Source organism: Dendrobates tinctorius, unplaced genomic scaffold, assembly GCF_039654945.1.
Source record: "Dendrobates tinctorius isolate UK_male_01 unplaced genomic scaffold, ASM3965494v1 ptg000030l, whole genome shotgun sequence".
NCBI classification, from domain to species: domain Eukaryota; kingdom Metazoa; phylum Chordata; class Amphibia; order Anura; family Dendrobatidae; genus Dendrobates; species Dendrobates tinctorius.
The window spans coordinates 40,431,993-40,576,171 of NW_027361698.1; the positions used below are offsets into that span (position 1 = coordinate 40,431,993).

A 144,179-nucleotide genomic window follows, 5' to 3' on the forward strand; every position below is an offset into this window, starting at 1 on the left:
CAGCAGTCAGGTTCAGAGGTCTCCCTGCTAGCCTGGAGTGGGAAATGTGTTGTGTGTTGGTTTCACTGCTAGAGAGATCCTTCGTTGCTCCCAAGCTTGACAACACACTCCCTAGGAGGAAGGTAATGCCACAGTGGCGACCGTACTCTTGGGGATGCCACAAGTGCACTGAGGCCCAGCCACTGCTGGATGATGCTGCTGGTACATTGACCCAAACCACTACATTCCCCTCGCACTCTACACTGCCATAATCTGATCCAGAGGAAACTCAGGTTCCCCTTCACACATACTATACCACCTTACACGGTGACAATGAGGAAGGTGCAGATGAAAGTGCAGGTTCCTTGAGCAGGTGGGGGGGCATACTCATGGGCGATGGCACTGGCACAGGGCACCGCATAGTACGCAAAAGTGTCTCTGCCGGTGGGAGGGCCTAAACAGCCAAGTGCAGTGAGATGGAAGAAGGGGACGACAAGGGGTTCAGTGTAGTGCAGGGATTCCCTAGCAAGGAGACTTATGTAATTGTTTTCAATGTTGGGACAGCAATTTTTGGGGAGCACTATACTCTGGTGAATGATATATGGGGCCCACCATACACTGGAGCATTCCAAAGGTGGACATCATGAAACGAAACTCGACCCTAAAAGAACAAAAGTCGCTCAACTCTATTCCTTGTATGTGCTATTATTTAATCAATATGTGGTCTGGACATTGTGTGGTGGTATTTGTTCCTTGTATGTGATATTATAGGTCACCATGTGGTGGTAATATGTGATCTGGACATGGTCCTGTGGTATTTGTCCCTAGTATGTGATAATATTGATAATTTTAAAAATGTTAAAGTAAGTAAAAATATACCCAAATTGTATTGGATATTTTAACAAATGACTAATAGGATAGAGTATGTTAGAGCTCAGCCAAAAGAGTCTGCCTTGTCATGGTGCTGGAGTAAAAAATCTTTTGGCTAAGGCAAAAGCTGGTGGCTTTATGTATAATCTGGTGATGAGAACTGTTTATGTGGGATTGGGGAGAAATGGAGTTTTTCCAAGAGAGAGCAGTGGGGCTGTTGACAGATCAAGGAGTGGAGCCAGAGCGGAGTCTCAAGGGGGCCCCGAAAATTTTGCCAGTATGGGGCCCCAAAATTCCTAGTGACAGCCCTCCCACCCAGTCCAGCAAAGATCCAGCTGGCTGCTTTCAGTTTCACTACAGGCAACAATGTTGCTGGGCTCTGCCTCCTCATACCAGTGTGTGTGATGATGTCTCTGAACTGACAGATCCTGCAATTCCTGGCCTTGCAGGAGAGGAGAGAGAAGTGAAGTCTTCTGAAGATGTATGTGACAAGCAGGTGAGAGGGTTCCTGGAGAAGCATGGTGGCAGGCAGGGCCACTGTATGTGACCAGCAGTAGCCAGCAGGTGAGGGGGGGGTCCGGAGCAGAATGGTAGAGGGTAGGGCCACTATATGTGACCAGCAGTAGCCAGCAGGTGAGGGGGGCCTGGAGCAGCATGGTGACAGGTAGTGCCAGGCAAGGGTGTGTGACCTTGGTTTCGGCATAATTTGAATATTTTTTGCTTTAAATACTGTATTTGTTAACTATGCCTATATTTATCAAATATTGCACTATAAAACATTGCAACAAAACTAAATACCCTTATTGTTATTATTACCTTTATGCATTATTTGCAGTTGTTCCCATTCACGTCACTTGGCAAGTGGAAAGATTTTAAATACTAGAAGTCAGGAACACCGCACTGCACTTGCTCACTGAGCCAGTGCACGTGCCCTGAGTACAAAAACAGTGCTCAAAGATACCTGTGGAGCGGGGCAGCAGCGGTGACGATGCGTGCTTCAGACTATCAGGACCTGAAGCACGTGACTGCTGGGGGCATGACCTAAGCTCCACAGAGCTAGGAGCTGCTGGGAAACTCCTAGAAAGGTAACTAAGGGACAAGTTACCAAGGGGCATAGACAGGGACGCAAACCAGATCAAGCCGGGTCAAAGCACGAGATAGCAGGACAGTACCAAAGGGTTAGACAGAGTGAATAGTCAGGCCGTAGCAATAGATCAGAAAACCAGAGCAGGCAATGGACGGTACAATAGGGACAAACTGTAACGGAGTAACAATAGCCAAGACAAAGTACCAAAACGAGAGACGGAGTTCAGAGTGAGGGGACAGGCCGGGTCATACACGGGAATCAAACAAGCAATGCAGTATCCACGCACACCAGGGGTGTCAGACACACAGCCAGAACAACAGTATAGCTGACAGGGAATCCTAGTCTGGAGTGAGTATAAATACCCCTCCCAGATCCAAAGAGAGGCCAGCAAAAGTTAACCCTGTGAGAACAGGACATTAACCATGTCCTAACCATGACACTAGAGTTAGGACTGTCCCACAAGGGTTGCCTTGACGTGGCGGGATGGCTTGTACATTCTTTTGATCAAAATTATGTTTACTGAATACCCTTATTATTATTACCTTTATGCATTATTTGAAGTTTATTTTTTAATTTTAGGATATTTGTGTTTTTTGCTTTTGTTTTCTCTGTGTAATAGTCATGTGTTAATATGCACTTACATTGTGCATACACATTAACTTACTTTCTCAGTTCAGACTCCAGTTTTTTATTCATTTCATTATGCATTCTGTGCATATATGGGTGTGACCGCCCTCTTTCTGAGCTGGGAAAACCATCCTGTCTGGCTTAAGCTTTTACTAGTGGTTCAGTCCCTAGATCCTTTTCACATTCACGTCAGGTGGCAAGTGGAGAAAGGTTTTAAATACTAGAGTTAGGACTGTCCCACAAGGGTTTCCTTAACGTGGCGGGATGGCTTGTACATTCTTTTGATCAAAATTATGTTTACTAATTACCCTTATTATTATTACTTTTATGCATTATTTGAAGTTTAATTTTTAATTTTAGGATATTTGTGTTTTTTGTTTTCTCTGTGTAATTTTCATGTGTCAATATACACTTACATTGTGCATACACATTAACTTACTTTCTCAGTTCAGACTCCAGTTTTTTAGTTTGCAAAATGAATAGGGAAAATGTGGATTTGGATGAAAAATATTTTGGCATGGGGGCCCCATTTGAAAGTTCGCACAGGATTCTCATAACTTTGTAGTTACGCCACTGGCTCGCGGTATAAGCTGGATATTAGCATTTGCATGGTGGAGTGTATTGCAAATCTGCTTTTAATTAAATAAATAGGAGTGGATCTGCAGTACCATGCAGCGGACACTACGCAGTTGGTGGAAGTTTCTACAAATGATAATATCTGGCCGCCACCAGCAATGAGAACAGCTGATTCATCTGTTGTTGGGATAGGTCATCAATAGAGAATTAGTACAATAGCTTTTTACTACTATGTGAATTTAAGTAATAAGTGCTGGTTTAAACAGGGAATCCCCTTTTTCCTGAGACATGCATACAATATCCTAATCGTAGTTCTCTAAAGTGATAAACGCTTTTTATAATAATTTGCACAATTATTTTTTTTTCCTTTAATTTTTCATTTTTTCATAGTATCCATTTATAAATACTGGATTTGCTGCAGATAATTTTCTCAGCAAAACCAATGGAAAAACCTTGCTGATTTTGCTCTCAAACCCAGATTGCTTATTTCTTATGAGAAGACTTTGGTTTGTCTTTTTTACTTTATTTATATTGTAAGGCTTGATAATCAGTCAAACATAAAAGGGATTTTCACAAGATAGTCAATTGTTGTTCACTGGCTGACTGTCCTCTGGAACATCCTGCTAAACTGAAAAGCAGCTACTGAGTCCTGTCTAAATTTAGCAGTGGTCGACCAAAAGTAGGTACCTCTTTAAAGAAGCACTCCTCCTCCCATCAAAGTTTTTTATCCTCATAATGGCAGGCACCGTACTGAATAAGGATGGTGCCTCTGACTGTAGAGCCCCCATGGATTTGATGATAAGTAAACTCCGTGCAGTGCCTCCTCCTCTCACACTAATCCCCCTCCCCAGGTGACTAGGACGCCCCACGGACCAATGGAAAGTGAATGGAAGGGGCGTCCGGCCATACCCCCAGGGGTTAAATTCAGATGCTGGGTGGGGGTCTCTCTCTTTCCTCCCCGGCTGATACCTAGAAGCTTTTGTTTTCCTGATGACCCTGGAGCCATGTCTGAGGCAGTGATTGCGGCCCTGCGGCGGAGAGCAGCACAGGTGGGTGATCCATGTATTTTAGCCCTTTTATCTGAATTAGATTATCACCCACCTGTGCCCTCTCTTAATCCCCTGTCGCCGCTGGCCTCTCCTTTATCCCCCGAGGCTCAATCCACTCCAAGGCCACAGGGTCCTTTGTCTCCCCCTGCTCCGGTGATGCCTGCAGCACATGCAGCCCCTGTGTCTCCCACTCCTTCTGCCCTGCCTCTGCATGCCTCCCTTGTAGTCTCACACGCACCGTCCTCTTCTGGCCCGTCCACTGCGTCCCCTCCGGCTCCTTTGTCGGCCCCGGCGCTGCCCTTTGTACAAGCCGCCCCTGAGTTACCCACCACGCCTGCTCTGCCTCCGAATGCTTCCCCTCTATCCTTGCATGTCCCGTCCTCCCCTGGCCCGTCCACCTGCCACCCAGTTCTTATACTGTCCTCTCCCCTGCCGTCTCCAGTTAGCCAGGCACATGCTGCTCCCACCACCTCCTCTCAGAGGCCGCGCTCCAGCAGACGCTCATTCAGAACTAAGCGCCAGCCTGAGCGTCTGCATGTGGGCGAGATTTCTGCTGTTCGGCGTCGCATGTAGGCCACAGAACCGGACGCCATTACTGTGTTCTTCTAGTGGTGTGAGTCGGACGGTGGCTCCGCCCACTTCTTCCCCCGGCGTTACGCCCACCAGTTCTTCTCTGCTCGGTCCTGGGCGGGTGCATCAGACCGTGGCTCCGCCCACTTCCTCCCACAATCGTCCTCCCACTCACACACCCACCCCTTCACTTTTGCTGGGACTTGGGCGTCATAGCCGGCCTGTAGCTCCACCCACTTCAGCCCAGCGTCACCACATAGGCCCGCCCATCTCCAGTCCCACCCCTAATCCTTTGTTTAGGGCCAGGCATCTGAGCCGGCCCCTAGATCCACCCAAGCAGCGTCCCATCTCTACTTCCTCCATGTCTGCAGCAATGGCAAGTCCTGTAGAGCAGCCTCTACAGAGGAGGCAGCGCAGCCACTCCAATAGCCAGCCATCTCAGGTACACCCGGTCTGCAACATCATCCCTGCGGGCGCACCTCTGCCGCCAGTGCGGGATGACGTGGGATGCAGAAGAAACAATGCTGCGGCCGAGCGCGCTGTCCGGCCCAATCCGACCGTTCAGCGCGCTCTGCTCCAACAACAAGGTGAAACATGTATAGCAAGCACAACACACTATACACCGCCAACCCCACCAATGAGCCAATCCCGCTCTGCACACCCCACATTATTGGCGGATATTACGCCATCCTCCCTGCTAAACGCCACACAGACAGCAATCGCCCAGAGCCCTCTGAATATTCCTCTTCAACTGGTACCAGAAACTACCCTTAGGCATGCACCAAGTCAGCATATAAGCTCTAACCTTGGTAGTCGAAATTCCATACACCACAGGTCTTTATCCCCCTCCTCAGGGGATTCCCATCACCATTCTCGCTGTCCCTCTGTCTGTCGCTGTTCCCGTTTCAGTCAAAAGCGAAGCTCCAATAGAAGCCGTCACAGATCGCGGTCATCCAGGTGGCGGTCACCTTCTACTTCTGAACAGTCCGACGCACCCGAGAGTTGTTGCAGCAGGCGGTCGGGGGCATCCAGAAGACGGCGTACGAGATCTCCATCCCAGTCAGCCAGACGGAGGGCCTCCTCAACACCAATTGGGACCTCCGGTCAGATCGTGGTCGGAACCAGTGCGCAGCTATCATCGACAGCATATCCACCACGGGCAGACAGCAGTCATCAGCTGCCACATGCTCCACCATCATATCCACCACGGGCAGACAGCAGTCATCGGCTGCCACATGCTCCAACATCATATCCACCACGGGCAGACAGCAGTCATCGGCTGCCACATGCTCCACCGTCATACCCACCACGGGCAGACAGCAGTCATCGGCTGCCTCATGCTCCACCGTCATACCCACCACGGGCAGACAGCAGTCATCGGCTGCCTCATGCTCCACCGTCATACCCACCACGGGCAGACAGCAGTCATCGGCTGCCACATGCTCCACCATCATATCCACCACGGGCAGACAGCAGTCATCGGCTGCCACATGCTCCACCATCATATCCACCACGAGCAGACAGCAGTCATCGGCTGCCACATGCTCCACCATTGCCCACAAGCTGGGAGGAGCTATCACTTCAACCCATTTCAGGTTCCGTTTCTGAGATGGAAGTCCAGCAACATTCAACGGGTCTTGGGAGCGCAGAGTCATCAAAGGTCACCAGTCATGGGCAGGACATCACCACCACCGGAGTCGGGGTACCTCCATCTCCTGGAGACTCTCGATCAGTGAGGAACAGCGGTGAGTTTGGCGTAATCAACGTATCTAATAATACACATGATGCTGTGGAAAACAGCCTGGTATCTGCTATCAGGGCGTTAGTTGACCACTTACACCAGCCGGGAGGTCAAACCGTTACTAGGAATATACCTCAATTAGCTAGTTTACACAAAGATGCTTTTTTCTGTGGAATTAGTCCACTAGGTACACACATAGACCAAGATACAAAAGAAAAAATTTGGAATAATGATTACGTTGACATATGGTCTCTGTTATCAGCAGACCAGCAGTCAGTAGATAAGGAAAGGAGGACTGGCGAATGGTCATACGATAGAAATAGAGGTAAAATAGCGCATACCATGAACAACTGGCTGCAGGCCTTCGCAGTCCTAGGATGTATTATGGGTCAAAAACACCCAGAACGTTGCTCTGAGTTATTTATATACCAGGATTTAATATATAACTCCTATAAGTCTCATGGCGGTGTTGCTTGGAGGCTCTATGATGAGGAGTTCCGCATGAGGCTAGCCCTGCAACCTGATCTAGGATGGGGAGTAAAAGCCACAGATGTCTGGCTACGATTAATGCTTACACAAAAACACCCCCCCTTTTCATCATCGGCCACTAGTTTGTCAGCAGCCGCAGGCCAGAACTCAGTGGTCGTACGGAGACCAGGGGCCTGCTTGTTATACAATGAAGGAAACTGTCGCTTTCAGGCGGCATGCAGATATAGACATCATTGCGCAACCTGCGGTGGCGGACACCCTGCATCAAGTTGTACACGCTTCGCAAACGCAAATTCTACGAGGCAAAACCCCGGTGAGCGTAGCCGCCATGGGCCCCTGGCTAAGCCTTTACCCCAATAAAGAAGCTGCTCAGCAATTATTTGACGGTTTTTATGTCCGGTTTTTTCATCCCCTTTAAATTTAACCTAGCACCAACATCAGCTAAGAATCTAAAATCAGCTCGGGAGTTCCCGGAGGTCTTACAACAAAAAATCATGAAAGAGGTCGAACTCGGCAGGATGGCGGGCCCATTTCAATCATTACCATTTAAAAATTTCAGGATTTCGCCCTTAGGTATTGTGCCCAAAAAAGAACCCGGTAAATATCGGCTAATTCACCATCTATCTTACCCTAAAGGCGATTCGGTCAACGACGCAATTCCCCCCGAAGACTCGTCGGTAACTTATGCGTCGTTCGAAAGAGCAATTGAGCTTGTGCGAGCAGCGGGGCCCGGTGCCCTGTTGGCAAAGACCGATATAGAGTCAGCTTTCCGTCTATTACCCGTGCACCCCGAATGCTTTCATTTGTTGGGTTGTAAGGTGGACCAGCTTTTTTATTTCGACATGTGCCTGCCCATGGGCTGCTCCATTTCCTGTCACTATTTCGAACTTTTCAGCACCTTCTTAGACTGGGTAATACGTCACGAAACAGGCAGCAATTCCACAATCCACTACCTCGATGATTTTTTGTTTGTGGGTCCCAAGGAATCTAAACTCTGTTCTTTTCTGCTTCAAAAGTTTACATTTATTTCTAGGCTTTTCGGTGTCCCACTATCGCCGGAGAAAACGCTTGGTCCGTGTAATGTTCTCCCTTTCCTTGGTATTGAAATAGACACAAACGAGATGATTTTTCGTTTACCGGCGGATAAAATCGAAAAAACACTCCAAATGGTTAAAAGTTTCCTCGTGGTAAAGAAAGTCACCCTCCAGCAGATGCAGTCCTTACTAGGTTTACTCAACTTTGCTTGCCGGGTAATGCCGGTCGGCAGGGCTTTCTCACGCAGGTTATCATTAGCTACAAAGGGCATCGCCCAGCCGAGCCACAGAATCAGAATTAATCGCTCAATGAGAGCGGATTTGTCCGTGTGGAATGCATTCTTGGAAAACTACAATGGGCATACATGTGTCATGTCTCAGGAAACGCTCTACAGCGCCCTAGGTCTACTGGTGGGCGCGGATCTCACAAATGGTTTTGTTGCAATCTATCGCAACCAATGGTGCAAAAGCAGATGGCCGGACATATGGACCTCTGCCAACTGGGGCTGCAACCCCGTCTTGTGGGAGATATTTGCTATAGTTACATCTGTCGAACTATGGGGTGACAAACTAAAAAATGTAAATCTCAGATTTCTAATCAAAAATCCGGGAACCGCCAAATGCTTGAACAGTATGTCTTCCTCATCACCACCGATTCTTGCGCTGTTGCGCCGCCTTGCACTATTATGCCTTAGACACAACATCTGGTGCCGAGCCAGAGTGACGCCTACTGTGGATGATAAAATGGTTAACTCTCTGTTGTCTTCCGATTGGCAGGCCTTCAAAGTCTTCCTTCCCAGCGCAGAACCAACGGGCCTACTGTGTCCTCCCTCCCTCTGGGACACAGTGGCCAATCACTGATGCCCTTGATTCGAGCCTCAGTGACCCCGGCTACCTGGCAGGTCTATGGTAAGGCATGGGAAGAGTGGTGCTCGCTAGTAAAAGGGAGGCCAGTTGATATGTGTGTTCGGACGAGATGCGACGTGGTGGTAGAACTCCTGAATCTGCTCAAGAGTAGAGGTGCGTCGGGTACATTAGCGCAGCGTAATTTAACGGGAATAGCCTTTTTCTTTCAGCTAATGGGATGGGCCGACGTAACTAAATATTTTTTCATAAAGCAAGCCGTTAAAGGCTGGAGAAGGCTCCAACCCAGTCAGGAATGTCGTTGCCCCATTTCTTTAAGTCTGTTGCACGATATTATAACAAAATCTGAAACGGTGTGCAAGTCTCAATACGAATCTGCCCTAATATCTACAGCATTTGCAATCGCATTCTTCGGGGCGCTGCGGATTAGTGAACTGGTGCCGCATTCTAAAACAGCACTAATAGGCGGGTTAATTAATGAGGATCTCGTAATATGCAGCGACGCTCTGCGCATTAGAGTGCGGAAATCCAAATGCGATCCCACCGGTAGAGGGTCGTGGGTCCTGGTCAAGGCTCTAGAAGGCCCCATATGCCCTGTTAAAATAGTAAGACACTACGCGGTTATAAGACACGAAAGTCGTTTTTTCCTCTCACACACCGACGGGTCCCCACTTACTAAATATCAATTTCACACAATTTTTAAAAAATGTCTACAAGCTGTCGGTGTAGACCCCAAAGAATACGGAACACATTCTTTTAGAATCGGAGCAGCCACTGAAGCAGCTAGGGCCGGTGCAGCTGAAGCTGAAGTACAGAGATTGGGTCGTTGGAAATCCGCATGCTTTGCAAGATACATAAGACCAGACCTGCTATAACACATCTTGTTTCTTACAGGAGATTATAAGCCCGCTGTTTGGGTGTTGGGACATTCTTTTATTTATTGGGCGTGCAAAAGAGCCGAGATACGCCCCGGTGGAAAGAATTTTTACATCCCACAACTAGAGGTCAACTGGAGAGGCATCCGAGGGCTCCAGTGGGAGCAGATTTTCCCGGAGTTGGTTAAAATTTCTAAATCAGCTAAAGGGCCGCTGATATTGGTGTTACATGCTGGTGGAAATGATTTGTGCAAGACAACAGGAGCAGAGCTCTTCACGACAATGAAAACCGACATAAAGCGGGCTGTTTGTCTTATACCAGATATGGTGGTGGTGTGGTCTGATATAATATCACGAACAGTCTGGCACGGAGCTAAAGACCCTAAAGCCATTGACAAGTCAAGGAGAAAGATGAACTCGAAAATGGCAAAGTTTGTCAAAGAGAAATTCGGCATCGTGGTTCACCACCACAATCTGGAAGAAAACATCTCACCCCTCCTGAGACCGGACGGCGTTCATCTAACAGATATCGGGCTAGATATGTTCTTATTAAACTTGCAGGACGGGGTTGAACAGGCCTTAATGATGTTGTGTGGGGGTCGGAGTCCTGTGTAGGTCATACACATGATCCTCCGTGGCGGTAGTGTAGAGGGGGGCAAGGTTCGTAACCTCTCATCAGCCGACGTGCCCAGCGGTCGCGGGCCTACAGCTGTGAGTCTGTTGCGAATTGTACTTGCCTCACTCTGCTTATTAATAAACTGTGACCGACCTGTTCAACCCATCCATGCTTGTCGGTGTTTTGTTATTACGGGATTGGTGGGAGGCGGGATGGCACTGCTTACGACACACAGGTCTCTGCAGTCTGGCAGGCACCGTACTGAATAAGGATGGTGCCTCTGACTGTAGAGCCCCCATGGATTTGATGATAAGTAAACTCCGTGCAGTGCCTCCTCCTCTCACACTAATCCCCCTCCCCAGGTGACTAGGACGCCCCACGGACCAATGGAAAGTGAATGGAAGGGGCGTCCGGCCATACCCCCAGGGGTTAAATTCAGATGCTGGGTGGGGGTCTCTCTCTTTCCTCCCCGGCTGATACCTAGAAGCTTTTGTCCCACCCTCCCTCCCTTATAGATTAGAAGATATGCGGTGGTTTTGTATTAAAATCTATAATTTCAACAAAAAAAAAAAAAAATGTATATATATTTTTACATAATTGGTTGTGCACATATATTATTCATAGAATCATAGAATCGTAGAGTTGGAAGGGACCTCCTGGGCCATCTGGTCCAACCCCCTGCTCAAAGCAGGATTCGCTAAATCATCCCAGTCAGATGTCTGTCCAGCCTCTGTTTGAAGACTTCCATTGAAGTTATCTGGTTACTATGTCACAGCGGTAGTGTAGAGGGGGGCAAGGTTCGTAACCTCTCATCAGCCGACGTGCCCAGCGGTCGCGGGCCTACAGCTGTGAGTCTGTTGCGAATTGTACTTGCCTCACTCTGCTTATTAATAAACTGTGACCGACCTGTTCAACCCATCCATGCTTGTCGGTGTTTTGTTATTACGGGATTGGTGGGAGGCGGGATGGCACTGCTTACGACACACAGGTCTCTGCAGTCTATACTACAGTCATCATAATATATAGCACTGTGTACTTACAATTGCTCATTTTGTAGTCTTCAACTAATTATTCTCTTCTCTGCAGAAAGAAGAAGTCCCTTGTCCCTGCATTTATCATCTCCTTCTTTAACACCTGATGTGGCTGCTCCCTCTCCCCCCCGTCAGGGACTTTTACGGGGACTCATGACTCATACAGGGAAAATTGACCTCTTGTTTCTACATAGAACGTAGAAGTATTCAGCTAGTCTGTTTTTAATCAGGTGAAGTCATAGACCTAATAGAAAACAAAAGAACTAGATGGGTTGAAAGGAAAAATGAACAATTCTTAGTACACAGTGCTATATAATATATTAAGAGGATAAAAATTTTTGATGGGAGTGTGTCACGCTGGCGAAGAGAGGATGCCAAGCAAGCTGTGCAACATGAGGGGAACGCCAGGGAAGATATACAAAGCTGACCCTCGAAATAGGGAGAAGGAAGAGGGGTCACCTCATTACATAAACCTTAGCCAGATAACTGCACTACCTATCGTGCATAGACGGGTCTTTACCCCAATGCACGATCAAGTGCCTACAACCCTCTCTGGTCCTGAACTTACCCTGTCTAGAGCGTAGCCTAGCTAGACACTAGTCCCACTACTTCAAGAAGACAACACGTAGAAGGTAAGACAAACAGTAGGAAAAGACACAACAAATAACACTCCTCAGCTTCTCCAACAAGAAAGTTCACTGCTGCAATAAGAAAAAACACCTCAGCTTATCCAGAGCCGGGCTCCTTCAAAGATGTCAGTATAGATGAACTATAACTGGCAAGGAATGAAGCTAGCAGTGGGTTTATGTAGTGAAAGGGAGTGGTCAAAAAGGCCGAGTACTGAAGCTCCACCTTCACAGCCAGAAGGAAAAGGGTCGCTAACCCTTTCAGCACTGAATGAAAGTAAACCCACTTCAGTTCAAGATAAAGAGGACCTGCGATCTATTAAACATTGTGACCAGACAAACAGGGACAGATTTTTTATCTTCTGGAGGTAAGAAAATCTGCATGCTTTTTACTGGAAGCATTGCCTGACCTCTTCCCATCAGCTTTTGATGCTGCATAGTTTTGCTGTGCTCAAAAAGCAGTCTTGTATATATTTATAGAAATCTCGCGCCCACTGTGCTTTTTTTTTATGCTGCATAAACTAATCTTTGGTGCATTTCTGAAAGTCGCAGCATCTCAATTTTTGTTTAAATCACACTGATTTCTGCTGTATGTGCAGAATTTTGCCTAAGGCCGGGGTCACACTAACCGACGCAAAATACGGTCAGTATTTTACATGCGTAATACGGATGAATGGCCCCTAAACAGTGCTCCGTATGTCATCCGTAAGCAAGGTGTGGTCGCGTATTTTGCGCATGTAAGCATCCGTATGTAATCCGTATGGCATCCGTATGGCGAGATTTTCTCGCAGCCTTGCAAAATGGACATATAATGGAGCCCTATGACAGGGTTTCTAACAGAAACCAAAGAATAGATATAGACACATAGAATACATATATATATATATATATATGTATTCTATGTGTATATATCTATTCTTTCGTTTCTTTATTAAAACTGTCAGTGTGAGTTTACTGTATCGTGCACTGAATTGCCGGCTTTGCTAAAAGACACCGGGTGCGTATTTCTCGCAAGTAACATGTGTGGTCCGTGTGTAATCCGTATTTTTTGCGCACCCATAGACTTGCATTGGCGTACTACGGCCGTAGTACGCTGACAATAGCAGCATGCTGCGATTGGCACGGACCGTAGAATACGGATGAGAAATATACGGCTGATGCGAGGGACCCCATAGAGAATCATTGGTCCCTGTGTAATGCGTGCTTTTAGCGCCTCTCACTCGGCCGTATTCCTCGCCAGTGTGACCCCGGCCTAAGAACTGCATTAGATGCAGAAAATCCAAAAACATATGGGTTTTTAATGTGGAAGCTCACTAAAAAAAATGCATGTAATTCACACTGTATAAATAAAGTTTTGGCAAAGTGAAATATCAGGAAGCATCAAAAGCATTTTTATTTAAAACATGACATACCAAAAAGTGTGAAAAATTACAGCATAAAAAATTTACTTAAAAATGCAATGTAAAAGAATTTACCTAATAGGTGCAGAAATGATACTGAAAATCTGTATCAAAAGCTCACAACATACTCATCGTGGGAATGTAGCCTAAGCTATCCTATGCCAGCTGGTAGTTTCCACAAGGAAAGCCATTACCCTGTAGACCCGATGGAAAAAAATAAGTGTGATAAGAAAAAAAATATAGCTCTTTAGCAGTGCAAAATAATTAATTAGGCATGAGTGTGAATCATTGTACTTTATAACATCCCAACAATCTGCAACTGAAAAGTCGTAGTTGCTCACCGGTTAACGGTATTTTTCGGAGTCCATGACAGCACCACCTGAGAGAGGGGATCCGCCCTCCAGGAACAGGAAATCCTACAGATACATAAGGGCGGCACCTCTCCCACAAATCAGTTGGTTTTCAGAGCACAAGAGGACCACAATGGTTAATAGCATAATTTATATACAATACTCTACACAACTATTAATTACCCGTGTACATATAAGAGGAAGAAGTGCACACTCAAATTATACTAAAGGGAGGGAATATACAGGTGCTGTCATGGACACCGAAAAATACCATTAACCGGTGAATAACTGCGACTTTATTCGGTCGTCCATGACAGCACCACCTGAGAGAATTACAGAGAGTAATAATTAATTTAAGGAGGGACTACAGCCTGCAGAACCCTGACACCAAAGGAGAGGTCTGAGGAAGCACCCAGGTCTAGTCTATAATGGTAGTAGAAGGTGCTCGGAGAGGACCAAGTAGCTGCCTTACATATCTGGTTGATCGAGATCTCCGATCTCTCTGCCCAAGAGGTTGCCATGGCCCTGGTGGAATGTGCCCTCAGCTTGCCAAGGGCCGGTTTGCCTTTTGAGGTGTATGTTAAAGACATGGCCTCCCTAATCCATCTCGCTAGCGAACTTTTTGAAGCCCTAAGGCCCTTCCTAGTGCCCTGATAGGAAATAAATAAGGCATTATCTTTTTTCCAGCGGTCGGTAACCGCCAGGTACTCAGGAGATGTCTCCTAAACGTCTAGCGTGTGTAATTTCCTCTCCTTATCGTTCGTGGGATTAGGGAGGAAGGAAGGAAGAACTATCCCCTGAGTTCTATTGAAACTGGAGGCTACTTTTGGCAGGTATGCTGGATCGGGTGTAAGAATTACCCTGTCCTCCCTGAATTGTATGTAAGGAGGAAGTCTAGATAGCACCTGGATGCCACTCACTCTACGGGCTGATGTCAACGCCACCAGGAGAGCCACTTTAAGGGACAGGTTTTTCGTGGAAGCTGATGATATAGGTTCAAACGGGGCCGCTGTCATAGCCATAAGAACGAGGTTTAGATCCCATGGCATAAATTTATTTTTAACTAACGGTCTGGACCTGCCTGTTGCTTTAATGAACCTATTGATCCAATGGTTACTGGTGATGTTGCAGTTGAACAGTGCCCCTAGAGCCGACACCTGTACCTTAAGGGTGCTGGTGGAGAGTCCCATGTCCAGACCTTTTTGCAAGAACTCTAAGAACTGTGCTATGGGAGTGGACTGTCCAGCTACTACCCCTGAGCTCTGAAGGATTCTCTTCCAGATCCTTATGTAGATTTTGGTTGTAACTGGCTTTCTGCTTTTAAGCAGGGTGTTAATTAGGGTCGGGGAAAAACCGCTCTGTTTTAGCAGTGCCCGCTCAAAATCCACGCCGTCAGATGTAGGCCAGCTACCCGAGGATTGTAAACTGGGCCCTGGGACAGGAGGTCTGGGATTTTTGGTAGGACCCAAGGGTCGGATACCGACATGGTCCTCAGGCATGAGAACCATGCTCTCCTGGGCCAAAACGGGGCGATCACTATAATTCTCGCTTTGTCCTTCCTGACTTTCCTCATCACCAGGGGTAGTAGAGCCAGGGGAGGGAAGGCGTATGCTAGCCTGAAGTCCCATTTGATTTGAAGAGCATCTACTGCCAGAGGGTTCTCCCTGGGATTCAGGGAGCAGAACCAAGGCACCTTCCTGTTCTCTCTGGTGGCGATGATGTCCACTTCTGGCTGCCCCCATTTTTGTACTATCCGGTTGAAGATGGACGCTTTTAAGGAATACTCCCCTTGCTTTAGAAGGTTGCGGCTTTGGAAGTCTGCCGTGGTGTTTTCCTATCCTTTTATGTGCAGAGCTGTTAAAGACAGGAGATGTTGCTCTGCCCAGTGGAACAGCCGTTCTGCTACCTCCATCAGAGGCCTGGACCGAGTGCCGCCTTGGTGGTTGATGTAAGCCATGGTGACCTGATTGTCGGAGAATATTCAAACATGGCGACCCTGTAGATACGCAAGAAGGCTTTTAACTGCTTGCTCTACGGCTGTTAGCTCTTTCAGGTTGGAGGACATCCCCAACTGATGACTATCCCACAGGTCCTGGATCAACTCGTAGGGCTTGCATCTGTGTTGACTACACGGGTTATGCTATATTCCCAGGGTACCCCTCTGGCTAGATTGTTCTCGTCTAGCCACCACTCAAGGGAACTCAAAGTATGTTGGGACAGAGTCAACTGGCCTTCTAGATAACCGCCCAGGATCTTTTGATGGCGTAAAACCTTGCCCTGTAGCACCCTTGTATGGAACTGGGCCCAGCGGACCACGGGGATGCAGGATGAGAGAGACACCAGGAGGGACATTGCTTTCCTGAGAGACATGGAAGGGCTATTGGAGGCGTTCAAGACCTGCTAACGTAGGCGAACCAATTTTTTGGGTGGAAGACGACATTCCTGATTCTGTGAATCTAGGATCAAGCCCAAGAAATGCTGGACCTTCATGGGCTGTAGACGGGACGTCTTAATGTTTAATAGCCACCATAACCGTTCCAAAGCCAATTTTGCTTTCTGCAATTGATCCAGACAATGGACTGCTGTTTTTCCTACAATAAGGAAGTCATCCAGGTAGGGGATTACTAGGATGTCTGCTTCCCATAGATGGGCCATAACTTCCGCTATAACCTTAGTAAACACCTGGGGGGGTGACTGCTATACCAAAGGAAAGGGCGACATATTGAAAATGCTGTAACGACCCCTCCAAATGAACTGCCACTGTAAGGAAACGCTGATGAGATGCATAGATGGGTATATGGTATTAAGCGTCTTTTAAATCCAACACCACCATAAAACAATTTTCAAACAGCAATTTTATTGTGGAACTGATAGTTTCCACTTTGAAAGGTCAAATGACCAGGTATCTGTATCTGCCTTCAGATTAATTATGGTCCTGAAGGAGTTATCTGGTTTACGGACCAAAAATGGGGGGGGGGGGGTAGAAACCTTCGCCCTTCTCCGCCTTTGGTACCTTTATCAGTACCCCCTTCTGACATAGGTCAATAATTTCGGTTTCTAGGGCAGTCTGTTCCGCCAAGGAAGACCTAAGTGGGGTGACCCTAAAGCTGTTCTGGGGGACACAGGCAAATTCGAGCTTTAGGCCTGAGGCTACCAACCCCAGGATCCAGTTACTGTTCGAGATCCGCGACCAGGCTTGGCAGAAGGCCGATAGTCTACCTCCCACCGGGGCCTCTAGTCATTGGGGAGGTTTCTTGGTCTCATGGGATGCTTCTTGGCGTCCCCCTCCAAACATAAAACCGGTACCTTTTCTTTTCTTATCTTCCCGTTTGCCCCAGTCCCTGGATGACCTCCTCCAAAAAAACCTCTTCCTAGCAAAGGGACGTCTATAGGAAGGGGTGGGCAGGGAAGGGAATTTCTTTTTATCGTCACCAGCCTTCTCCAGGAGTTCATCTAGGACTGGTCCAAATAGATATTCCCCCTCACATGGGATGGAGCACAGCCAGGATCTGGCCTGGATAGCCCCGTGCCAGCATTTCAGCCATATAGCCCGTCGGTCTGCATTCGATAGCCCTGCTGCCTTGGCCGCCATTCTCGTGGAGTCTGCCGAAGCGTCGGCTAAAAAGGCTGCCACATCCTGGATGGTAGGTAGGGTTTTTAAGATAGAGGACAGAGCCTCGAGGGAATCTGTGTTTCTAACTGGTCCAGCCAGACCATCATAGATCTGGCCGTGCAGGTAGCTGCGACCGCTGGTCTCAGGGCGCCAGCCAACATTTCCCATGTGCCTTTCAAGTAGGAGTCCACCTTTTTATCCACCGATTCTTTTAAAGAGACCATGTCAAAGGGAATAGCGGATTTTTTGAACGCCTTAGCCACTGCTGCATCCGATTTTGGGGCTTTATCCGATTTATTCAGCACAGGGTCCTCAAAAGGATATCGCTGTTTAAAGGCTGGTGGTAGGGAGCCTTTTCTTTCTGGTTTCCTCCATTCTCTATTAATCAAATTTTGGACCTTGTTTAACGGGAACGACTTACGTTTCCTGGGGTCTAAACCCCTGAACATTAAGTCCTGTGCTGACCGTTCAGGTCTGGCGTCAGTTACCCCCATGGTAGCCCTGACTGCCTTGACTTGTTTGTCCACTTGTTCCCGACCTCGGCAGAAATGGCTGGCGTCTTCCTCTGAAGAGGACGCCGACACGGAGGTGGAGGGCTCTGAGGAGTCTTCATTCCCTCTAGGGTCTGCTGAAGAGCCTGACCCTGAGAAACTCGCCCTCTTTCTCTTCCTAGACGACTCCCCCTGGGGTACGGATTTTATGGCTTTAACCCCCGTCCTGATTATTTCCCTTAGACTTGTAGCAAAGTCAGGGGTTTCTTCCACCACCTACAGGAGGGGGGACAGTAAGGAAGTATGCCTGTAATTTTTTGGGACTACGCCCCCCCTTTTTTTTACCGTCTGCATGACTGGCACAGCCTCTTAGGGTAGGCGTCTGGCAAGGGGCATTTGCAAAGGGCGCATTCCCTGTTTTTTGCCTTGTCAGCGCATTTCTTCCTCTGTAGGAGGAAAACATAAGGGGGACACTGCGTCAGGGCACATTCACGAAGATCTCTTACCCTGAGCAGAAGGCGTAAGTACTGGATCACGGGGGGGGTTGGGGGAGCGGGATCTTTCGGCCTGGAGGAACTTCTATGGCCGGATTGTCCAGTTCGTTTTTTCTTTTGCTGGGAGCTGGTTTGGGATCTCTCTGAGGTACGTTCCTGCTCTCTGTCCAGCTGGGGCATGTGACCTTCTGGCTCGTCCATCCTGCACCTGAGCTGAAGCCGCTCGGCAGTGCCTCTGTGCCCTTTTCTTCCCACCAGTAATCCGGGTTCGTAGGTGACATGGCTAGGGGCTGATTCTCACCCCCCCATTGTCCATCCCTCTGCGTGCCGCGCCCCCCCGCCCCCACCGCTCCGCCTGCGCTCCCGACGATGCACGGGGAGAGAGAAAGCTGGCCGGCATCTGACTTCCGGTCCGGCTCCACTGGCCCCGCCCCCCGCAGTGTCACTTCCGGTCCGGGTGCGCGCGAGGATGTGCAGGCCACCAGCGCCACTGGCCCCGCCCCTCCACGTCACTTCCGGTCTGGGCGCACAAGGACACGCAGGCCACCAGCGCCATGGCAGCGCCAACGTACAGCGCTCCCCGGCCGCCACCGAGGCGCAGCCGCACGCCCGTGATCCAGGCGAGGGGAGACGGCACCAGCCAGAACAAGGACCGGGATCCAGGGGGAGGCCATACTTACCCGCCTGCGCCAGCCCAAGAGACGGGCATCCGCCGGACCCCGCTCCCACCTGCCCCGCACACTGACGTGAAACCCTGCGCGAGTCACCGTGGCACTTCCTGGGGACTCCGCACTGGTAGGAGACCCCCCACTACCTGAGTCAGACAGCCAGCCTGGGGATTCCTCATCCATGATGGCATGATCTGTATGGAATCCTGTCCTCCAGGAACAGGAAACCAACTGATGCGTGGGAGAGGTGCCGCCCTTATGGATCTGTAGGATTTCCTGTTCCTGGAGGGAGGATCCCCCCTCTCAGGTGGTGCTGTCATGGACAACCGAATAAATATATATTGCAATTAGGTATTCACTCTTTGTAAGGCCGGGATCAGACTTGCGAGAAACTCGCACGAGTCTCGCATCTTAATACCCGGCACTGCCGCCGGCACTCGGGACCGGAGCGCTCAGCAGCATTTATTTCTATGCAGCTGAGCGCTCCTGTCCCAAGTGTCGGCGGCAGTGCCGGGTATTAAGATGTGAGACTCATGTGAGCTTCTCGCAATTCTGACTCCAGCCTAAAGCAGAGACCTGCCAAACAAAATTAAACTAAATCTTTGCTCTTCTAAGTAAGGTCTTTGTAAGACCATTATGCTTTACTATGTTATTAGTCTGCAATAGATGTTCTGCAATATATAAAATATTTCTTGTTACTCATTATATAATAAATGCTATGAGTAATATATTTGATGCACTTTTCCTTTTTCCAATTTACCGTAAAGGCTAATTTTGAGATCTGGCAAATCACAGGTGTCCAGATCTTTGCTTCTTGTAAAAAAATCTTTTTCCCCCCTCTACAATATCATATAGAGCTAATAATTTTCACATTTCATGCAATAAATGTAGTGAAATTTATGTGTCATTTACTGTAGTTTTCATCCAAGTCAATTGCTTATAAATTTAAGAGGCTGTACAGCTGGTTATTTGAATTAAAATTAAAACTAATTTTTGGCAGAAACATTGTTTAAATTTTTTATAGACTGATGTTAAAACTGGGTGGAGGTCATGCAACGACTGCAGCATTTACATAATAGAGTTCATATTCTACCTGGTTTGTATAGAGCTTTGATCACATGTATTCTAGTACTATTAGATACTTTGTATATCTTATAAAATTTGAAAGAAGATAAAACATTTTATTTAATTGATTTATTATAAAATTTGTGAATAAATTCATGTTCTGTTTCAGCTCTCCTTTGTTCGTACCAGTAGTTTAAGGGCTCATTCACATGCCGGGCTTTTTCAAGTTGGAAAAAGAGAGACCAATTGAGTGATCAGAGTGTGGTTCGAGTGTGGTTCCTACATGGAGAGCCAAAAAACACTTTTACCCACCTTCTCGATTCTGAGGCCACATTCACATTTTCAGTATTTAGTCAGTGTTTTACATCAGTATTTGTAAGCTAAAACCAAAAGTGGTATAATCTGAGGAAAAGTATGAGACTGGGGTCACTGGAGCGTATGTTCTCTTGTGTGAGAGAATTGGGCCAATTATGCTAATGACACTTGATTCAAATCGTTTCAGAGTTTGATTCCAGTGTCTCCTTAGTGTGATCCAATTCACTCACATGAGAGAATCATAGCACAGGTGCGGGTGGTGGGAAGATGGAGAAATACATTTTTCTATCTTCTCCATTGCCTGGGTTAATGGTAACTGGACTGCACGGGATGACATCCAAGTGTAGTCCATGTTTCACACACTCATCCACAGACTTATATGGGTGCTTGTGACCCAATTCTCAGATTCACTTGCAGCATAGTGCGATTGTTTTCTCATGTCAAATTAGTATGAGAAAATACCGTATATACGCCAAGATTTTCAGCCCATTTTTTGGGGCTGAAAGTCCCCCTCTCGGCTTATACGCGAGTCATGTACGGGGGAGGGGGAGTGGGGGTGTCAAAGACCATGCTCACCCCCTCCTGGCGTGGTCTCTTCAGCCCCTGCTTCCCCCATGATCTCAGCATCCCAGCTGTTCCTACATTCAGAGGTCACATGGTACCGCTCATTAAACTCATGAATATGCACATATTTAATGAATGGTACCATGTGACCGCTGAATGCAGGAACCGCTGGGACACCGAGATCATGCGGGAAGCAGGGGGTGAAGAGACCATGCGCCAGGAGGGGGGTATGATGGGGAGGAGGAGCAGGGGGGCAGATCAATATTTACTGGTCATCACGCCCTCTGAATGTCACAGCCAGAGGACCCAGGAGACAGCGATGGAGTGTTGAAGGTAAATATAGCCAGTGCCAGGGGCCTGAGCCAGCGGCTACACCGGCACCTGGCCCCCAGCGACGGAGAGGTAAGTATGTCTTTTTTTTTTATATAGCAGCAGCACATGGGGGTTATTTATGTATGGAGCTTCTACTTGGGCCACCATAAACCCTTGCGCAGCAATATATGGGGGGTATTTATGCATGGAACTTCTACTTGGGCCACAATTAACCCTTGTGCAGCAATATATGGGGGGTATTTATGTATGGAGCATCTACTTGGGACACCATTAACCCTTGTGCAGCAATATATGGGGGGTAGTTATCCTTGGGGCATCTTGTTGGGCCACCATTAATCCTTGTGCAGAATTTTATGGGGTATTTATCTATGGAGCATCTTTTTGGACCACCATTAACCCTTGTGCATCACTACCCTCGGCTTATACATGAGTCAATAAGTTTTCCCAGTTTTCTATGGCAAAATTAGGGAGGTCGGCTTATACGCGGGTCAGCTTATGCTCGAGTATATACGGTAAACATAAATCTGCACTGCCATAGTATTATAATGGGCCGAATGCTATACAATTTAATTGGATTGTACTCGCTAGATTTATTCGCTTGTGTGAGCGAGTAATGGTAGTAACATGTTAACCACTTCTGCATTTTTCACCCACTCCTGCTTTTGACTTACAAATACTGATGGAAAATACTGACCAAATACTGAACATGTAAACAAAGCCTACAGTTAAAAATAGATCGCACTCCGATTATCTCACAGACCACTTTACTTGCATTGTTGATTTTGATCCAATCCCCAGCTCAAAATCGACCATGTCTCCATAATTTTCCACAGACCTCTTGGCCTGTGAAAAATCACGGACACTTCAATGGCCCTATAGATTATCACATGTATGTGGATTGTCTGTGAAAAACATGAATAGCACACATACATGAAAATCAGACATCTGAATGAGCCCCCAGGAGGGTAAGTGAAATGTAGACCATTGTGGAAGTCTACCTGCGCTTCTAAGTGTCTGAGATCTGGCATACTTGTAGGGTTGAGCAGGTTCGCAGGATGCAGTGACGAGACACTAGATGACTGATGGTTTGCAAAATAACTTTTATCTAGCTTTAGCCACTGGGCTTGTCTGAACAAACATACGATTAAGAACAAAACAAACAGTCCATGCAGGGACTCAACAATCTTATCCAAATTCTAATGCCACTTAGCCTTCCAGGGACTGCTGGTTTTGTGAGCGTGGCCACGTTGAGGTCGCTGAGGCGGCTGTCCTGAAGTCTCGCTTCCCCAGGAAGGAATGGGGCTCAACAGGCCCTGAAGAAAGTGATGATGGTGGGGCGCAACAGGCCCTGAAGAAAGCAATACCGTTGGGGCACAACAGGCCCTGAAGAAAGCGAGGCCGCTGGGGCGCAACAGGCCCTGAAGAAAGCGCTGCCGCTGGGGCGCAACAGGCCCTGAAGAAAGCGATGCCATTGGGGAGCAACAGGCCCTGAAGAAAATGATGGAGATGGCGCGCGATGATGACGCAGTTCCCCTGATGACCTGTAGCCGTCCTTTATCAAGGAGTCTCTCCCAAAGCCAGGGTAGCAAGCCTTTTATCTCGCCTGTGACGAGGTGGCGTATCTTCAGGCCGGTGACGGCCGGGTCGGCGTGATGGGGGAAGGCTGGGGGGAAGTGCCCAGGCCTCTGTGGCCTGGTTACGGGTACTCACGGCCACAACCTGAGGTAAAGTTCCTCTCTCGCCAAGGCGGGGGGTAGCGGGGATGATTCTCTCAGAACGAGAGCGGGGAGCAGTCTCTGGGAACAGTCTCTCACGTCTCTTTTGTCGGTAAATGTCCAGCTTTCTCCTCGCAGGCTCCTCTCGGTGCCCCTGCAAGTCACCCTGCGTCCTGCCTTCACTCTCTCTCTTCCCCAACTGCCACTTCAGCGCGTCCCCTGCTCCTTTTACCCTAGCCCCGCCCCCTGTTGCCCTGACAACTTCTGTCGCATGCCTCCCTTTGTAATCCTCCTGATGTGATTCCTTCAATAACTCTGATGGCGGTCCCCTTGGTTCCGGCCCAATCACTATATGGGGGTCCTCCTCCCCACATTCCCCACCCTGTAAGCTCGCCAGTCCTCGGGCGAGGGAGTTAGTCTATTGAGATTGGCCTGTAAAGGTGTCAATATTCGTTGCCATACGAACTGGTCTTGTTCATACCGTTCGGGGGGTTTGCCGGCTGTTGACCGCTCGGAGTGTCTAAGGTCGACTGGGGTGGAATCTTCTGGGGTGGTGGACGTCAGTGAGCTGCATGATGCTGGTGGGTTAATTGTGTCAACTGGCTCATTATTGGGTGGAGGGCCCTTGGGAACTGGAGGGAAATCCTCGTCGACCGAGTCCCAGCATATGGACTCCGGTTCGGATGTCTTCGGGACGGGTTCCAGTTGCTTCGGGTCAGTGGAAATACACGGGCGTAACATATTACGATGCACAATGTGGGTGGGCAGTGTTTCATCCTGCTCGGGCCGTATTTCGTATACAGGTCCTTCTGGATGGATACGGCGTAGTACCCGATAAGGACTCTCTTCCCAACGTGACTCCAGTTTATTCTGGGGGCTTTGATCTAGTACAAGCACACGGTCCCCGCTTTGGAGATGGGGAGGGGAGGTTGTATTCTTCCCTGGGTGTTCCCAGTCTTGAAGTTTGGCATATACAATTCGGTGAAGAGTTTGCAGCCTGTGGCGATGATTTCGGACCCAAGACGACACTCCGGTCCAGGGCCGAGGCTCTTCGGGGTCCAACTCTACCTCCGTGATCCCTTTACCCTCTCGTCCGAAAAGCAGGAAATAAGGAGTATAGCCCGTAACTCGATGTACCCGATTATTATAAACCCATACTAATTCAGAAACATATTCAGGCCAACGAGCTTTCTTGTCACTCTCCAGAGTGTGTAGCATTTGAATCAATGTCCGATTAAATCGCTCACAAACCCCATTCCCTTGCGGTTGATATGGTGTGGTCCGGGATTTATCAATCCCATAAAGATGATGTAGTTCCTCCATAACTTTCCCCAAAAAACATGCTCCCTGGTCGGAATGTATACCTTGAGGACAGCCGTACACTTGTATAAAGTTTCTGCAAATTGCAGAGGCGGCTGACTCCGCGGTCTGGTCTCGAGTAGGGGTGACCACAGTGAACTTGGTGAAATGATCCACCATGACGAGGCAGTGTTCGTATCCCTGGAATGCGGGACCAATGTGCAGATAATCCACCGTCAGGAGCTCAAAGGGAGCTGAAGTCACAATCGTCCGTGTTGCGGCCCTCTGAGCAGGCGGTTTGGCCAATTCACATAAGCGGCAGGTACGGCAAACTTCGTCCACAACAGCCGACAAGCGTGGGTGATAAACTTTCTGTTGTAACCATTGCAAAGTCTTTTTGACTCCAAAGTGGGCCCCTTTTTCGTGAGACTCTCGAGCCAGTTCGTGTAGTTGAGCTCCGGGCGTAACCACCTGCCAAACAGTCGTTGAGGTTGTTTGCAAAGTGATTTTATGGTACAGTAGTCCCTTTCGGATAATCAGTCTCTCCCATTGTCGCAGCATCAGCGACAGGTCTTGGGTCAAAGTTTGTCGTTGAGTATCAGTGGGTAATTGACCAGCGGCGACCCATGTCCGGAGAAGTCCAACTTCTTAATCTTCTTGTTGCTGTTGTATCCACTTATCCCGAGATTGTTCCAGGATGCCCCTGTGGGCCTCTGGGGAAGATACTTTTGCATCAACATTGGTGAGCACGGCAGCGGTAAGAGCGAACAGTATTTCCTCTCCTTCTAATTCTTCATCTCGATTCTGTCCGGGAGTTGTATGTCGAATCCTGGAGAGAGCATCTGCATGAACATTCTCGGCCCCTCTTTTGTAAATAATCTTGTAATTGTACTTCGCCATTCGGGCCACCCATCGCTGCTCCACAAAGCCCCCAACTTGGCATTTTCCAAATGAGCCAGTGGGTTGTTGTCAGTTCGCACTACCACCTCGGAGCCCGCTAGGTACTCTGCGAATCTCTCCGTCATAGCCCACACCACTGCCAGGAGCTCGAGCTTAAGAGAGCTGTAATTGTCAGGGTTACGCTCGGAGTCATGGAGTGAACGGCTTCCATATGCGATCACCCTCTCCCGGCCATCCTGAACCTGTGACAACACAGCCCCTAGCCCGTGAAGACTCCCGTCAGTGTGCAGGATGAACGGCTGAGAGAAATCCGCATAAGCCAACACTGCGGCATCCGAGAGTGCAGCCTTGAGATCTCGGAAGGCCTCTTCCTGAGGGTGTTGCCACTGGATTTTTCGCCCATTGGCCCCAGCGGGAGCCCCCTTCAGCAGGTCATGCAGGGCTCGAGCTCGACATGCAAAATTCTTTACGAAACGACGGTTATATCCAGCTAACCCCAGAAAAGCCCGCACGTCTTTCACCGTCTCGGGGGTAGGCCATTTCTGGATAGCAGCAATCTTCTCCTGGGATGGCCTCACACCCTCTGCCGAAATGACATGACCCAGATACTCAATCTGAGAGCGAAATAGGTGGCATTTCTGAGGCTTCACCTTCAACCCGTACTTTTGCAGCCGGCTGAGTACCTGTCCCAACCGCTTCAGGTGGTCTTCGAAGGAGGCGGCATAGACAATGATGTCGTCCAGGTAGATCAACGTGGCCTCAAAATTGAGATCCCCTAGACATCGCTCCATCAATCGCTGAAAGGTCCTGGGGGCGTTGGCCAGCCCGAATGGCATTCGATTAAACTCAAACAGTCCCATGGGCATTATGAACGTCGTCTTAGCTCTGTCCTCTTCTGACATGGGCACCTGCCAGTACCCACTGGCCAAGTCCAGGGTCGAAAAATATGTCGCTTTGCCCAATGCAGACAGACTCTTCTATGCGGGGCAGTGGGTATGAGTCTTTAATAGTGCAAGCATTCAATTTACGATAATCCACACAGAATCGTAGTGTACCATCTTTCTTCCGGACCAACACGATGGGGGCCACCCAAGGGCTTTGACTTTCCCGTATCACCCCTTTTTGCAGCATCTGAGCCAGCAAAGTTTTCACCTCTTGATAGAGTTGTGGCGGGATCTGTTGATATCGTTCTCGGATAGGGGCCGCTCCTGCTGTGGGGATCTCATGAGTGATGGTGGTGGTACACCCAAAGTCGTCCTCATGGCTAGCAAATACTTCATGGTACTGTCCCAGCAATGCCTTTACTTGTGAAAGTTGGGCCGCAGTTAGTCCAGAAAGCTCGGCCCGCATCTGCTCCAAAATATTTTGGCCCTTCTCTTGTGTCGAGACTTCGTGGGCCTGTAAGGTTCGTATTGTTACTTCCCAAGGATCCTCGGGGTGTACTCGTAATTGAACCGCAGGAGCGGGCAGCACTTCTTCTAAAGGCTTTACTAGTTTGGCCAGTACAGTCCGTGCTTTCAGAATGGTATCTCGGTCTTCAAGGTTAACGCAGCGGACCAGGACGATTCCTTTTCGCACCGTAGCGAGGGAACGGGCCACCATTATGCCAGAAAGTAAGTGCTCTGAGTGTCACGGCTCCACCTGCACCTCTACGCCCTCCAAAGGTATCGGGGCCCAAATTGGCAGGGCCACCACTGTCTGTCCAGGAGGCAGCACAAGCAGGGGTGCCGCTGACTCGATGACCTTGCCCAGAGCCTCACCCTCCTGGCAGTCCCGATGCACCCGCGCACCTCGCACCAGCTGCTGGAATACCTGTCCCTGAGCTGTGCGAGAACCCCACTGCTTCAGTGTCCTTTGTGTGGGATCATTAAGCAACAGGTTACCAAACTCTTTTAAAATATTCATGCCTAGGGTGACCGGGTGTCGTTGATCAGCTTCTCCTTGAGTTAGCACCATCCCTCTGCGGCCGAGGGGGTTTACCGCACAACGTCACCTGCACCCACACTACCCCAGCAATCGGGACCGGCAGTTGGTTGGCGGCTACTAGTCTAATCATGGGCCCCCACTGAGGCCTTGCTGCCTCCAGAAAGTTTCGTTGAAAGTACGCTGCGGGCATAGTGGTTACTTGTGACCCCGTGTCCACCAGACACCGGACGACCCGGCCCTCTACTTCTGCCCAAACTACCGGACACTTTGCTACCAAATCTTCGGGACTTCCACCACCCCTGGTTGTGGTTTTCGGCTCCGAGCGGTGTCCCCCCAGCCCGGAGCCCTTTAGTTTAATGGCCGCCGGGGTGGGTATCTCCCATGCCGCGGACACTCTCGGGCGAAGTGGCCTGGTTCTCCACACTCATAACACCAGGCCAGTATAGATTGACCACCCCGCAGAGAGCATGACCCCCAGGGACCGGGATTAACACTGGGTCGTCCAGTCTCCGGTTCGGTTCTTCTCTTTACTTCAGCCAACTCGCTCTTAATATTTTTCAATTCTCGCTTCATCTCCTCCACCCACTGAGGTTCCTCAACTGTGTTCGAGGAGGCCTCCACACCTCGGACCTTCCCCACGGGGACCGCCATCCCCTGCTCTTGCTCCCGAACCCGTGCCTGACTTCCCACTTCTGAAAAGTCTATTTGGGGATTCATTCTGATCTGTTCCCGTAATGCCTGCTTTATCAGTGGATCTCGCAGTCCAGTCACCAGTAGGTCACGTAAGGTAATGTCAACAGGTCCTACCCCTACCCCGTCTTTTCTTTCAATAGCCGTATGCAATTCTTGGAGTACATTCATATACTGAGTAATCGTCTCCCCCTCTGCCTGCATCCGGTTAAACAGACGGGTCCTTAACTCTCCCACATTAGTGGGATCCCCGTGGGTCTGTTCCACTATCTGGAACACCTTTTCAAAAGTGTTGCGGTGCCCCGGAGGTTTCAACATCACTGACCTCCGCACCTGCCCGTCTAGGGCCATGAGTGCCACTTCAGCTTCCAGGTCAGGGGTCATTGGGTGCATCCGAAAGAGCCCCCACATTCGCTCTGTCCAGCTCCATAGCATAGTATTGGAGCCGGAGAATCTAGGCAGGTTGTTCAGCATGGCCCCCAATGAAATGCTAGTACGGGGGCCCTCATTATTTACAGAGTCTACAGCTTCCCCCTGACCTGCGCCACCACCGTCTACGCTCGGAGACTGCATCCTGCCGACTACGCCAAGTGTAGGGTTGAGCAGGTTCGCAGGATGCAGTGACGAGACACTAGACAACTGATGGTTTGCAAAATAACTTTTATCCAGCTTTAGCCACTGGGCTTGTCTGAACAAACATACGATTAAGATCAAAACAAACAGTCCACGCAGGGACTCAACAATCTTATCCAAATTCTAATGCCACTTAGCCTTCCAGGGACTGCTGGTTTCATGAGCGTGGCTGCGTTGAGGTCGCTGAGGCAGCTGTCCTGAAGTCTCGCTTCCCCAGGAAGGAATGGGGCTCAACAGGCCCTGAAGAAAGTGATGACGGTGGGGCGCAACAGGCCCTGAAGAAAGCAATACCGTTGGGGCGCAACAGGCCCTGAAGAAAGCGCTGCCGCTGGGGCGCAACAGGCCCTGAAGAAAGCGATGCCGTTGGGGCGCAACAGGCCCTGAAGAAAGCGATGCCGTTGGGGCGCAACAGGCCCTGAAGAAAATGATGGAGGTGACGCGTGATGATGACGCAGTTCCCCAGATGACCTGTAGCCGTCCTTTATCAAGGAGTCTCTCCCAAAGCCAGGGTAGTGAGCCTTTTATCTCGCCTGTGACGAGGTGGCGTATCTTCAGGCCGGTGACGGCCGGGTCGGCGTGATGGGGGAAGGCTGGGGGGAAGTGCCCAGGCCTCTGTGGCCTGGTTACGGGTACTCACGGCCACAACCTGAGGTAAAGTTCCTCTCTTGCCAAGGCGGGGGGTAGCGGGGATGATTCTCTCAGAACGAGAGTGGGAGCAGTCTCTGGGAACAGTCTCTCACGTCTCTCTTGTCGGTAAATGTCCAGCTTTCTCCTCGCAGGCTCCTCTCGGTGCCCCTGCAAGTCACCCTGCATCCTGCCTTCACTCTCTCTCTTCCCCAACTGCCACTTCAGCGCGTCCCCTGCTCCTTTTACCCTAGCCCCGCCCCCTGTTGCCCTGACAACTTCAGTCGCATGCCTCCCTTTGTAATCCTCCTGATGTGATTCCTTCAATAACTCTGATGGCGGTCCCATTGGTTCCGGCCCAATCACTATATGGGGGTCCTCCTCCCCACAAACTCTCATGGGTTTGTCCCTCAGGTAGTGAAATGAGAACATTTGGGTGCCCTGAATCCACCCAAAGCAGTAAATCAGCTGTTCTGAATCTGTGCTTGATCCTCCGCAGACTATGCAAACAGCGTGTTGGCCGATCACGTTTGTCTTCACACTAGCTTGCAAGAATCTGTTGTCTTGTGCTTCTGTGATTTACTGCTTTGGGTGGATTCAGGACAGCCTAATCATCTCGTTACCTGTGGGAAAAACCCAGGAGAGCACACAAGATCTCAGACACTTAGAAACACAGGTAGGCTTCCACAGCACCAGTTCATTTTGTTTTTTCTAAAAAATTTTATTTTTCTCATTATTAACACATTTCGTTTGCCCACATAGGCAAAAGGGTGCCTATATGCAGCTGTAGGCCGGAGTTCCATTAACATATGGCATCTGATGATTCGCTCATTCGAGAGCATTGGATGCGATATGCTAATGACATTCAGCTCCTTCTCTGCTGCAGAGAGAGCTGTGCATCAGTGCTCTGTGCTTCGATTCTTGCACATGACAGGAACAGAGCTCAGGTGCGGAGGAGACGGAGAAAGTAATTTCTCCATCTCTGCTGTCAGTGTCAGTGGGAATCGCACGGTACTTGGGTGATATCTAAGTGTAGGGCCATGTTTCACATGCACCCATAGACTTGAAATGCTGCGTGCAATCCAATTCTCAGGTGCAATCACAGCATGCTGCGATTTCAGATAATTGCAGATGTGAGCTGCACCATAGAGAAACATTGGGGTGAGTGCAATCCGATTTTTTTTATTGGATTGCTCTCATCCGAATGCATAAGTGTGAATGAGCCCTTATCATACGAGGGAGCGCTGATGTACGTTTTCTAACGTTCTTCACGTAGTTAGTGTTTTGATAAACCTTTCGGGTCCACTATTATTTGTCAGTGCCAGACTGGGTCTAAGGCTGGGGTCACACTTGCGAGAAATTCCCACGAGTCTCACGTCTCAACACCCGGAGTGTGCAGCTGCATGTATTTCTATGCAGCTGAGCGCTCCCATCCGAGTATCGGAGGCAGTGCCAGGTATTGAGACGCGAGACTCATGCGAGTTTCTCACAAGTGTGACCTCGGCCTAAAAAGCATCCATGGCACACAAACCCCACCTGCCCACACGCCAAATGTCCCTCTTAAAAAAAAAAAAAAAAAATCAGCACAAGGTTCACTTCAACAAACTTTACTTTCTCATGCCACTCACCAATACATTAGATGATTTGTCCAGTGTTCATTTTTCATTGCCTATGGGCTTTCAGAATTAGAAAATTGCACAAAAAAACCCCCCCTGTTTGGGAGAGAAGAAAAAGACAAATCGCGGCGCCCAAGTGCATAAACACAATATTGTAGTCTTTAAAGGGTGCACAATTTTATGCACTCACCTGATAGAAGACTAATATGGCTTTAGATTGTGTATCCTCAAAGATCCTTCCTTCTGGGATACTTCTCAATAGACAGGGCTTGCAGCTTGCCTCAGGTGGATCCAAGTGAAAGAGCCAGATTCAGGCTCACACAGGATGAGTAAATCAAGAAAGGCACATCCAGCCCATGAATGGCAGCGCTTCCCAGGATTCACATCCAAAGATGATATTTGATATTTTTTTGTTTGATAGGTTAAAAAAGAGGAGATACAATACATTTCGGATACAGTGTATATCCTTCATCAGGTATCATAAACACACAGTACTAATAGTATAAAATTCAGTTACACTTATATATAGTAGCAACCTTTTATCCCAGTCTCAGAAACTTGATTTAGGGTGTGGACCAAGTTCAGGAACTCACCCACTGGTTGATACAACATAGATGCAAGAAGAAGAAAAAAAAAAAAGGCAACGTTCAAACTCTCTCTATGATATCATTCAATCCATTTGGATATAATGTTCCCAGACGATATATCCAAAATGTTTCTTTCCAGTTTAAAAGAGCATTCCTATTTGCAACACCAGAGGGTATCTGCTCCACTGGAGTTACCTTTATGTTAAAAAATTTGTTATGTTTAATTAGTAGATGCCTTGAGAGACTATGTTTTAAAAAGCCGTTTTTTGCTCTATTTCTGTGACCATTAATGCGAGACCGCAGTGTCTGCACAGTGCGTCCCACATATTGCAAACCGCAACTGCATGTGATGACATTTACAACAAAATCACTGCTACAGGTGAGTCTTTGTGAAATCTCAAAGACCTCACCAGTACAATTACATTAGATAGTTTTAGCCCCGTGATCTAGGATCCCACAGGTACAACATTTTTTAGAGTTGCATTTAAAAACTACATTTCTCAAAAACACGGACAGCATACGGACAGCACACGGATGGTACACACGGACATACGGATAGCACACGGATGTCACACAGATGACCTCCTTATGCACACGGACACAGACAGCTCCGGTACCGGTTTTTCCGGTACCGGAATTGTCTGGACGTGTGAAACTGCCCTTAGAGAGTGACGATGAGGACTCGAATCGCCCCATGTATAAGTTTGCCAAACTTGGCGCGACCCGAGTCCCCATCGCAGTCCCGAGCAACTGTAAATACAGTATGCCTTCAAAAATGAACACATTGCGTTCAAGAATGAATTTAAGACCCTTTAACAGAAAATCTCTTGAAAGGTTTAAAAGTTTACATTTTTTTAATTTGGTGAATTATGACATTACTAGGAAACGCAAAGCATTTGAAAATGATCTAGTAGATGTAAAAATAAAAAAGTTTCGCAGGGACACCGTTAGGCTATGTGCCCACGTAGCGTTTTGAAACGCTCACTAAAAACCGGACTCCTTCCCAGAAATCGCGTGTTTTTCCGCGCGATTTCACAGCGATTTTACCGCGATTATGATCGCGATTTTGCCGCGATTTTCGCGTGCGATATTCAAGCACTTTGCAAGCGATTTGAAGCATCGCTTGGAAAGTGATTGACAGGTTGGTCACACTCGTCAAACATAGTGTTTGACAAGTGTGACCAGGTTTTTACTATTGAGGCCGCCTATGCGGCATCAATAGTAAAGGATAGAATGTAAAAAATAATTAAAAAATAAAAAATCGGGTTATATTTACCTTGCGGCGTCCCGCGCTGCATTCCCGGGCCATAGCGTTCCCAGTAATGTCTTGCGAGACCTGTGATGACGTAGTCTCGCGTTGCTATAGCGATCTCGCGAGACCGCTAGAGTCACGCGAGACTACATCATCACAGGGCATTACTGGGAACGCTTAGGCCAGGAATGCAGCGCGGGACACCTGAAGGTAAATATACCCCGATTTTTTATTTTTTATTCTTTTTTTTACAGGGGTATGGTACCCAGGGCCTGGAGGACAGTCTCCTCTCCTCCACACCATGGGTACCAACCGCACATGAGACGCTTAACTTCCCGCATGGTGGGCATAGCCGCATGCGGGAAGTCAGCGATTCTCATGCATTCCTATGGGTGCGGAATCGCGGCAATTCTTTGCGATTCCGCACAAAAGAATGAGCATGCTGCAATTTTTTCCGCGATGCGATTCCGCCGCGGAAAAAAGCGCAGCATTAGCACAGCATATGCGGAATGCCATAGGAATGCATGGGGGCGTTCTGTACACGATTTTTAAATGTTTTTGCGCCGAAAATCGCGGTAAAAACACTTAAAAATCGCTACGTGGGCACACAGCCTTAAAACTAAACCAATGTCAAAGGAACCAATCAGGAATAAAAACCTGATAGGTATCAATGAACCTACAAAGAAAAACCCTGGTAATTTAAGAACAGAAGCCCTGGTCTCACAGGAATTAGGTGTAAAGTACTGTCACATTAAGCGATGCACCAGCGATCCCGACCAGCGATATGATGCGGTCAGAATCACTGGTGCATTGCTAAGTGGTCGCTAGTGAGCTGACACAAAGGCAGATCTCACCAGCGACATAGCAGGGGTCGGGGGTCCTTACTTACCTGTCAGACGAGGCGATCCTGACGTCCTCCCGCCCGCGTCCACGCGCCACTCGTCGGCGCCACAGGAAGCCCAGCAGGAAGCTGACGACGAGAAACAGTCCAGGACGTTCTCGCACGATCAGCGATAACCAGCGGTGGAGCCGGTCGGAGGTAAGTATCAGACATGGCGATATCGCTAACAATATCGCTATAACGAATCCGTGTGCACATACCCTAATACGTCTACCCCCGAAAATCTTCACACTATACCTAATAGAAATCTACAAAAGAAAAATCCTCCACCCATTGAAAAAAACATTCCATTAGAGCCCAGGATCATTGTAATGAAAAATGCTCCAACAGGTGGATTCAAATGGCTTTTTAGATTTCAACAGTGCACATCACAAGAAGTGGAAGGTTAAGGCTAGTTTCACACTAGCGTTTAAACGACGCGCGCACGGCGCCGCTAAGCCACGCCCCCTGCCGGCTCCCTGCCCGCCCCTTCCTGTTATCGCCTCCTCCGAGCGCAGATGGCTGCATGCGTTATGCGAACCCTATCTTTAGCATAGGGTGCGCAGGCCGTGCGCAACTATGAATATAGCGTGCGCTGCTCATTTTTGAATGTGCGCCGTGCGCGCCAAAATGCAACATGCTGCGTTCGGCGCTCACGGCGCACCTCCAAAAATGCGCAGCGCACGCTGTATTCATAGTTGCGCACGGCCTGCGCACCCTATGCTAAAGATAGGGTGCGCATAATGCATGCAGCCCTCTGCGCTCGGAGGAGGCGATAACAGGAAGGGGCGGGCAGGGAGGCGGCATGGGGCGTGGCTTAGCGGCGCCGTGCGTGCGTCGTTTAAACGCTAGTGTGAAACTAGCCTAATATACCCCACAGGCATTTTTTTCGTATAAGAAAGAATTGTACGAGAGAATCTGATTATGTAGCTCAGTCTAAAATTCTAAAAAGAAAATTTAAGGAAAAAGATGCCCAAAAAATTTGATAAATAGTGCATATAGGGAGAACAAAGTAAAAACACAGGAGGAATGTTTAAAAGGAAAAAATAGGAAGGCTGATAATTTGACTATTGGTAAAGAAAAAAGTGATGATTGCTGGAAATTGAATTTTGTGACAACATGCAATAGGGGAAATAAAGTCATAAGAACTGTGCTTCCAAAATATTGGTATATCTTGAAGCGTGACCCTGTTTTGGGAAAATATCTCCCTGATAAACCAGGGATTACATATAGAAGGGGGAAAACTTTGAAAAATTTGGTGGCCCCCAGTAAATTAAAAAAAACAGTTGGATTCAAAAGGAAAAAACATTAAAAAAAAGTACTGATCAAATTTTTTGTGGTGTTTCTCAAGGAACCGGAGTTTTTAAATGCACCTCTAAAAAATGTTGTACCTGTGGGATCCTAGATCACGGGGCTAAAACTATCAAATGTAATAGTACTGGTGAGGTCTTTGAGATTTCACAAAGACTCAGCTGTAGCAGTGATTTTGTTGTATATGTAATCACATGCAGTTGCAGTTTGCAATATGTGGGACGCACTGTGCAGACACTGCGGTCCCGCATTAAGGCTAAGTGCACACGTACCGGAACTCTCGCGGAAATTACCGCTAGAATTCCGGAATTCCAGTCCGCGGGAAAATCGCATTTTAAATTCCCACGATTTTCCAGCGGAAAAACTAGCATTTTGCAAGCGTATTTAGCTTGCAAAATGCTAGCGTTCTCCAAGCGATCTGTAGCATCGCTTGGAGAACTGATTGACAGGTTGGTCACACTCGTCAAACATAGTGTTTGACAAGTGTGACCAACTTTTTACTACTGAGGCTGCGTATGCGGCATCAATAGTAAAAGATAGAATGTAAAAAAAAAAATAAAAATGGTGTTATTCTTACCTTCCGACGTCCCGCGCATCCGTTCCCAGTAATCCTTTGCGAAAATGCCCGCGATGACGTCAGTTCTCGCGGGATCGCGACATCTCGCGGTAATTCGCGATGGCGTCGCGCGAATGACCGCGAGACTTCGCGATCCCGCGAGAACGGACGCCATCGCAGGCATTTTCGCAAAGGACTACTGGGAACGGGAGCGTGGAGAGAAGCGGGAAGACTGAGCGGGACGTCGGAGGGTGAGAATAACAATATTTTTTATTTTTAAATTCTATTTTTTACAGGGATATGGTACCCAAAGCCCGGAGGAGAGGTCCTCTCCTCCGGACCGTGGGTACCATCCGCAAATGTTCTGCTTACTTCTCGCATTGTGTGCACAGCCACATGCGGGAAGTAAGCGGAACAATGCATTCCTATGGGTGCGGGATCGCCGCGATTCCGCAAATTAATGAGCATGCTGCGGTTTTTACCGCGAAGCGATTCCGCCGCGGTAAAAACCACAGCATTAGTACAGCATTGCGGAATCCCATAGGAATGCATGGGATGCTTATTTTTCGCGTTTTCGCGGCAAAATCGCGCGGTTAAAACCGCCGCGGAAACGCGAAAAAAACGCCACGTGTGAACTCAGCCTAATGGTCACAGAAATGGAGCAAAAAATAGCTTTTTAAAACAGTCTCTCAAGGCATCTGCTAATTAAACATAAAATGTTTAACATAAAAGTAACTCCGGTGGAGAAGATACCCTCTGGAGTTGCAAATAGGAATGCTCTTTTAAACCGGAAAGAAACATTTTGGATATATCGTCTGGGAACATTATATCCAAATGGATTGAATGATATCATAGAGACAGTTTGAATGTTGCTTTTTTTTTATGGGTTTTTTTCCTCTGCGTTTTTTTTTTCTTCTTCTTGCATCTATGTTGTCAAGGTTGGATCAATCAGTGGGTGAGTTCCTGAACTTGGTCCACACCCTAAATCAAGTTTCTGAGACTGGGATAAAAGGTTGCTGCTATATATGTGTAACTGAATTTTATACTATTAGGATTTGTACTGTGTTTTTATGATACCTGATGAAGGATATACACTATATCTAAAACGCGTTGTATCTCCTCTTTTTTTAACCTATCAAATAAAAAAATATGAAATGTCATCTTTGGATGTGAGTCCTGGGAAGCGCTGCCATTCATGGGCAGAATTAGAAAATTGCACTCCCCAGGTCCAACGATGACTTATTTCTGCTTTTGTCATTATTATAAAATGCAGTTGTGATGTCATGACTACAGCAAATGCTACCATTGCTGCCAATCACTTGGCCAGCGTCAGATCACTGAGCACACTAATAGGTCACATGAATTGATGTCATCACTGAGGATTGTTAACAAATCCGGGGCAGCTGTGATGATCTGGCAAAGGCGCAGGGGTAATATTTTTGCTAATGCATTAACCCATTCCTAACATGGCCGATTTTTGTTTTTGCTTTATCCTCCCCTTCTTACAAGATTCATAATTTTTATATTTTTCTGTCCACATACAGTAGATGTATGAGGGCTCTTTTTTTTGCAAGAAGAGTTGTACTATTGTATGACTCCACTCAGTCTACTACACCGTGTATTACAAGTATCCAAGTGCAGTGAAATTACAAAAAAAAAATAATAATTTGAATTTGTTCTGTGGGAATTTTTTATGGAGTGTACATGTAAAAAATTACCAGGCAGTAAGATTCTGGTGATACAAAACTTGTGCAGATTTTTGGGGTATTTTAGTGATTAAAAAAAATCTGAAATTTATAAGAAGAAAAAAATACTTTTTTTATTGTGTAGAAATGTTTCCCAATCTGTAATTTTTTTATTTCTCTAGTCACCTTCCACGACAGCAGTATTAGAGGATGTCTCCCCACCCTAATGGGGGACAGGAAACATAAAGAGGTTAAATACTCCTCCCCTTCCTATAACCACCAGTGTTTTTCCTGTCCCATGTGGGACATTAAGAGGTTTTCTGATGGTGCTGCCGTGCCTGGTGATGTGGGGCACCCAGGCTTACTTGCTTATTGCCGGGCAGCTGAGGTCGGAGGCTCTGCTCTCCTCCTCCATGTGCTGCTCCCGTCTCCATGGCCTTTATGCGACTCGGGACCTTTTCCCGCCCCTCCTGCACCTCTTTGGGGAGTAAAGCAGGGTGGTGATGTGCAGCTCCCCGGCATCTTCCTCTCTACATGCCGGCAGCAGAATCCGGATGCCGCGCCTACCGGAAGTGACAATAGGCTGAACTACCGGTTCACTTCCCATGCACTCTATGGTGGAATGCACGCACTCCTGGCATGTGTTGGGATTGCTCTGGAGCTGCTGGCATGTTGGGGCATTCCCTTAGGGGTTCCCCCTGATAACCTGGGGAAGGAGGAGCACAAGTATTAAACGCTGGGACCTCAGTTATTTAATCCTTGTCAGGGGATGCCTCCAGGTCTCCAGGTAAGGCCCATTGTCTGTGTCTCTGTGACCACTGACAGACTGACCATGGTTGGTGACAAAACCTCTCTTTCTACTTCTGCAGAGCCCAGCATCCACTCTCCTAATGTAAGTAGTGGATGAAGGTCACTTGCTATCTGGGTTATGTTCTAATGGGAGACTTAGTCTACCTTTCTCTCTCTAGGGAGACAGGGTAACTGCCCCTAAGAAGGATAAAGTGCCCAGACACAAGTGTGGTGTATGTGCTACCAGACTTCCCTCAGCATATAAGAAAAAGCTTTGCCAGCCCTGCACCGATGATATGTTGCATGCCGAACAGCCCTCTCTGTTGGACAGCATTAAAACCCTCATCAAACAAGAAGTTCAATCCTCTATGTCTGCCTTTTCCCATGCGCCTGTATCACAACCCCCTCCTTCTAAGAAAAGGAAGCTGGCACCTGTGGAGTCTGATTCAGACTCAGGCGAAGTCCGTACCTCTGGATCGGAGGAGGCTCCACTTCCTCACCCAAGTCCGATAAAAAATATTTTTCCTCCGAGGATATGGAGGAATTGGTTAGCAAGGTGAGAAGCACCATGGGGTTTGAAGAGGAGGAAATGAAGCAGTCAGTGCATGATGAAATGTTTGGGGGGTTGAAACCTAAAAGACACAAGGGTTTCCCCATACGTGAAAACATGCAAAACTTTATCCTTCATGAATGGGACCTCCCCGAGAAAGGGCTTAGCGTCCAGTCATATTTAAAAAATCATTTTTCCCTAGGTGGAGATTGTTCTCTATGGGAGATTTCCAAAGTAGATGTGCAGATAACAAGGGTGATAAAAAAGACGTCTCTCCTGTTTGAGGTCTCGTCTCAGCTCAAAGATCCCATGGATCGTAAGATTGAGAGCTTACTAAGGAAATCCTGGGATACCTCCACTAATCTTCTGAAAACAAATGTGGTTTCCACCTATGTCGCCAGATCTTTGTCGCTGGCTCCATACATTAGACCACCTCTCTCATGGAACTTCTTGACTCTCTTCCCCTCCTTCAGAAAGCAAAAGGGTTCCTTGCCGATGCTTCTGTGGAATCCGTACATGTAGCAGCTAAGTCTGCAGTCTTCTCCAAATCAGCTAGGAGAGCTCTGTGCCTGAAATCATGGAGTGTTGATGTCACCTCAAAGAGTAAACTTTGCATCATTCCCTTTCAGGGTCACTGTGTTTTTGGTCCAGCTCTCGATGAGATCTTGGAGAAAGCTACGGACAAAAAGAATGCGCTCCCTGGACAGAAAAGTCCTAGGAAACGTTTTTTTTCATCCCTCCCGAGATCAGCCTTCCCAGAGGGAATACAAAGGGAAAGGCAAATCAGGCCGTTGGAGCTATCCAAAAGGTGGAAAGGGCAAAAACATTCTTGTCTCTTACCACTAGCAAGCTCCTGACAAGCAGTGACTGCTCTCCTGTCAGGGGTCGACTCACAAGCTTCCTCACTTGGTGGCAGTCAATCTCCACAAACCTGTGGGTCCTCCATACCATTCAGGACGGAGTGAAACTAGAGTTTGAGAGTTTTCCCCCTCAATGACTGAGAATTACCTCACTACAAAATCTACACTTTCAAGACTTCTTACTGTTAGGTCTTCAAGGTCTGCTTCAAGCAAAGTGATTTCTCAAGTACCCCTGCAAGACATAGGCAGGGACCACTATTCTCGCCTCTTCCTATTCGAGAAGCCCTCAGGGAAGCACAGAATTATCATCAATCTGAAACCCCTGAATCAAGTGATCACAGACGGTTCAAGATGGAATCGATCAAGTTGGCAATGCCTCTTATTGGAACTTATTGGACAGGATTGGGTAATGGCTATGATAGATCTGAAGGATCCCTATTACCATGTGCAAATCCACCCAGATCATCTGGGGTTCCTCAGATTCGCAGTTTCAGATGGTCATCGGGTCAACCATTACCAATTCAATGTCCTCCCGTTTGACATTTCATCAGCACCACAGGTGTTCACCAAGATTATGACAGAAGTAATCTTCAGTCATCATCAGGGGATTTGCATCTAAATCTAGATGTGGCAAAGACTTTGGAAATACTGGAATCCCTGGGCTGGATCCTAAATCTGGAGAAGTCAGATGTCTTTCACCAAGGAAGAAATTCCTTGGAATCCTCTTGGATTCAGAAAAAAAGAGCATCCTCCTTGTCCAGAGGTCGTCAACTCGATCTGTTTCAGAGGATATCCAAGTTCAGACACCAGAGGGCTCCTACCCTAAGGGACTCAATGCCTATCCTGGGATCACTGACCTCATGCATCCAGGCAGTATCCTGGGCTCATGACCTTACACGTGTCCTCCAAACTCATGTTCTCTTGTCTTGGGACAGGCATCAAAATTCTCTGACCACAAGAGTTCCACTTCCCGGTCATGTGATGTCTTCCCTTGCATGGTGGCTAAACTACCAGAACCTCCAGCGGAAAGTCAGCTGGGATCAGCATTCCCTGAAGATACTCACTTCAGATGCCAGTCAGAGGGACTGGGGTGCTGGGGTAGAGAAAACCCACTTCCAGGGTTTATGGTCCCCAGACTTCAGATCTAGTTCCTCAGAAAACAGAAGGCAGTAGAGGAGGCATTGAAAGCTGCATCAACTCTTCTCCAAGGTCATCATGTACGTGTTTATTCCGACAATATGACCACAGTGGCCTACCTCTGTCACCAGGGAGGCATGAAGTACATCAGATTGAAATCAATCACTGCAATAATTTTTTCTCTGGGCAGAGAAACATCTTCTGTCAATCACAGCAGTCCATCTGAAGGGATCCGCCAATATCCTCAGCAGAAAGGTCGTCCAGCTGGGGGAGTGGTGCCTCGACAAAGCAGTCTTTCTATCCCTTGTGTCAAGATGGGGTATTCCAGATGTGGATCTATTTGCCAATGGTCAGAATGCAAAGGTGTAGACGTTCTCCCTGAATCCAACGGATAGGGCATGGGGAATAGATGCCTTTTCTCACCCTTGGAGGTTCAACCAGGCCTATGCCTTTCCTCAGATCCCAATTTTAGCAAGGACATTACAGAAAATACGGTTCAATCAGGTCAGCATGAGTCTAATCACTCCCATGTGGCTGGGAAGAAGTTGGTACAGCGCTTTGATGGACACGGCCCAAGAAGGTTCACTACCGCTATCCCAGAAAGAAGACCTCCTTCACCAAGGTCCCCTGTTACATCTGGACCTTCACAGGTTGAACCTTGCGGCATGGCTACAGAAGCCAATCCTAAGTGCTAAAGGGCTTTCAGATGAAGTGATACAAACTCTCCAGAAGAGCAGGAAGCCAGTGAACAACGACATTTATGGCAAGGTTTGGAAGAACTTGATCCCTTCCATCCTAACATTGCTCATATTTTGGACTTTCTTCAGAAGGGGCTTGGTGTAGGTCTTACACCTAGTACCTTGAAGGTGCAGGTGTCAGCTCTTAGTTCTTTCTTTGACCAGATCTTAGCTAATCATCGCTGGATAAAGTGTTTCATGACCTCAGCAGCTAGAATCAACCTAGACTTCGTAGCCAGATTCCCCCTTGGGATTTAAGTCTGGTGCTCAATAGCTTAACCAGAGATCCATTTAAACTTTTATCATCTATAAGTTTAAAAAACCTTACCCTTACCTTACCCTGATAGCAATTACTTCCGCTAGAAATATAGGAGAGCTGCAGGCCCTATCAATGAAAGAGGCCTCCTTAACAGTTACTGCAGATAGCATTATCCTTCTCTTAGATCCCTCCTTTATGCCTAAAGTAGTCTTGGACTTTCATAGAGGTCAGGATATTACAGTTGTGGCCAAAAGTATTGACACCCCTGCAATTCTGTCAGATAATACTCAGTTTCTTCCTGAAAATGATTGCAAACACAAATTCTTTGGTATTATTATCTTCATTTAATTTGTCTTAAATGAAAAACACAAAAGAGAATGAAGCAAAAAGCAAAACATTGATCATTTCACACAAAACTCCAAAAATGGGCCAGACAAAAGTATTGGTACCCTCAGCCTAATACACAACCTTACGCACAACCTTAAGCCAAAATAACTGCGACCAACTGCTTCCGGTAACCATCAATGAGTTTCTTACAATGCTCTGCTGCAATTTTAGACCATTCTTCTTTGGCAAACTGCTCCAGGTCCCTGATATTTGAAGGGTGCCTTCTCCAAACTGCCATTTTTAGATCTCTCCACAGGTCTTCTATGGGATTCAGGACTGGACTCATTGCTGGCCTCCTTAGAAGTCTCCAGTGCTTTCTGTTAAACCATTTTCTAGTGCTTTTTGAAGTGTGTTTTGGGTCATTGTCCTGCTGGAAGACCCATGACCTCTGAGGGAGACCCAGCTTTCTCACACTGGGCCCTACATTATGCTGCAAAATTTTTTGGAAATCTTCAGACTTCATAATGCCATGCACACGGTCAAGCAGTCCAGTGCCAGAGGCAGCAAAGCAACCCCAAAACATCAGGGAACCTCTGCCACGTTTGACTGTAGGGGCCATGTTCTTTTCTTTGAATGCCTCTTTTTTTCTCCTGTAAACTCTATGTTGATGCCTTTGCCCAAAAAGCTCTACTTTTGTCTCACCTGACCAGAGAACATTCTTCCAAAACGTTTTAGGCTTTTTCAGGTAAGTTTTGGCAAACTGCAGCCTGGCTTTTTTTATGTCTTGGGGTAAGAAGTGGGGCCTTCCTGGGTCTCCTACCATACAGTCCCTTTTTATTCAGACGCCGACGGATAGTACGGGTTGGCACTGTTGTACCCTCGGACTGCAGGGCAGCTTGAACTCTGTTTGGATGTTAGTCGAGGTTCTTTATCCAACATCCGCACAATCTTGCATTTAAATCTTTTGTCAATTTTTCTTTTCCGTCCACATCTAGGGAGGTTAGCCATAGTGCCATGGGCTTTAAACTTCTTGATGACACTGCGCACGGTAGACACAGGAACATTCAGGTCTTTGGAGATGGACTTGCAGCCTTGAGATTGCTCATGCTTTCTCACAATTTGGTTTCTCAAGTCCTCAGACAGTTCTTTGGTCTTCTTTCTTTTCTCCATGCTCAGTGTGGTACACACAAGGACACAGGACAAAGGTTGAGTCAACTTTAATCCATGTCAACTGGCTGCAAGTGTGATTTAGTTATTGCCAACACCTGTTAGGTGCCACAGGTAAGTTACAGTTGCTGTTAATTACACAAATTAGAGAAGCATCACGTGATTTTTCGAACAGTGCCAATACTTTTGTCCACCCTCTTTTTTTATGTTTGGTGTGGAATTATATCCAATTTGGCATTAGGACAATTCTTTTTGTGTTTTTTTTCATTTAAGACAAATTAAATGAAGATAATAATACCAAAGAATTTGTGTTTGCAATCATTTTCAGGAAGAAACTGAGTATTATCTGACAGAATTGCAGGGGTGTCAATACTTTTGGCCACAACTGTATGCAACCCTCATTCTGCCCAAATCCTTCCAATACAAAAGAAGAGGCCTTTACCACCCTCGATGTTCGTAGGGTGGTTCTCTATTATCTCCAACAGACCGAAGATTGGAGGATTGACCGAAACTTACTCATTCAGCCCTCAGGACGGAATAAGGGCAAGAAGACGGTTAAAAATACAGTTGCCAATTGGATCAAACAAGATATCTATCTCGCATACTCTTCACAGAATTTATCTCCTCCTGCATCACTGAAGGCTCATTCTACACGTTCAATATCAGCATCGTGGGCAGAGAGAGGGGATGCATCTACTGAGCAGATATGCAGAGCAGCCACCTGGTTTTCTGTCCATACATTTACCAGACATTATAGACTTGATTTTAATAGGGATTTAACATTCGGCAGATGAGTTCTGCAGGTTGTGGTCCCTCCCTAAGAAATTAGTTGTTGGTATTACTCCGATACTGCTGTTGTGGAAGGTGACTAGAGAAAATAGAATTAGGCTATGGGCCCACGTAGCGTTTTAAAACGCTCACTAAAAACCGGACTCCTTCCCAGAAATCGCGTGTTTTTTTCCGCGCGATTTCACCGCGATTATGATCGCGATTTTACCGCGATTATGATCGCGATTTTGCCGCGATTTTCGTGTGCAATATTCAAGCACTTTCCAAGCGATTTGAAGCATCGCTTGGAAAGTGATTGACAGGTTGGTCACACTCGTCAAACATAGTGTTTGACAAGTGTGACCAGGTTTTTACTATTGAGGCCGCCTATGCGGCATCAATAGTAAAAGATAGGATGTTAAAATGCTAAAAAAAAATAAAAAAAATCGGGGTATATTTACCTTCCGGCGTCCCGCGCTGCCATCCCGGGCCACAGCGTTCCCAGTAATGCCTTGTGAGACCTATGATGACGTTGGTCTCACGTTGCTATAGCGATCTCGCGAGACCGCTAGAGTCACGCGAGACTACGTCATTACAGGGCCTTGCCGCAAGGCATTACTGGGAACGCTTAGGCCGGGAATGCAGCGCGGGACACCGGAAGGTAAATATACCCCGATTTTTTATTTTTTATTCTTTTTTTTACAGGGGTATGGTACCCAGGGCCTGGAGGACAGTCTCCTCTCCTCCACACCGTGGGTACCAACCGCACATGAGACGCTTAACTTACCGCATGGTGGGCATAGCCACATGCGGGAAGTCAGCGATTCTCATGCATTCCTATGGATGCAGAATCGCGGCAATTCTTTGCGATTCCGCACAAAAGAATGAGCATGCTGCGATTTTTTCCGCGATGCGATTCCGCCGCGGAAAAAAGCGCAGCATTAGCACAGCATGTGCGGAATGACATAGGAATGCATGGGGGGCGTTCTGTACACGATTTTTAAACGTTTTCGCGCCGAAAATCGCGGCAAAAACGCTTAAAAATCGCTACGTGGGCACACAGCCTTAGTCTTACTTGTAATTCGGTTTCCAGGAACCTTCCACGATGGCACTAATTTCCCTCCCTGTCGGATATTCTTATAGGATGATTCCTGCACTTTGGTGGTAACTATTCATGCTAGAGTTCTGGAAAACACTGATGGTTATAGCAAGGGGAAAGATATTAACCCTCTTTGTGTTTCCTGTCCCCCATTAGGGCACGGAGACATCCTCTGATACTGCTGTCGTGGAAGGTTCCTAGACTAATTTTATATTTTTTTTGTGCAAAGTAGGTATGTGATGGCTTATTTTTTGTGGGGCAAGATAATGTTTTTATTGATGCCATTTTGAGAGCTGATATGACATTTTGTATTGATTCTTACAGCATTTACCAATTGGGTTAATCATTTTTATATTTTGCTAGATCGGACTTTAATGAACGCAGTGAAACCACATATTTTTTTTTATTGTCTTTATTTTTAATGGAGAAACGATGAATCATTTGAGCATTTTTTATTTTTTTTATTTTTACTGTTTTTATTAGTCTGGTTGTATTCCTTTTATTAGACCGGGGTCACACTACTGTAGAATACGGATGAGTGCTATGCGATAAAACATCGCATAACACTCAGCCCAGTGTTAATCTATGGGGTAAATCACATCTGCAATTATTTTCTCATGCCGAATCGACATGAAAGAACAATCGCAGCATGCTGTGATTGGCACCGATACTCGGCCGAGTCTCGGCTCACTCGTACCCATAAAAGTCTATGGGCGTGAGTGACACAACAAACATCACTCGGATATCATCCGAGTGCGGTGCGATATACAATGACGCCGGCAGCTGAGGAAATGGAAAAATTAATTTCTCTGCCTCCTCCGCAGTTGTGCTCCGATCCTCTCTGTGTGAGAAGTTCAGAGCACAGTAGCATGACACTCGGCTCCCGTTTGCAGCAGAGCAGGAGCCGAGGGTAGTTAGCATATTGCATCCGTTGCTCTCACATCGTATGCCATACGCTAGTGTGACCCCCAACCTTATACACAGCAATACTACAGTAATGTTGCATATAGTAAAAATCACAATCTTTTTTTTAAACCCAGCCACAGTCTGTCTTAATAACCCATTGGCAGCCCTTCATTGCGTTACGGGGCTATAATGGGTGCATAGTATGACGTGACCTCATGCGAGTGACCTGTTAACCCTTTCACTACCAAGGGTGGTTTGCACGTTAACTCCCGGGCCAATTTTTACAATTCTGACCACTGTCCCTTTATGAGGTAATAACTCTGAAACGCTTCCATGGATTCCGGTGATTCTGACACTGTTTTCTCGTGACATATTGTACTTCATGTTAGTGGTAAAATTTCATTCATATAACTTGCGTTTATTTGTGACAAAAATGGAAATTTGACGAAAATTTAGAAAATGTTGCAATTTTCCAACTTTGAATTTTTATGCTCTTAAATCACAGAGATATGGCACTCAAAAAACTTAATAGATAACATTTCCCACATGTTTACTTTACATCAGCACAATTTGGGAAGTTATAAGGGTTAAAAGTTGACCAGCAATTTCTCATTTTTACAACACCATTTTATTTTTAGGACCACATCACATTTGAAGCCACTTTGAGGGGTCTATATGATAGAAAATACCCAAAATTGACACCATTCTAAAAACTGCACCCATCAAGGTGCTCAAAATCACATTCAAGAAGTTTATTAACCCTTCAGGTGCTTCACAGGAATTTTTTGAATGTTTTAAAAAAAAAAATGAACATTTAACTTTTTTTTCACAAAAAAAATTGCTTCAGGCCCAATTTTTTTATTTTACCAAGGGTAACAGGAGAAATTGGACTGCAAAAGTTATTGTTCAATGTGTCCTGAGTACGCTAATACCTGATATGTGGGGGGAACCACTGTTTGGGCGCATGGCAGAGTTCGCGTTTGACTTTTTCACTGCAAAATTGGCTGGAATTCAGATTGGACGCCATGCCACGTTTGGAGAGCCCCTGATGTGCCTAAACAGTGGAAACCCCCCACAAGTGACCCCATTTTGGAAACTAGACCCCCCAGCCGTACAATTAGAAAAAAATCATATCTTTTCCCTAAAAAGAATCTTTTCACCCCCAATTTTTATTTTCCCAAGGGTAACAGGACCATAAAAGTTATTTTGCACTTTGTCCTGAGTACGCTAGGGATATATGGGGGTAAACCACTATTTGTGCACATGGCAGAGCTCGGAAGGGAAGCAGTGCCATTTAACTTTTTTGGCTGGAATTGAGAGAGGACGCCATGTCGCGTTTGGAAAGCCCCTGATGTGTCCAAACAGTGGAAATCCCCCAATTCTAACTCCAAACCTAACCCTAGTCCTAACCCTTGCCCTAACCCTAGCCTTGACCCTATCCCTAACCCTAGCCCTAATGGGAAAATGGAAATAAAAAAAAAAAATGTATTTTATTATTTTTAACTAAATAAGGGGGTGATAACGGGGGTTTGATTTACTATTTATGGCGGGTTTTTATTTTTGGCAGCTGTCATACGCTAAAAGACGCTTTTTATTGTAAAAATAGTTTATGCATCACCACATTTTGAGAGCTATAATTTTTCCATATTTTGACCCACCGAGTCATGTGAGGTCTTATTTTTTGCGGGACGAGTTGACGTTTTTATTGGTACCATTTTCAGGCATGTGACATTTTTTGATCGCTTTTTATTCCGATTTTTGGGACACAGAATGAACAAAAACCAGCGTTTCATGAATTTCTTTTGGGGGGTGCGCTTACACCGTTCCACGTGTGGTAAAATTGATAAAGCGGTTTTATTCTTCGGGTCAGTATGGTTACATCGATGCCTCATTTATGTCTTTTTTTATGTTCTGGCGGTTTTATGCAATGAAAACAATTTCTATATAAAAAAATAATTTTTGCATCGCTTTATTCTGCGAGCTATAACTTTTTTAAAATTTTTTTGCTGATGATGCTGTGTTGTGGCTCATTTTTTGTGGGACAAGATGACGTTTTAAGCGGTACCATGGATATTTATATGCGTCTTTTTGATCGCGCGTTATTGCACTTTTTGTTCGGCGGTATGATAATAAATCATTATTTTTTGCTTCGTTTTTTATTTTTTAAGGGGTTCACTAAAGAGGTTAACTAATGGGACAGTTTTATAGGGTGGGTAATTACGCACGCGGCGATACCAAATATGTGTACTTTTTTTGTTTTTTATTTTAAAAAAATGAATTTATTAGGGAATATTTTTTTAATTAGTTTTACACTTTTTTATTTTTATTTTTTTTACTTTATTATAATGTTCCATGGGGGTCATCACTGTCCTGTGACAGATTGCTGGTCTGTCACATCACAGATCACTGTGACAGATCAGCGGTCTGTCACAGGCACTGCTGCAGGCTTCCTCATGCCTGCGCTCTGCGGGCAGCGAGGAAGCCAGCTCCCTGCAGGCCCCCGAAGGTCCCCGTCGCCATATTGGATCTGGGGACCTGCAGGGAAGGCGACCCCCATAGCGGCGCTGCACATCGCGCTGCTGTGGGGGTCGCAGGGAAGCATGGAGGGAGCCCCCTCCCTGCCGATGCTTCCTTTAATCCCCGGTACACCGCGATCATGTTTGATCGCGGTGTGCCAGGTGTTAACGTGTCAGGGGCGGTCCATGACTGCCCCTGACACATTGTGCCGGGTGTCAGCTGTGATAATCAGCTGACACTTGGCCGCGATCAGCTGCGCTCCACCCATGAGCGCCGCTGATCGCATTAGACGTACTATTCTGTCCTCGGGATTTAGGTCCCAGGTCACATGGATGGAATAGTACGTCCAATGTAGGAAAGAGGTTAATGCAGCTGTCAGAGTTTGACAGTGTCATTTAACAGGTAAATGGTTGCAAGTGGAAATCCACTGCAATTGTGTCTTTTAGGTAAGCAAGTCTTGGCTGTACGTTACAGCTACTATCTGCCAAGAATATGCACAGTGAGCTATATGTGTACAGCGAATATTGATGGTTTACCCAATCTGGACAGTCCTAACCTCAAGTATGAAAACTTTACCATGTGTCCAAAGCAACCTCAATGTGAATAATATAAATGTAATGCTCAGATCAAAGAAAAGAAGACCACACCCTTGCATGCACAGAGTGCAAGAACCTAAAGCCAAACTGAAAGAAATGAACTGGAGCATAAATTGGTATGCAAGCAATGTGTAGGAGCATGTTCACACTGGCCACTTATCAGATAAAACCTAAGATAAAAACAAAATGAACATATACCCTGCCAGGGCCGCCAACAGGGCATGACTGACGTGACTGGCGTATGAGGCCCGGGGGGCAGAGGGGGCCCGCATCTGCTCACCGGGCCCTAGTGGCAGGCTTCTGCTGGTGCAGAAACTGAACATGTGTCCTGCATGTCAATAGTTAAAAGCCGCCAGCCAATCAGAGGCTGGCAGCTGACATCAGCGCGCACACGCCGGCATATGATGTCATTGTCATTAGCCGGCGAGTGTGCGCTTGAACAGCAAGGAGGCAGCTTCGCTGATGCTGCAGGAGCGCAGGCAGGTAAGGCCTCTTTCACACATCCATTTTGCGCCGTCAGGCGAGATCCGGCCTTTTTTGTAAAACCTAATCCGGCGAAATGCAATGCCGGATCCGGTTTTTCCCCATTGACTTGTATTAGCGCCGAGTCGCGCCGGATGGCATTGCAGTTCGTCTGTTTTTTGCCAGATCCGGCTACTTGTCTCATTCCGGCGTCATGGAAAAAACGTCTACTGTAACTTTTTTGTCTCCGGCAAAAAAGCCGGAAGCGTCGGATCCGGCTTTTTGCCACAATGAAAGTCTATGGGCGCCGGAATGCGCCGGATCCAGAAAAAGACGGATCCAGCCACCGGATCCGTTTTTTTAAGTCTGTGCATGCTCAGATCCAATTGGCCAGCCCCCAGGAAACAGATATAACCTGCTAGATGGATCCGGCAGAAAAACGGATCCATTTCTTCAGTTCTTCAAAATTTATGCCGGATCCGTTTTTTCTAAAAATAGCCGGATCCTGCCTGACGGCAAAAAATTGATGTGTGAAAGTAGCCTAAGGAGAATTTTTTTTAATTTTTTTAATTGAAATCAGCAAGCCCGGGGAATAATGGGAGACACAGGGGAAAGGATGGGTGACACAGAGCAGAACAAGAGACACAGGGGGAGGGGGCAGAGAGTGTGAGACACAGGGGGCAGAGAGTGTGAGACACAGGGGGCAGAGAGTGTGAGACACAGGGGGCAGAGAATGAGAGACACAGGGGGCAGAGAATGAGAGACACAGGGGGCAGAGAATGAGAGACACAGGGGGCGGAGAATGAGAGACACGGGGCGGAGAATGAGAGACACTGGGCATAGAATGGGAGCTACAGGGGGCAGAGAGTGCGAGACACAGGGGGCAGAGAATGAGAGACACGGGGCAGAGAGTGTGAGACACAAGGGGCAGGATGGGAGACACGGGGGCAGAATGTGAGGCACGGGGCAGAATGTGACAGTGAGACACAGGAGGGGGCAGGATGGGAGACACATGGTGCAGGATCATGGGGCAGGATGGATACGATGGAGACAGATGGGGCAGGATGAGGAGATCATATGGGGCAGAATGGATACTTATGAGGGCAGGATGAGAGACCATATGGCTGGAGCCAGGAATGAGATACACGGGGCCCAGGATGGGGGATATTATTACCATAGGGGATAATTAAGGCATATTATTACTGCAGTGATGTATTTATTTTATTTTTTGAGTATATCGTTTTAAATGGGGGGCGGTCCTGTTACTGTGCAGAGCGACACTGTGTTGCCTTTTTTTCTTCATCTGGTGTAGTGTAGAAGTTGGGAAAAAATTAATGTGTTCTGCAAGTGGGGCTCTAAATAACTGTGTAATTTCCTGCAGAGACGAGCCCAGGCTGTAAGACGTGATGGTGATCTGTGTTGGATGAAAGATGAAAAGCAAAGATGAAGGACTTCACCCCTAGAGATGTCACTGGTGAGTCAGTGTGTTATCTGTACACTGACACTATACACTATATACAGAGCTCCTGTGTATAATATCACTGGGGATCACTGTATTACCTGTACACAGACACTGCATACTAAGTACAGATCTCCGGTGTATAATGGCACTTATGGTGATAGTATTATGTTTTTTTTATTAATGATTGCAGTATTGAGTCACTGTATGGTGGTAATATGGAGTCTGGTGATGGTGCGGTGGTATTTGTCCCTTGTATGTGCTATTTGGTCACTGTGGTGGTAATATGTGGTCTGGTCATGGTGAGGCTGTATTGTTTTCTTGTATGTGGTATTATTGGTCACCATGTGGTGGTAATATGGCATCTGGTCATGGAGTGGTGGTATTTGTCCCTTTGGATGTGATATTATTGGTCATTTTAAAACTTGAAAAATTAAATAAAAATGTACCTAAGTTGATTTGGATATTTTAACAAATGTTTAATAGGATAGAGTGGAGTAGAGCTCGGCCAAAAGAGCCTACCTTGTCATGACAGTTTTAAAAAATCTTTTGGCCAAAACAAGAGCTGCCTGCTATATGTGTGATCTGGAGATGGGAACTGTTAATGTGTGATGGTGAGAAGTGGAGTTTTTTCAAGAGAGATCGGTGGGACTGTGGACAATTCGAGGGGTGGAGCCTGGGCGGAGTCTCAAGGGGGCCCTGAAAATTCCTAGTAGCAGCCCTGTACCCTGCTATAAATAAGTAGAAAGCAATTCTACATATAAATAGCATGGGTTATACAGTGGGGCAAAAAAGTATTTAGTCAGTCAGCAATAGTGCAAGTTCCACCACTTAAAAAGATGACAATGATCCAAAGCACACCGCCAGGGCAACGAAGGAGAGACTCTTAAAGAAGAAGTTACAGGTCTGTGAGAGCCAGAAATCTTGATTGCTTGTTTCTGACCAAATACTTATTTTCCACCATAATATGCAAATAAAAGGAAAAAAAAACAGACAATGTGATTTTCTGGATTTTTTTTTCTCAGTTTGTCTCCCATAGTTGAGGTCTACCTATGATGTAAATTACAGACGCCTCTCATCTTTAGTCAGTCACTATTGCTGACTGACTAAATACTTTTTTGCCCCACTGTATATACTTTTGGTGTTATTTTTAAATCTTCATATATACTTCTGTCTCAGTAATACAGTCCAGCCTCTCCGCAATAGGAAATGAGATGCATACAATTAGTGACATAAAGGCTACTGATTGCAGAAATCTAGGAATTATTATTCACTGGAAAAACTTCCATCACAATTCTCATAGGCGATGCTGACCCTCAATTAATTTGTGTGTTGAGACAGTGAAAACTTTTTTTGTGAATAAAGTCTTGCTGTATCGCACTTCCGTTGATTCGATCACTGTTACTCATCTCAATCCAATTTTTATCACAGGGAGCGATGTAAACATGGTGCTCATTGGCTATCATGATCTGTCACGTAACTTTGGAGTGCAAAAGAAAGAAGCCATAGGCCGTAGGCGATTCTATTTGATTGGCATGAGAGGGCACATTTTAAAATGTGCGCCGGAATGTCACACGTTTGTGAGTAGGAAAACTGTGAAAGCTGATGATAAACCACCACTGCATGTCATTGTGAGTCGACGTCCATAAGAAATGGAAGCCATTGATCATCTGGAGCTAGAGCCCGGCCAGCAGGACAGGGCATAGCTACATCTTAACCATCATCTTTCAATTCAATCAATTTGTAGTGGCACTCCAAATGAAGGATTTGACAGCCCAGACTACACAGCGGAGGAGCAGGGAGAGGTAAACATTGCAAATGCTGGGGCCCTGCCCAAGCAAGGGGGGCACACTCATGGGCGTCTGTACTGGCACTGGGCACCTCATAGTACGGCGGTGTGTCTGATGGCGGGTGTGCACCACCACCGTCAGAGACACTTGATTGCACTATGAGGGACCCTGTGCCAGTGCCCATGCCCAAGAGTCGGCCTACCCACCTGTCCAGGGCAATGGCACTCGCACGGTTTCGTGCGCTAGGTGGTGACCCTGGCCATGGGGGGGCAGCCCAGTTAGGGCGGTTTACAAAGTGGAATATGTTGATGAGGGACATTCAGCTGCTGCAAAAGGCAAAATAGGTCAAGTTCGCGGAATAGGAGGAGGACCAAAGCAAGCCATTTTTCTGGCAACCTATGTGTCATCAAGGGAAGGTGGGACAAAATCCTTGGAAACCCATGCATGGTTAATTTTAATGAAGGTTAGATCTTCTACATTTTGGGTTGACAGACGGGTCCTTTTTTCTGTCAGGATTGATCCAGCTGCACTGAAGACTCATTCCCATAGCACACTTGCAGCTGGGCAAGCGAGCTCCTGTAAAGCATATTGTGCCAATTCAGGCCAGGTGTCCAGTTTAGCGGCCCAATAGTCAAAGGGGAATGACCTGTGCGGGAGAACATCGATATGGGAGGAAAAGTAGTTTGTAACCATTGTTGACAACTGCTGTCTCCTGTCACTTTCCATCGATGCAGTATTACCGGTTGTGTGAGCGGTACTTGAAAAATCAGTCCACAACATTGTCATGAAACCCCTGTCTCCAACGCCACTTCTGATGTGTGCACCACGAACACCTCTGCCAAGCTGCCCCCGGCCCATACGGCTCGTGTGAGAACCATCACCGCTGCTGTGTGCTGGGAATGCCTCAACCAACCGGTTTACCAGAGTTGCTTGTTTATTAGCCAATATTGGGTCAAGGTTCTCCTGTGGCATGATGTTTTGTAATTTGCCTTTATAGCGTGGATCCAGGATGCTGGCCAACCAGTAGTCATCATCGTTCATCATTTTGGCAATGCGGGGGTCCGTTTTTAGGATCTGCAAGGCATAATCTGACATGTGGGCCAATGTTCCCGGTGTCAATGATGCACTGCGAGTGCTGGTTGGAGGAGCACTTTCTGGCAAATCCACATCCCTCCAGTCACGCACAAACCCTGTACCAGACCTTGCCACTCCAACATTTTCACTTGCCCCACGAGATGCATCCTCCTCCCCTAAGTAATCATTCCCATCATCATCCTCCTCCTCTTCTTCCTCCACCTCGTCCTGGAGAGGTCCCTGAGCAGACAATGGCTGAATGTCATCGAGGATTCCCTCCTCCTCTTCCTCCTCATCAACATTGGCTGCAGACGCCTGCTCTTTAAGGTGCGTCAAAGTTTGCATGAGCAAATGCATAAGTGGGATGCTCATGCTTAGGATGGCGTCATCTGCGCTTACCAACCTTGTGCATTCCTCAAAACACTGAAGGACTTTACAGAGGTCTTTCAGCTTCGACCACTGCACACCTGTCAACTCCATGTCTGCTCTCAAAGTGCCTGGCCGTGTATCCTCCACAAATGCATTATGGCCTGCCTCTGTTCGCACAGCTGCTCAACCATGTGCAGGGTGGAGTTCCACCTTGTTGCAATGTCGATAATGAGGCGGTGGTTGGGAAGGTGGAGCAATTACTGCAGCTTCTGCATGCGAATGGAGTGTACAGGCGACCGGCGGATGTGCGCGCACAGTCTTCGCACCTTCTGCAGCAGGGCTGTTAACTCCGGATAATTGTTGAGGAAGCACTGCACCACCAGGTTCAAGGTGTGAGCCAAGCAAGGTATGTGGCTGAGTTTTGAAAGGGCTATGGCTGCCACAAAATTACGGCTGTTATCATCACTAACTACCTTGCCTGCCTCAAGATGTATACTGCCCAGCCATGACTCAGTTTGTCGCTGACAGTACTCGGCCAGCACCTCCGCGGTGTGTCTGTCGCCCAAACACATCATCTGCAACACAGCCTGCTGACGCTTTCCACTAGCTGCTCGATAGGGGGACACCTCGTGTGCAACAGTGGCAGCTGCAAATGGAGTGCTTGTACGACTGCGCTCTGTGGACGAGCTTTCGCTTCTGGAGGAGGAGGAGGGTCGAACGCCTACAGCCAACTGTTTCCTATACCGTGGGCTAGACAGCACTGTCCCACCACCACTGTCCCCTGTGGACCCTGCATCCACCACATTAACCCAGTGCGCAGTGATGGACACGTAACGGCCCTGGCCATGCCGACTGGACCATGCATCTGTTGTGAGGTGCACCTTTCCACTCACTGACTGCTTGAGTGCATGGACAATGCAGTCTTTCACATGATGGTGGAGGGCTGGGATGGCTTTGCGAGAGAAGAAGTGGCGACTGGGTAGGACATAGCGTGGTACTGCATAGGCCATGAGTTCGCGGAAAGCTGCGCTTTCCACCAACCGATAAGGCATCATCTCTAACGAGATTAGTTTGGCAATGTGGGCATTCAAACCCAGTGTACGCGGATGAGAGACTGAGTACTTTCTTTACCTACTCATAGTCTCTGGGAGGGTGAGCTGGACTTGAGAGCTGCATATGGTTGAACTAGCGGTGGACAGGGCGGACTGAGAGAGGGTTGATGATGGTGACGGAGTTGGTGTTCTTTCTGATGGCCTAGATTCAGTCTTTCGTTGATATAACAGTGGGATTCCCTGACTGCTTTGGCCTTGCAACGACACCTCAAAATTTGCTGCTGTGCTAACCGGTGGGTTTACAGTGGGGGAAACAATGTAGCGTTGCTGACTACCTTCTTTGTGATCAGTTGCACATGTGGTACTTGAGGTTTGGTGTTGTGTCCATGCTTGCAAGTGCATGCTGATTATATGTCTAAGCATGCAACTGGTATTCAAATTTTTCAGATTTTTCCCTCGGCTAAAGGTCTTTGCACACTTCTTACAGATAACCTTGGCCTGATCATGAGGATTTTGTTCAAAAAAGTGCCACACTGCACTCTTCCTACTTTGGAAGACATTTTGCGGCCTAGCACGCTGTGCTATTTTGACCGCCTGGACAAGCTGTCCAGCTACTCTTTTGATTTTTGGAACTGTCTTTGGAGTGCTCCGGGCCTGCCAGATCGTAACAGCTGTTGCGATGTCGATGTCTGCTGTGGATGCTCCTCCTCCTCATCTGAGCTATTGGAAGCAGCACCCTCTTCCCCCAATGGATGCCAATCTGGGTCAACAACCGGCTCATCCATCACCTCCTCTTCAATGTCATGTGCACCTTCCTCTGTATCACTGTGCATGGTGGTATAGTATGCGGGAAGGGGCACCTGAGTCTCATCAAGGTCAGAATCTGGCTCATTACACTGCGAGGACAATGTAGTGCTCTGACTGAATGTACCAGCAGAATCATCTATCAGTGGCTGTGCATCAGTGCACTCCATGTCAGATTCATCTTGGCCTGGGTAATTCACCATTTCACTTGATAACCCAGGCATGGTATGTGAAAACAGCTCCATGGAGTAATCAGTTGTATGGCCTGCGTCATCCTTCAATCTTGGTTGGGGTGAAGGACACAAGGAAAGGTGTGGTCCATGAACATGAGCCTCCAATGAAGACTCAGTGTTTTTATTTTTTACAATTTCAGAAGAGGAGGCGATAGAACTGGAGGCTGAGTCAGCAATGTAAGCCAAAACTTTTTCCTGATGTTCTGGCTTTAAAAGCGGTTTGCCAACTCCTAGAAAACTAAGCCTTCGAGGCCTTGTGGAGCCAGACGATGATGCAGGCTCAACACCTCCTGCATTCGGTCCTATTTTGCTTTTGCCACTACCATCAGATCCACCACCAACACCATCATTACCAGCTGGCAACCCCCGCCCAATTCTACGGCCTCTTCCACCAGCCTTCCTCATTTTTGGTAAAAATGTACAAAAAAATCCCACAAACTACTGTATATAGTAATGTAAAACAAGGTACAATGTGTATATAGGACAGGGGAGATGTAGAATTTCTGAACACACTTGTGGACACTGTTGGATTGTGTGAGGCCCAGTGAATATCACACTGCTATGTCACAGGCTCAATGTCGTAGGTATGAAAAATGTCACTATAGGACAGGGGAGATGTTGAATTTCTGAACACACTTGTGGACACTGTTGGATTGTGTGAGGCCCAGTAAATATCACACCGTTATGTCTCAGGCTCAATGTCGCAGGTGTGAAAAATGTCACTATAGGACAGGGGAGATGTAGAATTTCTGAACACACTTGTGGACACTGTTGGATTGTGTGAGGCCCAGTGAATATCACACCGCTATGTCACAGGCTCAATGTCGTAGGTATGAAAAATGTCACTATAGGACAGGGGAGATGTAGAATTTCTGAACACACTTGTGGACACTGTTGGATTGTGTGAGGCCCAGTGAATATCACACCGTTATGTCTCAGGCTCAATGTCGCAGGTGTGAAAAATGTCACTATAGGACAGGGGAGATGTAGAATTTCTGAACACACTTGTGGACACTGTTGGATTGTGTGAGGCCCAGTGAATATCACACCGCTATGTCACAGGCTCAATGTCGTAGGTATGAAAAATGTCACTATAGGACAGGGGAGATGTAGAATTTCTGAACACACTTGTGGACACTGTTGGATTGTGTGAGGCCCAGTGAATATCACACCGCTATGTCACAGGCTCAATGTCACAGGTGTGAAAAATGTCACTATAGGACAGGGGAGATGTACAATTTCTGAACACACTTGTGGACACTGTTGGATTGTGTGAGGCCCAGTGAATATCACACCACTATATCACAGGCTCAATGTCACAGGTGTGAAAAATGTCACTATAGGACAGGGGAGATGTAGAATATCTGAACACACTTGTGGACACTGTTGGATTGTGTGAGGTCCAGTGAATATCACACCGCTATGTCACAGGCTCAATGTCGCAGGTGTGAAAAATGTCACTATAGGACATTGGAGATGTACAATTTCTGAACACACTTGTGGACACTGTTGGATTGTGTAAGGCCCAGTGAATATCACACCGCTATGTCACAGGCAGAAATTGGCTAGTGTATGACAAACTACAAGGTGTATATAGAATTGGGCAGAATAGGAATCTCCCTAGAGTGTAGGTCTGTAAGAACGGAACAAGTCCTCGACTTATACTTACAGAGTCACACACAGATAGCTTCACTGTGGCCGTCATAACAGCCGTTACACGGTACTGAGAGAGGAGCGTGCACGTACACCGCTGTCCGGTGTCCGTAAAATTGTCAAGCTACGTGTTTTTTAAGTATATGGACTGACACACTCTGTCTCTCTATAGTTTTGAATGTGATCAAACAGCAAATATACTTATCTGTTTGAAAACCAGACAAAACTAGAAGGTGGAGGTCTGTAAGAACGGAAGATGTCCTCGACTTATCCTTACAGAGTCACACACAGCTTCACTGTGGCCGTGATGACAGCCGTTACATGGTACTGAGAGAGGAGCGTGTGTTATGATTGAGTCACCGTAGGAGGCAAAAACAGAAATGCTAGCTAAGTCCAGAAAACCAGAGAAGTTGGCAGCTATCGGATTGCAGACCCCTGAACCTATCAACACAACTAGCAGTAGCCGTGGGGGGTTCCTACGATGCCCTAGACCCCTCGATCACAGCCGGAGAATTAAATAGGCCTAAAGAAAGAAAGGGGAAATCTAAACTGCCCCAGAGCAGACCCCAAAGCAATAGGCAGCCCCCAACATATATTGACGGTGAAGCAAGATGAAAATACTAACACAGACAGAAAGATAGACTGAGCAAAGAGGGGCCCAAGCTAACTTGATAGAAAAGGACAGGAAGGCTGCTGTCTGCAATCCGTGAAAAACCCTATGAAAATAGGAGCCAACAAACTGACAGTGAAAAAGGCCCTGAAGACGCTAGGCTTCAAAAAGCTATGTCAGCACTCAGGAATATACTGAAGACAGAGCTACAGGCAAAAAGCGATTCAGCTCACCCCAGCAAGGGATGGCAGAATACTGAAAAGCAAGGAAAACAAAAAACAAAACAAAAAGGCTAACAGCCAAAACAGAAAACTTAGCTTTAGGGAGCAGGAATCAGACTGGTGTCCTAGGAGTCCACAGAGAAATCACCCGCAGGGCAGAAGGGCGTTGGCAGCCTTATATCCAGTCTGTGACTCCACTCAGCCAGTCATCCTCATTAGACTCAGGTGCCTGATAATCAAGCTTACTACCTTCCTTCACCAGAATAGGGAGTTCACCAGACCCCAGTGACGAAGGGGAAAATGAACTCACAACAGTACCTCCCCCTTGATGAGGGGTCACCGAACCCTCAACCACGCCACCAGGGCGATTAGGGTGAGCCCGATGAAATGCACGCACCAATCTTTTGGCATGAATATCAGAGGCAGAGACCCAGGAATTATCCTCCTGACCATAACCCTTCCACTTAACCAAATACTGGAGTCTCCGTCTAGCCAGACAGGAATCCAGTATTTTCTCTACCTCATATTCCATGTTACCTTCAACCAATACAGGGTCTGGAGGTGCCACCCCAGGAGCAACTGGTTCAACAAACCTCTTCAACAAGGACTTATGGAACACATTATGGATTTTAAATGTGACAGGAAGAGCCAAACGAAAAGAGACCGGATTAATAATCCCCAAAATCTTGTAAGGTCCAATAAATCTAGGCTTAAACTTAGGAGAAGCCACCTTCATAGCAATATTTTTTGATGATAACCACACCATATCACCAATCTTAAACTGGGGACCAATGGTCTTATGTCGATTGGAAAACCGCTGGGCCTTTTCCTGGGAGAGAGATAACTTATCCACCACTTGGTCCCAGATCTGGTGCATTCTCTCCACCACAGTGTCAAAACCTGGGCAGGCAGAAGGCTCCACCTGCCCTGAAGAAAATCGAGGATGAAACCCAAAGTTACAAAAAAAAGGTTACATCAAAGTGGCAGAACTAGCTCTATTATTTAAAGCAAATTCGGCCAAGGGCAAAAATGAAACCCAATCATCCTGACCAGCGGAAATAAAACATCTCAAATACGACTCCAAGGTCTGGTTTGTTCTCTCTGTCTGCCCATTGGTCTGAGGGTGAAAAGCAGAGGAGAAGGACAACTGAATTCCCAGCTTGGAACAGAAAATCCTCCAAAATCTAGACACAAACTGAACTCCTCTGTCAGATACAATGTTCTCAGGAATCCCGTGTAAGCGAACCAGCTGTTGCAAAAACAGGGGCACCAACTCAGAGGAAGATGGCAACTTAAGGAGTGGTACAAGATGAACCATCTTAGAGAACCTATCACAAATCACCCAAATAACAGTCATTCTTTGAGAGACCGGCATATCAGAGATGAAATCCATTGAAATATGGGTCCATGGCCTCCTGGGGACCGGCAAAGGCATCAACAACCCACTAGAGCGAGAACAAGATTTAGACCGGGAGCAAGTCCCACAGGACTGCACAAAATTCCTGACATCATGAGACAAGGTAGGCCACCAAAAAGAGCGACTCACCAGATCTCTAGTACCAAAAATACCTGGATGACCAGCCAATGCAGAGCAATGAACTTCAGACATCACTCTCTTCTTCCACTGGTCAGGAACATACAACTTCCCACTGGGACAACGCTCAGGTTTGTCCTCCTGGAATTCTTGCAGAGCAAGTCTCAAATCAGGCGAGATGGCAGAAAGAACTACCCCTTCGCCTAAGATGGTAGCAGGCTTGGTCACCACAGGAGAATCAGCAAAGAAACTCCTAGAGAGGGCGTCTGCCTTGACATTCTTAGTTCCAGGAAGAAAAGAGACCACAAAATCAAAACATGTAAAAAACAAGGCCCACCTAGCCTGTCTAGGGTTCAAGCGTTTAGCCGACTCTAGGTAAATCAAATTCTTGTGGTCAGTGAGGACCACAACTTGATGTTTAGCTCCCTCCAACCAATGTCTCCACTCCTCAAATGCCCATTTCATGGCCAACAGTTCCCGATTCCCCACATCATAGTTACGTTCAGATGGAGAGAACTTTCGGGAAAAGAAAGCACAGGGATTCATTTTAGATGTTATAGGATCCTTTTGGGACAAAATAGCTCCTGCACCAATCTCAGAAGCATCAACCTCTACCTGGAACGGGAGTGAGACATCAGGTTGCCGCAAAACCGGGGCTGCGGTAAGTCTTCGCTTCAGCTCCTGAAAGGAAGCAACAGCCTCAGGAGACCAATTCAACACATCAGCACCCTTTTTAGTCAGATCAGTCAATGGCTTGGCAATACTAGAAAATTTTGCTATAAATTTCCGATAAAAATTAGCAAAACCCAAATACTTCTGGAGGGTCTTCAAAGAAGTGGGTTGAACCCAATCATAAATGGCCTGTACCTTGGCCGGGTCCATTTCAATAGTTGACGGAGACAAAATAAATCCCAAAAATGAAATCCTTTGTACTCCAAACAGGCATTTCGATCCTTTGACATACAGGGAATTCTCCCTCAAGATCCGGAACACAGTCCGAATATGTTCCACATGAGAATCCCAATCCTTGGAGAAGATCAAAATATCATCCAGGTAAATAATCAAAAATTTATCGACAAAGTCTCGGAAAATATCGTTCATGAAGCACTGGAAGACAGAAGGGGCATTAGTGAGCCCAAAAGGCATCACCAGGTACTCAAAATGTCCCTCCGGAGTATTAAACGCCGTCCTCCATTCATCCCCCTGCTTAATGCGGATAAGATTATACGCCCCCCTGAGGTCAAGCTTGGTAAACCAGCAAGCACCTCTAACTCTAGAGAATAGATCCGAAATCAGGGGTAACGGATACTGAAATTTAATAGTAATTTTATTGAGTGCACGATAATCAATACAAGGCCTTAAAGAACCATCCTTTTTAGCCACAAAAAGAAAAACCGGCACCTAAGGGTGAAGAGGATGGTCTAATATGACCCTTCTCCAACGCCTCCTTAATATAGGACCGCATAGCCTCGTGTTCGGGTACAGATAAATTGAAGAGCCAACCCTTGGGAAATTTAAACCCCGGGCTTAGTTCAATTGCACAGTCATAACTCCTATGAGGAGGCAAGGACGCAGACTCATTCCCACTAAATACATCATAAAAGTCCGCCAAATAGTCAGGAACATCATGCGACTGAGGAGAGGTGGAAAAAACCGGAGCCTCACTAAAGGCACACCGACAACCTCAACTCACCACAGACACAGATTTCCAATCCAAAACTGGATTATGAATTTGCAACCAGGGAAACCCCAGAACAACGGCATCATGCAGACAATGCAATACCAAAAATCTGCAATTTTCTTGATGGTCTGGGGTGACCCGCATGACCACCTGGGTCCAAAACTGAGGTTTATTTTTAGCCAAAGGAGTAGCATCAATCCCCCTCAAAGGGATAGGCGTCTGCAGAGGTGTCATCGGAAATCCACAACGTTTATCAAAATCCAAGTCCATTAGGTTTAGCGCTGCTCCCGAATCCACAAAAGCCTTGGCGGAAAATGTGGACAGGGAGCAGATCAGAGTAATTGCCAGAAGAAACTTAGGTTGAACACCACCAACAGAAAACGTGTGTGCAAAGCGTTTCTCTCGTTTAGGACAAACAGAAATAATATGCGAGGCATCTCCACAGAAAAAACACAGCTTATTACGCCTTCTGAACTCCTGACGTTGCGTCTTAGACAAAACTCTATCACATTGCATAGGTTCAGATGTCTGTTCAACCAGTGGCAACACCTCTCGTGCAATCCTGCGTTCACGTAAACGCCGATCAACCTGAATGGCTAATGACAAAGAATCGTCCTGACCAGAGGGAACAGGAAATCCCACCATAGTATCTTTTATGGCTTCTGACAAACCCTTCCGAAAGAGAGCAGCCAATGCATTATCATTCCAGATAGTAAGGACCGCCCACTTTCAGAACTTTTGACAGTACAACTCTGCAGAATCTCGACCCTGGTTCAATGCCAACAGGGTCTTTTCAGCCTGATCAATAGCATTAGGTTCATCATACAACAACCCCAAAGCTTGAAAGAATGCGTTCACATTAGTCAGAATAGGATCATCTGGTTTCAAAGAAAATGCCCAATCCTGGGGATCGCCACGCAGCAAAGAGATAACAATTTTAACCTGCTGCGCGGAGCTCCCTGACGAGTTAAGCTTCAAGGCAAAAAATAATTTACAATTATTTTTGAAACTCAAAAATTTAGATAGATCCCCAAAAAATACATCAGGTGTAGGGATCTTTGGTTCAACAGCATGAGAACGAGCAAGGTAGGCGGAAATTCCCCGCACTTCCGCAGCGACCTGCTCCACATGATCAGACAATTGCTTTATCTCCATTGAGAGAGAAAAAAAAAAAAATTCCCCCTACGGCCTCAGAGATATAGAGGAAAGAATATGCACACACCTTTTTTTTTTTTTTAAACACAATTCTTTCCAGCTATTGAGTACCCTAGGATCTGCGGCATGGCGGGTGATTCTGTTATGATTGAGTCACCGTAGGAGGCAAAAACAGAAATGCTAGCTAAGTCCAGAAAACCAGAGAAGTTGGCAGCTATCGGATTGCAGACCCCTGAACCTATCAACACAACTAGCAGTAGCCATGGGGGGTTCCTACGATGCCCTAGACCCCTCGATCACAGCCAGAGAATTAAATAGGCCTAAAGAAAGAAAGGGGAAATCTAAACTGCCCCAGAGCAGACCCCAAAGCAATAGGCAGCCCCCAACATATAATGACGGTGAAGCAAGATGAAAATACTAACACAGACAGAAAGATAGACTGAGCAAAGAGGGGCTCAAGCTAACTTGATAGAAAAGGACAGGAAGGCTGCTGTCTGCAATCCGTGAAAAACCCTATGAAAATAGGAGCCAACAAACTGACAGTGAAAAAGGCCCTGAAGACGCTAGGCTTCAAAAAGCTATGTCAGCACTCAGGAATATACTGAAGACAGAGCTACAGGCAAAAGGAGATTCAGCTCACCCCAGTAGGGGATGGCAGAATACTGAAAAGCAAGGAAAACAAAAAACAAAACAAAAAGGCTAACAGCCAAAACAGAAAACTTAGCTTTAGGGAGCAGGAATCAGACTGGTGTCCTAGGAGTCCACAGAGAAATCACCCACAGGGCAGAAGGGCGTCGGCAGCCTTATATCCAGTCTGTGACTCCACTCAACCAGTCATCCTCATTAGACTCAGGTGCCTGATAATCAAGCTTACTACCTTCCTTCACCAGAATAGGGAGTTCACCAGACCCCAGTGACGAAGGGGAAAATGAACTCACAACAAGCGTGCATGTACACCGCTGTCCTGTGTCCGTAAAATTGTCAAGCTCCATGTTTTTTAAGTATACGGACTGACACACGCTGTCTCTCTATAGTTTTGAATGTGATCAAACAGCAAATATACTTAACTGTTTTAAAACCAGACAATACTAGAAGGTGGAGGTCTGTAAGAACGGAACAGGTCCTCGACTTATCCTTACAGAGTCACACACAGATAGCTTCACTGTGGCCGTGATAACAGCCATTACACGGTACTGTGTGATGAGCATACACCGCTGTATGGTGTGAAAAAATGCACGCTCAGTACCTCACAAGGACAGAAAAAAAAAATTGGATTGATTTTAAAAAAGCAGTTTGCAGAGCAGTGGGAAAACAGCAATGCAGCTATGAGGAAGCCTTATAAGGCAGCCTAACAACCAACACAGCTGATCCAGCAAATTATAGCCTCCACTTGCACTGCACACACAGTGACTGGTGTGTTGTACAGGCAAAATCGCTAGCAGCAGAAGCAGTTTTTGGTGTCTTCTTCCCTGCCTAACGCTCTCCCTACAGAATCAGCAGCAGCAGCAGCAGCTCTCCCTATTCTGAGATCAGCATGAGTAACATGGCGGTCAGCAGGCACGCCCTTTTATATCTCCTGTGACACCCCCCAAAGCAAGCCAATCACTTGCATGCCCTTCTCAAAGATGGTGGTGACCCCTGCCTATGTCATCACGTTGCCCACAGTGTCCGTGGATCCTGATTGGCTGAAAAAGGGAGGAAAACAATCTTTTGAAACATGACTTTGGAGCTAAAGTCGCCGAGCTCGTGGCCGACCTCACCCTAGGGTCGGGTTTCGTTTCATGAAACCCGACTTTACCAAAAGTCGGCGACTTTTGAAATTTTTCGACCCGTTTCGCTCAACTCTAATATTCTCTATTGCTTTTTACTTAATAATAATTATACAGTATATTGTCATTTTGTTTCTGTCAAAGGAAAAACCATGTAAAAAGTCCATCAAAAAATACCATGATTTCTATCTTTTTCAGGTGGCTTCAAGCCATCAACTGTGTAAAGTTGGGAAATTGGTCACTGAGTTGAACCATGCTATGTCCCCTGCATGTGCTATCTGCAACAGAAGTGGCCTGCATTCTGCTGTAGTCCTTGGCAGGCATGGGAGCTGATTATAATTCCTCTGCTCCTGTCCCTGACAGTGCACACTTCAATTGTATTCATGTTTGATAGCTGTGAATACAATTGAGTACAGGGAAGGAGCAACAGCCGGGGCGCAGGACATAGAGGGGTGAGCGGTGTCAGTGTGCTGAATGTCTACAGTCTTCCCCCAGGACCACCATCACTCCTCACCCAGACTATTTAAAGTGTGGTCCAGCATTTAGATGACAGTAGTAGTGATGTTGATGACAGCATCGCCACCGCTAAACATCTTAGCAGCCATTTTGAAAACATACAGAAGGGTGCACAGGTTCTCCATTTGTGTCCACTAAGCAAGTGTAAATTGCACCACATCCATACTGCGATGAGTCAGGATTCACAAAATGTCATACTGCACCAGGTCTTGGCGCTCCTGCCTCAGAAACTGCAACAAGTGCAGAGTTGAATTCTACGGTGTGGTCACTTCTCATATCAATCGGTTAACCAGTAGCCTGAAAGATCTCTGTACCAACTTAAGTGGATTGGTGAAAGTAAACACACAATGACAGTGTTTTCTACAGTAGCACATTCATACTGGGATAGTGGTGTAAGAATTGCCGTACCATCAGGTTGAGGATCTGAGCCATGCAAGGCACATGTGTAAGGTTGGCACGGTGTAGGGTCACACCAAGTTTGCACCGTTATCGCACACGACCTTCCCTGGCTTCAGGTTGAGTGTAGGTAGCCATTGCTTAACTTCGGCATGGATAGCTATTCACAACTGTTGATCCGTATGACTGCGATCTCCAAGGCATATTAATTTAAACACTGCCTGATTGTGCCGAGCCATGGCTGCGCATTACAGAGGTGGGGGGATTCTCTCTTCAGTGTTGTAACATCTGATTCATTAAGGCAGAGGTTGAAGTCACAGGTGGAGGACCTAAAGGAGGTGGAGGAGGCAGAAGCACTGAAAGAAGTATTAGATACAGAGGTTTGTTCCGCAAGCCCTGGGAATTCCAAGACTTTGTGTCTAGTGACACCTTGCTGTCTAGTGCTTTAAGTCTCCGTCCCCTGGTGTATAGTAGTTTAGTTCTCCAACTCCTGTTGTCTAGTAGTTTAGTTATCCATCTTATGGTGTGTAGTCATTTATTTTTCCATCCCCAAGCCCCTGCAAGCCTTGGGGATTGCAATACTTGTGGAGCAACCCCTTCCCCTACAGCCACCAGAGTCATCCAGTGCCCAATCATTTAGCTGTAATTCCCATGTCCATGCTTGCTCATCCAGGTGTCATTGTTGAAATGCACCATCTGTATCCATAAGGCGTAAAGGCTGCATTTCCGTGGCCAACAGATTAGAGTAGCCTTGCAATAATCACAGAGATCACAGGCCATGAGTCATACAGAACCAAGCGCTGTGATCTCAGTAGCGAATAGCTCTCAGCTAGCTCCTATGGTCCTGACAATGACATGATTGGGCCATGAATCATCCAAAGAAACTGCAGGCTGTTCACAATAATCAGTTCTTAGAAAAGTAATAGTGCTCTGTTGGTCATTTAGCCAGACGTTAGTGGGTGTTCTCATGAAGTTGTCATGGTAATCACCAGACAAACACAGAGCGCAAGCGCCAAAAAAATCACAGCGCACGCTCTAGTTCCTTCAATACAGGAAGTGTGTCATAGGTTCAAGTAGCCATGGTAACGGTGTAACAAGAGAGGGAGTGCGCGTGTCGGAAGGTGACAGCACGCGCGCTAACCATCCCTAAACCAGTGGCACATCACACCGTGTGAACTTCAGTTTATGTAGCGACCAGGAGTATCAGTGCACCAACAAGTACGGCTGTGTGATGTGCCACTGGTTTTGAACCTATGACGTTGATCACCATGACAACTTCATGAGAACACCCACTAACGTCCGGCTAAATGACCAACAGAGCATGTGCATTCCACTCTGCCCTTTCATCACATGCCTCTCCTGTGCTTAATGAGTTTCCCAATGGCCTGGTAAGCGGCGCAGCTGCGCACTTTTGTTCAATCACTGACTGTATTTAAGGACATGACTACACCATGATTACTACCCCTGACGAAGCCACTGCGGGTAGCGACACGCGTCGGGCATACATTGCACTTGGCTCTACTCCATATGGGTCTTTATATGTAGTACTATTTCCCTCATGGAATCTAACATGAGTGTTTTTTCTAGCCTGTGGTTCTAACACCTGTATATCTGAACAGCTATCCTAGTGGTAACTAACTATCATGACCTCATTCCTGAACCCATATGCACTCCATCTGCATGTATTATTGTGATCTCAGTGACTCATTGTTCCATTTTGTCACTGTTCATATATATTTCTAGTGTGTATGGCTCTTGTGATTATTTGTCATCTTGCTGACTTTTGCCTTGCAGGGTTCAGAGGTTCAGATCAGATATAATATATGGTTTTTTGTATCCTTGGTAGGGCATTTTATACTGTTAACCACTATTTGGTATGCTGATTTTATGATCATATGGCTGACACTTGCACAATCTTTTTTGGAGTATTGCTATAGGTTGCAGGCTGTATTATGAGCCTAGGGTTGTTATAGCTATGTCACATGGATGACTTTTAAATGTTTTTAAATGTGTGTGTTGGTGCATTCATGTCCAATAAAATTTGCTTCTAAACACTATCTCCTGGTTTGTGGTGATCCCCCTTTTATGGCCTATCTTTTTCTTTGTTTTTGTTATAGTCTTCATATATAGGCCTGGGTTGGATCCTGCTTTTTGTATTTAACCGTGGTGCCCCCGCTTTTGGTTTTCAAGTCCCTGGGCATAAGACTTAACAGTCGGCTCCCGACCCTATCTGTATCCTTGCAGCAGCATCAGCTGTGAACTGGGCATGCCTCAGTGGGCAGCTCAATTCACAGCTGTAGGTGTGGCCAGGCGCCATTTTATTAGAGCCCAGTGCTTTCCTTTTAGCTCCATTTACACTCTATTGCAAGCCCTGTTATGCCGGATGAATTGCTTGGATGTTCACTCTGCACATACCAGCTGCAGGAGAGGATACAGGACGAGTGCCTGGAGACCAAGCTGCTCTTTCCAAAACACCCGACCAGCTGCTGCCCCTGCTCTTGCAAAACACTTGGCCATCTGCTGGACATCTAATCCTATCCTGTGTGATACTGTCTGCTGAGCTGTGTATCTAATCTTATCCTGTGTGATACTGACTGCTGAGCCGTGTATCTAATCCTCTCCTGTGTGATACTGTTTGCTGAGATGTGTATCTTATCCTATCCTGTGTGATAGTCTGCTGATCCGTGTATCTAATCTTATCCTGTGTGATACTGACTGCTGAGCCGTGTATCTAATCATCTCCTGTGTGATACTGTTTGCTGAGCTGTGTATCTAATCCTATCCTGTGTGGTACTGTCTGCTGAGCCATGTATCTAATCCTCTCCTGTGTGATATTGACTGCTGAGCTGTGTATCTAATCCTATCCTGTGTGATATTGACTGCTGAGCTGTGTATCTAATCCTATCCTGTGTGGTACTGTCTGCTGCGCTGTGTATCTAATCCTATCCTGTGTGATACTGACTGCTGAGCCGTGTATCTAATCCTCTCCTGTGTGATACTGTCTACTGAGCTGTGTATCTAATCCTATCCTGTGTGATACAGTCTGCTGAGCTGTGTATTTTATCCTATCCTGTGTGATACTGACTACTGAGCCATGTATGGGTCGCCCTCTCAGGGCTGTGGGGTACTCGGTACCGGGCCGGTGTCAGGGGATGTGGTGTCACAACGGCGGTGGCCCGGTCCGTGGCCCTGGGCACCCAAATCAATGGTGGTTTGAGATATAGTTTATGTGGTAGTTCGTGACGCCTCCTGTGGTGTTTGACAAGCAAGATGTTAAGCCAACGCTGAGTGCAGATCCTCTGGGGCTGATGGTGTGTCGCAGCAGAGATGGTGTAGCTCCCCACAGGTGAAGCTGTAACCCCAGGGCAGTGTATTGGCGCAGGCGGTGGGAGGAATGTTGGTACCCAGATGGAGCAGTGCTGACGGTGTTGGTGCACCAATGAATGGAAGACACCAGGGCTTGTAGTTCCAAAGCTTTACTCACAGTCCGTGGTACACACTGGTGCCTGCCTCCGTGCCGTGTCCTCTGGGGCAGAGACTCAATCAACCTCCCGAGCAAGTCAGGATTCTCCTCTCCCACACTCCGCCAACATGTACCTTTCCTGAACGACTCCTCTATTGCGCCTTTTAGTGAGAAGAGCTCCAGTACCATGGTACTCTGAAGTTCCTCCTGTCAGATGTTCCTAACAACTCTACTTGTATGACAGACAGCTGTAGCCTCTCTCGGGGACTCCCTTCTCTGGGGTCCTGGCTCTCTATTCAGTTGCTGTTGTGCCCCAAGTCTTGGATGGGAGTAGAGCATTTACAGCCAACTACTCCACCGGTGTCTGCTGCAGAACCATAAGTGTCCATACAACCTCGGGGACCGGTCCCCGGCCTTGCGCTGAGAACCTATAGGCAGGGTTCCTCTTCCAACCCACAACTCCTCTCTGTTCTCTTACTCCTTTGTTCCGTGCTGTTCCTTCTCTCTCTCTTATGGAAGCTTAGGATGCAGTTCTACTTCTTTTTCCTTCTGTTCCTTTCCTGTGCCAGGTGGCTCAGATAACTGAGGCCGCTGCAGCACTCCTTCCTCCGTCCCCTCTTCCAGGGATCCCCACTCCTCCCGAGTGGCTTCCTTCCTCTCTGACCCTCTGTCAGACTGAACCCCCAATTCTAAACCTTCCCAACCATTTATATATCTCAACTCCACCCACCTCCCAGCACATCTCGTGTTACGAAGCAAGTACCCACGAAAGGTGCTCTGCTACCCTCTAAGCATGGAGCCGCAATGTGGTCAGTGCTGAACTATCCTGTGTGTGGGATGCAGGTTTTGGAGTGTGGAAAGGAGTTCCCAACTTACCTAGTTGGTGGGGCACTACACCTTAGGAGAAGGTGCAGTACCTCTGTGGCGACTGAGCCTCAGGGGCGCCACATGTATCTAATCCTCCCCTGTGTGATACTGACTGCTGAGCCGTGTATCTAATCCTCTCCTGTGTGATACTGACTGCTGAGCTGCGTATCTAATCCTATTCTGTGTGATACTGACTGCTGAGCCGTATATCTAATCCTATCCTGTGTGATACTGACTACTGAACCATGTATCTATTCCTCTCCTGTGTGATACTGTCTGCTGAGCTGTGTATCTAATCCTATTCTGTGTGATACTGACTGCTGAGCCGTGTATCTAATCCTATCCCATGTGATACACGGCTCAGCAGTCAGTATGTAATCCTTTGCCATGTGATACTGCTCTCCTGAAATACTCTGTGCTGCTGTCACCATGCTGGTTTTATGTGTGATCTACATGGTGGTATTGTGTATGATCTATATGGCGGTATTATGTGTGATCTATATGGCGGTATTGTGTATGATCTATATGGCGGTATTGTGTATGATCTATATTTCGGTATTATGTGTGAACTATATGTCGGTATTATGTGTGAAGTATATGGCAGTATTATGTGAGAATACTATGGCAGTATTGTCTGCTAAAAGGGGACCCATTCTAGGGTGGTTCTGGCTGAGCACCTGCACACGGGTCAGGAGTAATAGTTAGGTGCAGTCAGGGGAGGGCTGGTGAGGCAGCTGATGAGAGGGGTCTCATTTTTATCGTTACTGGCTACATTTCCCCCCAGCCTGCTTCCCAGCGTCACCCCGGACTGCGCCCATATATCTCCCTCTGTGACCTCCCCCATAGACCAGCACACTGCTCTCCTGAAATTCTCTGTGCTGCTGTCACCCTTCTCCTCCCCCATATATCTCCTCTGTGACCCCTCCATAGACTAGCACACTGCTCTCCTGAAATACTCTGTGCTGCTGTCACCCTGCTTCTCTCCCATACATCTCCCTCTGTGCCCCCCACAGACTAGCACATTGCTCACCTGAAATACTCTGTGCTGCTGTCACCCTGCTCCTCCCCCATATATCTCCCTCTGTGCCCCCCATAGGCCAGCACACTGCTCTCCTGAAATACTCTGTGCTGCTGTCACCCTGCTCCTCCCCCATATATCTCCCTCTGTGACCCCCCATAGATCAGCACACTGCTCTCCTGAAATACTCTGTGCTGCTGTCACCCTGCTTCTCTCCCATATATCTCCCTCTGTGCCCCCCATAGACCAGCACACTGCTCTCCTGAAATACTCTGTGCTGCTGTCACCCTGCTTCTCTCACAAACATCACCCTCTGTGCCCCCAATAGACCAGCACACTGCTCACCTGAAATACTCTGTGCTGCTGTCACCCTGCTCCTCCCCCATATATCTCCCTCTGTGCCCCCCATAGACCAGCACACTGCTCTCCTGAAATACTCTGTGCTGCTGTCACCCTGCTCCTCACCCATATATCTCCCTCTGTGCCCCCCCATAGATCAGCACACTGCTCTCCTGAAATACTCTGTTCTGTTGTCACCCTGCTTCTCTCCCATACATCTCTCTCTGTGACCTCCACCATAGACCAGCACTCTGCTCTCCTGAAATACTCTGTGCTGCTGTCACCCTGCTCCTCCACCATATATCTCCCTCTGTGCCTCCGATAGACCAGCACACTGCTTTCCTGAAATACTCTGTGCTGCTGTCACCCTGCTCCTCCCCCATATATCTCCCTCTGTGGACCCCATAGACCAGCACACTGCTCTCCTGAAATACTCTGAGCTGCTGTCACCCTGCTCCTCCCCCATATATCTCCCTCTGTGACCCCCCAAAGACCAGCACACTGCTCTCCTGAAATACTCTGTGCTGCTGTCACCCTGCTCCTCCACATATATCTCCCTCTGTGCCCCCCATAGACCAGCACACTGCTCTCCTGAAATACTCTGTGCTGCTGTCACCCTGCTCCCAGAAGCCTTGCTGCCTGACATCCTCGATGACCGAAGACCTCATTCCTCTCCTCAGATCCTGTCCTGGCGATGTGTGAAAGTGAGGTGAGAGGGGCCTGATGCATGGTGGAAGGAGCAGGGTGAGAGCAGCACAGAGTATTTCAGGAGAGCAGTGTGCTGGTCTATGGGGGGCACCCTGTTCGGTGGCAGGGATTGTACATAGAGCGCTGTGTTTTATACACATGGATGGACCGTCTGCTTGTCTGCTCCACAGAAATCCAGGAAACATTTCTGCTGATTGATGGCCTGTTCTGATCCAGACTTTGCATGCAAAGACAGTCAGTAACTATGCAGGCCCCATCAAAATGGCTGCTCACTGTGTTCCTAACTTCCTAATTGTCATCCTCTCTTTTCCATTAGCAAACACCCATGGGAGAGGAGGAGAGGAGTGACACCACACCTATGTCAGCAGATTCCACCCACAATTACTGCAGGGCAGTAATGTGAGCTAGTTGTACACTAGGTTTTTGTTCCAATTTTCAGTAGCTGCTCCCCCTAGTGTTAACAAGTGGAAATGCCAAACTTTTTAAAATTATTTTTCATATTTTACAAAATTAAAAACAAATTATAATATTTTTTAAGAAAATATAAACATTAATTCTTTACATTTTTTCAATAGCTGAAAAAAAATGTTTGGGATGGCACCTTCCCTTTAATTGTTTGATTATCTTTAAGTTGGTAATTTATGACTGTTTTATATGAATTGCTGACTTGTAAAGCTATGCGTAATGTGTTGGTGATATATATAAAAAAGTTTATTATTATTAGAATTTCACCATCTTCAATCTACTAACTGTTAACTGTGCCATGTGTAGGAGGAAATAATCTTTTATGTGAGCACAACTGCACAAACGAGGGTTTGCTGCTGTGAACACAACAAGCTTCTGGACTGTGAGATAGATGCAGGCGGGGATGTTACGGTGGATTGAGAAAGATGAGGTGTGCTTGGTATGTAAGATCAGTCAAAAACAGTAGGCATGTCCAATTCCATATCAGCTGACAGACTGTCTATCACCCCAACAGTTGGGGGTAAACAAGTGGAGGTGCTGCGGCCACAGACCTGTGTGACAACACATCATGGTTAGGGAGGAGGAAGAATCAGAAGATGCGGTTGATGGGGTGGACGGTGGTTGGCGAGACCTGCTAGTCTGCATTTTAGCACAATGATATTCCCAGATTAACACATTTTGATCACGCAAGCTAGGTAACTGCAGAACTGCGAACACTGCTATCTACTGCAAGAGTTGGGCCTCAGGATGCAATGGTTGTTGTGGTTGCATAACTCTGTGTCTATGTAATCTCCTCATCTTCCTCCTCCTCCTCTGCTGAGCTGCTCAGCTGCATGCCTCTATGTTTACACAAAGTGTGATCTATTACCTCACTGTCATCCTCTCTGCTCTTCCACTCCTCGCCCTGAGAGTCACCCTCCTTCTTTTCCTGCCGTGACAGCACAGTACAGTCTGTGGGCGCCTCAACTATCTGAGTCTCATCACAAATGGATTACCTTCACCCAACGGGGTTAACGTCTGTTGATGAGACGGCCATAGATCTAAGTCAGAAAATTTGGCCATCTGCGCAGATGATTTGCTCCTCTTGACTCGTGAATGTTTAGAGCAGACCTCTGATACCAGTTGAATAGAGTGTGTGAATAGCTCTGCAGAATGGCCCATCTGTGGCTCCCCACAGTCAGTTGGGCTCTTGGAGAGTTGTGATATGGGGACAAAAGGGTATTTGGGGTGCCACCACTGAGGACTGTACTGTGTGTTGTTAAGGTGGAGGAATAGGAGCAGAGGCCACTTTATGCAGCGCATGCCATCTACTGAAGCACATGTTCTTTCTGGCGCTCATCTATAAAGTGGACCATTGAATGGCTGCCAATGAAAGGGAGCAGTGTTGCCTGTCCAGTAACAGAAGTTATAAAAATGCTGCGCAAATTCTGACTGCAGCAAAGCAAACCAACTTGTAATCCCTCATATCATACCTGTCTCACAACCCTAAACAGCTATTCAGTACATTCAATTCTTTCCTCCATCCACCAGTTCCCTCTCCTCTCATTTCAACTGAATACTTTGCCTCACTATCTATGAACTTAACACCTCATTCCAATCTTTCCCACAGTCTTCATCACAAGCATAACCCACCTCTTAAACCTGTCACTAACTGGTATCATCCATCCTGATTCAAACATACCTCAATCACACCTACCCTCAAAAAGCCCACCCTTGACCCATCCTCTGTCTACCTATCGACCCATATCATTTCTCCCCTATGCCACCAAACTACTGGAACAACATGTGCATTTTGAACTTTTTTTCCACCTCTCCTCTTGCTTCCTCTTTGACCGTGTACAATCTGACTTCAGACCGCAATATTCCACTGAAACTGCCCTGACTAAAGTTAACAATGACCTACTAACCACCAAATGAAAACGACGCAAGTTTGTCCTCCTCCTCCTGGACCAGGCATCTGTCTTTGACACAGTGGACCATTCCCTCTTACTACAGACGTTCTGATCTGTTGACATTACATACTTGGTCCTTTGTTGAATCTCCTTGTACCTAAAAGACAGGACATTCAGTGTTTCCCACTCACACACCACCTCCTCATCTCACCCACTATGTGTTGGTGTCCATCGAAGTTCAGTTGTACGATCGGCAACTATGTTTAGAGGGCACCCTCCTGTGCTCCCTCCATATTAAAGGGACCGCCCGCATCAACCTAAGGTATTCCCAACATATAGCTGGATGGCACCTTTTATTTAAGGCTTCTCCTCCAATTTGGAGGTGCCTAAGTTACATTGTTAGTTTGCCTTGCATGCTTGCTATTTGTCAGGTTCCCCAGGTCTGTATGTCTGCTTGTCTACTCTATACTCATCTGCTCTTACCTGTCTGCGCTCTTCTGTCCATCAGCCGGTCCAGCCAGCACCTGCCAGTACTTTTCTGTTCCTCAGCTGGTCCCATCTGCAACTGTGGTTTCAGAGTCCCTACAGTACCTGCCTGCATTTATCATCCCTCCTTTGGGCCTTAGCAGCTTACACACTGTAAGGGGTCAGCTGGCACATTCTGTAGGTCAATCATGGAGTAACACCTGGTGCCACCTCTTTGTACCTCCTTGGGTTGCAGTTTTTGCCTGCTGCCACTTTGTCTGAGTAAGGATTTAGTAGGCCACCTAGTTACGCCCCTTCCTGGCTTTCAGAGGGATACAGAACAGTGATTCCACCACCTTTCCCGCTACAGTCTCCATCTGCTGGGTTGGTTGTAGTGGAAGAGGTGTTGGTCTCCATTATACTAATTCTACTTTATTGCAATTGATGACACTTTGGTGGTGTCTGCCACTAATTTTTGTAAATGTGTAGACTCCTAGTTGGTTCTCCTTCATGCGTGTTGCCTGTAGTAGTAGGCCTCCGAGACTGTCAGGCCTCCACTACCTTGGACTCAACTACCCATATTACTGTCCTTAAACTTTTCTAACAATGGTAGTCTAGAAAACTGATATTTGTGCCAGCTGAGTGTGACTCAGCATAAAAGCAGTTAGAGGTATTGCATGTGGTATCAGGGCTCCAAGCAAAGGGGCCTTACACCGATCCCTCACCCACCTCATCTTACTGTGATGTTCAATTGAAAGTTGTAAATGCTGTCCCAGACCCCAATACCTCATGCCTGGCTGATTGCTGCAGTGCCATGCTAAAATCTGTACTGTAGGTGAATTGAGGCCACTTTCCTGGTGTCTGTCCCTCATTTGATGTATTTTGGCAGCATTTGGGGCCGTTATAAGGTGTTGTGCATGCATTTGTTTTTGCCTCTCATTGACGTGATAGCATTCGGTTATGTTCATCAAATATTTGACAAATTAATCGTCGAATATTGCAAATTTGGCAAACATAATCCGAACCAAACATTGAAATATTTGCTCACCTCTAGTTGTTACCTCCTCTGTGTGTGCCACAGGTGGGGTAGTCAACTCTGGAAGATCTGAAGTAACAGCTGCTATTATCCCGGAGAGTCAGTGGAAAGTTGAGACTTTGTAATGTGCACCATCTTGGGTATTTGCTGCGTCTGTTCTACATGTTATTGTGTGATGGTGGTTCAATAAATTATTGCCACACTGGTTTAGCCCTGTGTTATCTGAGTAGTATTATGCTCACAGTAAAAGGAGAGGGGGTGTTCAGTGAGATGATCCCTGGTCCATGCGGTCTCGAGTCAGAGGACGAAAGCACCCCCTGCCACCCCCCCCATATCTTCACAAGGAGTATGGTTACATAGCTCACCAAAAAAGAAACTGATAGTGACACAAATATTCTGCTGATGACCAGATAAAGCCAAGATAATAAATTCTATTTTATTTATTGGTATAAATTCTTAAGTAGAGATGAGCAAACCTTTCAAAGTCCCGATCCCGATGTTTGCCGAACATGTTCGCTGAACTGTTCATCGAACGTACCTGAACCCATTAAATTCAATGGAAGGCAAAGCTAAACGTATACATAATACCTTAAGGTGGCAGACAAATTAGTGGGAGACACCAGGAAAAGTGGCATCAATTGATCCAGAGTACAAATAGTATAATTGGGCAACATGGATGCATGTGACAGAGCTTGGATCAGCATTTCTAACTTAAACATTGATCAGTAACAGTTGGAAGAATGACTGATGCAGGCCTGGTGCGCTGAGAGGTCTGCCGAATTCAGGCAACACACATGAAGAAGCAAAAACTTGGAGTCCAAACATTTTCAAAAATTAGGGACATACACCATGTAAACTGGTATCAAGTGACCCACAGTGTAATGGCAGAGCAGAAGTCAGCCATGATCCATACATGAGGTTTCAGGGTCTGGAGCAGCCATTTATAGATTTGAATTGAAGCTTCAATTAAGATGTGGTGGCTAAGAGACCATTGTAAGAATTGTTTTCCTTGGAGCCCTGATACCTCATGCAACAGATCAATTTTTTTTTTTCAGAGCCACACTCAGGTGGCACAAACATCAGTTTCATAGACTACTATTGGTAGAAAAATGTAAAGATAGTAACACAGGTAGTTGACTGAAAGTAAGTGTAAGACTGCCAGTCTGGGAGCCCTACTGCTACAGGCAACACACATGAAGGAGACCCAACTTAGATTCTTCACATCTCAAAAAAAATTGCCACACACCACTAAAGTGGCATCAATTTCCACAGAGTAGAAACAGTATAATAGGTCTTTTATGCCCCTTCCAAAACAGGCAACACACCAGATGGAGACCCAACTTGGAGTCTCCACATTTCAAAAAATTGTAACCTCAGAAGCAGTAGTAACAGCAGGCACCAAAGTCACTTTCAGTCAACTACCTGTGTTACTTTCCTTACATTTTTCTACCAATAGTACTTTATGAAAATTATGTTTGTGCCATCTGAGTGTAGATGTAAAAAAAAATTGAAGATGTTGCATAAGGTAGCAGAGCTCCCAGCTGAGAAGGCTAACAATGCTCTCTTAACCGCAATGACTTCATTGAAACTTCAATTCAAAGCTGTATATGCTGGCCCAGAATGCATGGCCCATGACTGACTGCTGCTGTCCCATTTGCAAATATCCACTGTGGGTCAATTGAAGCCACTTTTCATGGTGTCTGCCCATAATTTTAGCTGTATGGGAATCCTCTTGTTGCCCTTTAAGGTGGTGTGTATACGTTTGGTTAGGCCACCCTTTGAATTTAATGGGGTTCGGGTATGTTCGTTGAAACATTCGTTGATCATGGTCAGCGAATGTCTAAACATTCCTTACTGCAACACAGTTTTATACCAAGTGATTTGGATTAGCAAATGGGGCCTCATAACTACAACACTGCTTTAGCCCAAATGATTTGGATTAGCAATTAGGGCTTCCTGAGTGCAACACAATTTAAGCACAATCTAGAAGATCTATTTCACACAGGGCAGTATCCTAACTCAATGACAAGTTCAATTACAGCAGTAGGATTGGCATCTGTGAGCTGTTACATTGAGAAAATGGCACCAGCAAAACAAAATGTCCCCTTTTTATATGGAGAAGGACATGTGACTTCGGGAGCTAATCACAGAAGCCATTGTGTCATGACATTGTGGATGAATCCTGCACCCTGATTGGCTGCCAGAATGTACACACATTAAGTTGTTAAAGGGAAAAAAAGAAAAAAATATAATCCAACTCTTCTCTGACCTAGACACCCCCTCTCAACTCATAAAACACGTGCCCTCCTCATGCATCATACAGCACCACTAATCTAGACAAAGTCAAAATAAAAGCATTAGTGAAAACGCAATTATTATTACCGATCTTTTACCAAATGTTGCCTACTTTGAGGAAATGTGCTGGGGAAACTGAACATGAATCCAAATGTGCCATGTTCACGCCGAATTTGAGATTGGTGAATGTTCTCCTAACAAGTTCGTTCATCTCTATTCTTGAGAATGCAATATTTTTGGAGGTTTAAAGAATTCTTTAAGTAACAGAGACACAATTAAAGGCAGGACATACAAAATGGATTTAAATTCGGACAAAAGAGACGCCAATCCTGCGAATTTTATGATTGCAATACGTAAAAAGGGGATAAAAATCCATTATCAATAAATTAAAGTGTAAATGGATTTTCTTAAACGCAGACACTACAATACATGTTGGAGCACATTTGTCCTCCTGAAACAGCAACATAATGTCTATATAACAATGCCAAGCACTTGTCTCTGTTTAATAAAAAGTGCCATAGCACTAAGGTTGGGTAGACTACCCTTTCTCTAAAATAATTTTCTCAAACTATTTTAATAGCAAATCTGCCAGGTTGAGCAGACATCCAATCTAGGCCTAATGATCTCCTGATGAGCCAGGTCACCCTGATCTGAAGTTCTGTCAAACATGAACATTTATTACAAACTGCAATATTTAAGATATGCCTACTTAAAATGTTATATGTATGTCATGTAAGATGTCAAGCAGTGAATTTACAGCAATTCTGTTATATATGCCACTTACCGAACTGTTTTATGTTAAGTCATAAATAATTCGAGGAAACCAGGTGCCAAGAAACAGAATATGGTAATTTAAGAGATTTTTTCATCTCTCATAATTGGGGTATATTCACAGGGTATGCTATAAATCAGGTGCTATTGTGGATGGAGAGCTGGCTGCAATTGTACAGCCATCTTCATTTACATTAATAGGAATACTATAAAAATCAGACCGAGTTTGCAATCTACCATTGAAATGAATGGAAAGAGCATCACATTCTCAGCCTCCTCTCCATTAACTTTGATGAGCGATATAGCTTTGTCTGCAAAATAGATATTTGTTCCAGAGGTGGGGCCTGCATTTATCAGGCAAATAAATAGAACCCTACACAACATAAATAATAGCAAAACTTTATCAATGTACATAAAATCATAGCCATTGAAAATAATGTCATTGCCAAAGGATGAAAAGATGGTCTGTGCCAAATTGTCTGAGATTGTGACCAAACAGAGTATTTTAAGCAGATTAATCCTGGCATATGATTACATTTCTGTTAGAATAGCAGTAAGGAAAGAAATGTTGCTCAAAGTTAAACCATATATTCCTCTATATGGATTTATCAAAGGAAGCGTAACAGCACTATGTGTAAAAAACTAGGCACCTTCAAATATTTGTTCCAGAGGTGAAATTTCCTTCTCCTTTCTCAGTAATGTAAAAATCTGTCTTTACTGAATACAAAAAATTGAGAATTTTAACCCCTTAGTGACAGAGCCAAATTGCAGCTTAAGGACCAGGCCAATTTTTACAATTCTGATCACTGTCACTTTAAGAGGTTATAACTCTGGAACGCTTAAACGGATCCCGCTGAGTCTGAGACTGTTTTTTTCATGATACATTCTACTTCACGTTAGTGGTAAAATTTCTTTGATATGATTTGTGTTTATTTATGAAAAAAAACAGAAATAAGGCAAAAAATTTAAACATTTTCACAATTTTCAAATTTTAATTTGTATCCCCTTAAATCAGAGAGATATGTCACATAAAATAGTTAATACATAATATTTCCCACATGTCTACTTTACATCACCACAATTTTGGAAACAATTTTTTTTTGTTAGGAAGTTATAACGGATAAAAGTTGACCAGAGATTTCTCATTTTTACAACAAAATTTACAAAACTATTTTTTTTTAGGGACCACCTCACATTTGAAGTCACTTTGAGGGGTGTATATGACAGAAAATACCCAAAAGTGACACCATTCTAAAAACTGCACCCCTCAAGGTGCTCAAAACCACATTCAAGAAGCTAATTAACCCTCTACGTGCTTCATAGGAACTGAAGCAATGTGGAAGGAAAAAATGAACATTTAACTTTTTTTCACAAACATTTTAGTTCAGAACCAGTTTTTTTATTTTCACAAATGTAAAAAGGTAAAATGAACCACATAATTTGTTGTGCGATTTCTCGTGAATGCGCCGATACCCCATACATGGGGGTAAACCACTGTTTGGGTGCACAGCAGAAATCAGGAGGGAAGGAGTATCATTTGACTTTTTCAATGCAGAATTGGCTGGAATTGAGATCGGACACTATGTTGGAGAGCCCCTGATGTGCCTAAACAGTAGAAACCCCCCACAAGTGACACAATTTTGAAAACGCACTTTTAACCCCCAAGTGCTTCACTAAAGTTTATAACGTAGAGCCGTGAAAATAAAAAATCATATTTTTTCCACAAAAATGATCTTTTCACCCCCAAATTTTTACTTCCCTAAGGGTAACAGGAGAAATTGGACCCTAAAAGTTGTTCTGCAATTTGTCCTGAGTACCCCGATACCCCATATGTGAGGGTAAACCACTGTTTGGGTGAACGACAGAGCTCGGAAAGGATGGAGCACTGTTTGACGTTTTCAACGCAGAATTGGCTGGAATTGAGATCAGACACCATGTTGCATTTGGAGAGCCCCTGAAGTGCCTAAACAGTGGAAAACCCCCAATTCTAACTCCAACCCTAACCACAACACACCCCTGACCCTAATTCCAACCCTAACCATAACCTTAACCACAACCCTAACCCCAAACACACCCCTAACCCTGATCCCAACCCTAACCATAACTCTAACAACAAACCTAACCCTAACACACCCCTAACCCTAATCCTAATCCTAACCCTAATCCCAACCCTAAACTTAATCCCAACCTTAACCGTAATCCAAACCCGAACCCTAACTTCAACTCTAGCTTCAACCCTAACCCTAACTTTAACCCCAACCCTAACTCTAGCCCTAACTTTAGCCCCAACTCTAACCCTAACTTTAGCCAAACTCACTTTAGGTCAGCACTAACCCTAATGGGAAAATGGAAATAAATACTTTTTTTATTTTATTATTTTTCCCTAAGGGGGTAAAAAGGGGGATTTAATTTACTATTTTTTTTTATTTAGACCCTATCACAGTGATCAAATTGAACCAATAGGAAAAAATCACCTATTGTTGCCGGGTGCCGGCTGGCAGATCACGGCGGGCGCACTGCGCATGCGCCTGCCATTTTCTCCCGGAAGAAGAAGCCAGCGACATGGGGGACTTCAGAGAAGCCTGCAGGGACAATGGAGGTACCGGGGGGGTGATTGAGGGACCCTCTTCTCTCTCCTCTCATGTGCGATCACATCAGAGGAGAGAGAAATTAAATGGCAAATTGGACTTTTTTTGCAGTCACCATTATCCCGTTAATAATGGTAATCGCAACACCGTGGTCGGTAAAAACCAACCCAAATAATGTTCTCTGGAGTTTCTGCTACCCCCGGCAGCTGAGACCCTGTAGAAATTCCGGCGCTGGGGGGCGCTATGACCTTAAAGCTCAGCGTCATGAATTAACGGCACTGTGGTTTAAGGATGTGTGCACACACTGCAGATTCTGCTGCGGATCCGCAGCGGTTTTGGTCCTGTGGATCTGCAGCAGTTTCTGCTGCGGTGTACAGTACCATTATAACTAATCTAAAATGAAAACCGCAGTGCAGACAGTGCAGAATTTTCCGCGCGGTTTTCCTGCGGTTTCAAAACCGTAGCATGTCAATTCTTTGTGCGGATTCCGCTGCGGTTTGGCACCTGCTCCATGACAGGTGTCAAACCGCAGGGGAAAACTGCAGGCTAAACCGCAGAAAAACTACAGATAAAGCACAGGTTTTTTGACCTGCAGATTTACCAGCGGTTTTCATCAAATCCGTGTGGAAAATTCCGCAGAGCAATCTGCAGCGTGTGCATATGCCTTTTAACGGTGTCAGTTAAGGGGTTAAAAAAGAATCAATCCAGGAGGAGAAAGAAGCAGAATTTTCTGATAAGATATATTACAAATTGCTTATTATTACAAGGATTACTGATTTATGAAATATAATTTAAAATGATGGTTACTCTTTACCATTAAGGTCGCATTAAAGCAAATATCTTGTTATTGTTTTATGGCTCGCCTTTGTTTTAATAAGGTGTTTAGAAACCTATATAAATGTATAGAATTTAGCGTTAATTAATGCACCTTCACCGAAGTATTACAGCTTGACGTAATAGCTATTCTTAATACATACACCCTCACTTCTGTTAATTCAGGACAAGCCTATTAAATAAGTTGCCTAGAAAGAATTATGGGAATGCCATGTAAAATTAAAAGAAGGAAGTGAAAGTAATCACTTAAACATATTGACTATAATAAATGTATATACAGTATTTCACACTACAGACCAAAGTGTTCCTTGGGCAATATTCACAGCATCAACCCTTCAAATCCATAGGGCAGACAATGATTTGTTTGTTATGCTTCCGAGTGGGCCCTAAGGCCAGCAGTCATTTGGTATTTGCACTGTGATTTAACAGGCGGCTCAGAAATAAATAATTGGAAGCATCTGAATTTAATGAGAGAAGTATGAAGAACGTGAACCAGGCTCAGCTGGATTGGTTTGAGTTAGGAAATATATTGCATTGTTATAAGAATGTAAAAACTCAATATTAAAAAAACATAGAAGAAATGAACTCGGGGCATTATTTTGGTAAGGAAAACTCAAGTGGTTGAATGACCTCCAGATGGTACCATAAGCGTGGAGAAATGTGGCTCGTTTTTTGGCATGGCTCTCCTATAAATATGCTGAGCTTTAATAGCATTCAAGCAAAGGCAAATTGTGCACTTTGTGTTGCGTTTATGCTTTAACATTTAGTTAATACTTTAAGGTTCAGATGCAAAATAATTGAGTCACCAGCAGTCATCAGCTGCATGGAGTGCCCATTCTATACATTTCCAAATTTAGTAACTTGAATGCACACAGAAAAGGAATGCAAGTCTCTTATTCAGTAGAAGGATGAAATAGCTGCAGGATTTTCGGTGAGTTATAAATAGAGATGGCTAAAACTTTTGAACTTCGATTTTCCAGCTTTGCCGAATTTTTCTAGGAAACTTTATTCAGAGCAAGTCGATTTGCCACAAATTGAAAGTACTCCAAGGTGTCCAATTTCCCTGACAAGATGTATATGGAACTATTCTTCTTTCCTTACACACTAGTCTTCACTGCTGTGTTATCCCACAATATCTGTATAATGTGTTCAGTATTTCATGCCTTAAGGGCCAGTCACACTAAGCGATATCACTAGCAATATCGCTATAACGTCACTGGTTTTCTGACGCAGCAGTGATATTGCTAGCGATATCGCTATGTCTGATACTTACCTCCGACCGGCTCCTCCGCTGATTATCGCTGATAGCGCGAGAACGTCCTTGGCCATTTCTCGTCGTCAGCTTCCTGCTGTGGCGATGAGCGACACGTGGATGCGGGCGGGAGGACGTCTTCATCGCCTCGTCTGACAGGTAAGTAGCAACTGCCGACCGCTGCTATGTCACTGGTGAGATCTGCCTGTTTGGCAGCTCACTAGCGACCACTTAGCAATGCACCAGCGATCCTGACTGGGTCATATCGTTGTCGGGATCGCTGGTGCATTGCTAAGTGTGACAGTACTTTTACTCTCCTTATCTCTCTGTATATGCTATGAGCGGTAAAATCTACTCTCTATCCAGATTCACAAAAAATGTCTGCTGCATTCCATGCCTCTGCTTTTATACAGGCAGTAATAGTATCTTCTACTTGTGCAATATTATGTGATGTATAAGAATCAAGGAATTATGGGGAATTCCACCTGGCCGTGGTTTGTACAAAGTGAAGTGCCTATTGTTCAAATTCATGGGGTTCAGAGAATTCCTAATTTGATTTGAATTAATTTGCATTGAATAGATTCGCTCATCCCAAGCACACAATGCTGAGCTGATCACAGTCCAAATAATCTTGCACACAGGGAGCAAAGTAATTTTAGCAATTGTGCAGATTAATAAGTAAAAACCTTTGCATAAGTGGTTTAATCTCACCAGTAATGAACACATTAGGAGGAAACTGCATTCTCACCGATCCTAGAGTCAAATGCCTCTGTCAATGGTGACAGTGCCACATGAGGTGTTTTCAGAAGAGTGAACACTCTGTCTGTCCTGCTCATAGTGTGCAAATGTGTTACTGTGGCATGTGTAGGCCTAACGAAAGCTTCTAGGTCAGGCATATTCTATAGTCAATCAGATGCAGCTGGATACACAAGACGTCAGTCTGCAGAGTGCATCATATAAGTGTATCATACAAGTGTGGAGCTCAGAATCAATCCAGAATTGAACCAGAAGGGAACTGAAGGTAACTATATAGTCACTGCAAACAATGTTTCTGTTTGCTTTCACTCTCACCCCTATAATCCTTCACTTTCTGCTAACCCCCCTAATCCCTACACCTAGTAAAGAACTGGTCATCTCTCCCTCCATCCTCCCCATCTATTTCACCTCCTTCTCAAATCTGTTCCTCAACATACAGTTCTCTATCTCCAAACACAGACAACCCTCTCCTGCTCCCACCTGCTAACAGTTTCTCTGCTCCTCCTCACTGCCGGTGATATTTCTCCAAATCCTGGTCCTCCTCACCACATCCCCACAGTCATTTCTACCTCCCATCCATCCTCTATCACAACTTTCCATAACGTCCCTAACTTTATACCATTTGCTCAGCCCCCACTACCTCAGTCCCACTAACAGGAGATCTATGGAACGTTTGCTCTGTCTGCAACAAACTTTCCTACATCCATGATCTTTTCATTACTAACAAACTTTCCTTTCTCGCCATCACTGGAACCTGGCTTACCCCCTCTGGCCCCCTCTGACACTTTCGTATGATGGATTCCACCTTTCCCACACCCCCCACCTCAGCAGCAAGCATGGCGGAGGAGTTGGTTTTCTCCTGTCAGATAACTGCTCCTTCACCCCAATCCCATTGCCACTCTCTGTTACCCTCCCTTCCTTTGAGGTGCACTCTGTACGCATCTACTCCCCCCAACCTCCAACTGGCTGTCATTTATGGCCCCCAGGGCCAGCCACCACCTTCTTTGACCACTTCACCTGGCTACTTAATTTCTTTGCGCTGACATCCCCACTATCATTTTGGATGACTTCAACATCCCTATTGACACTTCCCTCTCTCACTTCCTCCTTTTGCCTCAATTAATGGTCTTCTGCAGCAACTCGCAAAGATGGCCACATATTGGACCTCATCTTCATCTGCCTCTGCTCCCTATCTAACCTTTCTAACCCACCTCTCCCTCTTTCTGACCACAACCTGCTTACATTCTCTTCTTTCTCCACTCCTTGTCCACAATCCCCACTCCACAATCTTGCACACCCTGACAGAAATCCTAAGCACCACAATCTACACTCACTGTCTGAATCCCTTCTCCCTCTTACAGACATAAGTTCCCTACACAATGTGGATGTTGCCCCTCTCACACATACCAAAGCCTGCAAAATCAACAGACAACCCAGGCACACCTGCTGTCCAAAGAACTGAGACGGGTTACCAGAGTTGCTGAGTGGAGATGGAAAAGATCCCACAAGCACTTCATTGCATTCACACAGTCTCTCACTACTTTCAAGGCCACACTCGCTGCAGCAAAACACACCTACTTCAAAACAAACCCACTTCTCATCTCTCACAACCCTAAAGAGTTATTCAACAATTTCAATTCTCTCCTCCATCCCCCCGGCAGCCTCCTCCAAAACCAACTTATCCACCATTACAGAAGATCGACTCTCCACTCTTCTCGCAAGCTCACATCTCATCACTAGAGATGAGTGACTTTGCCTTTTTTAGGATCGAGTCGGGTTTCATGAAAGTCGGGTCGAACGGAATCGGCCGACTATAGGGAAAAGTTGGAGGCCGTCTGAAACACGAAACCCAATGCAAGTTAATGGGGAAGAAAAGTCGGCAGGGAGTGGAGGACAGTAAACACACCTACAGTGCCCATTTCAATGCCAAAAACATCAATTCTTATTACTGAAGCTTGTCAACCTTAATTTACTTCATAATAATAGTTACGCATTGGAAACTGGGGGTTATTTGGCTAAAGTTGTGGGGGGGTAGGGCTGGCTCCAGATTTTCGTGTGCCCTGGGCCAAAGAGTGTCAGTGCGCCCCTTTAACACATACCACAACTCATGATGCTCCGATACGGCACAGAAATATAGGTATAGTACAATGACAAATATTTCACTGCTTACATGACATGACTGATCTATTTTAAATTGTACAATAGCTCAAAAAAAAGACAGTATATTACTCCATACAGTATTATGGCCTCCACATTGTGCGCCATACAGAATAATGAGCCCCATATATTTCTCCATACAGAATAATTGGTCATGGTCACATATAATATTCCATACAGTATATGATGAGCTCCACAAAATGCTACAGTATATGATGGTCCCCATGTATGATGCTCCAGTGTGTTATGGGCCCAAATAATGCTCCATATATAATGGGCTCCATTTCTAATGGTCCAGTGTATAATGGTCCCGGTAAGTGCTGCTCCAATGTCTGGTGTCCCCCATTTGGAATGCTCCAGTATATGATGGGCCTCAAGGATGATGCTCCAGTGTATGATGGGCCCGAATAATGCTCCATATATAATGGGCTCTGTTGTGAGTTCATTTTCCCCTTCATTACTGAGGCCCGAGGAACTCCCTCTTCTGGTAAAGAAAGGTAGTGAGCCTGATTGTCAAACACCTGAGGCTGATGAATGTGACTGGCTGAGTGGAGATACGGACTGGATATAATGCTGCCGACGCCCTTCTGCCCTGCGGGTGATTTCTCTGTGGGATCCTTGGAGACCAGTCTGAATTCCTGCTCCTCCAAAGCTAAGTTTGCTGCTCGGGCTTTTACTTTTGTGCTTTGACTTTGTTTTTGCTTTGTTTTTCTGGATTTCTGCCATTCCCTGCTGGGGTGTGCTGAATTCATTTAGCTCTGTCTTCTGAAAATACCTGAGTGCTGATTCACAAAGGAAAAAGTTTTTTGTCAGCTCACCAAACCGTAGCAAATGCGAAGTCTGGAGGAATGCAGTCAATCCTGGGCGGTGCAGGGAACTTGGATTCCGGAAAATCTTGTAGGCACAATACTTGGGAGATGTTCCAGCAACTTCGACCAAAGGATGGTTAAAATCAAAAGACTTTATTCCAAAAAAGTGATTAAAAACAGAATAGATGCATAAAAAACATATGGTTCACCAATGTGACAGACGCTTACGCGTTTCGGACTAGAGGGTCCTTACTCATAGCTTAACATCTTACAAATAAGCATATACCTATATACACTTGCTGGCTGAAGTAAAGTGGGAGGGAAACAAAATGGGCGGAGGTCCACAATAGCAGGAAGGGAGGATTTTCTCCACAAAAAAAAAAAAAAAAGGCATAGTATCTGAACATGGAGGAAATCACCACATCATCTTAATCATATATATATAAAAGATCAGATTTTAAATTCATGCCTGCGGGATATCGTGTTTTTAACTTAAAAATCCACATTGCTTCTTTGCGCTGCAATTCCTTTTTTCTATCACCTCCCCTCTTGGGGTTTGGGACAGTTTCTATTATATTAACCCTACAAGTACTGACATCTCCTCCATGTACAGAAATAAAATGCTGAGAGGCTCCCGAGGGACTCCTTGTAGTTTTATTACATGAATCATAAAGATGTTCAGAAATCCTTTTGCGAAGAGGACGTGTGGTGTTGCCCACATATTGAATGCAGCATGTTTCACATGTTATTAAATAAATAACATATGTGGAACTACAGTTGGCAAACATATTTATGACATATTCATTTTTTGTAACTGTGGATTTAAATGTAGACGTATTATACATGTATTTACATAAACTGCATGATCTTATTCCACAACGATAGCTACCAGAGACAGATAACCAGCTTGAATTATTTTCTGATAAAAAACGCAAAGTGTGATCACTGGGGGACAAAATATTCGCAATTGTAGTTCCTTTTTTAGGAATAAAATTGCAGACTTTATCCAATATAGTTCTCAAAGTTGGATCCACCCGTAAAATAGGTAGATTTGATTTAATAATTTCCGTTATTTGATTAAATTGATCACTATATTTAGTAATAAAAACTGGTTTCTCCTCAAAATTACTAAATTTTGATTTTATTTCCAAATAATCATCTCTTGTTTTTCTTTCTGCTACAATTTTACCCCTATTAATTTGATGCTTGCGATAACCTCTTGTCTTTAATCGTTCATCAATTACTTCACATTCCTGTCTGTAAAATGAATCAGTTGTGCAGCACCTCTTGGCACGCACAAATTCACCTACTGGGAGATTATTAATGACATGTTTGGGATGGTTGCTGCTAGCATGCAGCAAAGAATTACCTGATTGCGGTTTTCTATATAAACATACTTCAACCCTAAAATCTGCTTCATTTCCAATCAACATCATGTCAAGAAAAGCAATTCGTTCTTTATTCATATGATATGTAAATTTTAGATTATGATTATTAGTATTAAGGAATTTTATGAATTCTTTTATATTATCTGGATCACCCTTCCATATTATTATCAGATCATCAATGAATCTTCCAAAAAATTCTATATGATCCATAAAAATATTTTCCTGACCATAAATTTTTTCTTCCTCCCACCAAGTAACAAATATATTTGCAAGCGATGGGGAAAATTTCGCCCCCATCGCACATCCTTGTAATTGAAGGAACAAATTGCTTTTCCTTTTAAACATAAAGTAGTTGTTTTTTAACAAAAATTCAGTTACAGATAAAATAAATTGCTGCAATTCCACTGTATTTAGTATATTTAAGCAACTGATCCTGAGTGCTGATTCAGTAGTTGAAGCCTAGCTGCTTCAGGGCCTTTTTCATATCAGCTGGTTGGCTTATGTCTTTGATAGGGTTTTGGCAGATTGCAGACAGCAGCCTTCCTGTCCTTTCCTATTTAGGTAGTTTTGGGGCCCCTTCTTTGCTCAGTCTATCTTTCTGTCTGTGTTAGTATTTTCATCTTGCTTCACCGTCATTATATGTTGGGGGCTGCCTACTGATTTGGTGTCTGTTCTGGGGCAGTTTAGATTTCCCCTTTCTTTCTTTAGGCCTATGTATTTCTCCGGCTGTGATCGAGGGGTCTAGGGCATCGTAGGAACCCCCCACGGCAATTGCTAGTTGTGTTGATAGGTTCAGGGGTCTGCAATCTGATAGTTGCCAACTTCTCTGGTTTTCTGGACTTAGCTTGTATTTCTGCTTTTGCCTCCTACGGTGACTCATTCATAACAGGGCTCCATTTCTAATGCTCCAGTGTATAATGGGCCCTGTAAATGCTGCTCCAGTGTTTGATGTCCCCCATTTGGAATGCTCCAGTGTGTGATGGGCCCAAATAATGCTCCATATATAATGGGCTCCATTTCTAATGGTCCAGTGTATAATGGTCCCGGTAAGTGCTGCTCCAATGTCTGGTGTCCCCCATTTGGAATGCTCCAGTATATGATGGGCCTCAAGGATGATGCTCCAGTGTATGATGGGCCCTAATAATGCTCCATATATAATGGGCTCCATTTCTAATGCTCCAGTGTATAATGGGCCCTGTAAATGCTGCTTCAGTGTTTGATGTCCCCCATTTGGAATGCTCCAGTGTGTGATGGGCCTCATGGATGATGCTCCAGTGTCTTATGAGCCCTAATAATGCTCCATATATAATGGACCCCATTTCTAATGCTCCAGTGTATAATGTGCCCCATAGATGCTGCTCCAGTGTCTGATCTGCCCCATTTAGAATGCTCCAGTATATGATGGGCCCCATGGATGATGCTCCAGTGTCTTATGGGCCCAAATAATGCTCCATACATAATGGGCTCCATTTCCAATGGTCCAGTGTATAATGGGCCCCGTAAATGCTGCTCCAATGTCTGATGTCCCCCATTTGGAATGCTCCAGTATATGACGGGCCCCATTTTTAATGAACCCAGGCATGGTATGTGAAAATAGCTCCATGGAGTAATCTGAAGTGTGTGCTGCTGCATCCTTCACTTTTCGTGTGGGTGAAGGACACAAGGAAAGGGGTTGCTCCTGACCAAAAGCCTGCACTGACGACTCAGTGCTTGCATTTTTTGAAACTTCAGAAGAGGAGGCGATAGAGCTGGAGGCTGTTTCAGCAATGTAAGTCAAAAACAGTTCCTGGTGCTCCGGCTTTAAAAGCAGTCTACCTTCTCCCAGAAAAGGGAGCCTTACAGGCCTTCCGGAGCTACACCATGACGCAGGTTCAACACCTCCTGCCTTAGCTGCTATTGTGTTTTTGGCACTACCAGCAGATGCACCACCACCACCATCAGTACCAGGTGGCCCCCCACGTCCGCGTCCTCTTCCACCATACTTCCTCATGTTTTGTAAAATGGACCCAAAATACCAGCAGATATATTGTACTGTATCAGAAGTGTACAGCTCTATACAGTCTAGGGATAACAGTAAATCTCCGTATATATTTCATGAGTCACATACAGACGCTCATAGGCTCAGTATGGATTACACAATAAAATAAAAAGTTGAAAAAGGCTACAGTATCACCAGATACAAGGCATATATAGTATAGTGTAAACATTCTGTATCTCCGTATATATTTCAGGAGGCAGACACAAACGCTCTCAGGCCCAGTATGGATTATACAAGAATATGAAAAGCTGTAAATGGGTAATGTAACACAAGCGTACAGCTGAATACAGTGTTGGGGTAATCTTAAATCTCCAAATATATTTCCTGAGTAACAGACAGACGTTCACAGGCTCATTATGGATTACTCCAGCATCTAAATAGCTAAAAAGGTTACTGTATCAGAAGCGTACAGCTCTATACAGTGTTGGCCAAATTTGAAATCTTGGTATATATTTCCTGAGTCACCCTCAGACGCTCACTCAGTCTGGGTTTGACCATAATAAAAAATGTTGTAAGAAAGGTACTGGATAACAAGATAGCAAGTATATATATTATAGGGTACAATTGAAATCTCCATATACATAGTCCCATAGTCACTCTCAGATTCTTACTCAGTATGGATTTGACCGTAATACTAAATGTTGAACAAAGGTACTGTATAACAAGATACAAGCTGTACCGAGTATAGGGTAAAAATTGGTATCTCCGATTCACCGTATATATAGAAGGCGTGAACCCCACATGCTCACTCACTATGGATGATACCGTAATAAAAAATTTTGAACAAAGGTACTGTATCAGCACATACCAGGTGTATCCAGTCTAGGGGTAATTGTAAATTTCCGTCTATACTTCCGGAGTCAGACACAGACACTCACAGGCTCAGTATGTATTACACCAGAATTTAAAAAGTAGAAAAAGGGAAAGGTATTCGAAGCATACACCAGTATACAGTGTTGTGGTACTTTTAAATCTTCATATATATTTCAATCTCAGTAAGCCAGTCCAGACTCTCCGCTACTGGAAACTACATGGATACAAGTACAGACGGAAAGTCGAGTGTTAGCAGAAATTTGGGAATTACTCATCGTGGGAAAACCTCCCAGTAGATGTTGCAGAGGCGATGCAGACCCTCAATTACTGTGTCTGTGGAGACAGTGAAAATGGTTCTTTGTGAAGAAAATATTGCTTTATCGCAGTAGCGTGGATCACATCACCGTTACTCGTCTCCATCAAATTGTTATCACAGGGAGAGATGTAGACATGGTTCTCACTGCCTATCATGATGTGTCTGGTCATTTTGGAGTGCAAAAGACAGAAGCCACAGGCCGTAGGTGATTCTATTGGATTGGCATGAGAGGAGACGTTGAAAAATGGTAGCAGGAATGTCACACGTCTGTGACTATCACCTGTTCAGAGCAACGGCACTTGCCCGGGTGCGCCAGGTGTTGACCTAAGCCCTTGGGGGGGTGAGCATCCCAGTTAGGGAGGTTTAAAAAATGGCATATGTTGATGAGCAGGCTGGACATTCAGCAGCTGCAAATGGCAGAATTGGGCAAGTCCGAGGAAGAGGAGGACAAAAGCGAGGCAGTTTTCTGGCAACCTATGTGTAATCAGGGGAAGGTGGGACAAAATCCTTTGAAACCCATGCATGGTTCATTTTAATGAAGGTTAGATCATCAACATTTTGGGTCGACAGATGGGTCCTTTTTTCTGTCAGGATTGATCCAGCAGCACTGAAGACTCTTTCAGATAACACACTAGCAGCAGGGCAAGCGAGCTCCTGTAAGGCATATTGTGCCACTTCAGGCCAGGTGTCCAGTTTAGAGGCCCAATAGTCAAAGGGGAATGACCTGTGTGGGAGAACATCGATATGGGAGGAGAAGTAGTTTGTAACCATAGTTGACAACTGCTGTCTACTGTCACTTTTAATCGATGCAGTATTAGCAGTCGTGTGAGTGGTACTTGAGAAATCAGATCACAATATGGTCATGAAACCCTTGTCTCCAATGCCACTTCGGCTGTGTGCACCACGAACACCTCTTCCATTGTGCCCACTACTGCTCGTGGGAGAACCAGCACCGCTGCTGTGTGCTGGGAAAGCCTCAAACAAACGGTTTACCAGAGTTGCTTGTTTGTTAGCCAATATTATTTCTACATACTCCTGTGACATGATGTTGTGTAATTTGCCTTTGTAGCATGGATCGAGGATGCTGGCCACCCAGCAATCGTCATCCTTCATCAATTTGGCAATGCGGGGGTCCCTTTTTAGGATCCGCAAGGCATAATTGCACATGTGGGCCAATGTTCTAGGTGTCAATAATGCACTGCCACTGCTGGGTGGAGGAGCACTTTCTGGCAAATCCACATCCCTACAGTCACGCACAAACTCTGTACCTGACCTTGGAACGCCAACATTTTCTCTTGCCCCCTGAGAAGCATTCTCCTGCCCAAAATAATCATCCCCCTCATCCTCCTCCTCCTCCTCTTCCTCTTCTTTCTCCACCTCGTCCAGGACAGTTCCCTGACCAGACAATGGCTAACTGTCAGCAAGGCTTCCCTCCTCCTCCTCCTCTTGACCCTCCTCCTCTGCTGCAGACACCAGACCCTTAATGTGCATCAAACTTTGCATGAGCAGATGCATAAGTGGGATGCTCATGCTTATGATGGCGTCGTCTGCGCTTACCAGCCATGTGCAGTCCTCAAAACACTGAAGGACTTTACAGTGATCTTTCAGGTTTGACCACTGCACACCCGACAATTCCATGTCTTCCCTCAAACTGCCTGCCCGTGTATTCCCCCACAAATGCATTACAGCCTGCCTCTGTTCGCACAGCCTCTCAACTATGTGCAGGATGGAGATCCACCTTGTTGCAACGACTATGATTAGGCGGTGCTTGGAGAGGTGGAGCAATCGCTGCAGCTTCTGCATACGACTGGAGTGTACGGGCGAGCGACGGATGTGCGAGCACAATTTTCGCACCTTTTGGAGCAGGGATGTTAACTCCGGATAATTATTAAGGAAGCACTGCACCACAAGGTTCAAAGTGTGAGCCAGGCAAGGTATGTGTGTGAGTTTTGCAAGGGCTATGGCTGCCACAAAATTCCGGCCATTATCACTGACTACCTTGCCTGGCTCAAGATGTAGACTGCCCAGCCATGACTCAATTTGTCACTGCAAGTAGTCGGCCAGTACCTCCGCGGTGTGTCTGTTGTCGCCCAAAGACATCATCTTTAACACAGCCTGCTGATGCTTACCACTAGCTGTTCAATAGTGGGACACCTCGTGTGCACTGCCAGCTGCGGATGGAGTGCTCGTGCGACTGCGCTCTGTGGACGAGCTTTCGCTTATGGAGGAGGAGGGTCGAAACCCTACAGCCAACTGTTTCCTATACCATGGGCTAGGCAGCACTGTTCCACCGCCACTGTCCCCTGTGGAGCCTGCATCCACCACATTAACCCAGTGCGCAGTGATGGACACGTAACGGCCCTGGCCATGCCTACTGGTCCATGCATCTGTTGTGAGGTGCACCTTTCCACTCACTTATTGTTTTAGTGCAAGGACAATGCGGTCTTTCACATGCCGGTGGAGGGCAGGGATGGCTTTTCGAGAAAAGAAGTGACGACTGGGTAGGTCATAGCGTGGGACAGCGTAGGCCATGAGCTTTTGGAAAGCTTCACTCTAATGAGATCAGTTTGGCAATGTAGTCGTTCAAAGCCAGTGTACGCGGATGAGAGGATGAGTACTTTCTTGTCCTACTCAGAGTGTTTGGCAGGGTGAGCTGGACTTGAGAGCTGCAGATGGGGAACTAGCATTGGACATGACAGACCGAGAAGGGGTTGGTGATGCTGAGGGTGTTGATGGCCTAGATTCAGTGTTTCCTCGTGAAAATATTGTGATTGCCTGACTGCTTTGGCCTAGCAACGACACCTCAACATTTCTTGATGGTGGTGTGCTTAGCAGTGGCCTTACAGTGGGGGAAGCGATGGAGCGTTGCCGGCTAACTTTAGTCAGAGCAGGTGCACATGTGCTACCTGAGGTTTTGTAGTCCGTCCTCGCTTGCAAGTGCATGTTGGTTAAATGTCTAAGCATGCAACTGGTATTCAAATTTCTGAGTTGTTTACCTCGGCTAAAGGTCCTTCTGCACTTCTTACAGGTAACCTTTGCCTCATCAGTTGGATTTTGAACAAAGTATTGCCACACTGCACTCTTCCTACTATGGTATACATTTTCTGGCCTTGCACGCTTTGCTAAGTTGACCATCTGGCCAAGCTGTCCTGCAACTCTTTTATTTTTTGGTCCTCGTTTTTGGATAGCTACGGGCCTGCCAGATAACCACTGCTGCGATGTCAATGCCTGCTGTGGATCCTTCTCTTTATCTGAACTATAGCCAGAGCCACCCTCCTCCCCCAATGGATGCCAATCCGGGTCAAGAACTGGGTCATCCATCACCTCCTCTTCAAAGTCATCTGCACCTTGGTCTTTACCTTCCTCTGTGTCACCGTGTAAAGTGGTATAGTATGCGGGAAGGGGCACTTGAGTTTCATCAGGGTCAGATTCTGGCTCAATAGACTGCGAGGGTAATGTAGTGCTCTGGGTCAATGTACTAGCAGAATCATCCAGCAGTGGCTGGGCATCAGTGCACTCCATGTCAGATTCATCTTGGACTGGGGAATTCAGGGTTTGACTGGATAACCCAGGCATGTGTATTGCTAACTGTTTAGCAATAAGGTTCGGATATGGCTTTAACCCCTTAGCGACAGAGCCAGTTTGCAGCATCTTGACCAGGCCAATTTTTACAATTCTGACCACTGTCCCTTTATGAGGTTATAACTCTGGAACGCTTTAATGCATCCTGCTGATTCTGAGTTTGTTATTTCGTGACTTTTTTTATTTCATGTTAGTGGTAAAATTTCTTTGCTAATTCTTGTGTTTATTTATGAAAAAAACGAAAATATGGCAAAAATTTTGAATATTTTGCAATTTTAAAACTTTAAATTTTTATGCCCTTAAATCAGAGAGATGTGTCACACAAATTTCTTAATAAATAACATTTCCCACATGTCTACTTTACATCAGCACAATTTTGGAAGCAAAATTTTCTTTTGTTAGGAAGTTATAAGGGTTAAAAGTTGACCAGCGATTTCTCATTTTTACAACAAAATTTACAAAACCATTTTCTTTTAGGGACCACATCATATTTAAAGTCATTTTGAGGGGTGTACATGACAGAAAATACCCAAAAGTGGCACCATTCTAAAAACTAGACCCCTCAAGGTGCTCAAAACCACATTCAAGAAGTGTATTAACCCTTTAAGTGCTTCACAGGAACTAAAGCAATGTGGAAGGAAAAAATTAACATTTAACTTTTTTTTTGCAAAAAATTTACTTCAGAACCAATTTTTTTTATTTTCACAAGTGTTAAAAGAGAAAACCAACCACAAAATTTGTTGCACAATTTCTCCTGAATACGCCGATACCCAATATGTGGGGGTAAACCACTTTTTCAGCACACGGCAGAGCTCGCAAGGGATGGAGCGCCATTTGACTTTTTCAACGCAGAATTGGCTGGAATTGAGGTCGGATGCCATGTTGCGCTCGGAGAGCCCTTAATGTGCCTAAACAGTGGAAAACTCAAACAAGTGACCCCATTTTGGAAACTAGACCCATTAAGGAACTTATCTAGATGTGTGGTGAGCACTTTGAACCTTCAAGTGCTTCACAGAAGTTTATAACGTAGAGCCGTGAAAATAAGAAATCCATTTTTTTTTCCACAAAAATGATCTTTTCGCCCCCAAATTTTTATTTTTACAAGGGTAACAGGAGGAATAATACCCCCACAGTTATTGTGCAATTTGTCCTGAGCATGCTGATACCCCATATGTGGGGGGAACCACTGTTTTGGCGCATGGGAGAGCTTGGAAGGGAAGGAGTGCCATTTTGGAATGCAGACTTTGATGGAATAGTCTGCAGGCATCATGTTGCGTTTGCAGAGTCCCTGATGGGCCTAAACAGTGGAAACCCCCCACATGTGACCCCATTTTGGAAATTAGACCCCCTATGGAACTTATCTAGATGTGTGATGAGCACTTTGAACCCCCAAGTGCTTCACAGAAGTTTATAGACGCAGAGCCGTGAAAATAAAAAGTCTTTTTTTATTTCCACAAAAGTGTTTTTTTAGACCCCAATTTTTAGACCCCCAAAGTTGGTAAATAGTGGAAACCCCTCAATTCTTGCTCCAACCCTAACCCCAACACACCCCTAACCTTAATCCCAACCCTAACCCTAATCCCAACCCTAATCCCTAATCCTAATTCTATCCCTAATCCTAGTTCGCCCTAACCCTAATTCTAACCCTAGCCCTAACCCGAGCCCTAACCCTAGCCCAACCCAAACCCTAGTCCTAACCCTAGCCCAACCCTAACCCTAACCCTAACCCTAGCCCAACCCTAACCCTAGCCCAACCCTAACCCTAACCCTAGCCCTAACCGTAGCCCAACCCTAACCCTAGCCCAACCCTAACCCTAGCCCTAACCCTAACCCTAATGGAAAACTGAAAAAAAAAATATTTTCTTTATTTCATTATGTTTGCCTATATAAGGGAGTGATAAACGGGGGGTTATGTACTATTTTTTTTTATTTTGATCACTATGATCGTTTATCATAGTGATCAAAATAATGAATGGAATCTGCCAGCCGGAGCTGGCAGATTCCCTGCGGGCGCACTACGCATGCGCCCACCATTTTCAAGATGGCGGCGCCCATCGGAGGATGCCGGCGGGACGCGGGACCACCGGGAGGGGACGGAGGACCACGGAGAGGTACCGTGGGGGGGATCGGGGACCCTATTTCTCTCTCCTCTGATGTGCGATCACATCAGAGGAAAGAGAAATTTAATGCATAATTGCGGCTTTTTTTTTTTTTTGCTGTCGCCGTTATAGGATTAAATATCAGGTGATGCCTTGTCAATATACTCACACCATTCACTGCTCTTAAAATTCAAGTAAGTCAACAGCGTACACAAAGGTTAATTCTTTCCAGTAATCAAGATTAAACACACTGTTTCAACAAGCATTGTCTTTTAGTGTACTCAAAACTAAGGCTGCATCTCAATAGCCATTGTGGGTCTGACCTCATGAACCCTGGTTTTCAAGAACTGGACATGAGGCCTTCAAATGCTGACATTTCAGGTTCCTATATTTCAATATACAGTAATTTCAATATGGACTCAAAATAGGCATTTCTTATATAATTCAAACTACAGCATGGTATGTGAAAAGAGCTCCATAGAGTAATCTGAAGTGTGGGCTGCCGCATCCTTAACTTTTGGTGGGGGTGAAGGACACAAGGAAAGGTGTTTTTCCTGACCAGAACCCTACACTGACGACTCCGTGCTTGCAGGTTTCGAACATTCAGAAGAGGAGACAATAGAGCTAGAGTTGAGCGAAACGGGTCGGTCAAATTCAAAAGTCGCCGACTTTTGCTGAAGTTGGGTTTCATGAAATGAAACCCGACCATAGTGTGAGGTCGGCCACGAGGTCGGCGACCAGAGTGCCAAAGTCGCATTTCAAATGATGCTTCCAGCGCCCTTTTTCAGCCAATGATGGAGGACGCACACTGTGGGCAACGCGATGACATGGGCATCGGTCACCACCATCTTTGAGAAGGGCATGCAAATGATTGGCTTGCTTTGTGTGGTGTCACAGGGGCTATAAAAGGGCGTGCACGCCGACCGCCATCTTACTTCTGCCAATATTACCATTAGGCCGGGGTCACACTGGCGATTAAAATGGATGAATGCAATGCAATAAAAAATCGCATTGCATTCGAACCAATGCTACTCTATGGTGCTGCTCAGATCTTGCGATTTTTTATCGGATCCGATCGTTGGACCGAGACAATCGCAGCATGCTGCGATTGTCACCGATTTTCGGATCGGATTCGACAATGCAAGTCTATGGAGGCGATAAAAAAACACATGGAAAACGCACCACACGTGTGACTTGCAATTAAATCGCAAGACTTCTCCTGGGAAACAGGAAAGAGCATGAGGCATGGCCAGGAAGCTTGGGTATGCAAATTACTCAAGCAGCATAAAAAAAAACCAGGAAGAACGCCTCCACGGAGTCCTCAATCATGTCCACACCAGTGAATGTGGAAATGCTGATAGTTCTGGTCCAGGAGAGGCCAGAACTATGGGACCAGAGAGATCCCCACTATGCTGACCGCAGATGCAGGGAGGCAGCGTGGACAAGAATCTGTGGCCAGATGTTCCCTGGATATGCGACAAGAACTCGTGAGGAGCGTGACCAAATTAGTAAGTGAAAGAATGTGTTCACATAATCAAATCCCCTAATCTAATTTGCACAATGTAAGGCCCAATAAGTGATTGCTCAGATATCAGTAATGAATGACTTTGGTTTTTTTTTGTAAGATATTTCCAATATCTACATTCCAAATCCCTGACTGGTGGCAGCATGAATATTTTGCGTGCAAAAATATTGATTTATGTATCTAATTGTTCTGCCACAAAATGCAGTGATCTTCTATTTTTTGGGGGCCGTATCTTAGCCACTATATAACTAGTGTTTTTGTAATAAAAACAGCATAGATGTTCGCATTAATACCACAGTATTTTTTAAATTTGGTTAGCAAATATGTTGTTTTGAAGGCCCTTTGTAGTAGGCCTCAACCTTTTTTTTTGTTGGGTTAATTGGTGTGGAGTCAACATGAATATAAATCATATCATTTGTAAAATGTGGCCCTAAGCATAGGTTAACCCTTGATTCCAAAGCCATATGTGTGTTGTAACTAAATCCTGTGTTTTTGTTAACATTGTAGTGACTGATGTGACAAGGCGTTGGCGCAGCTGCAGGGACACATATAGGAGGGAGAGACAGCTGAGGTCCCGTAGTGGAGAGGCCGGAACCACAAAGAGGAAATACCTCTATTACGACAGCCTACATTTCCTGGCTCCTGTGATGGAGCTGAGACCGTAAGTACATGGTTTAATGTAGTACTTTGTATATTCTGGAAGCCAAATTTACTTGATGTTATTTTTCCCATTGTAGCACCGAGTCAAACCTCACAGAGAGGGAGACGGGTTCCGACTCTGAGGTCCTAAATGATCCTGAGTCGGATGTTGCTGCAGGCTCAGGCCCATCTTCTGGACTTCCCAGAGCAACACCAGCACTACCACCAAGATCACCACCACCACCAGAATCAGTTAGCCAGCCAGCCAGCACAGCCTGATGACCGGGGCAACAGTAGTAGCCCCACCATGCCACTGGAGACCTCGCCACAGCCTTCTGCCCTACCACGACGAGGCAGGTGCAGGAGAGAAGGAGCAGCTTCGGGAACAAGGATGCAGGTTGACCGTGGTGTATTGGACTACTTGTCGACAGCTGCTCATGATGATGGGGAGGAGGCATATGGCCGCAGTCTGGCACAGTATTTGAGGGCAATTCCCCGTGGGTACAGGCTGCGTACGAGAGGGGCTCTCCAAATCGTCTTGGATGCCAGCACACCACCCAATAATCCCCGCAGTGTCTTTCAGTTCCTTGAAAGGTGGCAGCTGTCAGAGGAGAATCAGATTGATAGGCTGGTTGGACTTGATGTGAGTAGTCAACCATCCTTGGAACCTGTTCCTCCTCCTCCTCCTCCACGGGTGGCAACACCTCCGCCTCAGCCTGCACACATCCCCAATGTGGCTCCACAGGTCCAATATATGGGCCAGGGCACACATGCCCAATATGACCACTTTAACATACCCAATGTTGGTGATTGGCCCCAACATGGGTATGTTAGACATGGACATATTGGGGGATATGGGCAATTTGGGCAGCCCTACCAGGACTACCCACAACAATTACAAAATTACCCCTACCAAAACCCACAAATAGATCCTGCCAGGATGCAACAGATGGCACAGCCACCTGCCAGTGCACAGGGGGACAGAGATGTGGCCCAGCAACCAAGGCCAAATCTCCAAATCGGCCCCCCACCTTCACCACCCCCAACCTACCATGACTTGTAGGTTTTCATTTTTACCTTGTTGTTAGGTTTGGTCTATTGTCCATGATGTTTTTTGTTTGCCTTGAAATGTTGATTCCTAATGTGCTGATAACATTAGGCCAAAGCCAACTACTATGGTTATATGTTACTGCAATAACTCCAAAAAACAAGTAATAAACTTGTTTTCATTCACTATGTGTGTCTGTTCATGTACGTACATGTTCTGTAATGTGTTACATAGATATAGTAACAAGTACTGTTGAAACAAAAATTTAACACAAAGGTAAAGGCCAAAATCTTTATGAGAACACAACACTAAAAAACCACTACATAGATAAGGCATCATCTTGCCATGCAGTTGCACCCTGAGGTGTCACAAAATAATTTGTCAACACATCACGGACTTTGAGTCCGGAAATTGGACGATGGGGTGGGTTTACATGTGTCCTAGGCCTAGACACATTAGCAGAGTCCACTTCAGCATCATCATATGAGGGGCAGTCATGTATCCTTGTGAAGTTATGTAGGACAACACAGGCTTTAATAACTTCATTGACATTTGCTTCACTCAGCTGAATTGCCGACTGTAGGACCCTCCATTTGGCGGTAAGAATGCCAAAGGCACATTCCACCAGTCGCCGAGCACGTGATAGTCGATAGTTAAATATTCTACGCCGTTGGTCAAGGGTTCGTCGTGGATATGGCCTCATGACATGTCTGCTCAATAGGAATGCCTCATCTGCTATAATAACATAAGGCACCGGTTCCAGATTTGAGTTGGGAAGCTGACGTGGTGGTGGTAGGTCAAGCTCATTATTACGCAGCCGCCGACCCATAATGGAAGAATTGAAGACTCTGGAGTCTCCAGTTCTTCCATAGGCCCCAATATCTACAATTATAAACCTGTAGTGAGTGTCAACCAAAGCCAACAATACAAAAGAAAAATATTGTTTATAATTATAGAATTGGGACCCTGAGTTCGGCGGCTTACGCACACGGATGTGCTTCCCATCTAGGGCTCCAATACATTGTGGAAACTGGCACATGTCCGCAAATCCACGGGAGATACGCAACCAGTCAGGCATTTTGGGCTCCGGCATTACCACATGATGGAGTCTGGTCCAGATTTCGGAGCATGTAGACCGTACTATGCCAGAGATTGTTGATTTGCCTATTAAAAATTCTAAATGCAGACCAGCATATGAAAGGCCAGTTGAAAGGAAGCTAAAAAAAAAAAGGAAAAAAAACATTAGGACATTGCCAAAAATAAAAAAAAAACTTTTTCAAACACATTTAAAGTCGAGGAAGTCTAAAGTAGGCATGATGAAGATTACATTACATGCCATGGCTTGGTTACGAAAGCCACAAGCATAAAATTGTTGTTGTTAAATGTTTGGGAAATAAATTAAGATAATAGGGCAATACGAAATATGATTAAAGGTGTGTAAAATAAATATGCAGCTTCACACATCATCAACATATTGGTTTGAGACATACCGTAAGGTGAGGAGTAGACGCTCCTCAGCAGAAATAGCTTTGTGCATCCTCGTGTCTTGAAACGAGATCCCAGGGAGCACAATCTCCAGCAAAATATCAAATGTCGCAAGGCTCATCCGACAATATTGATAGAACTTCTCTGGATGGCTCCGCAGAGATGTATAGAGACTGTGGAAATGGCCTTTAGATATCCTTCGGAGCAAAAGTGGATGGACCCACATTCGCCTACCCCTCCGCGGATCCATAATCACAGGGTATTGCTCCCCAAAACGTCGGGATAAAACCCAATAGAAAAGAACACGCTCAGTGGTGTTAAAAGTGAGCCTGTCTGTCATGTTTAGCACAAAGCAGAGCTAACCAAATCCAAGCACTGACTGTATGTCAAAGGTATTAGTCTCACACCTGTTGGAGAGGCCATAAATATAGGGAGGGATGATTTTTAAATGAGTTTCAGGCCTAAGAACGGTTATTTATCAATTTTGGAATGGTCAGAGAAAAAATCGGCAGACAGATGTAAAACGGATGCTTACATGCGATTAAAATCGCATCAATGAAGAAAAATCGCATCAAAAACGCATCACTGGTTAAGATACCTTTGTGCGATTTCGTACCGTTAAAATGGGACCGATTTTTTATTCGTTGTGTGTGACTCCAGCCTTAGGGAGAGGTTGCAGCTGCTGATTCTGAATAAGGGAGAGCGTTAGGCAGGGAAGAAGAACCAAAAAACTGCTTCTGCTGTTAGCAATTTCCACTGTACAACACAACAGTTTGTGTGCAGTGACAGGGGAGGATGTATTTTTGTGCATCAGCTCTGTTGGTTATTAGGCTGCCTTATAAGGCTCCCTGATAGCTGCATTGCTGTTTGCACACTGCTGTGCAAACTGCTTTTTTAAAAGCAAAAATACTTTTCTTCTTCTTAACTGCACAGTTACCAAACGTTCATTTTTCCACACTTTTGTGAGGCAACAGTCCTGCTAATTAGGCTGCCTTCTGCCATACTTGGACTGAGAGCATCATTGTCAGCCACCTAAAATCTCTAGGGAGCTTCCAATTCTCCCCAATACTATATACACCTTGTACTTTGTCATACACCAGCCAATTTCAGCCTGTTAAATTGAGGTGTAATCTATAGTGAGCCTGAGATAATAGTTCAGCCTCCTAAAATCTCTAGGGAGATTCAAATTCTCCACAATACTATATACACCTTGTACTTTGTCATACACCAGCCAATTTCAGCCTGTTAAATTGAGGTGTAATCTATAGAATCATAGAATCGTATAGTTGGAAGGGACCTCCTGGGCCATCTGGTCCAACCCCCTGCTCAAAGCAGGATTCGCTAAATCATCCCAGTCAGATGTCTGTCCAGCCTCTGTTTGAAGACTTCCATTGAAGGAGAACTCACCACTTCTCGTGGCAGCCTGTTCCACTCATTGATCACTCTAACTGTCAAAAAGTTTTTTCTAATATCTAATCTGTGTCTCCTCCCATTATTATTATTATTATTTATTGTTCTAGCGCCATTTATTCCATGGGGCTTTACATGTGAGGAGCGGTATACATAAAAACAAGTACAATAATCTTAAACAATACAAGTCATAACTGGTACAGGAGGAGAGAGGACCCTGCCCGCGAGGGCTCACAATCTTCAAGGGATGGGTGATAATACAGTAGGCGAGGGTAGAGCTGGTCGTGCAGCGGTTTGGTCGATCGGTGGTTACTGCAGGTTATAGGCTTGTCGGAAGAGGTGGGTCTTCAGGCTCTTTTTGAAGGTTTCGATGGTAGGTGAGAGTCTGATATGTTGTGGTAGAGAGTTCCAGAGTAGGGGTGATGCGCGAGAGAAATCTTGTATGCGATTGTGGGAAGAGGAGATAAGACGGGAGTAGAGAAGGAGATCTTGTGAGGATCGGAGGTTGCGTGCAGGAAAGTACCGGGAGACGAGGTCACAGATATATGGAGGAGACAAGTTGTGGATGGCTTTGTATGTCATGGTTAGGGTTTTGTAATGGAGTCTCTGGGCAATTGGGAGACAGTGAAGGGATTGACAGAGGGGAGAAGCTGGGGAATAGCGGGGGGACAGGTGGATTAGTCGGGCAGCAGAGTTTAGAATAGATTGGAGGGGTGCGAGAGTGTTTGAGGGGAGGCCACAGAGCATGAGGTTGCAGTAGTCAAGGCGAGAGATGATGAGGGCATGGACTAGGGTTTTTGCAGATTCTTGGGTGAGGAATGAACGGATGCGTGAAATATTTTTGAGTTGAAGTCGGCAGGAAGTGGAAAGGGTTTGGATCCCATCTCATCCCATTGCTTCTAGTCTTTCCTTGTGCAAATGAGAATAAAGTTGATCCTTCTACAATGTGACAGCCCTTTAGATATTTGTAGACATCTATTAAGTCTCCTCTCAGTCTTCTCTTTTGCAAACTAAACATTCCCAAATCCTGCAACCTTTCCTCATAAGACAGGGTTTGCAGACCGGTCACCATTCTGGTCGCTCTTTTCTGAACTTGCTCCAGTTTGTTGATGTCTTTTTTAAAATGTGGTGCCCAAAACTGGACACAATATTCCAGATGAGGTCTGACCAAAGAGGAGTAGAGGGAAATAATGACTTCACGTGATCTAGACTGTATGCTTCTGTTAATACATCCTAGAATTGCATTTGCCTTTTTTGCTGCTGCATCACACTGTTGACTCATATTCAGTCTGTCATCTATTAGTATACCCAAGCCTTTTTCACATGTGCTGTCACTTAGCCCTATTCCTCCCATTCTGTATATGCTTTTTTCATTTTTATTGCTCAGATGTAGTACTTTGCATTTCTCCCTGTTTTTTACCATTCTGTTAGTTGCTGCCCACTTCTCCAGTTTATTTATATCTTTTTGAATCCTCTCTCTCTCTTCTCTAGTATTAGCTATCCCTCCTAGCTTTGTGTCATCAGCAAATTTAATCAGTTTACCCTCAATTCCTTCATCTAAATCGTTGATAAAGATGTTGAACAATACAGGGCCCAGGACAGAGCCCTGTGGTACCCCACTTGAGACATTCTTCCAACTGGATGTGCAGCCATTTACGACCACTCTTTGGGTCCGATCACTAAGCCAGTTATGAATCCACCTAACAGTTGCCTTGTCCATTCCATACTTAGTTATTTTTTCAATAAGGATTGTATGAGAGACTTTGTCAAATGCTTTGCTGAAGTCAAGATATACTATATCTACAGCATTTCCTTGATCCACCCAATCAGTGATTCCGTCATAGAAGGAAATTAAGTTAGCCTGACATGACTTATTAGTTACAAACCCATGCTGACTCTGTTTAATCACTTCATTCTTATCCAGGTACTGACATACATGTTGTTTAATAATTTGTTCAAAGATCTTTCCTGGTATAGAAGTCAGACTCTCTGGCCTATAGTTGCCTGGGTCCACCTTCTTCTCCTTTTTGAAGATAGGAACAACATTTGCTCTTCTCCAGTCTTCTGGCACTTCTCCTGTTCTCCAAGAATTTTCAAAGATTATGGAGAGGGGTTCAAAAATTTCTTCTGCTATCTCCTTCAGTACTCTGGGGTGTAATTCATCTGGACCTGGAGACTTGAATTAATTTAGGTTAGCTAAGTGTTTCCTCACTATCTTTCTGTTTATAGATATCCTGGATTCTTCTATTCCCTTAATAGGACAGTGAAGAACAGTTGATGTTACATTTCCTTTCTGAGAGAAAACAGATGCAAAATAGGAATTTAAAAGTTCAGCCTTCTCAGCATCCTGTCCTACCATTTCATCATTTTCATCCTGTAAAAATCCTATAGCATGTTTGACTTTTCTTTTACTTTTGACATATCCCCAAAATCCTTTATTATTGCTTTTGACATCTCTTGCAAGCCTATATTGGGCCTGAGATAATAGTTCAGCGTCCTAAAATCTATAGGGAGCTTCCTATTCTCCCCAATACTATATACACCTTGTACCTTGTTTTACAGTACCATACAGTATAGCTGGTGGTACTTTGGGTACATTTTTCCAAAAATGAGGAAGTATGGTGGAAGAGGCCATGGAAGTGGGAGGGGGCTGCCAGCTGGTACTGATGGTGGTGGGGGTGGTGGTGCATCTACTGGTAGTGGCAAAAGCACAATAGCACCTAAGGCAGGAGGTGTTGAGCCTGCGTATTGGTCTGGCTCCAGAACGCCTGGAAGGCTACCTTTTCTGGGATTAGGTTAACTGCTTTTAAAGCCGGAGCATCAGGAACTGGTTTTGGCTTACATTGCCGAAACAGACTCCAGCAAATATGCCTTCCTCTTCTGAAGTTTCAAAAAATGCAAGCAATGAGATGTCAAGTGCTGGCTCCTGGTCAGGAAGAACCCTTTTCCTTGTGTCCTTCACCCCCACCAAAAGTGAATGATGCAGCAGGCCACACTTCACATTACTCCATGGAGCTCTTTCCCACATACCATGCATGTGTTATTAAGTCAAATTGTGAATTCCCCAGTCCAAGATGAATCTTACATGGAGTGTGGGTGGCCAGCCAGGGCAGTGGTTTCTGATGAGATTGACCAGCGCTGCAGTGTCGCTTCTCTGGGACAGATGTTGTGGTGCAGCTAAGATGTAGAAGCCCTGCACAGATAGGGCCGTAGTCGCAGGGCAGATGAAAGAGTTGGTAGATGGTGTGCAGTGCAGGATGTAGCAGAGCCGTGCGCCAGGCACAGGAGAAAGATGACAAACACAGTCGTGCAGATCCTTTACCTGTACTTGGTAAGTGCTGTACAGGACTCAGAGTACAGATGGAGAAGGAGTTGGTCAGCCTGGAAGCAAATTAGGAATTCTCTCTCTGCAGATAGGTAGTGTGGCCTCCGTTCTAGCGCTTTTCTGAGGTTCTCGCAGTATTGAGTTCACGGAAGTTCCCCCTGTTAACTCTCTTTTGAAACTTTCTCGTATGGCAGGCAGCCATAGCCTTTTCCTTCTGGCTCACACAAGTCGCTGCTGGGGCCTCCGAGCCTTAGTTGGGAACAGAGCATTTACAGCTGCTACTTCCTCTGGTTTATGCTGCAGAACCGTCAGTGTCCCTACAAACTCGGAGACCGGAACCCGGACCATGCGCTCCAGCTAGGAGTGAGCCTTAACTCTGCTCATCCTCCATCTCCCCTTCTCACATCCACACACTTCCCCTTCCCTTCACAGACTGCCCTAACTTCCCTCCTCCCGACCACAGAGAGCAGCTCCTCAGCAGTCAGGTTCAGAGCTCTCCCTGCTGGCCTGGAGTGGGAACTGTGTTGTGCATTGGTTTAACTGCTAGAGAGATCCTTCCTTGCTCCCAAGAATGACATCACACTCCCTAGGAGGAAGGTAATGCCACTGTGGCGACCGTACTCCTGGTGGCGCCACAAGTGCACTGATACCCAGCCACTGCTAGATGATACTGCTGGTACATTGACCAAGACCACTACATTCCCCTTGCACTCTACACAGCCAGAATCTGACCCTGATGAAACTCAGGTTCCCCTTCCCGCATACTATATCACCTTACACGGTGACAAAGAGGAAGATGCAGATGAAAGTGCAGGTTGCTTGAGCAGTTGGGGGGGCATACTCATGGGCGACGGCACTGGCACAGGGCCCCTCATAGTATGCAAAAGTGTCTCTGCCGGTGCCACCCCCACCCGCCGTCAGACACACTGCCGTACTATGAGGGGCCCTGTGCCAGTGCCATCGCCAACGAGTGGGCCCCCCATGCTTGCTCAGGATCACAGCACTTGCAAAGTTGAAATACTTACCTCTACCTGCTCCACCGCCGTGACGTCTTCCGCGTTTCCTGACAGTGACATTCTGGTCAGAGAGCGTGATGACATCACGTCTGTGCGCCCTCTGCCTAAACAGTCCAAGTGCAGAGAGATGGAAGATGGAGACGATGAGTCCAGACTAGTACAGGGATTCCCTAGCGAGAAGACTTATTTAATTGTTTTAAAGGTTGGGAGCAATTTTTGGGAGCACTATACTCTGGAGAATGATATATGGGGCCCACCATATACTGGCACATTCCAAAGGTGGACATCAGACACTGGAGCAGCATTTACAGGGCCCATTACACACTGGAGCATTAGAAATGGGGCCCATTATATATGGAGCATTATTTGGGCCCATAAGACAGTGGAGCTTCATTCATGGGGACCAACATATACTGTAGCATTATGTGGAGCTCATCATATACTGTATGGAACAATATATGGGACCAATGATTCTGTATGGAGAAATATATGGGCCTCATTACTCTGTATAGCGCACTATGCGGCAGCCATAATACTGTATGGAGTAATATACTGTCCGTTTTTGGAGCTATTGGAGAATTTAAAATGGATATCAGTCATGTGATGTAAGTATTTTTCATTGTACCATACCGCTATTTCTCTGCCGTATCAGAGGATCATGAATTGTGGCATGTGTTAAAGGTGCCCATTGACACTCTTTGGTCCTGGGCCCACGAAAATCTGGAGCCAGCCCTACCCCCCACACAACTTTAGCCAAATAACCCCCAGTTTTCAATGACTAACTATTATTATAAAGTAAATAAAGGTTGACAAGCTTAAGTAATAAGAATTTATGTTTTTGACATTAAAATGGGCACTGTAGGTGTTTCCTGCCCTCCACACACTGCCAACTTTTCTTTACCATTGACTTGCATTGGGTTTCGTGTTTTAGTTGGCCTTCGACTTTTAACAATAATCGGCCGATTTCGTTCGACCCGACTTTTGCGAAAATCGGGTTTCATGAAACCCGACTCGACCCGAAAAAAGGCAAAGTCGCTCATCTCTAAATAGAGCTGGTGGCTGTTTCGGCAATGTACGCCAAAACCTGTTCCTGATGCTCCGCCTTTAAAAGCGGTTTTCCTACTCCAAGATAAGGGAACCTTACAGGCCTTCTTGGGCCAGACGATGACGCAGGCTCAACACCTCCTGCCTTAGCTGCTATTGTGCTTTTGCCAGAACAAACCGATGCACCACCACCATCAGTACCAGCCGTGCCCCCCTGCCCACATCCGTGGCCTCTTCCACCATACTTCCTCATGTTTGGGAAAATGTTCCAAAAATACCAGCAGAGAGATGGTACTGTATGAGGAGCGTCCACCTGTGTAAGGTGTATAAAAAAAATTAAATCTACGTATATATTTTGTTAGTCACAGACGCTCTCCCAGTATGTATTTGACCGTAATCCAACAAGCAGATATACGGTACTATATCAGAAGTGTACAGCTGTATACATTTTTTGTGTAACTAACAATCTCCGTATATGTATTTACGGAGTGTCACACACACACGCTGACTCTATATAAATGTGACTGTAATGTGAACAGCAGATATACAATACTGTTTGAGAATCGGACAGCTCAATACGGTGTATGGAGAAATGGAAGTGTCCGTATATGTATTTACGGAGTGTCTCACACACACACGCTGACTCTGTATAGATGTGACTGTAATGCGAACAGCAGATATACAATACTGATTGAGAATCGGACAGCTCAATACGGTGTATGGAGAAATGGAAATGTCCGTATATGTATTTAGTGAGTGTCACACACACACTGACTCTGTATAGATGTGACTGCAATGCGAACAGCAGATATACAATACTGTTTGAGAATCGGTCAGCTCAATACGGTGTATGGAGAAATGGAAATGTCCGTATATGTATTTAGTGAGTGTCACACACACACGCTGACTCTGTATAGATGTGACGGTAATGCGAACGGCAGCTATACAATACTGTTTGAGATTCGGACTGCTCTATACGGTGTCTGTATGGAAAATTGTAAATATCCGTCTATTTTTATACGGAGTTACACATGCTGTCTCTGTATAGTTTTGACCGTTATCAAACAGCAGATATACGAAACTGTTTGAAAAGCGGACAGCTCTATACGGTGTAGGTCTGGAAAAATGGAAAATCTCCTCGGTTTGTTTTTCCAGAGTCACACACAGATAGCTTGTATTTGTCCGTGATACCAGCCGGTACACGGTAGTGTGTGAGGAGCGTACACTGCTATACGGTGTGTGAAAAATTGAACGGTTGGTAACTGACCAGAACAAAATAAGAAAAGTTGGAGTGCTTTGAAAAAAGCAGTTTGAACAGCAGTGTGCACACAGCAATGCAGCTAGCAGGTAGCCTTAAAAGGCAGCCTAATCACCACCAGCGCTGCTGCACACAACAAAAATCCTCCCCTTTCACTGCACACTAACTGTACAGTGAAAATCGCTATCAGCAGAAGCTGTTTTTTTCTTCTTCCCTGCCTGACGCTCTCCCTATTCAGAATCAGCAGCAGCATCTCTCCCTATTCTAAGATCGGCAGAAGTAAGATGGCGGTCGGTGGTCTCGGCCTTTTATAGCCACTGTGACGCCACACAAAGCCAGCCAATCACTTCAATGCCCTTCTCTAAGATGGTGGTGGTCGCTGCCCATGTCATCGCGTTGCCCACAGTGTGCGTCCTCCATCATTGGCTGAGAAAAGGCGCTGGAAGCATTATTTGAAACGCGACTTAGGCGCGCGGGTCGGCGACATCATGGCCGACCTCACATTATGGTCGGGTTTCGATCGGCGAAACCCGACTTTAGCTAAAGTCGGCGACTTTTGAATTTGACCGACCTGTTTCGCTCAACTCTACTCATCACCTGTTTACTTGACCCGATTCAATCTCACTTCATCCCAAACCTCACCGGAGTCTTTATCCCAACCCTTACCCATCTCTTCAATCTATCACTAACAACTGGTGTTTTCTCCTTAAGCTTTAAACATGCCTCAATTACATCTATCCTCAAATAGCCCTCTCTTGACCCATACTCTGTATCTAGCTATCGCCCCAGATCACTTCTTCCTTATACCTCAAAACTACTGGAACAACACATTCATCTTGAACTGTCCTCCCACCTCTCTTCTTGCTCCCTCTTTGACTGCTTACAATCTGGCTTCAGGCTGCATCACTCTACTGAAACTGCCCTAACTAAAGTCACCAATGACCTATTAATTGCCAAAGCCAAGCAACACTGCTCTATCCATCTCCTGGACCTGTCCTCTGGCTTTGACACAGTGGACCATTCCCTGTTACTACAGACCCTCTCATCTCTTGGCATTACTGACTTGGCCGTATCTTGGATATTGTCATACCTAACAGATGGGCCGATTGCTGGCAGAGCAGGGGAGAATGATGAGAGCCGTGTTCAGCACCTGGAGCCGGGGAACATCTCTTACTGTAACGCTTCTTCCCCAGCGCCGATGCATATCACATGAATTACATCAATGTGTGTTTTGTGTATGCCCGTGTGCGGGATGTTTTATGGGCCATGCTAACATTAAAAACCGGACATGTCAGCATGTTTTGCCCACGGACACATGGTCCGTGGAAACACACTGTCATGTGCACAGACCCATTCACTTGAATAGGCAAATAGCGCTTCGCTCCTTCCAAGTAGCACTGTACAGCCACATATAAGGCATTACCACATTCAATAGAAATTGTGGAACAATTTTGTTACCATTTTTACCCACTTCTTGTGTGAAAATGTAAAATATTTGGCTAAAACAACATTTTGGTGGTAAAAATGTAGTTATTTTGTCTTCACTGCCCAATGGTATTTAATTCTGTGACACACCGATAGAGTCAATATGATCACTGCACCCCTAGATGAATTCAATGAGAGGTGTAGTTCATAAAATGGGGTCACTTATGGGAGGGTTCTGCTGTTTTGGCACCGGGTTCTCACAGTGGGTCATGACACATGCAAACCATAGCAGTAAAATCTGGCACTCTTTTCCTTCCAAGCTCTGCCATGCGCCTAGACAGTGGTTTACCCCCACATATGGTGTATCAGCGTATTCAGGACAAATTGCACAATAACTTTTAGTGTCCTATTTCTCCTGTTACCCTTGGGAAAATAAAAAATTGGGGGGAAAAACATCATTTTTGTGAAAAAAGTATGAATTTTTTTTTACGGCTCTACGTTATAAACTTCTGTGAAGCACTTGGGGGTTCAAAGTGCTCACCACATATCTAGATAAGTTCCTTAGGGGTCTGGTTTCCAAAAATGGTGTCACTTGTGTGGGGTTTCCGTTGTTTAAGCACATCAGGGGCTCTCAAAACATGACATAGTGTCTGATCTTAATTCCAGCCAATTTTGCATTGAAAAAGTAAAATGGCGCTCCTTCCATTCCGAGCTCTGACTTGCGCAGCATACTCAGGAAAAATTGGACAACAACTTTTTGTGTCCAATTTCTCCTGTTACCCTTGGTAAAATAAAAAAATGGATCTGAAGTAACCGTAATTTTTTTGTGAAAAAAAGTTAAATGTTCATTTTTTAAACATTCCAAAAATTCCTGTGAAGCACCTGAAGGGTTAATAAACGTCTTGAATGTGGTTTTGAGCACCTTCAGGGGTTCAGTTTTTAGAATGGAGTCACTTTTGGGTATTTTCTATCATATATACTCCTCAAAGTGACTTCAAATGTGATGTGGTCACTGAAAGAAAAATGGTGTTGTAAAAATGAGAAATCACTGTTTAAATTTTAACCTTTATAACTTCCGAAGTAAAAAAAATGTTGGTTCCAAAATTGTGCTCATGTAAAGTAAACATGTGGGAAATGTTAATTATTAAGTACTTTTTGTGACATATCTCTGTGATTTAAGGGCATGAAAATTCAATTAGGAAAATTGCGAAATTTTCAAAATTTTCGCCAAATTTCTGAGTTTTTTCATGAACAAACGCAAGTCATATCAAATAAATGTTACTACTGTCCTGAAGTACAATTTGTCACAAGAAAACTGTCAGAATCACCAGGATCCATGGAAGAATTCCAGAGTTATTACCTCATAAAGGGACAGTGGTCAGAATTGTAAAAATTGACCTGGTCATTAACATGCAAACCACCCGTGGGGTAAAGGGGTTAAAGTAAATAGCTGCTCACTCTTCCCAGTCCCATAATCTCGCTGCCTCGGGGTAATCCTTGACACTGATCTCTCCTTCAAAACACATATCAAAGCCCTTTCCACTTTCTGCCGACTTCAACTCAAAAATATTTCCCGGATCTGAACATTCCTCAACCAAGAATCTGCAAAAACCCTAGTTCATGCCCTCATTATCTCCTGCCTTGACTACTGCAACTTATAAGACTCTCGCCTACCGTGGAAACCTTCAAAAAGAACCTGAAGACCTACCTCTTCCGACAAGCTTACAAACAGCAGTACCACTGATCGACAAAACCACTGCACGGCCAGCTCTACCCTCGCCTACTGTTTCCTCACCCATTCCTTGTAGATTGTGAGCCCTGTATTGTTTAAGCTTAATGTACTTGTTTTTATTATGTATACCCCTCCTCACATGTAAAGCGCCATGACATACAGTAAATGACGCTATTATAAATAATAATATTACACTGTCATCCAATCACTGAGAATAGAATCTACTAATGTAATGCTGTGTATTACTAAGATCATTAGAATGCACATAAAAGTCCCTTTGAGGGACTAATTTATATTGTAAAGAAATTTTAATTTCAAATATTTGTTATGAAAAGTAAAATCGTCTTCTCCAAAATCCAAGATTTAACATTAAAAAACTGCTTTAATCCCCCCAAAATTATATAAAACACGTTTAAAAATGTCAAATATTTTTAGTATCACTGCATCCATAATGATAGAACCAACATAATGACAGCCTCTATGGGGTGCAAAGGAGTAATCAGGGGTAGCAGGAGGAGCCACCGCTGCATGGAAAATAGAGCTGAGTGAGAGAGGCTTCAGATGTACAATATTTCTTCATTTGCATGTCAATTCAAATGCTGATTTATCAATAACAGAGTGAGGGACTGGCCATGTAAAAGGTATTGCTGGGCTTGTCTTTGAAAGAACTACATGTACATATTAATAGTTTGGGGTGTGAAATCCTGCTGACAGAATGCCCTTAAGGTCCCAAATAGTAAGACAGTAAGACAGCACTCACCACATCATTGAAAAAATGGTAATAGTAATAATTTTATTTACATAGCACCAAGATATTTCACAGCACTTTACAATTGAGTGGGAACATGCACAGGCAATAAATAAAATGCAAAGCAGCACACAGTTTAACAGTTACAGAAGGAGTGAGGGCCTTGCTTACAACCTTAAAATCTATAAGGAAACAGGGGAGACAATGGATAGAATGTGTTTGCCATGTATGGGCCAACTATCACCATAATAAATAAGGATTTTCATATAAAGCTTCATGAATGGCTCATCTTTCAGAATCTGTATTAGTACGGTTACTGTGTGCTATTGGGTGCATAGAAAATATGGAAAAAAATCTTCTTTATAGTTTCATAGTAAGCTGGAAAAATCAGGTCGGGAGAGTTTCATTTCTTCACACTTCCAGGGGCTTTTTTGCCATTTTCCTTTTAAAGTTGTTTGGATTTTGCCAACTAAATATTAGGGCTCATAAGCACCTTCCTAATACATAGTGATACAAGCCATACCTGTTCAACTACCTATTGTGAGGCAGTGACCCCCTGTTACAGCTAGGGGGCCCTGTATGTGCTCCTCAGGATATGCACGGAAGCACAATTGTGATGGTGAGATAGGGACTGACATTATTGTAAATGGACAGTATGTGTCGCAGAGGAAGTCTGCGCTGTAAGCCCCAAATTTAGTTGCTCTAGGATTTGTAGTTCCACAAGTGTTTATGCTTTGCTTAGTTATAATAGGGGGCTTATAGGGTTAGTCAGAGAGCTGGGCAGGAATGACTAACCACGCATACACCACCCACCTGTGGGGGTAGTTACAGGTACATAATGTGACCAGGGTTTGGGTCACATGTGGGGAGTGTGTGGACCTGAGTGGTCAGTGTGTAAAGTCCTGGAAGGCAGTGTGTTGGAAGGTTGTAACTTCCTGATTAGCACATGGAGAGGCCTTGGACCGTGTATGTGCAGAGCCTGTGACGGCTGCTGTGTTGAGGGAGCTATCGACCTGCTGAGGATCTGAACTGTCGGATGGCCTGGTTAGCAAGGCACTGTCCAGGATGGTGATCCCAGTTAGGCAGTTTCCTTGGGGACCTAGAACTGACAAGGAGTCAGGATGGGGAGCAGGAGCTCCTGAAACATAACCCAGAGCATTGGGGAACTGTGTGCACTGACAAAGGTCAGTTAATGAACTGTGCGGTTACCCACGGGAATTGGATGGAATATGCTCCTGCATGTTTAGAGACCGCAAAGCTTAATGTTATGTTTCAGTGATGTTTGTAATGGAGTGTTCGTGGTACGGTTTATGATTGCATAATAAACCGCATGGACTGTCAGATCACCTCTTGGCTGCGTTATATCGATGATATTCTTTTCATCTGGCAGGGCTCCACATCGCAATTAGATACCTTCCTGAACCATCTTAATGTCAATGAGTCTAATATCAGGCTGACATGGAAATAGAGTCAAAAATTGATTGACTTTTTGGACCTCCTCATCTCCAAAACCTCAGATGGAACGATTTGTACGGATATTTTCCGTAAAAATACGGCAACAAATGCACTTTTACATTATTCGCCCTCTCATCCCTTACAATTAAAAAATTCAATTCCGATTGGACAATTTTTAAGAGCATGTCGTATTTGCTCAGATGATCAAATTTTCTTCAAACAAGCAAATGAACTGTCCCGTCGTTTTCAAGATAGAGGTTATAGGAATAAAGACATCCATAAAGGTTTTATGCGAGCAGCTCATTCAGATAGACAATCCCTACTGAATAAACCGTTTAAAAGCACACAAAAAATCAACGACTCTAAACCGCGCTTTATTACTAAATTTAATTCTAATTTGGCCGAAATCAGCAACATTTTTAAAAAATACTGGTCAGTGCTGCTGACTGACAGAGATTTAAATCAATTGACTCCATACCCTTCGATTACTTGGCGAAAATCACAGTCGCTGGGAGATATTCTCTGCCGCAGTCATTATGTTCCACCCCCAACTAAATCACCATTTACTTCAAGTAAGGGTCCACCTTGGGGTTGTTTTCCCTGTGGGGATTGTTCGGCATGTCCTCACATATTACGGACTAAAGAATTCTGGGACTCTTCTAAGACAAAAAAATTTAAAATAGTCCATCACATCACATGTAACACAGAAGCAGTGATATATCATGCTAGCTGTCCCTGTGAATATATTTATATCGGTATGACTGCGAGGCACCTCAAAGTTCGTATTCAAGAACATATTAGGGATATCAAAAATGCATCAGACTGTTCAGAACCACATCTCCAAAAAACTATCCCTAAACATTTTTTTGAGACTCACAAATGTAACCCTAAGGGATTTAAAGTACGTAGTATCGACCACATATATATGGGGGTTCGTGGAGGGAACCTCAGACAGAGGTTGCTCCAAAAAGAGACACGCTGGATCACAATCCTTGATACAGTGGCCCCCAAAGGTCTCAATGAAACTATCAGCTTCAAATCCTTTTTATGAAGCATTTTAGCTAATTTTGAGGCATGTGCAATGGTTTTAATTTTCTATTTGGTTGGTTGTTATATTATGTTTTCTTATCACATTGTAGATTGGATGATGCGCTCTCACCCCCTTCCCATCACTTATTCCGTCTTTGGATTTCCTCAGCGATATCGTACATGGAATACACTTTGAAGAACTATGAAGACCTTTCCATCTTTTCCATAAGTGTTTGCTGTAATCATGATTGTGTATTATGATACATAGTCTCATTTATAATTCATATGTTTATTTTTGTTACTTTATTCTTTTTTAAGAAATATGTATTGCTAGTCTATATTATGATCAGCATTTTGTTTATGCGTATATTTAATATTGGGGTTGTTTATACTTACCCGATATAGACTCTATTGTATTAATTATTATTAATCCTTTTTCATTATTGTTTAATTGGTACATTTATGGCTGCAGGCAAATACTTGTGTGTAGTAAATGTTGGGTAAAATTTTGTATAGGCAGATTTATGAACTGATATGCCACATATGTCTGTATACTATATCTTATTATGGACTGTATGAGATAGGCATCCCTTAAATTGTTAACATGCTCTATATATGCTGTATTGTACAGATGACATTTAGGGTGCTTCTGATCTTTAAGTTCCTCTCTTTAGGGATCTTATTTGTAGGTACATACTCTGTCACCCTGCTTTTCATTATCTGCGCAGACACGCTCTATGTGTGCGCTGCGCCTGCCCTGTGGCATTGAGTGGGCGTGTGCGTTGCCAGGGTGATGGAGGGTGATGACGCTAGTCCTCCCCTCCACTGCTCTGGCGCACCCGTCCTACTCTGCCATGGACGGATGCATCACACAGGAAGCGCACCGATTCGCTCCACACTTGTGCCATCGCGGCGCGGTGTGTCCGTGCCGCTGTTTCGGGGGAGCGTGCACGTTGCCGGGGTGACGGGTAGTGACGACGTCAGTCCTCCTCCTCGTCAGCTCCAGTGCGCGCTGGCTCCTCCCTACAGTGGGCGGGCACCTGTGCTGAGGCCTTGATTTGCTGAGGATCCATATCATGTACTATAAATGCCCATGCCTCTTTTAAAATGGTCACACCTCCCGACGAAGCCATTGGCGAAACGCGCATCTTGGCTCCTGGCGACCCACACGTGCCCCCGGTGCTCAGACTTAGCTGCATCATGACTGAAGGTAATGACTTTATCAACATCTCTACCCTCCTTCACTGATTATTTGCTGACGGATGGCCTAGCGATTACCTTATCCTTTGGTGGAACATTTACTATGGCCATTCCTGATTATAGGATTAGTTAGAGGTGAGCACTGAATCCTCTTTCCTCTAAGAGCACAGGATACTACGGGCAATGTGATACTGCCATTTCCCTGTCAGATGTTTATATCCACATTTATCTAGGTGAAATATGCACATTCATCATATATTTTGACATTCATATTCAGTGGTACCATTCTTATCTTGAGACTAATTTGTATTCCGCTCTCTATTTATTCATCAGTGGTAGCTGTGGTCATATATACTTTCTGTGTGAAATGCTGTTGATTTCCCCTATTTGACATTATATGACATCTCATATTCGCCTTTTATTACCACCCCTTGTCTTTTTGTAGTGCTATGCATGGTGTCACTATTTATGGATTATTATTAATAAATTTCTATATGATATGCAAAATATTTTGTATGGAGCCTCTATTATGTATCAAGGAGCACTATTAGAACATATATACATTATTGTTAATATTATGGTGAAGGATATCAACGCGTCGGATATTTAACTTATAAGCTATTATATTTTTTCATTCACCTGAGGAGAAAAAACTTTTCTGTCCTTGATTTTTTGTCCTTTTTGGCCTTTTTTGGTTTCAAACCGCATGGACTTGTTTATGTGAGAAAACCGCTACTGTGTGCCTTCATCCCGTTGCCAAGCGAGTGTCCCCCAACACACTCAGTAAGTGTGGCGCCCCCAGGAGTATGGTCGCCACAGTGGCATTGCCTTCCTCCAGGGAGGGTGATGTCAGGCTTGGAGGCAATGAAGGGTCTCTCTAACAGTTAACCATGTCATGCAACACAGTTCCCACTCCAGGCCAGCAGAGGGAGCTCTGAACCAGGATTGGGGGAGGAGTGCTCTCTGAGGGCCAGGAAGGGAAATTAGGTAGTTAGTGTGAGGAGGGCAACGTGTGTAGACGTGTGGAGAGAAGCTGGAGGTTGAGCTGGATATAGAGAGCTCCCTCCCAGCGATAGCGCATGATCTGGAGCCTGGTCTCCACGGTTGTATGGATTCTGAAGGTCCTGCAACAGAAACCAGAGGAATAGGAAGCTGTAAATGCTCTATTCCCACCTAAGACTCGGAGGCACAACAGCGACGGGTGAGCCAAGAGAGATGGAGGGCTACATCTGTCTGCCATACGAGGTAGTTCTAAGAGAAGATAAGAAGGAGGAACTTCAGTGTAACACGTATTGCATGTACCTCAAGCCAGCGCTAGGAAGGAGACTACCCAACCCATCTGATAGAGAGATCTGTTATGAATGAGTCACCATAGGAGGCAAAAGCAGAAATACAAGCTAAGTCCAGAAAACCAGAGAAGTTGGCAACTATCAGATTGCAGACCCCTGAACCTATCAACACAACTAGCAGTAGGCCGTGGGGGGTTCCTACGATGCCCTAGACCCCTCGATCACAGCCGGAGAATTACATAGGCCTAAAGAAAGAAAGGGGAAATCTAAACTGCCCCAGAGCAGACCCCAAAGCAATAGGCAGCCCCAACATATAATGACGGTGAAGCAAGATGAAAATACTAACACAGACAGAAAGATAGATTGAGCAAAGACGGGGCCCAAAACTACCTAGATAGGAAAGGACAGGAAGGCTGCTGTCTGCAATCTGCCAAAACCCTATCAAAGACAAAAGCCAACAAGCTGATATGAAAAAGGCCCTGAAGCAGCTAGGCTTCAAAAACTAAATCAGCACTCAGGTATTTTCAGAAGACAGAGCTAAATGAATTCAGCACACCCCAGCAGGGAATGGCAGAAATCCAGAAAAACAAAGCAAAACAAAGACAAAGCACCAAAGCAAAAGGCCAAGCAGCAAACTTAGCTTTAGAGGAGCAGGAATTCAGACTGGTCTCCAAGGATCCCACAGAGAAATCACCCGCAGGGCAGAAGGGCGTCGGCAGCCTTATATCCAGTCAGTAACTCCACTCAGCCAGTCATCATCATCAGCCTCAGGTGTTTGATAATCAGGCTCACTACCTTTCTTTACCAGAAGAGGGAGTTCCTCGGGCCTCAGTAATGAAGGGGAAAATGAACTCACAACAGTACCTCCCCCTTGAGGAGGGGTCACCGAACCCTCAACTATGCCACCAGGGCGATCAGGGTGAGCCCGATGAAAGGCACGCACCAATCTTTTGGCATGAATATCAGAGGCAGAGACCCAGGAATTATCCTCCTGACCATAACCCTTCCACTTAACCAAATACTGGAGTCTCCGTCTAGCCAGACGGGAATCCAGTACTTTCTCTACCTCATATTCCATGTTACCTTCAACCAATACAGGGTCTGGAGGTGCCACCCCCGGAACAACAGGTTCAACAAACCTCTTCAACAAAGATTTATGGAACACATTGTGGATTTTAAATGTGACAGGAAGAGCCAAACGAAAAGAGACCGGATTAATAATCTCCACAATCTTGTAAGGTCCAATAAATCTAGGCTTAAACTTAGGAGAAGCCACCTTCATAGCAATATTTTTTGATGATAACCACACCATATCACCAACCTTAAACTGGGAACCAATGGTCCTATGTCGGTTGGAAAACCACTGGGCCTTTTCCTGGGAGAGAGATAACTTATCCACCACTTGGTCCCAGATCTGGTGCATTCTCTCCACCACAGTGTCAACACCTGGGCAGGCAGAGGGCTCCACCTGCCCTGAAGAAAATCGAGGATGAAACCCAAAGTTACAAAAAAAAGGTGACATCAAAGTGGCAGAACTAGCTCTATTATTTAAAGCAAATTCGGCCAAGGGCAAAAATGAAACCCAATCATCCTGATCAGCAGAAATAAAACATCTCAAATATGACTCCAAGGTCTGGTTTGTTCTCTCTGTCTGCCCATTGGTCTGAGTGTGAAAAGCAGAGGAGAAGGACAACTGAATTCCCAGCCTGGAACAGAAAGTTCTCCAAAATCTAGACACAAACTGAACTCCTCTGTCAGATACAATGTTCTCAGGAATCCCGTGCAAACGAACCACCTGTTGTAAAAACAGGGGCACCAACCCAGAGGAAGACGGCAACTTAGGGAGTGGTACAAGATGAACCATCTTAGAGAACCTATCACAAATCACCCAAATAACAGTCATCCTCTGAGAGACAGGCATATCAGAGATGAAATCCATTGAAATATGGGTCCATGGCCTCTTGGGGACAGGCAAAGGCATCAGCAACCCACTAGAGCGAGAACACGATTTAGACCGGGAGCACGTCCCACAGGACTGCACAAAATTCCTGACATCACGAGACAAGGAGGGCCACCAAAAAAACCGACTCACCAGATCTCTAGTACCAAAAATACCTGGATGACCAGCCAAAGCAGAGCAATGAACTTCAGACATCACTCTCTTCTTCCACTGGTCAGGAACATACAACTTTCCACTGGGACAATGCTCAGGTTTGTCCTCCTGGAACTCTTCCAGAGCACGTCTCAAATCGGGCGAGATGGCAGAAAGAACTACCCCTTCGCCTAAGATGGTAGCAGGCTTGGTCACCACAGGAGAATCAGCAAAGAAGCTCCTAGAGAGGGCGTCTGCCTTGACATTCTTTGTTCCAGGAAGAAAAGAAACCACAAAATCAAAACGTGTAAAAAACAAGGCCCACCTAGCCTGTCTAGGGTTCAAGCGCTTAGCCGACTCTAGGTAAATCAAATTCTTGTGGTCAGTGAGGACCACGACTTGATGCTTAGCTCCCTCCAACCAATGTCTCCACTCCTCAAATGCCCATTTCATGGCCAACAGTTCCCTATTCCCCACATCATAGTTACGTTCAGATGGAGAGAACTTTCGGGAAAAGAAAGCACAGGGATTAATTTAGATGTTACAGGATCCTTTTGGGACAAAACAGCTCCTGCACCAATCTCAGAAGCATCCACCTCTACCTGGAATGGAAGTGAGACATCAGGTTGCCGCAAAACCGGGGCGGAGGTGAATCTTCGCTTCACCTCCTGAAAGGAAGAAACAGCCTCCGGAGACCAACTTAACACATCAGCATCCTTTTTAGTCAAATAAGTCAATGGCTTGGCAATACTAGAAAATTTTGCTATAAATTTCCGATAAAAATTAGCAAAACCCAAAAACTTCTGGAGGGCCTTCAAAGAAGTGGGCTGAACCCAATCGTGAATGGCCTGTACCTTGGCCGGGTCCATTTCAATAGTTGACGGGGACAAAATAAATCCCAAAAAAGAAATCCTCTGTACTCCAAAAAGGCATTTAGATCCTTTGACATACAGGGAATTCTCCCTCAAGATCTGGAACACAGTCCGAATATGTTCCACATGAGAATCCCAATCCTTGGAGAAGATCAAAATATCATCCAGATAGATAATCAAAAATTTATCGACAAAATCTCGGAAAATATCGTTCATGAAGCACTGGAAGACAGAAGGGGCATTAGTGAGCCCAAAAGGCATCACCAGGTACTCAAAATGTCCCTCCGGAGTATTAAACGCCGTCTTCCATTCATCCCCATGCTTAATGCGAATAAGATTATACGCCCCCCTGAGGTCAAGCTTGGTAAACCAGCAAGTACCTTAAACTCTGGAGAATAGATCAGAAATCGGGGGTAACGGATACTGATATTTAACAGTAATTTTGTTTAGGGCACGATAATCAATACAAGGTCTTAATGATCCATCCTTTTTGGCTACAAAAAAAAAATCGGCACCTAAGGGTGACGAGGATGGTCTAATATGACCCTTCTCCAACGCCTCCTTAATATAGGATTGCATAGCTTCGTGCTCGGGTACAGATAAATTGAAGAGCCGACCCTTAGGAAATTTACACCCCGGGCTCAGTTCAATTGCACAGTCATAACTCCTATGAGGAGGCAGAGACGCAGACTCATTCTCACTAAATACATCATAAAAGTCCGCCAAATAATCAGGAACATCATGTGACTGAGGAGAGGTGGAAAACACCGGAGCCTCACTAAAGGCACACTGACAACCCCAACTCACCACAGACACAGATTTCCAATCCAAAACTGGATTATGAATCTGTAACCAGGGAAACCCCAGAACAATAGTATCATGCAGATTATGCAACACCAAAAATCTGCAATTTTCTTGATGGTCTGGGGCGACCCGCATTACCACCTGGGTCCAAAACTGGGGTTTATTTTTTGCCAAAGGAGTAGCATCAATCCCCCTCAAAGGGATAGGCGTCTGCAGAGGTGTCATCGGAAATCCACAACGTTTAGCAAAATCCAAGTCCATTAGGTTTAGGGCTGCTCCCGAATCCACAAAAGCCTTGGCGGAAAATGTGGACAGGGAGCAGATCAGAGTAATAGCCAGAAGAAACTTAGGTTGAACACCCCCAACAGAAAACGTGTGTGCAAAGCGTTTCTCTCGTTTAGGACAGACAGAAATAATATGCGAGGCATCTCCACAGAAAAAACACAACTTATTACACCTTCTGAACTCCTGACGCTGCTCTCTGGAAAAAACTCTACCACATTGCATAGGTTCAGACATTTGTTCAACAGGTGGCAACACCTCTCGTGCAGCTTTGCGTTCGCGCAAACGCCGATCAACCTGAATGGCTAATGACATAGAATCATCAAGACCAGAGGGAACAGGAAATCCCACCATAGTATCTTTTACGGCTTCTGACAACCCCTTCCGAAAGAGAGCAGCCAAGGCATTATCATGCCAGGTAGTAAGTACTGCCCACTTTCGGAATTTTTGACAGTACAATTCTGCAGAATCACGACCCTGGCTCAGTGCCAGCAGGGTCTTTTCAGCCTGATCAATGGCATTAGGTTCATCATACAACAACCCCAAAGCTTGAAAGAATGCATTCACATTAGTCAGAATAGGATCATCTGGTTTCAAAGAAAACGCCCAATCCTGAGAATTGCCACGCAGCAAAGAGATGACAATTTTAACCTGCTGCGCGGAGCTCCCTGACGAGTTAGGCTTCAAGGCAAAAAATAATTTACAATTATTTTTGAAATTCAAAAATTTAGACCAATCCCCAAAAAATACATCAGGTGTAGGAATCTTTGGTTCAGCAGCATATGAATGAGCAAGGTAGGCGGAAATTCCCCGCACTTCAGCAGCGAGCTGCTCCACACGATCAGAAAATTGCTTTATCTCCATTGAGGCAAAAAAAAAAAATTCCCCCTACGGCCTCAGAGATATAGAGGAAAAAATATACACTCTTTTTTTTTTTTTTTTTTTACAATTCTTTCCTGCTATTGAGTACCCTAGAATCTGCGGTAGGGCGGGTGATTCTGTTATGAATGAGTCACCGTAGGAGGCAAAAGCAGAAATACAAGCTAAGTCCAGAAAACCAGAGAAGTTGGCAACTATCAGATTGCAGACCCCTGAACCTATCAACACAACTAGCAGTAGCCGTGGGGGGTTCCTACGATGCCCTAGACCCCTCGATCACAGCCGGAGAATTACATAGGCCTAAAGAAAGAAAGGTGAAATCTAAACTGCCCCAGAGCAGACCCCAAAGCAATAGGCAGCCCCCAACATATAAACACGGTGAAGCAAGATGAAAATACTAACACAGACAGAAAGATAGATTGAGCAAAGACGGGGCCCAAAACTACCTAGATAGGAAAGGACAGGAAGGCTGCTGTCTGCAATCTGCCAAAACCCTATCAAAGACAAAAGCCAACAAGCTGATATGAAAAAGGCCCTGAAGCAGCTAGGCTTCAAAAACTAAATCAGCACTCAGGTATTTTCAGAAGACAGAGCTAAATGAATTCAGCACACCCCAGCAGGGAATGGCAGAAATCCAGAAAAACAAAGCAAAGCAAAGACAAAGCACTAAAGCAAAAGGCCGAGCAGCAAACTTAGCTTTAGAGGAGCAGGAATTCAGACTGGTCTCCAAGGATCCCACAGAGAAATCACCCGCAGGGCAGAAGGGCGTCGGCAGCCTTATATCCAGTCAGTAACTCCACTCAGCCAGTCATCATCATCAGCCTCAGGTGTTTGATAATCAGGCTCACTACCTTTCTTTACCAGAAGAGGGAGTTCTTCGGGCCTCAGTAATGAAGGGGAAAATGAACTCACAACAGAGATCCCTGAGTTGCTTCCAGGCTAGCCTGCTCCAGTGCCATCTGTAACCAGGACCCTGGACTGCGTTTGCCAGGTAAAGGTAAAGAAACTGCACCTTGTTGTGTCCTTGCCTCCTTCCTGCAACATCCTCAGCACTGCTACATCTCTGTGCCAAACACTGCACCCTCTTCCTAAACATTCACGTACTCTGCCCTGGAACCAACAGCCCTTCCTGTGGAGGGCTACAACATCATTGCTGCACTACACCATCTGTGCCAGAGGATCTGCTTGCAGCATCGACTTAACACCTCCCTTGCCGAACACCACAGGTGGCGTCACGAATCACTTATAAACTTTATTCCCAACTCAACCCCTTTTACATGGGTGCCCAGGGCCATGGACCGGTCACCGCTGCTGTGACAATCCCCTCTGAGAGACCGACCCGGTACCGAGTACCCCACAGCCCAGGGAGGGCGACCCATTTTGGCATCATGAACAGGATTTAAGGAGACCGGTGTCCCCGGGTCCTGTGTGCCAGAGACTGTGTTGTGTGCTATATACTGTGTGCGAAATTGGCGCCATTGCCGCCATTATCCCGCTGATTGGCGCGCACTGGAAGAAAAGGGGGAAGGCCTTCATGGGCGGAGCAAACCGAGAAGCGCGAAAAGAGAAGGGCGCGTGGGAAGTGAAAAGCTGAGGCCTGCAGTTCCGGCTTCCCCTGATCCAGCCGAGGAGCGGCATCTGGTAAGCCAGCGCAACCCCGCGGCCTGGCCCACATTAACTAGGGGGGAGAGAAAATGTCCGAGGACAACGCCAATGCAGCACGGACACCCCCGCAGTCCCCACAGCGCCGCTGAATCCAGCAGCCAGTGTTGCTTCCAGGGCAACGTGAGAAACAGCACCCACCGCAGCGGTCCCCATAATGCCGCTGTCTATGCCTTACATACCGGAAGCAGCCTGGCTACCGCAGTATTCAGGGGAGTCACATACCCTGAGTGAATTTAAAGAGAGACTGTGCAGTTTGTTTGAGGTGTATCCTCTGTCTGAAAGCCAGAAGGTGAACATCCTGATCGGGCAGCTAACAGGTGCAGCACAGAGAGAAGTAAAAGCCTGGCAGGACACTGACAAAGAGACGGTTAAAAAGATTTTGGCCAAGCTGAGAAGCACCTTTGACACCCGCACTGCTGCTGAAATCAAGATGAGATTCCTTGGATGTAAACAGAAAGCGCTGGACAATATACAGGACTATGCGCTTAACCTGCAGGAGGCGCTGCGAGCCGTCAAGCAGATTGACCCTGACAGTGTGAAAGATGGAGACGGGCTGCTAAAGGAGCAATTTATTGAAGGACTCTTATCCAGCACCCACAGAGCACAGCTGCACATCATAGCCCTACAGAACCCTGAACTGGACATTGCTGATTTCAAGGACAGGGCTATCCGGGTGCTGCAGGAACCAACTGTCAGCCGTCCAGCACCCCCTAGGCGCCCAGCGATCACCTACCACCAGGAAACAACATCTTTCCCTTCCATCCCTGTGGAGGATGATGCACAGACTCTGGATAAAGATCCGACAAAAGAGCTGCGTCTTCAGGTCCGGGAGTTGACCAAAGGGATGGCTGCACTTACTAAAACCGTGCAGTCCCTGCAGGTGTCCTCCAAGGAGAAGATCCAGCTTGCTTCCAGTCCAAAGGATGCCCCGTGGCTCTGGAAGAGGAGAACCCCGTCACTCCGAGGGAGGAACAACGATCGCTATGACCAGAACGGACGTCCCATCTGTCGTCACTGCCACAAAGCAGGCCACCTTGCAAGATTCTGTCCTTTAAACGAGTAACCCCTGGGGCAGAGGGCCAACCCCCAGGAGTAGGACCACAAGGCCCAAGGAACTGGCGAGCCAAGTATGTTGGAGGGAGACCGATCCTTCCAGTGGTGATTGATGGCATCCCCATGAACGCTTTGCTGGACACTGGCTCCCAGGTGACCACTATGCCCTATATCCTCTACAAGCGATATTGGGCTGACTCTGAACTTATCCATGGCCCAAGCGATGAACTGACAGTAGTTGCCAGTAATAGTCAGTCTTTACCGCAAGTGGGATGTAAAGAAATTACTGTTAAAGTGGGTAGAGTAGAGTTAAAATCTCAAGGTCTGATAGTTGTGGATATTGATCGACGAGAATGTAATCCCATGATGACTCTTGGTACAAATGTAATTGAAAATTGTCTTTCCGAGGTCATTGTCTTGTTGCAACTGGTGGCTGAGACTGCTGGTTCCAGTGAGCAAAGAGTCCTGCAGAAGGAGATCAAGGCCCTGATGCAAAGACAGCAGGTAGAACTCTCTGGCGGAGAAATTGGCAGTGTCAGAGTGAGTGATGCTTTCCCCATTGCAATACCCCCCAGATGTGACAGCTGACAGCCAGAGGGGTAGTTGATGTACGTAAAGGGAGAGTACCTGTACGCCTTTTGAATTGTGGGGAGGAGGAGGCCACAATACCTCAGTATGCCACAGTTGCTAAGCTGCTCACTGTCAGTAACAATGCAATGCAGGCAGCAGAGCCCTTGGTCTCTTCCGACCAGGTGGAGGACATTGGCTCTGTCAAGCAGCTGGAGGAGTGGTACCAGCAACTGCAGGTGGGGACTGACTCTACACCTTCATACCAGAAAAATGGGGTTTACAGGGTGACCCAGGAATATGAGCGGGTATTCAGTAAACACCCCCTAGATTTTGGGAAGGCAAAAGGGGTTCAACACCATATCCCCACTGTAGATCATCCACCCATAAAAGAAAGGTACCGGCCTATAACCCCAACACAATACCAATGTGCCAAAGGTATGTTGAGAGAGATGAAGGAAGCAGGGGTTATCAGAGACAGCTGTAGCCCCTGGGCAGCTCCCATAGTTTTTGTAAAGAAAAAGGATGGTACCATGAGAATGTGTGTTGATTACAGGAAAATTAACAGCATTACACATAAGGATGCCTACCCATTACCCAGAACTGAGGAGTCATTAGCTGCACTTAAAACTGCTAACTATTTTTCCACCTTAGATCTCACTAGTGGGTATTGGCAGGTTCCCGTGGCAGAGGCAGACAAGGAAAAAACAGCTTTTACCACCCCAATCGGTCTCTGTGAGTTCAACTATATGCCATTCGGGCTCTGCACCGCCCCAGGAACATTTCAACGGCTGATGGAGTGCTGCCTGGGACATAAGAACTTCGAGATGGTCCTGTTGTACCTTGATGATGTCATTGTTTTCTCCAAGACTTATGAAGACCATCTGAAGCACCTGGCTGAGGTGTTTGAAGCCTTGTCCAACTTTGGCCTGTAGGTGAAGCTTTCCAAATGCCACCTCCTGAAGCCCAAGGTACAGTACCTCGGTCATGTAGTGAGTGCAGAAGGTGTGGCACCAAATCCTGACAAAGTCACAGTCATCCGGGACTGGCCGAAGCCCAGCAACCTCCATGAAGTACGCCAATTTCTGGGGTTGGTAGGCTATTACCAAAGGTTCATCAAGGGGTTCACTGAAATATCCATTCCTATGCAAAATCTTCTGGTGGGGCAGTCCAAGAAGTTCAAACAGAAAAGATCCACCTTTGAATGGACTGAGGAGTTGGAGAGATCATTCACCCCACTGAAGATGGCTCTCACAGAAGATGAAGTTCTGGCCTACCCAGATTATGACCAACCCTTTGTGTTGTATACTGATGCCAGCAACGTGGGACTTGGAGCAGTACTGTCACAGGTACAGAATGGCAAAGAAAGGGTGATCTCCTACGCCAGCAGGAAGCTTCGTCCCACTGTAAGGAACCCTGACAACTACAGTTCCTTCAAGCTGGAGTTCCTGGCCATAGTCTGGGCTGTGACTGAAAGATTCAAGCATTACCTAGCTTCAGCCAAGTTTACCATCTTCACGGACAACAACCCGTTGACTCACTTGGAAGCTGCAAAACTAGGTGCACTGGAGCAGCGATGGATGGCTCGGCTGTCTAACTATGAGTTTACCATCAAGTACCGGGCAGGGCATAAGAATGCCAATGCTGATGCGCTGTCCAGAATGCCTAATCTGCCAGATGCAGGAGAAGACCCTGAGGCTCTTGAAGAAATAGAGTTACCTCCCTTCCACCGGCCAATTGCTGCCCAACGTGCTCAAGGAGTGAGAAACAGGCGGTCTGGCTTGAAAGAGGTCACCCTAAATCCATTGCCCCATCATGACTGGGCAGAAACGCAGGATAGTGACCCCACAGTCCGCATGGTGAAGGAGCTACTGTCACAAGCTGACTCACGCCCAAAGTTGGATGCTCCTGAAGAAACCCAGCAGTTGTGGAAGGAAAGAGGCCGGCTGTTCATCCATGAAGGAAAGCTGTGTCGGAGGAGTATCAATGCCTGCACTCATGAGTTGGTCTGGCAGGTGGTAGTCCCAAAGAGAGAGGCATCAATGGTCCTGGAAGCATACCACAATGGAGCTGGCCACTTCGGATGGAAGAAGTTGGAAGCATTGCTCCGGGAGAGGTTCTACTGGGCTGGTATGAGGAAAGCCATTGAAAAGTGGTGCCGGGAGTGTGGACAATGTAGCCTGCGCAGAAAGGATCGAAACAGCCAGAGAGCTCCTCTGCAGCCAATAATAACCAAACAGCCACTTGAGTTGGTCGCCCTGGACCATGTGAAGCTGGTCCTAAGCTGTTCAGGCTACATTTATGCTCTTACAATCGTTGACCACTACTCAAGATTCTTGGTAGTTGTGACTGTCAAGGATCAGGCAGCCAGGATAGCAGCCAGAGCCTTCCAACAGCACTTTTGTCGACCCCACGGATACCCCGAGCGAGTTCTTACAGATCAAGGTCCCGCTTTTGAGGCAGAAGTGTTCCAGGAATTCTGTAACTTGTAGCAAGAAGATCAGGACAACACTGTACCATCCACAGACCAATGGCATGTGTGAAAAGATGAACCAGGTAGTGATTGACCTACTGAAGACCTTGCCTTTGGAGGAGAGGAATCTGTGGCCAGAAAAGTTGCCAGATCTTGTAGACCTCTACAACCACATTCCTGTGAATTCCACCAACTGCACTCCAGCCTACCTAATGAGAGCGAGGCCTGGTAAACTGCCTATTGATTTAGATATGGGAGTCCTGACACCTGAAGTGACATCACCAGATGCTGACTGGGATACAGAGAGGCAGCAACGGTACAGAAGAGTACAAGAGAGTGTGGAGAAGAGTCTAAGTCAGGCAAGACAAAAACAAGAAAGGCACTATAACCAACATGCACCTGCAGTCCCCTTGTCACCAGTAGAACAAGTCCTCAAGAGGAAAAGAAGACTGCATAAATTAGTTGACCAATGGGAAGCTGAACCCTACACCATTCTACCCTCAAATTTTGACTATACCAAGGTGTGCCTTATTAGTAAAGATGGATGAGAAACCTCAACAGCAATATCAAGAGATCATTTGAAATTATGCCCTGACTAGAGTTGAGCGAAACGGGTCGAAAAATTTCAAAAGTCGCCGACTTTTGGCAAAGTCGGGTTTCATGAAACGAAACCCGACCCTAGGATGAGGTCGGCCACGAGGTCGGCAACTTACGTGCCAAAGTCGCGTTTCAAAAGTTTGTTTTGCGCTCTTTTTCAGCCAATCAGGATCCACGGACACTGTGGGCAACGTGATGACATAGGCAGGGGTCACCACCATCTTTCAGAAGGGCATGCAAGTGATTGGCTTGCTTTGGTGGGCGTCACAGGGGTTATAAAAGGAAGTGCACGCCGACCGCCATCTTACTTCTGCCGATCTTAGCATAGGGAGAGGTTGCTGCTGCTGATTCTGTAGGGAGAGTGTTAGGCAGGGAAGAAGAAAAAAAAACTGCTTCTGCTGCTAGCGATTTTGCCTGTACAACACACCAGTCACTGTGTGTGCAGTGCAAGGGGAGGCTATATTGTGGTGGATCAGCGGTGTTGGTTGTTAGGCTGCCTTCTAAGGCTTCCTGACAGCTGCATTGCTGTTTACCCACTGCTCTGCAAACTGCTTTTTTAAAAGCAATCCCAATTTTTTTTTTGTCCTGCTGAGGTACTGAGCGTGCATTTTTTCACACCATACAGCGGTGTACGCTCCTCACACAGTACCGTGTAACGGCTGTTATCACAGCCACAGTGAAGCTATCTGTGTGTCACTCTGTGAGAATAAATCGAGGACATGTTCCGTTCTTACAGACTTGCACCTACTAGTTTTGTCTAGCTTTCAAACAGTTAAATATATTTGCTGTTTGATCACATTCAAAACTATAGAGAGACAGCGTGTGTCAGTCCGTATACTTAAAAAACACGGAGCTTGACAATTTTACGTACACCGGACAGCCGTGTACGTGCACGCTCCTCTCAGTACCGTGTAACGGCTGTTATCACGGCCACAGTGAAGCTATCTGTGTGTCACTGTGGAAGGATAAGTGGAGGACTTGTTCCGTTCTTACAGACCTACACTCTAGGGAGATTCCTATTCTGCCCAATTCTACATACACCTTGTAGTTTGTGATACACTAGCCAATTTCTGCCTGTGACATAGCGCTCTGATATTCAGTGGGCCTCACACAATCCAAAAGTGTCCAGTGTCCACTAGTGTGTGCAGAAATTCAAAACCTCCCTTATCCTGTAGTCACTTTTCTCACACCTGTGCCATCGAGCCTGTGACATAGCGCTGTGATATTCAGTGGGCCTCACACAATCCATAAGTGTCCAGTGTCCACAAGCGTGTGCAGAAATTCAAAATCTCTGTGATCCTGTAGTCACTTTTTTCACACCTGTGCCATCGAGCCTGTGACATAGCGCTCTGATATTCAGTGGGCCTCACACAATCCAAAAGTGTCCAGTGTCCACTAGTGTGTGCAGAAATTCAAAATCTCCCTTATCCTGTAGTCACTTTTTTCACACCTGTGCCATCGAGCCTGTGACATAGCGCTCTGATATTCAGTGGGCCTCACACAATCCATAAGTGTCCAGTGTCCACAAGTGTGTGCAGAAATTCAAAATCTCCCCTGTCCTACAGACACCTTGTACCTTGTTTTACATTACTATATAGTTTGTTGGATTTTGTCTACATTTCTACAAAAAATGAGGAAGGCTGGTGGAAGAGGCCGTGGAATTGGGCGGGGGTTGGCAGCTGGTAATGATGGTGTTGGTGGTGGATCTGATGGTAGTGGCAAGAGCAAAATAGGACCGAATGCAGGAGGTGTTGAGCCTGCGTCATCGTCTGGCTCCATAAGGCTTTGAAGGCTTAGTTTTCTAGGAGTTGGCAAACCGCTTTTAAAGCCAGAGCATCAGGAAAAAGTTTTGTCTTACATTGCTGACTCAGCCTCCAGCTCTATCGCCTCCTCTTCTGAAGTTGTAAAAAGTAAAAGCACTGAGTCGTCATTGGAGGCTCATGTTCATGAACCACACCTTTCCTTGTGTCCTTCACCACAACCAAGATTGAAGGATGACGCAGGCCATACTACTGATTACTCCATGGAGCTGTTTTCACATACCATGCCTGGATTATCAAGTGAAATGGTGAATTACCCAGGCCAAGATGAATCTGACATGGAGTGCACTGATGCACAGCCGCTGATAGATGATTCTGCTGGTACATTCACTCAGAGCACTACATTGTCCTCGCAGTGTACAGAGCCAGATTCTGACCCTGATGAGACTCAGGTGCCCCTTCCCGCACACTATACCACCATACACGGTGACACAGAGGAAGGTGCACATGACATTGAAGAGGAGGTGATGGATGACCCAGTTGTTGACCCAGATTGGCATCCATTGGGGGAAGAGGGTGCTGCTTCCAATAGCTCAGATGAGGAGCATCCACAGCAGACATCGACATCGCAACAGCTGTTATCTGGCAGGCCCGGAGCACTCCAAAGACAGGTTCCAAAAATCAAAAGAGTTGCTGGACAGCTTGTCCAGAGGGTCAAAAGATCACAGCGTGCTAGGCCGCAAAATGTCTGCCAAAGTAGGAAGAGTGCAGTGTGGCACTTTTTTGAACAAAATCCTCATGATCAGGCCAAGGTTATCTGTAAGAAGTGCGCAAAGACCTTTAGCCGAGGGGAAAATCTGAAAAATTTGAATACCAGTTGCATGCTTAGACATTTAACCAGCATGCACTTGCAAGCGTGGACACAACACCAAACCTCAAGTGCCACATGTGCAACTGATCACAAAGAAGGTAGTCAGCAACGCTACATTGTTTCCCCCACTGTAAGCCCACCGGTTAGCACAGCAGCAAATGTTGAGGTGTCGTTGCAAGTCCACAGCAGTCAGGGAATCCCACTGTTATATCAACGAAATACTGAATCTAGGCCATCAGAAAGAACATCAACTCCATCACCATCATCAACCCTCTCTCAGTCCGCCCTGTCCACCGCTACTTCCACCATATGCAGCTCTCAAGTCCAGCTCACCGTCCCAGACACTATGAGTAGGTCAAGAAAGTACTCAGTCTCTCATCCGCGTACACTGGGTTTGAACGCCCACATTGCCAAACTAATCTCGTTTGAGATGATGCCCTATCGGTTGGTGGAAAGCGCAGCTTTCCGCGAACTCATGGCCTATGCAGTACCACGCTATGACCTACCCAGTCGCCACTTCTTCTCTCGCAAAGCCATCCCAGCCCTCCACCATCATGTAAAAGACCGCATTGTCCATGCACTCAAGCAGTCAGTGAGTGGAAAGGTGCACCTCACAACTGATGCATGGTCCAGTCGGCATGGCCAGGGCCGTTACGTGTCCATCACTGCGCACTGGGTTAATGTGGTGGATGCAGGGTCCACAGGGGACAGCGGTGGTAGGACAGTGCTGCCTAGCCCACGGTATAGGAAACAGTTGGCTGTAGGCGTTCGACCCTCCTCCTCCTCCTCCAGAAGCGAAAGCTCGTCCACAGAGCGCAGTCGTACGAGCACTCCATCTGCAGCTGCCACTGTTGCACACGAGGTGTCCCCCTATCGAGCAGCAAGTGGAAAGCGTCAGCAGGCTGTGTTGCAGATGATGTGTTTGGGCGACAGACACACCGCCGAGGTGCTGGCCAAGTACTTGAAGCGACAAACTGAGTCATGGCTGGGCAGTCTACATCTTGAGGCAGGCAAGGTAGTTAGTGATAACGGCCGTAATTTTGTGGCAGCCATAGCCCTTTCAAAAATCAGACACATACCTTGCTTGGCTCACACCTTGAACCTGGTGGTGCAGTGCTTCCTCAAAAATTATCCGGAGTTAACAGCCCTGCTCCAGAAGGTGCGAAGACTGTGCGCGCACATCCGCCGGTCGCCTGTACACTCCGTTCGTATGCAGAAGCTGCAGCGATTGCTCCACCTTCCCAACCACCGCCTCATTATCGACATTGCAACAAGGTGGACCTCCACCCTGCACATGGTGGAGCGGCTGTGCGAGCAGAGGCAGGCCATAATGCATTTGTGGGAGGATACACGGCCAGGCACTTTGAGAGCAGACATGGAGTTGACAGGTGTGCAGTGGTCGAAGCTGAAAGACCTCTGTAAAGTCCTTCAGTGTTTTGAGGAATGCACAAGGTTGGTAAGCGCAGACGACGCCATTCTAAGCATGAGCATCCCACTTATGCGTTTGCTCATGCAAACTTTGACGCACCTTAAGGAGCAGGCGTCTGCAACCAATGTTGACGAGGAGGGAATCCTTGATGACATTCAGCCATTGTCTGCTCAGGGACCTCTCCTGGACGAGGTGGAGGAAGAAGAGGAGGAGGAGGATGATGATGGGGATGATTACTTAGGGGAGGAGGATGCATCTCGTGGGGCAAGTGAAAATGTTGGCGTGGCAAGGTCTGGTACAGGGTTTGTGCGTGACTGGAGGGATGTGGATTTGCCAGAAAGTGCTCCTCCAACCAGCACTCGTAGTGCATCATTGACACCAGGAACATTGGCCCACATGTCAGATTATGCCTTGCAGATCCTAAAAAGGGACCCCCGCATTGCCAAAATGATGAACGATGACGACTACTGGTTGGCCAGCATCCTGGATCCACGCTATAAAGGCAAATTACAAAACATCATGCCACAGGAGAACCTTGACCTAATATTGGCTAATAAACAAGCAACTCTGGTAAATCGGTTGCTTGAGGCATTCCCAGCACACAGCAGCGGTGATGGTTCTCACACGAGCCGTACGGGCCGGGGGCAGCTTGGCAGAGGTGTTCATGGTGCACACAGCAGAAGTGGCATTGGAGACAGGGGTTTCATGACAATGTTGTGGACTGATTTTTCAAGTACCGCTCACACAACTGGTAATACTGCATCGATGGAAAGTGACAGGAGACAGCAGTTGTCAACTATGGTTACAAACTACATTTCTTCCCATATCGATGTTCTCCCACACAGGTCATTCCCCTTTGACTATTGGGCCGCTAAACTGGACACCTGGCCTGAATTGGCACAATATGCCTTACAGGAGCTCGCTTGCCCAGCTGCAAGTGTGCTATCGGAAAGAGTCTTCAGTGCAGCTGGATCAATCCTGACAGAAAAAAGGACCCGTCTGTCAACCCAAAATATGGATGATCTAACCTTCATTAAAATGAACCATGCATGGGTTTCCAAGGATTTTGTCCCACCTTCCCCTGATGACACATAGGGTGACAGAAAAATGGCTTGCTTTGGTCCACCTCTTCCTGGGACTTGACCTATTTCGCCTTTTGCATCAGCTGAATGTACAACATCAACATATGCCACTTTCTAAAACTCCCTAACTGTGCTGCCTCCCCCCCATGGCCGGGGTCACCACCTAGAGCATGACACCGTGCGAGTGCCATTGCCCTGGACAGGTGGGTAGGCCGACTCTTGGGCGCGGGCACTGGCACAGGGTCCCTCAAAGTGCAATCAAGTGTCTCTGACGGTGGTGGTGCACACCCACCGTCAGACACACCGCCGTACTATGAGGGGCCCAGTGCCAGTACCGACGCCCACGAGTGGGCTTCCCTTGCTTGGGCAGGGCTCCAGCATTTGCAATCTTTACCTCTCCCTGCTCCTCCACTGTGTAGTCTGGGCCGTCAAATCCATACTGTGCCTGACACCGTCTGAGCCTGCCTCCTGATGTATAGACATATATTTTGAATGTGTACGCTATCCATACATGTTATCCGGGGATACGGTACCCTTTCTCACCTTTGTGCAATCACGTGCAATCCATACTGGGCCTAACACCGTCTGAGCCTGCCTCCTGATGTACAGACATATATTTTGAATGTGTACGCTATCCATACATGTTATCCGGGGATACAGTACCCTTTCTCACCTTTGTGCAATCACGTGCAAGCCATACTGGGCCTAACCCCGTCTGAGCCTGCCTCCTGATGTATAGACATATATTTTGAATGTGTACGCTATCCATACATGTTATCCGGGGATACGGTACCCTTTCTCACCTTTGTGCAATCACGTGTAAACCATACTGGGCGTGAGAACGGCTGGCGAGCTGTTAAGCAAGCTACAGCACCTGTGGTTTGCACACGTAAGTTTTTCATTTTTTCAGGAATGACGGTTACGCCTAATTCCGGAACTGCGGTTGACCTGCACTTACTGGGAAATCATCGTTCGCGGGTAATAATTGTAATCAGTGATCCCCATCACTAACGTTGTTCAGCGGGTTATCTGCACCTGTAAGCGACAAATGCTAGCCTTTTCAGTGTAGCGCACATGCAGCCACGGACATGTAAGGGCATGACACACCAGTTATTGGCCAATCTCATGTGCCAGAGCCTCACGTGTCCCTCTAGTAAGCCGGACTCGGACCGCGGGGCATGACGGAGGCTCGTTCGTTAACGGAATTAAGCTTGCAATGTGTGCATCTTTTCTGTAGCTGGCATGGTTGAGGTTTCCCAGGTGGAGTCGAATTTAACCGTAGGCTCCACTCCTGGTGGTGCCCTTCTGGACATTCCTTTAAGGTTCAGCTTTGCAACCATACTGCCCACGTAAAACAAACACTTTGCCTTCATGAACGCTGTTTGGAGGGTCATGACTCGTGGGAATAACGCCGCCCAATCAGTTAACCTGCTAGAGAGATCCTTCGTTGCTCCCAAGCATGACATCACACTCCCTAGGAGGAAGGTAATGCCACTGTGGTGACCGTACTCCTGGGGGCGACACAAGTGCACTGATGCCCAGCCACTGCTCGATGAATCTGCTGGTACATTGACCCAGACCACTATATTCCCCTCGCACGCTACACGGCCTGAATCTGACCCTGATGAAACTCAGGTTACCCTTCCCATATACAGTTCCATCTTACACGGTGACAAAGAGGAAGCTGCAGATGAAAGTGCAGATTCGGCCCACCCGCCATCAGACACACCACCGTACTATCAGGGGCCCTGTGCCAGTGCCGTCGCCAATGAGTGGGCCCCCCCTGCTTGCTCAGGATCACAGCACTTGCAAGGTTGAAATACTGTGCAGTGAGATGGAAGATGGGGACGACGAGGAGTCCAGACTAGTACAGGGATTCCCTAGCGAGGAGACTTATTTGATTGTTTTCAATGTTGGGACAGCAATTTTTGGGGAGCACTATACTCTGGAGAATGATAGATGGGGCCCACCATACACTGGAACATTCCAAAGGTGGACATCAGACACTGGAGCAGCATTTACAGGGCCCATTATACACTAGAGCATTAGAAATGGGGCCCATTATGTTTGGAGCATTATTTGGGCCCATAAGACAGTGGAGCTTCATCCATGGGGACCAACATATACTGTACCATTATGTGGAGCTCATCATATACTGTTTCAAACATTACATGGGACCAATGATTCTGTATGGAGAAATAGATGGGCCTCGTCATGAGATGTAAAAAGTGAAGTATTTTTAATTGTACTATACCGCTATTTCTCTGCCGTATCGGAGCATGATGAGTTGTGGTATGTGTTAAAGGGGCGCTCTTTCGCCCAGGGCACATGAAAACCTGGAGCCAGCCCTACCCCCCCACAACTTTAGCCAAATAACCCCTATTTTTCAGTGCGTAACTTGTATTATGAAGTTAATTAAGGTTGACAAGCTTAAGTAAGAAGAATTGATGCTTTTGGCATTCAAATGGGCACTGTAGGTGTGTTTCCTGTCCTCCTCTCACTGCCGACTTTTATTCCCCATTGACTTACATTGGGTTTTGTGTTTCGGGACGACCCCGACTTTTCCCTATAATCGGCAGATCTTGCTCGACCCGACTTTTGGAAAAGTCGGGTTTCACAAAACGAAACTCGACCCTAAAAAACCAAAAGTCGCTCAACTCTAGCCCTGACCAGTTAAAAGAAAGATTGGAAGAACAAAATACCATCCAACCCATAGAAGAAGAAAAGGTCAGCACTATACTTGGAGAATTCCCTGCCAATTGGACTAAAGTAAATGATGCCATAGTGGTGCCAGTGTTGACATTTCCCCAACTGGTAGTACAAGAAGAAGTGACTCATGAGAACTCTGAAAATCAGGAAGTTCAGGTAGCAGATGCCATACCAGCAGTGGAGCCAGAGAACCCTCGCCCTGCCAGTGGTGAATCTGTCATACCCATGGGGAGACTAAGAGTCTGTAGGAGAATACTACTCAGTTTACCTACACCAGAGTTATGCAAGTCTACCCATACTACACAAGGTATACTGCCCATCAGGTATCGTGTATAGATAAGTTCAGGTAAACGTTGAAATTGTGTGTATATATGTAACGGTTCGCAAGTTTTGTGCCTACAGATAATCTGTAAGAAGCCTTTTTGAAGTTATTGTGTGGTCAAAACCAACTTGTACATAGTTCACCAATTGCCCAGGAATGGACCATGGACGTTGATGCATGGACTTATCATCACAGGACTATTTTTGGAGCTTTTGGTTTTTTATACATTTTTCATTTTTCTTAAATCTTGTAATCTTCATATTGTTTACATGTTTATATGTTTTTCATGTTTTTCTTTTATCAGTCCAGGAGAATAGAGAATGTATGGGGTATTGTCAAGAGGAAGATGAGAGACATCAGACCCAACAATGCAGACAAGCTGAAGGCTTCTCTCAAAGCATCCTGGGCTTTCATAACACCTCAGCAGTACCACAGGATAATAGCCTCAATGCCATGCCACACTGATGCAGTAATTGATGCAAAAAGAGCCCCGACCAAGTATTGAGTGCATATACTGAACATACATTTCAGTAGGCCAACATTTTGGATTTTAAAATCATTTTTTAAGCTGGTGTTATAAAGTATTCTAATTTACTGAGATAATGACTTTTGTGTTTTCATTGGCTGTAAGCCATTATCATCAACATTAACAGAATAAGAACTTGAAATACATCACTCTGTTTGCAATGACTCTATATAATATATGAGTCTCACTCTTTGGATTGAAGAAATTAAATGAATTAACTTTTAGATGATATTCTAATTTTGTGAGAAGCACCTGTATCTAAATTGGAAACATGTTAGTGAAACTAAATGTTAGACTGAAGAAAAAATAAAGACAAGTGTTTTTGGCAACCAAGAGGAAAGGCACATTTATCTTTATGGGCTGTAAATCCTGTAATTCTATTATTAATGGAGAGTATATCCAACATGTGATGACAAGACACAAGATACTTATGTCTACAGGGTGGGCTGTTGTGAACACTTTAGATCTGACTTCTGAGTTTGGGCTCTCTCTGGTGGTTGCTGCGGGTAATGGAGCTGGTCGGGTTGACAGAAGTCAATCACCTGAATATGATGATTGGAAGTCAGGTGTTACAGACTGGGAAGATTTAAGTCAGCAAGCTTCCTTCAGTTGTTGCTGGTGATTTGGTTTTCTTCCTGTGGATTTTGAAGTCTGCTTGCCCCCTGCTTGGTCCTGCATCATTCAGATAAGTTATTTGTTTGCTGGAATCTTTTTGCATTTGATCCAGTTTTTGCCTTTCTCTGCGTTCTGCTTTGCTGTGTGGGTTCAGCATTGTTCCCTGCTGAGACCAGTGCTGGACCCCGCTCCATATGCCACAGCTTATGTCAGTCTGTTCATTATTGCTAGTCCACTGTTATATCAGTATATTTTGCTTGCTTCCAGTTCACACCAGAATGCTGATCTAGTGGGTGAGAGATCGTGTGGCCTCGGTATTTTTGCATATCAGACGTGTTGGATTTTTCTTAGGGTTTTTTGCGTGATTGCAGACAGTATCCTTTTCTGTCCTGTTCTATCTAGACAGTTTGGGCCTCAACATTTGCTTACTCTATTTTCTGCCTCTGTTTGTGCCTCATCTTGTCTCATGAGCAGTATATGTTTGGGGGCTATCTATTCCTTTGGGGTTCTACTTCGGGGAAGTTTAGCTTTCCCCGATCTTGCTTTAGGCTTAGTTAACTATTTGGCTGTGCCGAGGCATCTAGTGCATCGTAGGTACGTCCCACGGCTAATTCTAGTTGTGTTGTTAGTTAGGGGTCTGCAATCCGCTTAGTTACCAACCTTTCTGGTTTTCTGGTTGCCTAGCTTATTCCCCGGCTATCCTCCTCGGTGACCTATTCATAACAGTGGGCCATTTATGTGCATATACCTAAATAAAATTAAAATAAAGTGGATTGGTCGTCGTGGGCCAGTTGAATGGCCACCAAGGTCTCCCGATCTGACCTCCTTAGACTTTTATCTTTCGGGTCATCTGAAGGCAATTGTCTATCCTGTGAAGATATGAGATGTGCAGCATCTGAAACAATGGATACTGGAAGCCTGTGCTACCATTTCTCCTGTGGTGCTGCTATCAGTGTGTCAAGAGTGGGACAAGAGGGTTTCATTGACAATCCAAAACAATGGGCAGCACTTTGAACACATTTTATAAGTGGTAATAAACTTGTAAATAACTCATAAAAGAAAAAAGTTATGTTAAAACCAAGCACACCATTGTTTTTCTTGTGAAATTCTCAATAAGTTTGATGTGTCACATGACCCTCTTCCCATTGGACAAAATAAAGTTGGATCCAAAATGGCCAACTTCAAAATGGCCACCATGGTCACTACCCATCTTGAAAAGTTTCCCCCCTCCCATATACTAATGTGCCACAAACAGGAAGTTGATATCACCAACCATTCTCATTTTATTTAGGTGTATCCATATAAATGGCCCACCCTGTAGATTCATTACTAGTGATGAGCGAGTATACTCATTACTTGGGTCTTTCCGAGCATGCTCGGGTGTCCTCCGAGTATTTTGGCGTGCTCGGAGATTTAGTTTTCGCTGTCTTATCTGCATTATTTGCGACTGCTAGACAGCTTGAATACATGTGTGGAATGCCTGTTTGTTAGGGAATTCCCACATGTATTCAGCCTGTCTGCAAGTTGCAAATCATGCAGCTGAGACGACATAATCTAAATTTCCGAGCACGCCAAAATACTCAGAGGACACCCGAGCATGCTCAGGAAAACGCAAGCAACGAGTATACTCGCTCATCACTATTCATTACTTGTAGAACTGAAAATGTCATATTTCATTAAATGTCAACTGGACAAGCATCCAGAAAAGTTAAAGTTTGAACGAGCAAACATAAATCGTCCATTGAAACCTATGTGAAGCACGAAGAGAAATATGCTTTTTATTAGAAAGATGCACCACACGTCCCTGGGAGGACTCCAGCAAGTTATGTCAGAGAAAAACGGAAGTTCGGTGGACAGACATCTGACTTGGATGATTTAGCGAATCCTGCTTTGAGCAGGGGGTTGGACCAGATGGCCCAGGAGGTCCCTTCCAACTCTACGATTCTATGATTCTAAATCAGTAACGAAAACCTTCCATGACTGCCAGCATCATAGCTCTGAATTATACTGGCAGGCCCTGAAAGAATTTATTAATGTGGATGTTCACTACTAGGACAATCATTTCTCATTCCTCACGCTAAAAAAACAAACAAAAAAAACACTTATACTCATCTCCTCTGCTGTTCCAGCAGTGTCAGCACTCACGTTTCCAGGGCTCACGTGAGGTTATGTCATGTGAACCCTGTGCCCAAACAGTACTGGCGTCACTGCCTCCTCCTCCGGACATATTAAACATCTACAGGAAGTCATGGCTGTGGCTACTCTTTAATTTCCTCTCGATGTTTGTTTTGTCTGAATGTGGGGACAGTGACTCCAGCATTGATTGGTCACAGGGATCACATGATATAACCTCATGTTTGACCCCAAAATGCTGACATCACTGGAATAATGGGGGATCGGAGGTCAATATAAGGGTTTTTTTTTTTAACGGGGACAAGCATGAGGAATGAAAAGAGGATAGCCTAGTAGTGGATAACAACTTTAAGACAAAAGATGACGCTATGAATAGGAGAGGTATATTGCATAGTTCAGTTACCTTAAAGGGATTGACCAAGTGTTATAATTTTATATCAATACGACGGTAGCCCCAGGAAAGACACCTGTCATTTTGTATATGTTTGGATTGAGTTAAAACAGGTGCGGGTTGTGTGTAACTGTATTTATGTATTTGGTGAGTTACATATCAATATTGTTTAAAAAAAACCTGTGTTTTGGTCAATTAGATGGTATGTTAAAAAAGTTAACAAATTGTCCTGCATAGAATACATTTGGCTTTATGGTACACTCACTACACAGCTCATCAACCAGGAATAATACCATGTTTGTATCAAACACAGCTGTTGGCTTAGCTCTTAAAGGAAATCTGAAAAACAAAAACTGAAAAAATGGCCCTGAATTGCCATAATGCATGGGAAGCTGAAGAGACACAGATTAAACTTATGTAATTATTATCTCCTAACTCCATTTCATAAGCAATTAGCCCATGCCCTGCTTTGTAATGCTTCCCTCGTACTATTAAAGCTCCAATACCCCCCATAGAGTAATGTTGGCCGAACCCACCGATTTCACCTGTTTTGGCTCACACTTTAATATGTATGGGAGTCCCAGACTTTTTTGTAAGGGGAAATCTTGATTTGGCATATCTGCTTTAAGACTGCCAATCATTTCATCTCCTGGAGATAAGCCTCCACCAGATATGTCTGGCAATGGATCCCTCATAGAGAACACAGAATTATTTCAGCTTGGGGTTAGTTTTTGTAGTAGCAGATTCCCAATAAGGAGGAACATAAGTTTTCATATGGAGTGTAGTTGTTACATTACTGCTAGGTTTTGATTAGATAGTAATGGAAAATAACATAAGTGGAGCAGTCTAATAGATATTGGCTAGCATGAGAAAATATCTGCTGCAAAATTAAAGTATAGTGAAAACAAAGCTGCAAGAATATGCAGGTAAATCACATGTAAAGCCTTTAGGAAAGTTAACTTATTTTTTTGACTGGAGTTTGCCTTTAATTCCAGAGCCAATTGAAATTCAAGAGCTGCCAAAAATGCTTGGCAGACACATATGAGCACTAAGGACTCAGATGCTATCACTCCTTCTGTATATGTGTGAAAGAAATTATTATGATTTACAAGAGTAAAATTGATATCTAATACTACTCCCCTATAAAATAATAGTCGGATTACAAAGTGATGAAAGTCAGATCTGTGAAATACATTTAAGAAAAATATGAACTACTTGATTTTAGGGTAAGACATCCATAAACAGACATTGGCTTTACCAATGTTGATGGTACCAATAATAAATCAATATGCTCGCTATTGATTAATAGGAAAAAGTGGTTGACAAAGAGGAATGAATCTGATGGAAAAATTAGGCTAAATCGACCGTGTTCTTTTCAAAATAAATCTAACAAGAAAATGAATATGACTTTCATAGTATGTGGAAAAGAAATTGTCAGGAGGATACAACCATTTACAGCTTCTGTGGTTTCAGTCAGATTTGGTGTGATGAATGGTTTCTGTCTAAAGTGGAGATTATAGAATGCAGAACAGTTATGGATTTTCCCAGCAAGCACAATGAAGGCTATGTTTCTAACTCAGGAAATGTGTGCCTAACAGCGCATCAAAAAATTCTTATTACATCAGTTAATGTTTGCATCAAATGTAAGAAAGTAGTAAATCTTCCTTCGTTTCTACATATTTGATACAGATGTATTTGCCAGATCATCTCAACAACCTTTTCTGTTCCAGTCATGAGACGGCTATAATGTTGAGAGCTATTGATATGAACTTGAGATGAAAAAAAAGTATATCGGAAAGTAGTACTTTTTTTTTTATTTCTCCCCACTTAACTCCCATCAATAGGTGTTGAAGCTTAAATTCTAAATTCCTTAAAGGGGTTGTACAGCCTTATTCTACAAGTCTGCAGTCACTCTTGTTGTTACGCCCACAGGGCGTGAAGATATATAATGGACTCACTAGACAACTGATGGTGCAATGGTAGCTGT

General features: G+C 45.7%; 1 long non-coding RNA gene across 1 annotated transcript; it reads left to right on the forward strand.

Moving 5' to 3' along the window:
• The first annotated feature begins 29,655 nt into the window (after positions 1–29,655).
• On the forward strand, positions 29,656–118,224 carry LOC141086062 (uncharacterized). Its single transcript, XR_012231494.1, has 3 exons — positions 29,656–29,790; positions 50,557–50,649; positions 116,692–118,224. It is a non-coding gene; the product is annotated as an uncharacterized lncRNA (long non-coding RNA).
• Positions 118,225–144,179: the final 25,955 nt, after the last annotated feature.